We start from the raw sequence: 144,179 nt of genomic DNA, 5'->3' as shown, positions 1-144,179 counted from the left end.
CCATTTTAACAGCTACAAGCTTCAAATTTCACCGATTGCTTACGTATATAGCATACATTATTGTCTGAAAAAATCATAGAAATCGGTTGTATATATAGTATATATCTCATACAACCGATTGTTCAGATAAGAAACTTTTCGCAATTTCTACCCCATTTTAACAGCTATAAGCTTCAAATTTCACCGATTGCTAACGTATATAGCATATATTTTTGTCTGAAAAAATCATAGAGATCGGTTGTATATATAGTATATATCTCATACAACCGATTGTTTAGATAAGAAACTTTTCGCAATTTCTACCCCATTTTAACAGCTAGAAGCTTCAAATTTCACCAAATGCTTACGTATATAGCATATATTGTTGTCTGAAAAATCATAGAGATCGGTGGTATATATAGTATATATCTCATACAACCGATTGTTCAGATAAGAAACTTTGCGCAATTTCTGCCCCGTTTTAACAGCTAGAAGCTTCAAATTTCACAAAATGCTTACGGATATAGCATATATTGTTGTCTGAAAAAATTATAGAGATCGGTGGTATATATATTATACACTTCATACAAACTGTCATTTTTGCCCCTTTTTTACGGCTAGAAGCTTCAAAATTCATCAAATTTCATCAAATAGTTACGTTTACGTCATATATTTTTGAACACCGTGATTCGTAGTCATAGTTTTTACATGCAGACCACAAAAAACGTGAAGCTTTGCATCCTCACACAGATTACCTACCTATTTTTTATTTTATATTTATCTTAAAAATCGTTTAGATATGTTCAAATTTCACTAAATGCTTACGTATATAGCATATATTGTTGTCTGAAAAATCATAGATACCGGTGGTATATATAGTATATATCCCATACAACCGATTGTTCAGATAAGAAACTTTGCGCAATTTCTTCCCCGTTTTAACAGCTAGAAGCTTCAACTTTCACCAAATGCTTACGTGTATAGATTATATTGTTGTCTGAAAAAATCATTGAGATCGATGGTATATATAGTATATATCTCATACAACCGATTGTTCAGTTAAGAAACTTTGCGCAATTTCTGCCCCTTTTTAACAGCTAGACGCTTCAAATTTCACCATATGCTTACGTATATAGCATATATTGTTGTCTGAAAAAATCATAGAGATCGGTGGTATATATATTATATACCCCTATATAAACTCCAATTTTTGCCCCCTTTTTACGGCTAGAAGCTTCAAAATTCATCAAATTTCATCAAATAGTTACGTTTACGTCATATATTGTTGAAAAACGTGATTCGTAGTCATAGTTTTTACACGCAGACCACAAAAAACCAGAAACTTTGCATCCTCACACAAAGTACCTACCTGTTTTTTATTTTATATTTATCTTAAAAATCGTTAAGGTATGCAGATCTGTTCACTATATATTTCTTATCTTATACATCCGATTATTCGGAGATTACGAACGGGATAAGATTATTGTTCAGCCCCATTCATGAAAGGTATGAAGTCTTCGGCACAGCCGAAGACAGTCCCGTTCTTATTTGTTTTAGTATTGTTATTATTATGGAAAAACTGAAAGGAATAAAACTGCTGGCTTATATTATAGTTTTTTTCGACCCTGCCAAAGTCAATGAAATATCAAATAGCCCTCGTATCTTAGCTGTCGTGTTATGCTCTAATGGAAAATCGCTTTGAGGGGAGATGGCACGTTCCGATTTTTTATTAATAATACCGTTTACAGCGTTACAAGGTCTGTTCTTTGGCAAAATGTAGTCGCTCAAGTGAGCGTATGTTTTTACGAAGTCGTGAGAGTGAGAGACACGAATAACTCTTGCGCTTTTTCTTATGCTAATAGGTATGTTCTTCTGGTTACCCAATGTTGCCCAAGGCCGACCAAAATAATATACAGCAGTGACTATGCAGAGGCAATTTTAGGAAATTTCGTCAATTTAATACTCGAAAATTTCGAACTCTCCTTTAAGAGTTTCCTGAATCTTTTTATCATGCAATTTTGTAGCACAAACATGTTTTGCGAACGGTGAAATAAGTTTAAGTCTGACAAGGTGTATCAAAATTCGCAATAGGTTGTGCTGGCTGGTCCATGAGGACCTCACGTAGACTAAATGAGTAGTGTTGCAAAATTCGCATTAATTTTGAACATTTTTTCCGAAGGGCGTTTCAGATTTTCTTTCATACAAAAGAAAATAAAAGTATCGAAGAAAATATAAATTCCATACATAGGCAACATAGTTTAAACTTTTGTATTGAGGAAAATCTGAAATACCCTTCAGAAAAAAGTTTTCAAAAATTAATGCGAATTTTGAGACACCTTGCTAGACTTAATCTTATCCACTCCTACTTTTTATGCCTACAATTTTATTGTTTTGGTATATCTTTACATTAAGATAAACAAATTTTGGAGGGAAATCCCCGTATCTGAAGGAAAACTGTATTTTTACCCGCTCAAATTCATTAGTGATAGCCTCAGTATCCTTTTTGCTTCTTGAAATGAGTTAAAAATAGAACCATGTATATATTATTGCGCAGTCTTATAGCACAATTAACCACACAAATCAAACAACATCAGCGTTTCACGTGCACGGCTGGGTACGAAAGGTTCGGTTTCACCTGAACTTAGATTTTTTTACTTGTTTCAAAGTAAAATTAAATCTTTTGACGGAAAATCGTTCCAATATACATCATTAAATCTTTTACGTTATTTTCAACAGTTTGTGTACACATAAATCATGCTGAAGCATGTAATTAGTATATCAAATAACCATTGTGTTTTCATCCTGAAAGAAATTCCCATCCTGAAACAACAAAACTTTGCCTTTACCAGTAACGGCAACGCTGCTAGCAAATCAACAAACTTTTTGAAACTTCAAAAATTCACAAATACGTCAAAAAATTTTAAGTTGAACTACCTTCTTTTTTATATCATGGTAATAAGTCCCTTAATTTGTTTTTGTTTGCAAATTGAAATTTTTTTTGAAGCGGGCAGACAAAATTTTGAGCCCCATTATTTCAGAGAGGTGTGCGGGGTGCGCCCCTGCAAACATTTCCAAAATCTAAATAGCTTTATATATATGAGCCATCTATATCACTGACCAAAGTTATTATACTTAAAGTTATAATGGCTAAAATATTTAAGGGTATCACCTTTTCCCAAAAAAAATACATTTATTTATTGCCAGTAGATCCTTCCAGGCTATTGACTACTCGAATGCAGAAACTCATCCAAATCTGTTAAGCCGTTTCACGAGAGTCACGAACGTTTGTACATTCAAACATGCGAATAATTAATATCATACGCCGATCATCTAGCCAACGCTGCGTATGAGCAACATATTTGTTAGTTCGCACTAAATGTTGTATGCTTATATACATATATAATGGAAAATATAACAATATTTCCCCTACAAATTGGCCGGACGGGACCTACATGTTTTATGCCGACTCCGAACGGCATCTGCAAGTTTGAGTTTTGAGTTCTGAGTTTTCACTGAGTATCACTTAGTGTCACTAATATTCGTCACAATATTTACAATATAAAAACAAGTAAGGAAATCTAAGTTCGGGTGTAACCGAGAGAGAGAGCTTTGGAGACAAAATAAGGAAAAATCGCCATGTAGGAAAATGAACCTAGGGTAACCCTGGAATGTGTTTGTATGACATGGGTATCAAATGGAAGGTTTTAATGATTATTTTAAAAGGGAGTTATCCTCAGTTCTATAGGTGGACGCCTTTTCGACATATCACCAAAAATGTGGACCAGGGGTGAATCTAGAATGTATTTGTACGATATGGTATAAAGGTGTTAATGATTATTTAAAAGGGAGTCGGCCTTGGTTCTATAGGTGGATGCCTTTCCGAGATATCGCCATAAAGGTGGACAGGGGTGACCCGAGAATGCGTTTTTACGATATGGGTATCAAATGAAAGCTGTTAATGATTATTTAAAAGCGAGTGGGCCTTAGTTCTATAGGTGGACGCCTTTTCGAGATATCGCCATAAAGGTGGAGCAGGGCTGACTCTAGAATGTGTTTGTACGATATGGGTATCAAATTAAAGGTATTAATGAGGGTTTTAAACGCGAGCGATCCTTAGTTGTACATTTGAAGGTGTGTTCGAGATATCGAACAAAATGTGGACCAGGGTGACCCAGAACATCATCTGTCGGATACCGCTAATTTATTTATATATGTAATACCACGAACAGTATTCCTGCCAAGATTCCAAAGGCTTTTTATTTCGCCCTGCAGAACTTTTTCATTTTATTCTACTTAATATGGGAGGTGTCACACCCAATTTACAAAGTTTTTTCTAAAGTTATATTTTGCGTCAATAAACCAACCGAATTACCACGTTTCATCTCTTTAGGGAAATACTGGTTATTATGCACCTTCTGCTAACGTTCGAATCGCTGAATTGTCGAATAAATAACTCTAATATTCGGTATTGCAAAATGGTCTTTACACATATGCGTGTTTTAATCAAACTGATTACTAATTCCTCAGCTTTCCCTGCTTTTATACTCTCGGTTTTCTCGTTCACCCATTTCTCCTAAGGTCTAGTCATTTTGCGAACAGGTCTAGAACAGTTGTATCTCATGCTTGGTTACCAGCTATATATATGTATATTTGTAGTTTATGCTTTTCTACTAGCCATATGTGTGTGTATGTGTGAGTAACTACTTTATCTCTTATCTGATGACTACATATGTGCATGTGAGATATTCTTCGTCGCCTTCTATGTACGTAAGTGTTGCTTGCCTTATATGTACCAACATGACATAAGTCATCTTTTGAAGTGCAATGTGAAATCAGCACCGTGTTGAAACTGCTAATTTCTTTTGGGTTGTCATTAGATGCTTCCCATTACAAATTGTAGTGGTAGTATCTACTGAACAGGGCAAACTGCAACAACAACATCGTTCAAGTGTCTTGTAAACAAAACTAAAAGCATATTCTAACAGTTTGTTCACAAATTTTCAACCAGTTACTATTATGTAAACTACTAACTACATAATTGTAATCCCTTAACTACAGCGAGTTCTCTTTTCATTGCGATGAATCGAATAGCTGATGGCAGTTTTTTTTTTTTCATTGTATGGCCAAATGATGTTTTTCCTCTTCCCTGCACATCTTTATTTAGTCTAGTTAAGTACATTGCAAGACTTCGCAAAGAATGCGTGCTGATTGCTCGTTTGTTATCACATTCAATTTTATTGCTCTTCCTATTACAACTCCCATTTCAATCAAGCCTCGCCCTCCCGCGCTTGTTGAATTGCCGAAAAATTCGATGCCAATATGAAATCGCAGGCAGTAGATACTTTCATTCAGATACTTCTTCAAATTGATATGTAGCTTTACTTCGGTTCGAATTGATTTCATTCAATTCCCTCTTCCTTCCCCTCCTACTACTTTTTATCGTGCTGCGAAGCTATACATCTCTTCTTGATTTATTTTATTGCTATTTTTTCGCGTAGGCTGCAAGGATGTTGTAAATTGATGAGCGATAATTAAGTTCTTTGTGATAATAATCACACGATTTTGTGTACTGGCGCACGTAAGGGGCGTGGTATATGGTTATGAAATGGTTGGACGGTGGTAGTAAGATTGATTGATTATGCCACACGTGGTTGGCGGCAGGCGTGTGAATGTGAAATATTGATGGGTAGGTTTGTGAAGGAAAAGAAAAGCGCGTATCTATGTCGGAGCATGGTGATGCATATCCATAAATTAAGTTACTGAGTTGCCAACGTGAAGAGATTGATAAAAACAAATCGGTGGTAAAAGTAAGATATATCGAAGTTTTGCTCTAATTCTTTGATTATTAAATTGAACATTGCGAATGTTTAGGTGATTAAAGGAAAAAATGTATATATTAAATTTAAGTGTGACACTTGCTTCTAACTCAGCTGAGTGCTTCTGCCGTGCAGTGCATTTCGTTTCAGTTCTGTGACACTGAGTATTATCAAAAGAGGAGAGTTGTGGGTTGCTAAAACTTAAAACCGATCTTACAAGTCAGTAGGCTGATATATCAACAAAAAATATTAGTACATCCCAAAGCACGGGGAAAAGGTGTCAACAGAATAGAATTAGAAATAATGAAAATAAAAAATAAACCGCTGTGATAGCTGAATGGTTATAGCAGCGGCGCCTAAAAGTTGCCGATGAAGGAATTTAGCAGTTTCCGAAATGGATCTAAACAACGAGCTTTGGCAGTTGTCTAAATTTTTTCTTTCTTCTATTCTAATTTAAACAACTAAGGAAAGTTAATTTCGGGTGTAACCGAACATTACATACTCAATTGAGAGCTATGGTGACAACATAAGGGAAAATCGCCATGCAGGAAAATGAACCGAGGGAAACCTTGGAATGTGTTTTTATGACATGTGTATCAAATGAAAAGCATTAAAGAGTATTTTATGAGGGAGTGGGCCATAGTTCTATAGGTGGACGCCATTTAGGGATATCGCCATAAAGGTGAATCAGGGTTGACTCCAGAATTTGTTTGTACGATATGGGTATCAAAAGAAAGGTGTTAATGAGTATTTTAAAAGGGAGTAATCCTTAGTTCCATAGGTGGAAGCCGTTTCCAGATATCTCCGTAAAGGTGGACCAGGGGTGACTCTAGAATGTGTTTGTATGATATGCGTATCTAATTAAAGGTACTAATGATGGTTTTAAAAGGGAGTGGTGGTAGTTGTATATGTGAAGGCGTTTTCCAGATATCGACCAAAATGTGGACCAGGGTGACCCAGAACATCATCTGTTGGATACCGCTAATTTATTTATATATGTAATACCTGCCAATATTTCAAGGGTTTTTTATTTCGCCCTGCAGAACTTTTTCATTTTCTTCTACTTAATATGGTAGATGTCACAACCATTTTACAAAGCTTTTTCTAAAGTTATATTTCGCGTCAATAAACCAATCCAATTACCATGTTTCATCCCTTTTTTCGTATTTGGTATAGAATTATGGAATTTTTTCATTTTTCGTAATTTTCGATATCAAAAAAGTGGGCGTGGTCATAGTCGGATTTCGTTAATTTTTTACACCAAGATAAAGTGAGTTCAGATAAGTACGTGAACTAAGTTCAGTAAAGATATGTAGATTTTTGCTCAAGTTATCATGTTAACGGCCATGCGGAAGGACAGACGGAAGACTGTGTATAAAAACTGGGCGTGGCTTCAACCGATTTCGCACATTTTCACAGAAACCAGTTAACGTCATAACACCTATGCCACTACCAAATTTCAAAAGGATTGGTAAATTTTTGGTCGACTTATGGCATTAAAAGTATCCTAGACAAATTAAATGAAAAAGGGCGTAGCCACGCCCATTTTGAAATTTTATTTTATTTTTGTATTTTGTTGCACCATATCATTACTGGAGTTGAATGTTGACATAATTTACTTATATACTGTAAATATATTAAATTTTTTGTTAAAATTTTACTTTAAAAAAATTTTTTTTTAAAGTGGGCGTGGTCCTTCTCCGATTTTGCTAATTTTTATTAAGCGTACATACAGTGATAGGAGTAACGTTGCTGCCAAATTTCATCATGATATCTTCAACGACTGCCAAATTACAGCTTGCAAAACTTTTAAATTACCTTCTTTTAAAAGTGGGCGGTGCCACGCCCATTGTCCAAAATTTTACTAATTTTCTATTCTGCGTCATAAGTTCAACTCACCTACCAAGTTTTATCGCTTTATCTGCCTTTGGTAATGAATTATTGCACTTTTTCGGTTTTTCGAAATTTCCGATATCGAAAAAGTGGGCGTGGTTATATATCGATATCGTTCATTTTAAATAGCGATCTGAGATGAGTACACAGAAACCTACATACCAAATTTCATCAAGATACCTCAAAATTTACTCAAGTTATCGTGCTATCGGACGGACGGACGGAAATGGCTCCATCAAATTTGTTGTCGATCCTGATGATTTTGATATATGGAAGTCTATATCTATCTCGATTCCTTTATACCTATACAACCAACCATTTTCCAATCAAACTTAATATACTCTGTGAGCTCTGCTCAACTGAGTATACAAATTTTTTCATTTAAGATAGAATAATTATTGTTGGGCCTTGAGCTCGATTCCAACTTGCGATCTTAAAAACGTACCGTAATTTTGGAGAACGGCTTAAGTAGTCTTCATAGTCAAAGCGAGAGGAATCAGTCATTTGCACCCGAAAGTCTGCAGGCCTATTAGTTATATATTTTTTCTGCTCAAAACCCCAGAGAGATTAATAGATGCGCATATATATAAAATCAAATATGAATGAATCATTATCCTCGTCAGCACAACATGCTTAAAGCAAAAGCAAGTCCGTTGATACTGCATTGTATAGGGTGGTTGTGACTATAGAGAAAGCCCTGTTGCCCTAGGTGTTTTTCTGGACATTGCCGGTGCTTTTAACAATGCCTCGAAACGTGCAATCATCGACAGTCTCAACTCGATGAAGTACACCCGGCATTAAATAATTGGGTCGGCTCCATGTTAAGCTGCAGAAGGATAACGTATCGAGGCCATAAAACCTTAAAACAAAGAAACGCTGCATAGCAAATTGTCGTGCCCATGCAAAAAAGAGAGTGCAAAGAAAGTCTCCGTTGCACTTTATGTATGCCTAATATGCCAGGATGTACGTGGGGCTTATTACTCAAACACCTCCATTGTTTGTTTGCAATAATTGTCAATCCCATACTTTACTATGGGGTCATAATTTGGCGGACAGCCACAAAAAAAGGACGTATACCAAAAAGCTTAAGGCGGTATGTAAATTATCAATGATTAGCATAACTGGAGCCCAAAGAACTACCGCGCAAGCAGCATTGCATACTATTCTGGACATGCACCCTGTGGACCTTACAGACAACGTAATCCCGCGCCTGTTCCTCGAAAAAGATATTTGGCCACAGTAGAGCCGAAGGGCTGGGCAAGTGTGCCGAAATGGCAGATAATACTACACATTTATATCGATGGTTCCTATGCTGCACGCTGTGCCAATCCAGTAGATTCTACAGGCTGCCAGATCACAACAGTGTCTTTCAGGCGGATATTGTAGCCACGATGAGAGCAGCGAAATTTCTAGGGGCAGCAGGGTTACCAGATCTCGAGACAGCAAATAAGCTAGGTACTATAACTTCTAGTATTTGCCAAGAGAATAAAGTTATTGTATGACATAAGTCCTGGTACTTGGGTTTCTCGGTTTGGTCGTCGACAAATTTTTGTAACACTATGGACATATTCAGCCTATGTGGAGTCTTTATTGACCGGCCAGTTCGACCTAACCTATTATCAAAAGAGATCGAGTTTATTAAGCCAATTTGTACTTACAACAAGTGCCACGCCCCTTTTAAAAATTTCGTTTTGTTGCTATGATTTTCCGACAGGGTGGTTAATTGTTGTATATTGCAAAAATTTCCCTTCAGCCCTTATCAAATTTGGTTTGCCAATGAATAATAAACGAACAGACAAACACTATTTCCGACACAATATTTGAACCTTTAGAACACACAAAAAATATCAAAGGACTAAAATTACTGATTTCTACCTTCCTCAGCTAACCACACAAATTGATCAGTGAAATTCACGATTTTATCAATAAGCGTCACCCTTAAACTTTCAAAAGAAAACATCGGGAGTGTCAGGTTCTATACGGGATACGGTTCTAGTTCTATGCGGGTTACGATTCTAGTTCTTACCTCCTGGCAGCCCATAAGTAGTGATAATGATGATATAGTGGATATATCTCTGAGCCCAATTTGAGGCTTTGGACTCTTACCGCCAAGGTAAGTTTGAGTTTGTTTAATGGAGCATATGTGGAAAATATTATTAACTTGAGAGAGGATGCTTCACGTGTTCGACACAAATAGGGAATATCATTCTTTATTAAAGAGAAGAAGACATCTTGCTAATAAATGCTACATTGGACTTGGCAGGAAATTGAAAAGTAAAGTCCTCTCTCGGTAAACGAAAATCAAGCTCTACAAGTCACTTATCGTATGCATCCTGATACATGGGGCAAAAGCATGGACACTGATAACATCTGATAAGGCGGGTCTGGAAGTGTTCGAGGGAAAAGTCTTCGAAACATTTATGGTCCCCTACGCGTTGGCGGCGGGGGTACCGAAGAAGTTTTAATGATGAGCTGCGCAAGCTTATGCCTGCATTAACATAGTCGACCAAATTAAAACAAAGCGGCTACGCTGTTAAACAAGCGAAAGTTTTTGCTCTGGCTAACAAAGTATTGTTATCGGAACTTGTCTACGGAGGAAAAAAGGGCAGCTCTAATCCGTTACTATTTGGCGCCAATTGGCACAGCGAAGAAGCGACTGGCGCTTCTTGTTAGCCAAACCAACAAAATGGCTAAGCGCCAATTAAGTTGGTAAGTTCCTATATGCAGGACCTTCCACCTTCCTTCTCAATACAAAAAGGTAATAAGCGGCATATACAGCAATTTTTCGACAAATGATTAGCTGCAAAGCATTGACGTTCAGTATATACGCCGTCGGACTAAATATATGTGTAGATCAGGGATCGCCACAAGCGTCTTATGGAAGCGTAACCACACCTACTTTGAAATCAAAAAAAAAAAAAAAAAAAAAAATGGCTACGGAGCTAGTAAAACGTACACTGTAAAAACTTCGAAAATTCATAAAATGATATTATTTTAGAAAGAAAATTATACATTTTGTAATCCTGATAGAAGGTAAATTCATTAGATTTTTTTTAAATTAAATTTTTAAATTTTTTTTTATATTTTTAGGTTTTTTATTTTTTGTCTTGTTTAGTTTCTTAGAAACAAAATAATATAGATAATAATAATTTTGTAATGCCTATAAAAGAAAAATTCATTCAATTATTTTATTTAATATTTTATATTTTTTGTTTTTATTCTTTGTCTATTTAAAATTTTTTTTTGTTTTGTTTTTAATTTTTTGTTTAATAGTATTTCGGAAAGAAGGATTAAAGTGGAGATATTAGCCTACTGTAAATTGTCCGCAATTAATTTTTCTATATCTATTTTGATGTTTGTGGTTGATAATTTCAGAAGCGTTTCTAAATGCTGATTTGTAACTCTATTTCTGTTAATTGTTTTTATTTGCTTAAGGAATGAAAAGGAGCTTTCACAAATGTACGTATCTACTACCAAACATTGATTAAAATTTTAAAAATTCTTGACGCAGTAAGGGATATTTCTCCTTGCTCACAACTTTCCAAAAATCAATGCCTTTTAAATCTAGTAACTGTAGTTCAGAGTCGCATAGCTCCATTAGGAGTTCTGGGCTCTGCTCTTTTGCATCGCATGTCATGGGTATAAAAAAAAAAAATGGTGTCATTTTCCTGTTGCTGAGAGCTTTAAAGTAATTTTCAATGTGATATTCGCTTTAGTCGCATCAACCTGTCAAAACTGATAAATATGCATGCAAGCTGAAATAAAGACATGAATTAATAATACCGAAATATCTATTTGCATACGTCCTATTCGATTTGCTTGAAATGTGGTATATAAATTTGCCTATATTAGTATTTATGATCCTTTTTTCAGGGAAGTAGACCAGAGACGGACTGGGACTGGGATTAGGACAAGGACGGGGACTGGGACGCGGAGTGGTACTGGGACTGGGACTCGTAATGGGACTGGAACAAAATACAGGCCACCCTCTGGGACTGGCAATAAGGGATGAAGAGGAATGAGAAGAACTTGAGAGCAGAAAAAAGAGAAAAGGAGAAGGAGACTGTCATCGGGCTCTGAATTATATTCCAAGTTTCAAGCTTGTAGCTTATGGGGAAGTTACTTAAATTTCGATTACAAAATTCTGTTCGCAGAGTCAAGCTAAATAAAACCGTATAAAAAAAACCGGCTATTATTTATTGAATCCTATTAGATAAATGAGTGATAATCTTAAATTATCTTTTCCGGTTAATAATGGTGAAACAAAGCATGTATGTACTTCAAATTTATCACTAATATGTATATTCCTTATTCAATTTTTAAGTTCAAGTGAGACGAAATAAAGTTTTGTCAGTGCGCGTCTAATCATCATTTTGTTTTCTAAAAAAATGGCTACAACCATTCTGCGAGCAGAAATGGCGCTGGCGCGTACACAAACCCAGTCGGACTTGGTAGCTTTCAAAATTAACGCATTGCATTGTTTTCTTGAATGCATTCAAAAATACTTCTACATGCATTCAATTCAAATTTAATTTAATTATTAAATAGATCAAACAAGGCTTCATTGTTTTCGTACAGGTGAAACAAAAATATACCCAAAAATATTACTTCAAAAGTAATTTTACACGAAATTATAGCAGTTGAGTTCCTAATGGGTACAGCAGAATACATTCGGTTGTGGGCGAGTGGTTAGAATGCGTGCGCACGGGAATGTGTGGTGCGCTTGCCTATGCGGTGCGCTTGCCTGAGCGTTTTACAAAAACAATTGCGTGAAAGCGCTTATGGAGTGACGACCCCTGGTGTAGATATTGCCGTACTTCAGCTTGGTTTCTACTTATACATCTGGGACGTGAATTTGAGTCCAGCAGATGTGAGTTGGAGTTTCTCGATAGTCCAGGGAACTCTGCTCTAACCTTTGGTAGCAATCGCGTCTAGTTATAGGTTTTATCTAATGTAAATGTATGTGCCATATATGTGACCAGGAAAAGGGGCTCATTTTGTTGTGGAAGATCGATTTCGATAGAGTAACGCGGAAAATTATTACAGCATGTTGGCTTCGCGATGGCGAACACTTAAATCAAACGGTAAAAACACGGTCGACATATGGTTATAAATATGTACAAGCATGCACCACAAAATTGAGAAATAATATGTTACATTTAATTGTGCATTAAAGCAAAGTAACATCGTTTACTGTTACAACCACAGCAGCAACATGCCATCGCCACTCCATAAACATAACGACAATGCCCCCGCAGGCTGCAGCTACTTGGGAAAGAAAAAACATTTAGGCGCATAGTCATAGTCAAAATAAAATAGGTTTTAAATTTAGTTACAGCTTTTTGATGTTGTTTTTATTTTTATTTTCGGCCTTTCAAAAGTTATATCAAGAAGAATTTCCGAGCTGTAGGCCACACATATATATTAATAATAAAAAAATCAATTAACATTACAGCTTTTTGACATAATTTTCTATGAGCTATCTGTCAAAAAATCTGCAACTAAATATAAAACCTATTTTAATTTGACTATGACTATGTGCCTTAGGCTAAGTTTATCATCGAGCGTAATCGCATCGCGCGATGCGACGAGAAACGCTCCATCGCTTGTTACATTTTCGCTAGCGTTATCGCCGGCGATTGAGTGTTAATAGTAGAGCGAAATCGCAAGCGATGGAATGCCCAACAATAGCCGTGTTTTTTTTTACACGCGTATACGTTTCGTTTGCGCGTGAAAAAAAATCGCTTAGATAATGCTTAGGAGACCCATCTAGCGGCTGTGCTTAAACAACTAGCCACAGCAACAGGGTGTACCGAAAAGCGGAGAAGCAACGCTCTGATAGCCATAGGGTATAACATATAGCTGAATCAGTTGCGATGAATTGTGGACGCACATAGAATACATAGAATTAATGTAGAGGGTGAAACATAAACACATTTTTCAGTTACATCTGAGTATAATGCGTATTGAAATTTAGTGGGACAAAATTTATGCGCAGCAATTTCAGAGGTGTATTTAAAGCTTGTCGCTTAGCAGTCCATATAATTTTTAAGCGTAAACGGATATACGCGTGTTAAAAAACACGGCTAATATAACTCAACATCCTTTTATTCGAGTTGTGGCAGTGTAGAGAAAGCAACATACGTAAATTAACTCGTAAAATTTTATTATTAGAAAATAGCTATTTATTACGAAAAAAATATTTAAAAAGTATACATAAGAAAAAAAATACCAAGTGCATCTAATCGCGATTGTGGTAAACTGCATGACGCAAATTCCACAAACACTGCTTGTCACGTACCTTTTCAATAAAAACATCCATATTGTTTCGCTAATTTCGCTCAACTAAATCAAAATATTTTGGTTGCAAATTTTCGTCGCTTTTGTCGCTTGTAATCGCTCAATTCGCTTTACGCTAAATCGCTTTGTCATAAACATCTCCATATGCACTAATATAATTAATCGCTAACAGCGTCGCATCGCGCGATTCGATTACGCTCGATCATAAACTTAACCTTAGTGTTTGTGAAGCGACGAAGCGATTCTGCAATTTTTGCTGTAATACAGTGTGTGAAAATAACATAATGGCGCCACTTCTGCTACAACTAACACAAAGTATGCACAACTTTTTCGGGATATCGCCAGGATTAACGAGAAATGCGATATAAGATCTCTTGGGCTTGAGACTCAAACTGTATAACATATGACTCACCAGAATCATCTATAATAGCAGCAAATTAAATTCATCACAATGAAGAAAGCTTGCGACCTTTGAGAGAAATTGATAACCCCGAGCAAGCAATCGAAGTTGTTATAATTGTTGCTCCCAAATCGACTAGAATGAGGTTCAAGGTTCAATATTCCCACTACAAGCAATGGATTATGTGGTAAGGTACTCACGGACGTTATCTTAGACTGCAAAATGAGGGAAATAATTTATTTTATGAACCATAATTTTTTGGAGCGTTTTGTTTTAATAGAGTGAAATTAAGAAGCAATAAAAAGAAAAAAAATTGTTAATAAGATGACCGAGCGACAGCTAGGTATAGTATATATATAGTACTGGGGATGGGTCATATTTGATATTTTCTTAAATTTTTGTGGACTTTTTGTAGATAAGTGTCTGTGTAAATATAATCTCAATTAGTAAAATTTAGTGGGTGGCAGTCGTAATGGTTGTTGTTGTTGTTGTAGCGATTAGGTTACTCCCCGAAGGCTTTGGGGAGTGTTATCGATGTGATGGTCATTTGTCGGATACAGATCCGATACGCTCCGGTAACACAGCACCATTAATGTGCTGGCCCGACCATCTCGGGAACGATTTATATGGCCACATTGAACCTTCAGGCCATCCCTCCCTCCCCACCCCCAAGTTCCATGAGGAGCTTGGGGTCGCCAGAGCCTCGTCTGTTAGTGAAACGGGATTCGCCGCTCGAAGGTGAGGTTGACAATTGGGTTGGAGAAGCTATATATTGCGCTACACAACCCCTTGAATCCCAGTCGTAATGGTATTTTCATTACTACTTGAGTAGTTTCGGAATTGTGTATGCAGATTTTTGCAGTCATTTTGCCAGCCTTAACACTGCTGCGTTTCTTCTTTTAGATAAATATTGACTGAACTCCGCCTAAACGACTACACCGATTTTGATGACTTTTTTTGTGTGTGTTCAAGGGAATTTGAGGATTCTTTAGTGAATGCCGGGAAGTGGACCAGGAACCGACCTTTTTCTTGACCTTTGCCTATTCCTCCCATTTTTCTTTCCGCCTTCCCCTACTCTCCTTCCCTTCGTAATTTTTGGTTTCCTGTCCCGCTCTTGAAGTGTTCGAGAGAAGTTTTCTGGAAGATTTATGTCGTGTCTTTAATGCCGAAGGGGAATATGGATAAGCTGTACGAGATTTACACGGATATGAAGATAGTGCGGGGAAGTGCTGGTTTATGATGACCCTGCCTCCGCTTTTAGAGCATTGCCTCCTTTATACTTTTAAAGTCATTTATTCATTTCTTAAAACCGCCACTATCTCTCTATCTTCATCTCCTTAACCTCGATTCAATCTACCCCCTCTTTTCACCTTCACCCTCTTCCACAATTATTTTCTCCCACTTTCTTTCACTCATCTCCCGCTCTATTCCCCTTTCTTATCTTTTTTGTTGTTGTAGCTATAAATACGGTCCCTAGTTCCAAGAGAAGCTTGGCGTCGTCAGAGCCTCGGATACTAAAGGAACAGGATCCGCCACGGGTATGTTAGATTAACATTTGGGTTGGAGAAGCTATAACTGCGCTTGAAGCATTTGAGTATTTTAGTCGCCTCTTACGACAGGCATACCTGCCGCGGTTATATTCGAAGTCCCTTTACCCGCCGAGGGGTGGTTCTTCCTTTTTGTCACAACTTCATGCTTTTTCTTTCACTCCTTCTTCCTGTAACTATTCCTTCTCCCGTTCATCTCCTTCTTTTCATATTACAATAGTTGTACTAACTCATACTTTACAGCATTTGATCGTACTTTACTTACAACTGATCGTCATACGTTGGCTTAAGACCGTTTATATAGCTCGGCAGTGTGCTGGAGTTTCCTCAACTATTTGCTTTCATGAATGTCTGGATTATTCGTTTATCACATTTGCGTATATTTCTCTCTCTCGCAGTTATGGTATATACATTAGACTGGGTTAATTTATTAACCGATATCGCGCCATCGATTTTTCGATAGGATTTGGACTCGGGAAAAAAAGTTCCACTACTCATACCCAAAAAAATCATTTTCGAGCCTGCGGATCTTCATTTTTTTTTACTTTCTTTCGACTTTGATTTTTAAAGTTTTTATCAGGACCTACTACACAAATTTTCATTTGATTGTAAAATTTTCATGTATACCCTGCCCGACCCAAAAATGTCCGCTAAAAACATTTAAGATAACAGTTTTTTGAAAAAATAAAAAAAAATATTCTAAGCCCCCTTACTTATTTTTTTTAACTGTTATCGCCAAAGTTATTAGCGGACATTTTTGGGTCGGACAGGGTATACATGAAAATTTTACAATCAAATGAAAGTTTGTTAGTAGGTCATGAAAAAAACCTTAAAAATTAAAGTCGAAAAAAGTTAAAAAAATTAAATTTCGCAGGCCCGAAAATTATTTTTTTGGGTATGTGTAGTGAAAATTTTTTCCAAGAGCCCAAATCCTATCGAAAAATTGATGGCGCGGCATCGGTTAACTTTCGTCCATACAAATCGACCCACCCTAATATACATACATACCTTTGAAACTAAAAATATCAAAAATTCCGGGACTGAGATCTCTGCTATGTACAAATGTTTGTATAAAATTGTCGTTATTGTTATGTATGTATCTGAATTACAATCTGTTATTGCGTTATTGCTAAAGAATGTACCTAAGCAGTATAAAATATACATTTATCGTTTACAATGCTGTTGGTGTTTGTGCAGCTGGTGTTGCATGTGTTGCACGCACTGACACTTACATACAAATGCACTTAACTCGAGAACGTGTGAGTTTTAGAGGCCAAAATAAAAGGAAGTTCTGTGCAGTGGTTACGTTGTGCATCAATAATGCTTTTAACACTGCGAACTGGATGCAGATAATGGCAGCACTGTAAAGCTTCGGCACCAGTGTTCGGATTGCTGACTGAACTATAACTATTTCAGTTTCAATGCATTGTCAATATTTGTTCAATAACCGCGACTATCGCATTAGGTATGAAATAGCTACATATAAAATGGAAATGAAATATACAAACACTTAAATGAAACCAACTGCTAAAGTGACGACAACGAACGACGAATGTATTTTAGCCGACAGCCACAGTTCTTTGCACAACAGTTTACTGTTACTGCTTACAAGAACTATGAATTGTTTAAATGCATTGTGCGTAATAACTACGACAACTGCTTAGACTATGAATTCAAATGATTGAAACAAATCGCCTGGACAATAGATATGTGCATATTTTCCTACAGTAGATGCTCGCAAAAAAAACGCTTTGTTTTTGGTGAAATTCAGGCTGATTGTTTATTTTTTCAGGGGTACCTCTGTAAATTTAATTCATATAGTTTTCTTATGTTCAGATAAAATAAAAAAAAAATTAAAAACAAATTAAGTAAGTAATTCCATAAAAACTTTTCAGTTAAACATAAAACAGAACTTTAAACAGAAAATGAAATTAGTCCACTGAATCCACTATTCCATCCATATTTTCAAAGAGGGGCAAATCGTTAACGGCTTTATCCAAATACATCGGGTTTAGCTTAACAATTAGGATGTCCTCTAGCATATCCTGGCCCAGTCGGTTGCGGTTACCCGTAAGTATTAACTTAAGGGATGAAAATGCCCGTTCAATGGTTACCTAATTAATTAAGTATGAGTCGATTTAAAAGCTAACATTTTCTCAATAAGAGTCATTATCAAAAGTAGTAGTAAAGCTATTTTTTTAATGTTTATAATTTGTTTAGTGAAAAACACTTACTATGAACTAAATAGTTAAGAATAAATTAAAAGATATTTAAAGTGCATTTTTTAAATATTAAAAAAATTACTTTAAACTGTCTTTTGATTTTGACTCTAAGAATTACCTGCGTTGGAGGTACTGCAAAGCATATATTAGAAAGCGCATACAGTTCTGGATCTGCGAATTCCCTCTCTCTCCAGAACTCGAGCACGTTTGTGTTGATTCCTTGAAAAGATAATTTAAAATTTTAAATTTTTTTGTACACGTCAAAGTCGTTGTCATTTCCGGCCTCCAAGTTTTGGCAAAGGTATTCATTTATGTATTCGTCTTCATCTTCGTGGCGATCTTCATTCAATATAACTGACGTATTATTTAACGAATTTGTTCTGTCGGATTTAATGCATCCTATTTCCTTTATTCTGTCATACAGTTTTTTTAAATATGTGATTGCGTCTGCTCTTTTATCGCCTGTTAGGGTATGATTGAAACGTGGATCCAAAAATAAGCAAGCATTTAGACTTTCGTTCGATAGCAATTTAGACGTCCTAATTCCAATATTTCGAAGAAGATTATTTCCAATTGTCAGAGACAGTGAATCATCAACATCAAATGTTTGAAAAATTTTTTTCTGTTAAGATTTTACATCTTAGCCATTGGGCATAAAAGTCACCATAATGCAATGCTTCTGCTTGAAATTTAATAATAGTTTTTTGAAGTGGTTCAAAAACTGTATAGTACGTTTTTAGAAAAGCCCAAAAATTATCGTTTACTTCAAAGTGTTCATCCTGCGATTTATTTTTAACTGATTCAATGTTAACTAACACATCCTTTGCGTTATATATGTTTTTAATCATGTTGTAGGTTGATCCCCATCTAGTTGGGCAATCCAGTTGTGGTAGGGCTAATTTTTTCAGTTCAAAAATTTCACGGTAACCGTTTGAATTTTTTTTTTATATACTTAGTCAAATTTCGGCAATTCATTAAATAACTTTTTATTAAAGTATCTTTAGTGCTATCTAATGCACAAAGTTGTGCAGTATGTGCTGCACACCGACAAATCTCAATATCTCCCATTTGTAGCTTAATTGTGTCATTAAACATTTCGATATTTTTCAAATACACGTCATTAGCATCTTCTACATCGTCTTTATCTTCTTTTAACAAGCTGAAGTGCGATAAAATTTTTGATGATTTTATCATGTTTGGCCCATTGTCAGATGTGATGGACACAATTTGATTAAGACCGACACCATATTTACTCAATATTTTCATAATTTCAGCAGCAATATTTCTGGAAGAGCTTGATGCAACGCCCTTGAGTTCTACCATTCCGAGAATTCTAGATTGAATTTTGTAGTGGTTAATATATTGTGAACTAAGAGCAAATATATTGCGTGATAAACAAGATGCACTATCCATGTTTAATGATATTAGGCCATGATTCAACTCTTTTTTATCTTCATCTCTTGTATTATTTGCAACTTGCTTTAAAACAGTTTTATAGTTTCGGCTGTTTAAGGTAAACACTTTGTTGCACTTCTGACTCAATCCACGACATATCGGATCTATGATATTTTTCATGCTTTGAGAATCTAACACATTAAAGGGAATACTTTCCTCGGTGACCAGTTCAATATAACTTTTAAATAATTGCTTTTTGCTTATTTCAACTTTAATTGACTGTTTTTTGAACTCAGCTTTCACAATTCCACTACAACCACTGCTTGAAGTGTCAGCTTGACTTATATTGATTTTGTGTACATTATTTAAATGATTTTTTAAATTAAACATTCTATTTTTTTTTAAATTGCTGTTGCAAATATTGCAAACAGCAATATCATCGTCATCTTTTACTTTGAAATGTTCAAAAATTCGCGTTTTATTTAATCGCGGAGCCATAACGATCTTACCGCTATCTGCTATATATGTATATTAACTGTCTATGCAATTTGTATCGATCATTTCATTTCATAGTCCAAGCAGCAATGGGTTTGGTTTTAGTGTTTAAATATTTCATTTCCATTTTGTTACACACAATGCATTTAAACAACTCATAGTTCTTGTAATCAGCAACAGTTAATTGTTATTCAAAGAACTATGGCTGTCGCCTATTAGTCATTCTTCGTTCGTCGTCGTCTGTAGCAGTTGATTTCATTTAAGTGTTTGTATATTTCATTTCTATTTTATATGTAGCTATTTCATACCTAATGCGATAGTCGCGGTTATTGCACAAAAATTTACAATGCACTGAAAATGAAATAGTCGAATTACTATTGCTTTTGCTAATTTCCAGTCAGCAATGTTAACCCTGTTCGGCACACTAGCTTACTTACGCATAATACTTCTTTTTGACACTGATCAAGGAGCAAAAGAGTACAAAATCACTGGAGGCATCCCACAGGGATCTGTTCTCGGTCCAACGCTTTGGAATGTAATGTATGACGGGGTGCTAAAGATTGATCTACCAGAAAATACGCAAATTGTGGGATATGCTGATGATATTGCAGTGGTAGTAGTGGCCAAGAAACTGGACCTGCTTCAAGCATTATGTAATGACGCCGTAGCAAGAATAAAGGAATGGCTGACTAATACGGGCCTGGAGTTTGCTAGGCAAAAGACCGAAGTGGTATTAGTAAGCTCCAAACGGTCGGCGAACAAGTTAGTCTTAACTGTCGGGGATCATCAAATCATTCTCTAAAATAATTAGAGGTGCACATTGACTCTAAGTTAACTTTCAATGAGCACTTCAGAGCGGTGGGGGAGAAAATTACCAAAGTTAATGGAGCACTTATGCGAATAATGCCTAACATTGGTGGTCCGAGCGAAGCTACACGTCAGCTGTTGTCCACAGTAACCAGCTCAATAACACTATACGCAGCACCAGTGTGGTATAGATCTAAACGGACCCATCAAAAATATATATTAGCAGCGTACCGACTTGCTGCTTTAAGAATAGCAAGTGCTTATCGGACGGTGTCCGACGACGCGATCCTGGTTCTAACCCGGAAAATCCCAGTGGAATTACTGGCAAGCGAAATGGCCGATCTGTATAACACTAATATCGAACGACGTTCTGAAGAAGACAAGAAAAGAACAAGGACACAAACAATAGCTAAGTGGCAAGAACGGTGGGAGGCCTCGAGCAAAGGGCGTTGGACCTTCACGCTAGTTTGGAACGTAGCTCAAAGGAATGAGCGGAAGCACGGCGAACTGAACTCCCATCTCACGCAGATAATGAGTGGACATGGCGGTTTCAAAAAGTATTTATGGAAGCGTAGGATAGAGGAAAATCCTCATTGCCCAATGTGTACCACGGAGTTAGAAAACACAGAACACGTCATGTTCCACTGCCCCTTTTTCACGAGGAAAGACTCGCCTTGCATGAAGTCTTTGGGGAGGAACCTACCACGAGAAATTTAGTATCACAAATGTGCAACAGGAAAGAGTGCTGGACTGCAGTGAGCAAATGGCATTTATAGTAATGACACGCCTGATAGATGCTGAGAGGGAGCGCAGAGAAATGCCGATTAAATCGACACTCAGAGCAAATAGCGGGAACCTGGACGCAGGAACAACTGTAGGCTCTTAAAAAATGAGAAATATGGAACGCCACCCTGAAGTAATGCGAAAGTTGTACCGGGGTGGGCGACGGTTCCAAAACGGGGCTGTTTTTTAGTCTACGGACACACGGTTGCTGCGACGGCAGCAATTATGGTGCATTAGGCATTTTTCAGCCCCCCATCAAAAAAAAAAAAAATAAAAATAAAACATGGGAGTGTAGTATACATTAAGCTCTTTCTGCGAACATGGCCTTTATTGGACGCATTCAGAGAACATAAGCGTTGATCAATCGTTGAGTGATAATTTTCGGAAAGCACCGTTGAGTACTTTGGATCTACGGTTCGTATTATTCGTCTGATTACTGAGCATAAATTTTATTCGCTACATTCTCTGAGGGCCGCGGAGAGGGGGAGGCAGCCAGGGCAATTTCCCTGGGGCCCGGAAGGTTTTTGGGGGCCCGGCAAGGTAAAGCAATATTCACAGTACTCTAACTAAGATTTCATAGATACATATATATTTTGTTACTACAAAAAATTGATTTAAAATTGAAAATCACTAAACTAAAGTCATAAGCATCCAACCAAATACTATGGAGCATAGTCATAGTCGAAATAAAATGTGATTTTAAGTTAGATAAACGTTTTTGACACAATTTTATAAGCGCTATCTGGCAAAAATGCTTTAACTAACTTAAAATCACATTTTATTTCGACTATAACTATGCCTCTATCGGTTTGGTCGTATTGTTTTTTCATTTTTGTAAAAGCCAGCGACATCTGTAAATACAGGCTGTTAATGTAAGCAAATCAAACAATGAAATCTAGCATTTCATTTATGTAAGTGCTTCAGTAAATCTTATTTTATATGAAATTAGCAGACCCGGCAGACGTTGTTCTGCCTTAAAGTTGGCCTATCTACATACATTTTAATAAGCTTTTTCCGTCTCACACTGCCCTACCCCTCTACACTGTTTCCTAATATTTTTATTCACCCCTCCCTCCGTCTTTTTCGCTTCGTCTCCATCTCCATCTTTATAGGACGTATATAAATAGGTATATGGGTATTATTAATTATTGTCTTTATTTCGGCTTCGCATGCATATTTATCAGTTTTGCCAGGTTGATGCGACTAAATCGAATATCACAATGAACTTTAGAGCTCTCAGCAACAGCTGTCATTTGATATCCATAATCCCCACACATTCTAGGGGTATCCGGGTCCATGTTTTGGCCCATATCTCGAGACCCTAGTTACTCAGCGGTGTAAAACTTACTCTGTATTATAGCACGCATCAACAGCTTCAATTTGATACCCATATTTTTTTTTTAATTTTATTTTTTCTTATACAATGCGATGTCAAATGTTTATAACATACAAATTTTCTATGTACCTTTTTTGATTTTTTTAATTTTAAGAATGGCTCTGTATTGTACATATATATCTGTCTATTACAATAATTAGTCGACCGCTTTGTGTTTGCGTCGACTTTAAATAAATAAATAAATAAATAACATAAAAACACATTCTAGGTGTATTCGGGTCGATGTCTTGGCCTATATCTCGAGACCGTAGTCACCCAGCTGTGTAAAACTTACTCTGTACTAAAGCATACATCAACAGCTTCAACTTGATATCCATAATGTAAAAACACATTCTAGGTGTATCCGGGTCCACGTTTTGGGCTATATTTCGAGACCGTAGTCTTCTAGTTGTATGAAAATTATCCTGTACTATAGCACTCATCAACAGCTTTCATTTGATATCCATATTGTATAAACACATTCTAGGGGTACCCGGGTCCACGTTTTGGGCTATATCTCGAGACCCTAGCCTCCCAGTTGTATAAAAATTATCCTGTACTATAGCACTCATCAACAGCTTTCATTTGATATCCATATTGTATAAACACATTCTAGGGGTACCCGGGTCCACGTTTTGGGCTATATCTCCAGACCCTAGCTTCCCAGTTGTATGAAAATTATCCTGTACTATAGCACTCATCAACAGTTTTCATTTGATATCCATATTGTATAAACACATTCTATGGGTACCCGGGTTCACGTTTTGAGCTATATCTCGAGACCCTAGCCTCCCAGTTGCATGAAAATTATCCTGTAGTATAGCACTCATCAACAGCTTTCATTTGATATCCATATTGTATAAACACATTCTAGGGGTACCCGTGTCGACGTTTTGGGCTATATCTCGAGACCCTAGCCTCCCAGTTGCATGAAAATTATCCTGTACTACAGCACTCATCAACAGCTTTCATCTGATACCCTCCCAGTTGCATGAAAATTATCCTGTAGTATAGCACTCAGCAACAGCTTTCTTTTGATATCCATATTGTATAAACATATTCTAGGGGTACCCGGGTCCAGTTTTTGGGCTATATCTCGATACCCTAGCTTCCCAGTTGTATGAAAATTATCCTGTCCTATAGCACTCATCAACAGTTTTCATTTGATATCCATATTGTATAAACACATTCTAGGCGTAACCGGGTCCACGTTTTGGGCTATATCTCGAGACCATAGCTTCCCAGTTGTATGAAAATTATCCTGTACTATAGCACTCATCAACAGTTTTCATTTGATATCCATACTGTATAAACACATTCTAGGGGTACACGGGTCCACGTTTTGAGCTATATCTCGAGACCCTAGCCTCCCAATTGTATGAAAATTATCCTGTACTACAGCGCTCATCAACAGCTTTCATTTGATATCAATATTGTACAAACACCTTCTAGGGGTACCCGGGCCCACGTTTTGGGTTATATCTCGAGACCCTAGCCTCCCAGGGGTATGGAAATTATCCTGTACTATAGCACTCTTCAACCGCTTTCATTTTATATCCATATTGAATAAACACATTCTAGGGGTACCCGGGTCCACGTTTTGAGCTATATCTCGAGACCCTAGGCTCCCAGTTGTATGAAAATTATCCTGTATTACAGCGCTCATCAACATCTTTCATTTGATATCCATATTGTGTAAACACATTCTAGGGGTACCCGGGTTCACGTTTTGATCTCCAGACCTACCCAATATGCCCACAAAATTTCATGAGAATCGGTTCAGCCGTTTCGGATGAGTTCAGCCTCTAAAACTTTGACAGAAGAATTTTATATATTAGATAAAACTGACAATGTGAATTGAAAAATTTATGTATGTTATGTTATTTTTTTACTGGATTGAGTTTATTCTTTAGGTGGGCCCGTAAACGCGAACTGTCCCAGGGGCCCGGCTCGGCTCTATGCGGCCCTGCATTCGCTCAACGTGTTTATTCGGCTATCTGACAATTTTTTGACATTTAAAAGCGTTGGTAATAAACACAACTTTCCCTCTCAATATTAAAGTGAGTTTAAGAAGTCCTTTTCCTTAACTTGCGTCAACTCACCCTTTTAGAGAACACATTTTCTATCACTCTGTCACTCTATCATAATTTGCAACATATCACCAAAAAAAGTGTTCGCTGAAATCGCCCTTTGATATGTTGCCAACGTGTTGATTGATGAAGTTTTGTTTTTTGATAATAATAGCTGTTTTTTTTTATCTATATACGTTTACACTCAATACGCATTATACTCAGATGCAACTGACATATGTGTCTATGTATAACCTCTACAAATGGTGTGTGTCCACTATTCACCGCAACCGATTCAGCTTTAGGTTATGCACAGACATACAACAGAGGTTTGTGTATCCGATTTTGGGCACAACATTTTCTTTATTTATTTATTCATTTCAAAGTTTAAACTGCGCAGAGCAAATTTTAAGAAGGTCTTTTGCACCAGTTCTAGCCTCTCGTAAAATGGTCTCCATATAAACACAGCGTATTCTAACGTGGAACGGGCCATCGAGGTGTAAAGAAGTTTTAGATTGTATGGATCAGTAAAATCAGTATTATGCATAGGGGTAATTGAGGAAAACTTCCACCCATGAATAAAAATTCCACTCTTTACTCTTACGTTACTCTTGATTTCGCGCTCTAACTTACGCACATAATTCCTGTATAGAGATTTATTAATAGATGTGAACTTCTTCGCATATCTCATCTCAAGTAAAAATACTTATAAGAAGAGCGATTTGAAGACTTAAACCTTTGTGTAGCTAGTTGCCGCTAGATGGGTCTCCTAAGCATTATCTAAGTGAGGATAAGCGTTTTTTTACGCGTAAACGTAGACGTATATACGTGTAAAAAAAAAAAAAAAACACGGCTATTAGCCGCTTGAAGTGCTTAGTGCATAACTTTACTACACTTATGAAATTGTTACGCACAAAATTTGTACTAAAAAGTGTATGTCTCTATTATTCTCTACTTTCAATTTCGGTATGCGTTGTACACTATGACCAACACGGGTTTTGTCTCCACTATTTCCCCATAGACTACTGCTATGTGTAATTGTCGGTGATTGTTTTTTTAGTTGCAAATGTAAACTTAGAAACATGTAAAAACAACACCGCAAATATTTTTTAAATTTAAAGAAAAAGAACTTTTGCTATTTTTCACACTTCACTTTGATGCTAAAAGAGAAAATTGTATTCTTAATCAACCATTAGAGAACTGCCAAACAACAGTGTAGCATAAAAAATAATGCCCAGTAATTTAAACTAAAAGTAAGACCGTAATGCGTTAAGAAAGTTTTTACTCAACGGCTGATCAGCAGTTGTTTTTGCTAAAAGCGCTCATTAAACATACATGCGAGTGAACTCACGGAAGTGTGTGAGTGCCAGTAAAGTGGAAAACAATGCAACGTAAAAACATAAATGCAATGTTAACAGTATCAAAAGCAAACCAAGGCTAAATAATAAGAAAGCATCTGGGTAGTTAGCTACAGCAGCCTTGGACTGTGCTCATATAGGGAAACTCCTTGCTCCCAAAAGTTTTTATCACCACATTCGTCTACTTTTATTGCTCATTCAACGAGTAACGAATTGAGGGCAAAAGTTTTCCTCGTATGAACGCTGCCTTAAAGTTCCCATTTTGGGTTTCTTGTTTTTCTGCTCACTTTATTGTTGCGAAGTAATTGTGCGTACAACGTGTGGCATGTAAAGTTTGTTATAAAATATGTGCACTGATAAACGTCAGCAAGTATGACGAAGTTTGAAAAGATACTTTTTTTTTGCAAAAACAAGAAAATGCCATATTACAATTTAACACATAAATAAACGGAACCTTTAATTTTTCAATCACAAGTTGGCAGTCATTTTCAACTTTCCTCATATATGCATCAGAGAACAGAAAAATCGAACACAACAACGTTCGATTACATTCGGCAATATGATCGTGTTCAATGATGCAACTTGCTTAAACGAACATAATCGACATTGATTTAAAATCCACAAACTTATTGCATGCGTGAACATAATCAATTCAGGCGTTTGCTCGTTTGCCTCAACAGCGGAATGAAAAGGCAAATATGAAAACTCCATGCGTCTGAATATTTGCATGATTCTTCTGCCCTTACGTCACGGCGACAAGCTACATATAAACATTGCTTACGATTCTACTTGTTTGCCGAACTAAACGATACTAATTCTCGTGCTTTGATTTTATTCTCCGCTTGCCTTCATTTGATCAATACAATCGTACGCAAACCCTGTTCGGTCATTCGATCGCAGTCATGCTAACGGAGTCTAGTAAAGACAGATGCTGAGTTTATTCAATTATGACTTTATTCAATTACGAGTTTATTCGCATGATTGAATGTGAATGCAAGGTTTAGTGTTTGATAAAATCAAAAAAATTGTGATTTTTGCAGTTCTCTGATACGCACTAGCTTTTATGACCGAGCCACAATGAAGTTTTTAATACAGATACGTATGTATATTGAGAAGTATATAAAACAAGGAGAAAAAAACAATATTATGAATCTAAAATAAATTATTCTACTCAGTTAACGTAACTTCCTTTAAAACTTCAAATGAATTGCTATAAGGTACAAACAAAAAAATTTCACTTTTATTTAGTTTAACTATATTTAATACTTTGTATGACCTCCATCTTAATATATAAAAAACACGTGTCACACAATTGAGGCCAATGGACTCCTAAACTACTGAACCGATTTTGAATTTGTTTTGCACCCCGTGTGTATTTGATCTAACTTGAAATATAGGATAGGTGACTGAGTGACTAGAGTCTCGATATATAGGCCAAAACGTGGACCCGGGTACCCCTAGAGTGTGTTTATAGAATATGAATATCAAATGAAAGCTGTTGATGAGTGTTTTATTAGAGGGCAATTTTCATACCCCTGGGTGATTAGGGTCTCGAGATATAAGCCAAAACGTGGGCCAGTGAATGCCTAGACAGTGTTAATACAATATGGATATCAAATGAAGGCTGTTGATGAGTGCTTTAGTATAGAGTAATATATTATCCCGAGACGGACTGGGACTGGGATTAGGACTAGGACTGGGACTGAGACTCGGAGTGGAACTGGGACTGAGACTAGGAGTGGGACTGGGGCTGGGACAGGAATCAAATACATATCACCGTCTGGGACAGGCAATAAGGGAAGAATAAGAAGAAATTGAGAGAAGAGAAAGGAGATAAGGAGAAGAGATTGAGAAAGAGATAAAATGAGAAGATGGAGATAGATGAAGCGAAGAAGACTGAGGAAGGAGTGAATAAAAGGATTAGGAAAAAGTGAAGAGAGGGGGAGGGCAGATTCAGATGGAAAAAGCTTATTCAAATGTATGCAGATAGGCCAAATTTATGGCAGAACAACGTCTACCGGTTCTTGTAGTTGTTTATAATAACGGACGCAATGCTACGTGGCATTGAGTTTAATATAGTTTTTAGTACACCTATGTCAATCTTCGCCCATTCTTCCTGAATAGCCTTTTTAGCTGGAGCAAGGTGTCAAATTGGCGTCCATTCATGTACACATTGTTGGAAACGATACCCCACAAATTTTCCACAGGATTTAGGTCTGGAATTAATGCTGACCAACGTAATAAGAGAATATTTTTTGAAGTAAAAAAAGATTGCGTATGGTTGGATCTATGAATAGGGGCGTTGTCCTGTTGAAACGTCCACGATTCACCATGTTTGTCCTCTGCGATCTCAACAATACTTCATCTAGGAGCTGACACGTAGAGCTCAGAGTTCATTTTATGCGAAATGAAGCAAATTGGCGTTTTCCCATTAAAGCTGAAAGCAGCCCATATCATGGGGGAGCCACCTTGAAAATTGCGCGATTAGCGGGTTTGATTTGGAGCTCGAACATCGTGGCAAAACTCTTGATTACCATCCGGACTATCGAGGTTGAACTTCTTCTCGTCTCTGAATATAACGGATTGCCATTCATCATCCCAAAATTTATAAGTTTCAGAAAACTCTAAACTTTCTGCTTTATGCCGTTGCAGTAATTCGGTTTGGCAAGTCAGTTGAGGTTAGATTCCTTACTCAAAATTTGTTGTATTCTTCTCGTTGTCACATTTAGAGGTAGCTCACATCTAATTTCCCTGGGGTTTATATTTTTATTCACTTCAAGGCGCCTAATTTCTCACTTAGTCCTCTTATCCAGTTTTGATTTGGCACCTTTTCTTTTTACTGTGCAGTACATCTCTATTCAGTTTTGTTGCTATTCCACGTATTGTAGCGCCCGAGTCTCTGTAAGCAAGAATGCTTGAACGCTCTTCTGGAGCAAATTTTTTCCTCGCCGCATTTTAATCGTAAATCAATTTGAAAACTTTAAAATTAATTTTATTAATCTATATACTTTTGTGTAAAAAGTTCAATTTCAAAACCGTTGATACCGTTTTGATAAGCCAAAAGTAAGAACAGATACAGTTTTTTATTAACACGTGCGATGAAGCGCGCTTGTCTTCTATAACCACTTCGTTTTACTTGTTAAGACTTTGAATAGCAATTTAAAAGAAACGGTACTTTAGAAAAGGAAAAAGAAAAGTTCAATTTGTTGTTATATATACAGGTATAGAATAGCAAGTTAGGAACAACAAAAAACGCATTTATTGGAAAGTTTGTACAAACCCAGTGGAAGAGTAATAGTTACTTGTAGCTATTTCGCTCCCTGTATATCTTAGCGAAAATAGTTTTGTGTCAATGATATTTCCTTAACTAAGTTTTATTGTAAGAGGAAATTGGGAGACATTTTCTTTTTTTTAATGGGCGGTGCCATGCCCCTATTCCGATCAGGCAGTACACAACATTTCCAGAGCCTCATATAAAATAAATCCCTCGTAAAAAAATTCGAAAAAGTAATTTATCTGAAATGAACTGTAAAATTTAAACCCACGCTGAGTATATAATATTCGGTTACACCCGAACTTAGACACCCTGACTAGTTCCTATTAGTATTCCTATTCCTATTTTTATTCCTTTTAATTTTTATATGTATATTTATATTCCTATTCTTATTCTAATTCTTCTTATTCATAGTCCATTCCATTGAGCAGAAAAGGTGGTCAACTTGTAGGCTTTTGAATTTCGGGTGCAGTTGACTGACTCTTCGTGCTTTTGGTATGAAGACTACTCAATAAGTATTCCAATATTGCGTTATGTGGATAAGTTTAATGCAACACTCAAAGATTGTTCTAAGCCATTCTACAATCATTCCACTTGCATTCTGCAACATAGTAGGGAATATCCCATCTGGACCTGGTTATTTCAACATGGTAAACGTTTTTATCGCCCATTGAATTTTGATATTTTTCACCAATCCTGGTATTGCGCGCTTTGTATTTGGAGTTTAGAGATTGTTTTATAATTCTTAAGCACCATCTCCTGCCGGGATGTGTGAGCTGAGTAGCGCCTCAAGAAACTCTTCACTACTGTGTGACCATTCCTGGTCGTCCTTTCTTATCAGTCCCAGGACTGTATCTTATATACGACTTTCTTCAGTCTTGCCGTTTCTGGTCCATTCTTTGTCCGAGTCGTACGAAGAATTGCGTATGAAAAGTTCTTAGGGTTTAAGAAAAGCATCGAGTATTTAACCGCATCAATGTCACCGAGTGCAATTTCTTTATACTATATTATTGCCCAATAAGATTGCATTTTATTATTTATATATGTATACACATATATAGATATGTATATGTAGATATAGATATGTATGTATAATGTTTCTACATACTGGCATAACTTCAATTTATTCACATGTTAAATGTCATGTTGACAATTGGCAAAATAGACATTTTATCTGCCTTATCGAAACCTCAACGATGACAAGCTGATTTTAAGGCATACCTCCTTTATACATGTTTTCCTTGCCAGTCTGCATCTATATATAAGCCTTAATACGAGCAAAGTTCATACTTGTAGGCGTAGTCTAAGGTACTGGCATGCAACCAAACCACAAATGAGACGACAGCTTGTCCAGCCAACATTTGGATCTCCGAAATGGTTGCATACCCAAAGTAATTTGCGCAAAAGAAATTCAATTGTGGTTTAAATATCCTTCGAGATTTGGCCAGTGGCAGTTGTTGAACAAAACAGAAATAGGCTCACTAAACCATACATGAGTATATATATGCCCATTTGTGTACTTATGGATATCGACTCTCATTAACATATGTACATACGTAGCTAGAGTTTGCTTAGCCGATTCACACCCTAAGGCTGTCTGCACGAATGTGGCCATTTCTGATGCATTTAGTGCTAATGAAAATTTCCTGCATATTAAATGTAGGCTTTTGCGTTTCAAGACACACATGTCTTGTTGTTCTTCGTCTTTGTGGTATCCTGGTCCAATACACTGCAGGTCAGTCAGAAACAGCTGCTGCAGTTTATTGCTAAAATGCAAACCAAACATTTTGTGATATTATTTAGACATAGAAACGGACATTTATTATTGGCAGGAATGTGTGTTGATTATTATGGTGACTCAATATCTGATGAATAACGAATAACAACGCAAGTGCTGTTTTTAAATCGACAAAATTTTTTTAATCAAATTGACTCAATTCGATGAATTTCATGAAAGACCTTCCCAAGAGAGGGCAGTAGATGTGTGTCCCTGGGAATGGAGTTTTTCTTCACATCGATGATCATTTCGTGAGCTCCCAAGCTTTGGACACTGGGTGGGAGTTACTGGCGCCGACATACTTTATCACGAACGTTTTAAGAAGCCAGCGACATCTGCTGACATATTTTGTTCCTTTGCAAGCAGAATTGACAGCAACACCTTCATTAACTCATTGTCGCCTGTCAGTGTCGTCTAATACACAAATATCAGTCAACTCAATAGCGCAAATAACGACGCCAACCAATGGTGTCATGGCGCTAATAGCCAGGCTTACTGGAGATACTTTTCTCTTCCTTTTTTTGTCTATTGGTTATCTTTGTGTGTCCTTTGGGTTGCGTTCTCAGCTCGGTTATTCGGTCAGGCCAGCAGCTTCCCCTCCACATCAAACAAATTGACGATCCGCCATGATCCCAGTGGGTTAAGGACCTTAGAATATTCTCGCGATAGACACGCCTGTCGTTAGCGGCAACTAAAACGCACACACATGAAGATTCTACCTATATGGTGCTAACACCGGAGCTTACCGCATTGATATCCAAAAATCTACATCTAGATGGTTCCCTTCATGCTGAAAACTGAGTGGACGTGAAAAGAAGATGTGTAGCATAAAGATAACAATGAATAGCATTTTATAAAGCAAGCACTAAAAATATCGATCCACCGCAGCAGCTCTTCTTGCGGCGCACTAAGGCTAACCTTACTCTCGGGTCCACGGTGCCAGAGAGGCCCCACTCCCAGGGCTACAAGTCATGCCACTGGGAAGCTCTGTGTGACACCCCGAAATAGGGTGCTCATGTGATAAGATTAGATTCTGATGGAAGGCTGACATATCATAACACCTTTCTTCAAATTAATGAAAGTTTTTAACAAATTTTAGTGTCACCCTTATGCTCATATGAAGCTTATTGCTAATGTGTCAGTTTATTTGAAAAATGAAAACGTGGTTTGTATAATATATTGGTTTAGTTGTCGTCAGTTTGAAAGACTGGTATAACGTCTACTAAATTTGTCACATACAACATAGGCTTTGTTGTATTTATAACACACATACATCTATCGATGTGCGGGATTTTAGGAAGCATTCTGCTTATTTAAGAACCACTTGGGAACAATTGTTTAAGAAATCAGGAAATAAATGAAGCTGTGAGCTCAAAAGTGCTGTTACCCACAATTTAGGTTCGATACGGTTCTGGTGAAAAATAGTCTTGCGATGAGATAAAAGTATTTTTTCTAAATAACGAAACTTCGCGATCTCAAGATTTGTGGCGAATGTAATCAAGCGTTGAAAATGAACCATGTTTTCAACTTTCAAATAGTGGTTCTCAAGTGCATCTCAAACAACCGAAGAGCTCTCAATCTACAAATGGGGCTTTCCCTTGGTTTTCAGATGGAGGCAATAATTTTCCTTAAAGCCAAATCAAACAAGAACGGAGGAAAATTAATTGGAATCAATAGCATTTTTAAAGAGAGGACTTCCGGAGCTACTCAGACAGGTTACAAAATGGCACAGCTTTAATAGACATACGAACAAATAAATCAAATTTTCACAGCAACTGGTTGAGGTATGCCCACAGTAGTGCGTGTCTGTCGTAAAAGGCGACATAAATTCCAATTACCTCTACCAGATTACTGTCGAGTACTCATTTGTGCGCCTTCACTAGGATCATCTATTGGGCTTTGCGTCATAAGTATAGGTGTTGTTGTACATTGAACCGATTTTCTTTCATCTCTTGTCAGATTTGGTTTGGAGAAAACCTGTTTCGGCATTGCGCCATTATCATCGCCATTTTGACAAGACAAAAAATCGTTCCAATAAACATAAATTATCCACCCCGTCGGACAATCAACAAAACAAAACGTACAATATACCTAATGGTGATTTCTTTTCTATACGAAAATGTCACCACTTTGAGGGGCAAACATTTTTAAGATTCACACTTCGCGCTGTGAAATTGTAGCCACTAAAATATTCAGTGCCACCCTGCATGACTTGAAAAGAACAAAAATTGCTGTTTCTTCGCGCCAAATAAACAAAAGCTTTCGCAAATTATATTTATTCAAATAAAATTCATTTTAGTATACTGTTTTTATTTGTCAATGTGATTCACCAGCTGATTGACAGGGCTGTTCTCTGCGCCATCAATGGCAGCGAGGGCAAGTAATGATGCATTTTTGGCCATTTTAGGGGTAGGATGTTGAGAAAAGAAAATGATGCCCTCTAATGAGGCTACCCTGATTTTACAATAGAACACAACTTTTTGAAGCGTTTGCGTGAAAGCGACATTTTCGTGTAGAAAAGGAGTCACCATAAGTGTTGGTTTTACTGACCGCGCTGCCTTGTAACGTCGTTTTTCACTTTTTATGGGTTTCAGCCGTGCTTGAGATCGCAAGATGATCTTGGAGCCACAGGAGAGATATATAGATGTCTCAAGCCACATGAGAGAAATTTAACGAGACATAAGATGCATATGATCAATAAAGCTTATTTTCAGCAAATAAACAGCATATTTTTTATGGTTACAAGTAATTTAAATTATATATATATAGAAGCAGAGGCAGAAGGCTTGAGTGCGCGGTACGGAAGCTTTTAACTCCTGGAACAGTGAAAACGGCGAGCTTGTAACCGATATCCAGAGAGTACTAAGATAATGGAGAAACGTTGAATGGAGACATCGATTTACCGTACAGGATGTAAACCCGATTCCGCAATCGATGATGATGGAATTAATGTCCCCCACACGATTACGACCAAGTCAGAATGGATATAACCAGAGGAAGACACAACACGGCAGCGGGCGTGATGGATTTCCTGCGGAGCTATTCGAATACGACGGCCCATGCATCAGCTCCTTTTCAAAATATGATCGGGCAAGTGCATGCCCAACGATTGAAATCTAAGTTCTTTGCCCAGCCCACAAGAAAGGAGATCCTGCAAACTACGCCAGCTATTGCGGAATCAGCCTTCTAAATATCGCGTATTAGATCCCGTCAAGTGATTGAGAGAGATTGAAGCCTCGGCCGGTTTTACCTTATCAGAGCGGCTTCAGACCAGGTGATTCTACCAGCGACCTGATTTTCACAAAGTTTGTTTTTTTTTGGAAAAAAACCTGCGAAAAAAGAATCGGCTCTTCGTCGGCTTTAAAGCCGCCTTTGACAGTACGTAAAGGAGCTGCCAATATGTCTGAATTTGTTGTCCACGCAAAACATATACGACTGTGCGAAATGACGTTGAGCAACATTAGTCAGAATTGAGAAGGACCTCTCCGAACCCTTCAAAACTAAACCAGACTTCAGGCAGAGTGCCTCCTATCGTTCGGTTTATTTAACTTGATGCTGGAGAAAATTATACTACCAGCCGAACTTACCGCTTTGGAACAGTATTATATAAAATCATGCAATTACTCGCGTATGCTGATGGCATTGATATCATGGGCCCGGAAAAGATGGGTTTGATGGTGAATGAGGACAAAACGAAGTACCTGCTGTCAACGAGCAAAGAGTCAGCGCAGAGAAATATGCAAAGAAAATAAAGAATTAGTGAAGAAAGAGCGAGCTAGAACAAGAAACATAAACAAATATAGACGAATAAGAACAAAACAGAAAAATAAAGAAGCAGAAATATAAAAGAGTAGCATAAAAACACAAACAGAAATGATAAACCAAAAGAAATAGAGTGAGATAAGAATTCACAGCAAAAATGCAGAACTAGAAAAACAAACAGTTACGGAAAAAATTCATTATGGAAACAAAGAATAAATTAGATAAGGCTATATTTATCTCACGTAGACTTATTGTGGTGTCCATTATTTTGTCTCAAAATTATTCGACGCACCTGAAGCTCGCGCTTCCAGCATCTAGACAAACAGGACAATGCCTTTCAACATCTTTTTCTTAGTTGATGTTTTTGTTGTTTGCAGGGAAAAGACACTACCCGAAGATTGAATCCCCTGCTTAGTTTATCATATTCAGGACTGTTCCAAACTTTTATATGGAAGAGCAAATCACTATACATATACAAAATTATGTGTACACTGAAACTTTTTTAAATTAAAACAAGTAAAGGTGTCTAAGTTCGGGTGTAACCGAACATAATATACTCAGCGTGAACTTCAATTGCACATTTCGTTTCAGATAAATTACATTTCTACATAACACGTGGCACCGCCCGTTAAAAAAAAAATGTCTCCCCATTTCCTCTTACAATAAAACTTGACAAGTGAAATATTATTGATTCAAAACTATTTTTTGCTAAGTTATATCTTATTATTCTAATCTGCGACCCTTTTAAACTTGTTTTATATCTAAGTTGCCGTAGTCTTTAACCAATACCGTCCATTTTTTCTAGAAATATTTTCTGCTATAGGGAAAATTTCTCTACCCAATTTTATAACGATCCGTTAATTTTTCTTCGAGTTATGGCTCCAGAAACATAGAAAATTGCTTAGTCATAAAAGGGGCGGTGCCACACCCATTTTCAAAATTGTTAGTGTTTTCCAATTTAATGTTATAATTCAATTTAAAATGAAAATTCTATTGATACAAAGCTCTTTTTCGCTAAGATACAGCTTACTATTTTCGTCTACGACCCTTTTAAAAATCGTTTGTATAAAAGTGGGCGTGGTCTTTAACCGATCTCCTCCATTTTTCTAGAAATATTTTCTGCTATGAGGAAAATATGTGTGCCCAATTTTATTACGATCCGTTAATTTTTCTTGGAGTTATGGCTCCCGAAACATAGAAACATAGAAAATTTGAAGTTTTTCCTATTTACTGTTAGAAATCCACTTGGGAAATGAAATACCATTGACATAAAGCCCTTTTTTGCAAAGATATAGCTTATTTTATTCGTCCACGACCCTTTTCAAAATCTTATAGTAAGGACAACCTGTCTGCCGAATTTTGTTACGTTATGTTAACAGATATTTGATTTATGATTAATAATATTTGTAAAATTGATTTTATCACAAGTGGGCGGTGCCACGCCCATTTTAGAAAAAAAATTCAAATTTTTATCAAGAGTCTCAATTTCAGTCCACTCGTCAAATTGCAACATTCTAGGTGTATTATTTACTAAATAATCAGGTTTCTTGAGTTTTCCAAAATGTTATATATATAAAAAGTGGGCGTGGTTAATACCTATCTATTCTGGGTCCAGATAAGCTCGTATACAAAATTTGGTGAAGATATCTCAATATTTACTAAAGTTATCATGTTAACGGACAGACGGACGGACATGGCTCAATCAAATTGTTTTTCGATACTGATGATTTTGATATATGGTAGTCTATATCTATCTCGATTCCTTTATACCTGTACAACAAACGGTTATCCAATCAAAGTTAATATACTCTGTGAGCAAAGCACGCCGAGGATAAAAATTTAAAAAAAAAATTTATTTTAAATGTTAAAAGAATTTTCATGGTCCCCTTAATAAATAAATTTTGAATTAAAAATTTTCTCAGTGCTACAATATTTTTGAAAAATTTTCTGCATATGGGAGTGATATAAGAATTTGGAATTTGAGTTTATATTCAAAGTGCGATTGGTATCCGTGCCTATTCTTTAGGGCAAAACAAAGCAAAAGTGCTCTAAGTGTATAAATGTTGAGCAGATCTGATCATATTCAACTGTTGCCTCTTTGTTAGGGTCACCTAATATCATTAGGACGTCTAAGCTCTCTGAAACGAGGCAGACAAGAATTTTTCTTTTGTACGACTTTAACAACAGGCCATTTTTTAATCCGTTACAAGAAGCTTCATTGGCAGCCGTTTGTTGTGGTTTTGTTAGACTGATACACTTCAATGCATATGTGCACAAAATACGAATGCAATAAATTCGTTCACCTAGACCCACATATATACATATGTGACTGAGGGCCAAAATACACATGTTTACATAATTATTTAAGCTAAATTAAGGTATGTGCGTATGCATGATATATAAGCAAAAATATTTATGTCCTTTTTTACTTTTCTGAGCCTTTAAAATATCGTTACAAAAGCCTCAGTATAAGAACATATGTATGTATGGTTATGTGAAGAGTGTTTATATTAACTACATATCTATAAAAAATAATTCTCAATATCGAACTACAAAATTTAACTATTCAAAAATATTCATTTAGCATTAGCATTAAACTTACGGAATTTTCAATAGTTTCTTAATGGATAGGCAAAAATTCATCTACTGATGCGTATATCGCTCATTTGCTGCAACGTCGTCATTACTCAAAAAACACAATTTTCCAGGAAAGCCATTCAAAGATTTTAACTGCCATATATTGCGCGAATAAAGGCATATTTTCATTTTTATAACACGTGCTAAATTTTTAACTGATCACGAAGATTTTTTTATACAACATAGATCATGATATTGGCTACGTTTATATTTTATTAACTCAAAAGTTATGCCACTCAGCATTTAGATGATTAAATTTTCAATTTCCCTACATAAAAATACAATTTGATTACTCTTTCTGACTAAATAATGAGTTATCATACAATTGAACCAAAGAAATAATCAAATATGAATACTTTTGATGATCAAAAACTGAAAAGCATTTTTCGGTCACTTTTTGGAATCAATTTTGAAGTCCTCTGATGATTAAATTTTAATATTTCATAAAAACCAACAAAAAAATTATCAAATATGCTTACCTTTGATGATCAAAAACTGAATACACTTTTCAATCACATTTTGGAATCACATTTGAATCAAAGGTGTTTACTTTAGGTGATCAAAACTTTATAATCATTTTTAATTCACCTTTCTGAATCTTTTCTAACTATGTTTGTTGACTGAATGATGAGTTTTATACTTGTTAAAATTTTATTTTTTATTGAAAATCTTATTTTTTTCACATACACACATTTTTTCAATCATGAAGTTCAGAAAAAATTTGTATATAAAATTTTTATTATTAGGACATTCTTCAAGACAATGCAATGCAAATGCTGCTCGTGCCCGAATCATTTATCCACCTTCGGCTTCCCAGAAAATACATAATAGTTGGACAATATAAAAGTTGTAAGCTATTTGACCAGGTAAGTGAAACTCTCTTGACATATGTACCTGGATATGTCTTCAACATCCCATACCGTATCGTGTTTTAAGATGTTGACGATCATAGCTGATATTGGATGTTGTAGTCGCAGGTAAATTTCGATCAAGTTTGTTTGCGAGTGACCTGTGGTTTAAATAGCTCACTTCCGCATGCTTTCTTTCCCTGATGAAATAAAAGTATTATGTAGTATCTTATTTTGAATGAGATATGAAGAATAAATGCATCATAAGCGCATTCAAATTTGATTCAAAAATCTCAACCAAAACGATTGAAATATGTTCACGAATATGATCAGAAAATGACTGTGAAAAGCAGTCAAATATTACTCTAAAACAATTAAAGCTCAATTTTACAATGATATCAAACATGAATAAAAAGCGTTTCGAAATATGAATCATAAATGATTATTCAAGAATAATCATATTTATGGTACATTTTTCTCCCTACATTACGTAAATTTTCGAACAGAAAATGCTTTTAAATTTGAACGTTTTTAATCATCTTGGGGTATGATATTTAAATATTTTTTGATCAAAATTTTCAAAAAATGCTGGCTAGGAAAATTCTCTTTGAAATTTGCTCATGCTTTGGCAGTTGATTGCCGTTGAAATGACCCGTAAGATCAGTTGTGTTAACAGAAAAATTAGTTAGATTGATTAGGAATCTGTCAATTTTACACAATTTTGTTAACTTAAGAGAGACAATTTCTCTTCTGTAGAAATGACTAAACTAATTTGTTCGGTTGACAAAGAACTCTGTCGAATTGACCATAATTCGATCAATTTCACCGAATCTCTGTTAACTCAAGATCAACAGAACCGATTTGTTGATTTTACTAGCACCATTTCCTTCAGTGTACTTGAATACTTACTTTGCAAATAATTCGAAAAGTCTAGGATGAGTCCGGGATGGGCCGCAAACGAGTAAGCAACTATAGCCAGTTTTGATCCCTTTATATCGGTTTGTAATCATCCATTTTGTTTGTGTATGGACATGGAGAGAACAATTGCACTTTTTTATGCCTCAACGGGTAGTGTTGGACTGGTCCTCTTTATACCCCTACGGGTACTGCCTGAAGAGCCCTTTTTCTGCTTTCGTTCATGCTCCTACGGGTACTGTTAGACAGGTCCTCTTGGTATCATTTCGGTTACTGCCGAACATATCCTCTTTTTACACTTTAAGGTACTGTCGCAGACGTCCTCATTCAATCCCTACGGGAATTTTTGCAGATTTAATAACTTTTTTTAACTCTTATACGATATTTAAAATTTTTTTCCTATTGGTATTATAGAAAAACTAAACAAAATCATATTCCAGGACATGAGAACATAGGATACTGTTATTTTAGGTACGGTATGATACTCAGGCCACCGCCGTGGTGTGATGGTAGCATGCTCCGCCTACCACACCGAAGATCCTGGGTTCACGTTCCGGGCAAAGCTACACCAAAAATTTTAGAAACAAGTTTTTCAATTAGAAGAAAATTTTACTAAGCGGGGTCGCCCCTCGGCAGTGTTTGGCAAGCACTCCGAGTGTATTTCTTCCATGAAAAGGTCTCAGTGAAAAGCTGTGCAGATGCCGTCCGGAGTGGGCATAAAACTAGTAGGTCCCATCTAGCCATTTTGAGGAAAAAATAAGAGGAACACGACGCAAATCGGAAGAGAAGTTCGGCCTTAAATCTCTTCGGAGGCTATCGCGCCTTACATTTATTTATTTATGATACTCTAAATTTTTCTGCCATAATTCGAGGCAAAAAAGTGGGTCTTGGGGTAAATGAGGACAAGACGAAGAACTTGCTGACATGTTGTTGTTTTTGTTGTAGCGATACAGATACTCCTCGAAGATTTTGGGGAGAATTATCGATGTTGATGGCCTTTTGCTGGATATAGATCCGGTATGTTCGGGTAATAAGCAACACTAAGGTCCAAGCTCAACAATCTTGGGAATGATTAATATGACCACATTGAACCTTATAGGCCATTCTGCCCCGACCTCTGGTTCCATCAGGAGCTTGGGGTCGCCAGAACCTCAGATGCTAAATATCCAGGATTCGTCATGGATAGGTGAGTTTGACGCTTGCGTTGGAGAAGCTAAAAATTGCGCTGGCAACCCCTTGAAAGTTGCGCTACACAGCCCCTTGAATAATTTAGGGATTTCAGTCGCCTGTTACGAGAGGCAAACCTGCCGCGGTTCAGACCTCCACTGAGTTAGAAGAGACAGGTGGAGGAAGACCTCCCTTGGTGCTCTCAATTGGTGTCAGTTCTTGCGAAACAGGGATAGCTGGCGTGCCTTGTTACAAAACCGCTTAGGCGGTTAAGCGACAATTAATTATGATAATAATGAATTCGTTTCAATTCCATTATTGTTTTTTTTTTATTTTACTTATTTCGTGGTTGGTTTTTTATTGTTCCTTCAAATAAGCTACCTAAATACTGAACTAACTAATCACATCTCTACTAAAAAGCGACTAAAAGGGATTAATTGTACCCCAACGTAGACAAAAAAGTCAATCGCAGACACCTCTCTTTTGGGAGTAATCGCACGAAGTTTTGCAGGGTAGTTGCACATTGCCTGTGGTTTAGGTAATGAGTTTTGATATATTTTATGTGAAAATATTTTCGAGTATGGCATAAGTATGTACATATGAATGTATAGTAATGCGTGGTTGTACATTTAAGTAAAGCTCAGGACAAAGTTCAATACTTATTAGTTGCAAGCCAATTTTAAAGTTCGATATGCTCGTTCTCTCAAATTTATATATTCATATATGTACTTATAACTATATAAAATCTTATGTACACATGTGCATAGTTAGCCCTTTGGGGATATTTTCCAAATCGAGTTTTGTGTCAATATTTTATAAATGGCATAATCTTGGATGTTTGGCAATGTCCTCTGCTGTTCTTTGTATTTTTAAGATATAATGCATAACCAGGAATTGTACCGGTTGTGATCAAGGCTTGCAATGAGTTTTATGAATAAAAAAAAAAAATAAATGTAAGGCGCGATGACCTCAGAAGAGATCTAAGGCCGAGCTTCTCTTCCAATTTGCATCGTGCTCCTCTTGATTTTCCCTACAAATTAGCCGGACGGGACCTACATGTTTTATGCCGACTCCGAACGGCATCTGCAAGGCAGATGAGTTTTCACTGAGAGCTTTTCATGGCAGAAATACACTCGGAGCGCTTGCCAAACACTGCCGAGGGGCGACCCCGCTTAGAAAATTTTTCTCCTAATTAAAAAACCTTATTTCTAAATTTTTTTTTATGTTGCTTTGCTCGGGGTGCGAACCCAGGGCATACGGTGTGGCAGGCGGAGCACGCTACCATCACACCACGGTGGCCGCCGACAAATAACGACACTCTTTATCGAACAAAGGCAATACATACCACAAAAAACATATACAAGGTGTATGAGGCGCGTACTAATACTTAGCGTGATTTAACTCCTCCTTTTTAGTTTTCTGTGGTGAAAGCCACGCACAAAGTAACATCGAAAATTTGGAAAAAAGTTTATTTTCAATTAGAAAAAAGATTTTCTAAGAGGGTTCGTTCCTAGGCAGTGATTTGACATACACTTCTCCGAGTGTATTTCTGCTAAGAAAAGCCTTTCACTGGAAATTGATCTGCCTAGCAGATGCCGTTCGGGGTCGCCATAAAATATGTGGTCCCGTCTCCTCCAAATTGGCGGAACGTAAATGTTTTATGTCGACTCCGAACGGCAGCTGGAAGGCAGATGAGTTTTCACTGAGAAACCTTTCTTAGCAGAAATACACTCAAAGTGGCGACCCTGCTTAGAAAATCTTTTTTTTTGCTTGGCTTGAACCCAGGACCTTCGGTGTGGTGGGTGTAGCACACTACCACCACTCAAAGGCGACCGTTCAAGTCCTGCTGCAATCTAATATAATAAGCTGAGTTTCACTCCTTGGCAAAAAAAGTTGGAGTGAAGCTTTTCTTTGTATATATAGAATGTGTATTAACAGTTGGGGTGACAAGGTTAACAGCCCTAACGTTAAGACCACTGCAAATGTTCACAATATCAATTGAAGTTATGACTATATGAAATGATCAGATCGTTAAATTTTAAAGGTTACAATGTCAGGGATATTGTCAGTATGAGCATCCTGCTTTTAAGAAATGGTCATAAAGTCAATTCATATTTTCTCCACTGTCCATACTGCCTTCGGTGCGGTGGGCGTAGCATGCTCCTCTTCCTACATTTATTTTGAACAGTATTCCAGTAAAACATCAGAGGATTCGATAAGGTTTTCTCCGAAAAAAGAAGAATTTTTTAGGCTAAAAATTTAGTAAAAAATTTAATTCCAAACGTTTGCCTGCCGCGGTTTTTTCGTATATACTGGTCTCAGATTAAAGATCGGCCGAGCATGGATTTTTTGAAATAAGAATAACTTATTCGATTAAAACTTTAGTGAGAATTTGGCATAAAACATCGCTTGACTTTTAACACGATTATATAACCGTTACACTTTTATACAAAATAATCATGCATGGTTCTAAATAAATGTTAGATAAATTAACTTATTTAAAACTTGCCCGAAGTTAGAGCTGAATGTTTTACACAATCGCACGGGGTACCACGGCGTATACTGAATGTAGCTTTTAATTTAAAATAACTTTTGAATGAGTGAATGTATCGAACATTTTGCGATGATCTTTTTTAAATACCGTTAAATTTTCTACAAGAATATCTTAGCTTTATTTTTGTAGACTAACATTTTCCCGGACATTGTTCCTTTTGAAAAAAGTGAATCCAAAAATCCTATATAAATTTGTATAGAAAATATATCGTCTCTGCGACCCTCTAAACTAAAAATACAAAATCTTGCTTCTTTTGATAATAAGTTTTGAAACTTAAACTACAATTTTAAGATGGGTCTCGTAAAAAAAACCAACTTGGTGTATAAAGGACACCCTAGTATACATATAATATTACAATGTCTTCAAAATCTAGAAATAGTTCCTTACGTTATGTTGTAATTCGGCAGACCCTCTGATATCCACATAATTCCATTGGTTTTGGTTCTATCTCTATGCCGACGCATTTTACCTTTATACTACGGGTGAGCTCGCTCACCCTGGTAGGAAGCGGTAGAGTGCAGCTAGAGAACCAGTTCCTAAAAGAGTCTCCATAGTCTCGGTACAACCTACTAATCTACCTAATTTAAACTTTCATGCCCATGCGCCATATCTAATACTCCTATCCCAACAAATATTCTTGACAAAAAGGGGACTTTGCTCCCGATACCGAGATATCTATTCGAGTTCTATTTGGTTTCTAATGTGAGTTTTGCATTGAATCGCAATTAAACTCCAGTATTAAAAATTAATTAAATTTTCATTGCTCTTGCTTACGTACTTAGTTGATGCTTAACCATTTAAACGGTTATGGCTGTACAAAAAGGCATGCCAGTCGCTTCTTCGCTCTGCCAACTGGCGCGAATTGTTCACACTAAGGGAGTTTAAATAGTTTCGTACTTAGTCCTTCCATCGGAGTGCGGGCCGCCCTTTTCCTCTGCTTCCATAAAGAGGTTCCGATAAAAAATACTTTCTTAGCTGGAGCGTCATCTTTCATTCGCATAACATGGTCTATACAGCGTAGCCGCTTCGTCTTAATTCTCTGGACTATGTTGATGTCTGTGTAATGCTTGTACAGCTCATGATTAAATCTTCTTCGATGCCTACTGGATATCGCCAACGCATAGAGGTTCGTAAATAATTCACAGGACTTTTATCTCGAACATTCCCAGAGCCGCTTCATCTGATGTTGTCATGGTCCATGCTTCTTCAGCGTATATAAGGACGTGTACGATAAGGGACTTGTAGAGCATGATTTTTGTTTGCCGAAAGAGACTTTTCTTTTCAATTGCGTACCTAGTTCAAAGTAGCATTTATTGTCAAGTGTGATCCTTCGCTGGATTTCTGAGCTGATATTGTTGTTTTTGTTAGTACTAGTTTCAAAATAAATGAAGACTTTTACTATTTCTACTTTACTTATTAAGGCTGCCAACAGCTGCGTTCCTCATAATGCCAGCTGAATATCTGTCAACAATTTGTTCATTATCCTTTTGTGGTTTTTTTTAAATATTGTTTTCACTTAATAACTTTAATTATTACAAATGAAAAATTGGATTTGTAACTACCATTATTTTCGCACAACCTTTCACGATTTTTATTTCTTTCGTATAACATTAAGGATAAGTGTCGTGTCGTATAAATAATCGATAACTGTGACACCATCGCATTTCAAGGGTTTCTCAAATTGTGTTTAAATCGAGCTTTAACTTAGTTCTCGAACCTAGTATTCGATTAGAGAACTACTTTAGAACTCGAATGTGAAATAACAATATTTCTTTAACGTTCCCGCTCCGGGAATACCACTCTCCTTAGACGGGAATCTGCTACCATCCTAACACCTCAAGCGGTATGTGAGTGAATTCGATCTTAGCATGAAACTACTCTGTTTTTATTTAGTGGGTAATTGTGGGACCCCTAATTGGATATAGATTGAATAGTCACACCTCTTAAATTTTTATCGCAATAAACCTAAGTGTATTAATAATTAATAAGCCAGGTCCCAGTCGCATGAGGTTTAAAAAAAAGACACCCTCAAAAGCATTCCAATTATTATCCAGCCTGGACGCTATATTAACTAACCACTGAAAGAATAAAATACATTAAATTATACATAAAATAAAATATTCAACGATTCATTTTCATTCGTTCTCAAGTCATAAATTTTTTTCTGCTGCAGATTTTATTTTAGTTGCAATTTCCTTCACTTGTTGACATCGCTAGAAAAAGCAAATTTTTTTTGTTTTCAATGCAATTTCATTCGATTTTTTTCACATTTTCTGCAGAACATTCAAATCGCGTCACAGAGTGAATGACACTCAAGCACAAAATTTGCATATCATGATAAATTGAGCCATTAAAAAAATGGCATGGCAAATAAGAAGACAGAGCTAAGTTAGTTGGAAGAATTGTAGCAAGATTTTTTACCGGCCACTTGAAAATGGAGAACGGTTTGGAAATACAAATTATAAAGAGGATAAAAGATAAATTGAAAATATGAAAGGAAGTTTCAAATAATAATTTTGTATATGGGAGATTCTCAGTAAATTGTAAAAATTGTGTCCATTGGTATTATTAGCAGGATAAGTAATAATTGACTGTACAAGTTTCATATTATTTTGTTAGTTTTGATGTGTTTAAATAGAGCACATGCATAAACAGTCAAATATTTGAATAGAACGTCTATGAGATTATACTATATACCCCGAATGTCAGTTGCGTGGCATGTCCTCAACCACGTTTTTCAAATCTCGGTCGAAGTATCATTCATTTATTTCAAAAATATGTACGAAAAATTGGCATGATTTTATTGTCTTTCGTTAAAACTTTTTTGGCGGCCACCGTGGTGTGATGGTAGCGTGCTCCGCCTACCACACAGTATGCCCTGGGTTCACACCCCGGGCACAGCAACATCACAATTTTAGAAATAAGGTTTTTCAATTAGAAGACAATTTTTCAAAGCGGGGTCGCCCCTCGGCAGTGTTTGGCAAGCGTTCCGGGTGTATTTTTGCCATGAAAAGCTCTCAGTGAAAACTCATCCGCCTTGCAGATGCCGTTCGGAGTCGGCATAAAACATGTAGGTCCCGTCCGGCCAATTTCAAAAGGGAAAATCAAGAGGAGCACGACGCAAACTGGAAGAGAAGCTCTGCCTTAGATCTCTTCGGAGCTTATCGCGCCTTACATTTTTTTTTTGTTCTTTTATTTAAAACTTTTGTTTACGAATAGATTTGTGATGAATAAGGCGATTTCGAGACATAAATTACGTATCGAATCTTGTCCATCAGTTTTGAACAATTTCGCTCGATTTCCATTATGATGTCATTATCACCATCTGGTGGATAATTTGACACTGCGAAAGATAGAGTATGACAGAGGACGATCGCACTGACATTTTTTGTATTTACAAGTTTCGGTGTTAATGGCACTTGAGTGTTTTGCATAGCAGTAAAGTGGGGAAAACGACGATGTAAAAAAAAAAAACAGGTTAGTTACGTGGTATGTTATTGCAAGAACACAAATAGGTTTATCATACCGATTATTTGATATCCTGATAGGTTTCACTGAAGCGAAAAAATCAAGGTATAGAATATAAAAAAACTTTAAGTACAAGCGTCGTATTCAGCTCGTAAAATCGAAATGTCAGTTGCATGGTATGCATTTGTATGTCAGTTACGTGGCAATTTCATTTTAGCCATTTTCAATTTTATAACTTTGATTTCGAAATTATGTTAAGCAAAACCTAGAACCTTGAGTCAATCATAAAAGCATATAAAAGATCTAATTTAGTCCGACAAAACAATTTATATACTAAATAGTTAACATCAGCATTAAGTAGCCACCCTGTTCTACATATTTATGAATAACTTTTCTTTCATTACAGTTGTAGTAGAATGGTGAAAAATTTAGCTTTTTATTACATAATGATAACAAAAATAAATCCGGACAACTTCTATTTGAGAAAAATTTTCATTCCAAATCCGCCGGTGAAATTGTACAGTTTACCGAGAATCGCTCATAATATGAGCCTCATATAGTCAACGAAAAAGTAGGCCGTGACCAAAAAATATTCCAATTTGTTCGTTTGTTATTAAAACTAAAGCACAAAAAATTTGTTTTTGATGCAGTGCATTTCAAATTTAATATATAACTAGCTTATGCCCGTGGGTTTCACCCCACGTTTCTAAAAATATGCAAAATAAATAGAACAAATTTTAAACTTATTTTAAGGTTGTGTATTTGCGAATTCAGGTACTCTTGAAAACTATAGGATATACATAGCTGCATTTTCTTATATCTACATAAATACGTTATCTACTCTTCTGAAATTACTGCGCAGAAAACTAGTACTCCTAACTTTTAATACGCATTATATCAGATACAACTGAAATATGTGTCTATGTATAACCTCTACAAATGGTGTGTGTCCAGTATTCACCGCAACCGATTCAGCTATAGGATATACAGTATTGCCAACGGAGGTTTGTGTCTCCGCTTTCGGTACAACATATTCTGTAGCTAGTTGCCGCTAGATGGGTCTCCCAACGATTAACTAAGTGAGGATAAGCGTTTTTTTTTTTAGCGCAAACGTATACGTATATACGTAATATTTTTTGTAATATCATTTCGAGTATAAATAAAAAGATTTTTCGATGAGCCAACTCTGAGCAGGATAGGTATAATTGGCCATGGGTGAAACATGAGTTGGTAAGATTGACTCCTACTACAGCTAATGATTGTCCTTGAGCTTTATTGATAGACATTGCGAAAGCCAAACTAAGAGGAAATTGGCGTTTAAAATTGAAATACTTATCTGTCTGCATTAATGGAATCCTTGGTATGAAAACTTCGTTGTTTTCGAAATTTCCCGATAAAATAATTACTTCAATGACATTCGGTAAAAGTTTTGTGATGATAAGACTTGTCCTATTACATAAGCGTGGAGAATCCAAATTACGAAGCAAAATTATTATGGACCAATTTTTAAGGATCAATCGATAAGCAAAAATTCCTTATGGCTCCAAAGAGCTAAGAAACTCAATCGCATAACGCAGAGCTTGCGAGTATTCGACGACTGTGTCAATTGATTGATATGTTATTTCGGTCGATGGTAGTTTTTCTTCGATTTTGGCATTCATGATATTTTTTTTTTTGATATTAACATACTCATTTTTAGGTGCCAGAATTGCCCTTTTTCAAATCCATTTATAGTTTGTAGAATAAGATTCAATATTTGGAAATACATTAGCTATTAAAGCTTCATTTGAATTTTACATACATAGATACAGAAAATGTAGGTAGACTGAAGTTAACAAAAAATTTTAACGACGGCAGATTACTAAACGTCGGAAAGGAATTACAGCCAAACTCAATTCTGCAGTCAAGCTTTTGCTGTTAAAATAACTTTAGTTTGCACGGCAGATATAGTTCTGAAAAATTCCGTTTGTAAGGAAGTTCTCCCCCTTTTTCCGAATTCCACATTTTACCAATTTTCATTATACTACCGTTACTAAATCCAGAGATATGCAGTATGATATATTTGTATGATATATTTGTATGTAAGATATATTTGTATGGGAGCTGTCACACTCCCTTTTCCTTCACCCCACATTTTCTTGGGGTGTTAGTGATTGACCTCATATAACCACTTACTGAATTTCAATGTTCTAGCATGAATACCTTCAGAATTATGCAGTACCAAAGATTTCGTTTGTATGGGAGGTGCCACGCCCCTTTTATATATCGAAAATTTTAGCCTACGACCATACTTGGAAGATTTCTAGTTTGGTTGCGATCGGTCGACCCATTTAGGACACAACCCGATCAATACCTACATACATACATACATATATAATTAGAATTTTATATATTTTTACGAATATTAACAAAACTAAGGAGTGCTGCCGTCTCTAAGCCGATGCTAAGCAGTGACGTGAATGCACATCAATAATTCAATCATTATGTATCTACATAAACGAAACAATAACTTCGTCTACATATATGTACCATGTACGTATACGAGCAGCGGAGATTCAATGCACTAACACATGCATATATCTGAGATACTCCTATAAGTATGCAATGAGAAAAGCTATAAAATTGTGCAATTGTAGTTACAGCTGAGAAGTTTGAGAGCTACTGGACTAGTAGATTCTGGACGCGCCTAGAAGATGTATAAAATTGTGCAATTGTAGTTACAGCTGAGAAGTTTGAGAGCTGCTGGACTAGTAGATTCTGGAAGCGCCTAGAATATGCGAAGGTTGAAATCAAAGAGTATAAAAGGCGACAATTTTAGATGCGCTGGAATTCAGTTTGATTTGAGTTGTCAAGCAGTTACGACTAAGACGATATCTAGCGAGCAATAGCAGTATTATTTTGAAAGTCTGTTTCATTTAAGCTATCAGTTTGGTTATTAAGCTATTCGTTGCACAGTTTGAGTGTTATTGTGAAGTATTTTAATAAAGGCCATTTTTCCATTATTCAATATTGGAGTTATTTATTCAACAGTTTAGCGATACGAACCTAGCAAAAGGGCAAATAAGAGGATTTGCAGCAAATTCGTTACAATATATATAGATAGCATACCCGACAGACTTTGTTTTTGCTGCATAACTTTTAGTAAGTTTTTACCCTTTTCTCTCCCCCAAAATCTCCACATTGTTCTAAGTCACCAGCAATATTTTAGTATTGTTCGTTCTTTTAGAAATAAATAGCACCTAAACAAGCTGCATATATCTTAAATTTAAGCCGCGTCAACACTTTTTATTCATGCTTCAGAAATTTTTCAACAAAATAACAAACTTAAAAAAAACTGTTGATAATATTTTTCGGCCTGGAGATTAACAGTACATTTAATCATAGCATAACAAACTGCATGTGTTATTTGGCAAACTACCATTGTGGATTTTTAATATTTTTATACTCAGCGTGCTTTGCACATAGAGTATATTAACTTTGATTGGATAACGGATGGTTGTACAGGTATAAAGGAATCGAGATAGATATAGACTTCCATATATCAAAATCATCAGTATCGAAAAAAATTTGATTGAGCCAAGTCCGTACGTCCGTCCGTTAACACGATAACTTGAGTAAATATTCAGATATCTTCGCCAAATTTGGTACACGAGCTTATCTTGACCCAGAATAGATTGGTATTGAAAATGAGCGAAATCGAATGATAACCACGCCCACTTTTTATATATATAACATTTTGGAAAACACAAAAAACCTGATTATTTAGTAAATAATACACCTAGAATGTTGAAATTTGACGAGTGGGCTGATATTGAGACTCTTGAAAAAAATTTGAAAAATTTTTTAAAATCGGCGTGGCACCGCCCACTTGTGATAAAATCAATTTTAGAAATATTATTATTCATAAATCAAAAGTTGTTGAACCTATCGTAACAAAATTCGGCAGAGAGGTTGCCTTTACCATAAGGAATACTTTGAAGAAAAATTTACGAAATTGGTTAAGGACCACGCCCACTTTTATATAAAAGATTTTTAAAAGGGTCGTGGACGAACAAAATCAGTTTTATCTTTGCAAAAAAGAGTTTTATATCAATGGTATTTCATATCCCAAGTGGATTTATTACAATAAATAGGAAAAACTTCAAATTTGAAAAAAATGGGCGTGCCACCGCCCCTTTTACGTCTAAGCAATTTTCTATGTTTCGGGAGCCATAACTCGAGGAAAAATTAATGGATCGTTATAAAATTTGGTACACAAATTTTTCCTATAACAGGAAATATTTCTAAACAAAATGGACGAGATCGGTTAAAGACCACGCCCACTTTTATATAAAAGATTTCTAAAAGGGTCGTAGACGAAAATAGTAAGCTGTATCCTAGCGAAAAAGAGCTTTGTGTAAGTAGAAATTTACTTTCTAAATTAAGTTATAACATTAAAATGGAAAACACTAAAATTTTTGAAAATGGGTGTGGCACCGCCCCTTTTATGACTAAGCAATTTTCTATGTTTCGGGAGTCATAATTCGAAGAAAAATTAACGGATCGTAATAAAATTTGGTACGCAAATTTTCCCTATAGCAGGAAATATTTCTAGTAAAAATGGACGGGATCGGTAAAAGACAACGGAAACGTAGATATAAAATAAATTTAAAGGGGTCGTAGACTAGAATAATAAGCTATAACTTTGCAAAAAATAGTTTTGAATCAATGATATTTCACTTATCAAGCTTTGTTGTAAGAGGAAATGGGGAGACATTTTTTTTTGAACGGGCGGTGCCACGTGTTATGTAGAAAAGTAATTTATCTGAAATGAAATTTACAATTGAAGCTCACGCTGAGTATATAATGATCGGTTACACCCGAACTTAGACACCTTTACTTGTTAGTTTTTTTTCATATTTGTTTTGTGAATATTTTCCACGAGACGTTTATCTTAAATATATGTATATAAACTTAAATCTTAGACTGGAATTTTTAAAAAATTAAACTCAAAACGGCCACGCATAGCTGCAGATGTTATCAGTTATCAGATGTTATTGCTTTTACCGTTAGACAAACTCAAGTTTATCGGTTACAAAACAATTTCGATCAATTCGTTGATCAAAACAGCGATCAAGTGAAAAAATCCCAACGTGCAGAAAATGCCAAAAACTGACTGCCTGTTCCACCATTACGCTAACGCATTTTTAAATTTCTCATTGCTTACTGTAGATAATAATAAATAGCGTATACAATTCGGTACATTTTGAATTGGGAGGTTCGGAGATACACACAGCTTCGAAATTGCAGATTTTTGAGTTAGCTCCCATTAATGTGCTATACGGTACCAAACTGTGAAATGATGACACATCTATACTACTTTTGTACCGTACTGAATCTGTTTGGAATAAGAAATAAATAAAATTATTAACCAACCAATTGCACGAAGCATATCCGTGCTACCAAAAAAGACGGGAACTGGTGCGTATACGTAACATTTTCTTTATTATGTCTTCTATCTTAATATATAACAAGTAAGGAAGGTTAAGTTCGGGTGTAACCGAACATTACATACTCAGTTGAGAGCTATGGTGACAACATAAGGGAAGATAACCATGTAGGAAAATGAACCGAGGGAAACCCTGGAATGTGTATCAAATGAAAGGCATTAAAGAGTATTTTATGAGGGAGTGGGCCATAGTTCTATAGGTGGACGCCATTTAGGGATATAGCCATAAAGGTGGATCAGGGTTGACTCTAGAATGCGTTTGTACGATATGGGTATCAAATGAAAGGTGTTAATGAGTATTTTAAAAGGGAGTAATCCTTAGTTCCATAGGTGGACGCCGTTTCGAGATATCGCCATGAAGGTGGACCAGGGGTGACCCTAGAATTTGTTTGTACAATATGGGTATCAAACGAAAGGTGTTAATGAGTATTTTAAAAGGGAGTAATCCCTAGTTCCATAGGTGGACGCCGTTTCGTGATATAGCCATAAAGGTGGACCAGGAGTGACCCTAGAATTTGTTTGTACAATATGGGCATCAAACGAAAGGTGTTAATGAGTATTTTAAAAGGGAGTAATCCTTAGTTCCATAGGTGGACTCCGTTTCGAGATATAGCCACAAAGGTGGACCAGGGGTGACCCTAGAATTTGTTTGTACAATATGGGTATCAAAAGAAAGGTGTTAATGAGTATTTTAAAAGGGAGTAATCCTTAGTTCCATAGGTGGACGCCGTTTCGAGATATCGCCATAAAGGTGGACCAGGAGTGACCCTAGAATTTGTTTGTACAATATGGGCATCAAACGAAAGGTGTTAATGAGTATTTTAAAAGGCAGTGGGCCTTAGTTCTATAGGTGGATGCCGTTTCGAAATATCGCCATAAAGGTGGAAGAGGGGTGACTCTAGAATGTGTTTGCAAGATATGGGTATCAAACGAAAGGTGTTAATGAGTATTTTAAAAGGGAGTAATCCTTAGTTCCATAGGTGCACGCCGTTTCGAGATAACGCCATAAAGGTGGAGCAGGGGTGACCCTAGAATTTGTTTGTACAATATGGGTATCAAAAGAAAGGTGTTAATGAGTATTTTAAAAGGGAGTAATCCTTAGTTCCATAGGTGGACGCCGTTTCGAGATATCGCCATAAAGGTGGGACAGGGTGACTCTAGAATGAGTTTGTACGATATGGGTATCAAACGAAAGGTGTTAATGAGTATTTTAAAAAGGAGTAATCCTTAGTTCCATACGTGGACGCCGTTTCTAGATATCGCCATAAAGGTGGACCAGGGGTGACCCTAGAATTTGTTTGTACAATATGGGCATCAAAAGAAAGGTGTTAATGAGTATTTTAAAAGGGAGTAATCCTTAGTTCCATAGGTGGACGCCGTTTCGAAATATCGCCATAAAGGTGGACCAGGGGTGACTCTAGAATGTGTTTGTACGATATGGGTATCAAACGAAAGGTGTTAATGAGTATTTTAAAAAGGAGTAATCCTTAGTTCCATAGGTGCACGCCGTTTCGAGATAACGCCATAAAGGTGGAGCAGGGGTGACCCTAGAATTTGTTTGTACAATAAGGGTATCAAAAGAAAGGTGTTAATGGGTATTTTAAAAGGGAGTAATCCTTAGTTCCATAGGTGGACTCCGTTTCGAGATATCGTCATAAAGGTGGAGCAGGGGTGACCCTAGAATTTGTTTCTACAATATGGGTATCAAAAGAAAGGTGTTAATGAGTATTTTAAAAGGGAGTAATCCTTAGTTCCATAGGTGGACGCCGTTTTGAGATATCGCCATAAAGGTGGGACAGGGTGACTCTAGAATGAGTTTGTACGATATGGGTATCAAACGAAAGGTGTTAATGAGTATTTTAAAAAGGAGTAATCCTTAGTTCCATACGTGGACGCCGTTTCTAGATATCGCCATAAAGGTGGACCAAGGGTGACCCTAGAATTTGTTTGTACAATATGGGTATCAAAAGAAAGGTGTTAATGAGTATTTTAAAAGGGAGCAATCCTTAGTTCCATAGGTGGACGCCGTTTCGAGATATCGCCATAAAGGTGGACCAGGAGTGACCCTAGAATTTGTTTGTACAATATGGGCATCAAACGAAAGGTGTTAATGAGTATTTTAAAAGGGAGTGGGCCTTAGTTCTATAGGTGGACGCCATTTCGAAATATCGCCATAAAGGTAGACCAGGGGTGACTCTAGAATGTGTTTGAACGATATGGGTATCAAATTAAAGGTATTAATGAGGGTTTTAAAAGGGAGTGGTGGTCGCATTTTCGAGATATCGCCATAACGGTGGACCAGGGGTGACCTAGAATTTGTTTGTAAAATATGGGTATCAAAAGAAAGGTGTTAATGAGTATTTTAAAAGGGAGTAATCCTTAGTTCCATAGGTGGATGCCGTTTCGAGATATCGCCATAAAGGTGGAGCAGAGGTGACCCTAGGATTTGTTTCTACAATATGGGTATCAAAAGAAAGGTGTTAATGAGTATTTTAAAAGGGAGTAATCCTTAGTTCCATAGGTGGACGCCGTTTCGAGATATCACCATAAAGGTGGGCCAGTGGTGACTCTAGAATTCGTTTGTGCAATATGGGTATCAAACGAAAGGAGTTAATGAGTATTTTAAAAGGGAGTGGGCCTTAGTTCTATAGGTGGACGCCTGTTCGAGGTATCGCAATAAAGGTGGACCAGGGGTGACTCTAGACTTTGTTTGTACGATATGGGTATCAAATGAAAGGTGCTAATGAGTATTTTTAAAAGGGAGTGGGCCTTCGTTCTATAGGTGTTCGCCTTTTCGAGATATCGCCATAAAGGTGGACCAGGGGTGACTTTAGAATATGTTTGTACGATATGGGTATTAAATGAAAGGTGTTAATGAGTATTTTAAAAGGGCGTTGGGGCTTAGTTCTATAGATGGACGCCTTTTCGAGATATCGCCATAAAGGTGGACCAGGGGTGACTCTAGAATGAGTTTGTACGATATGGATATCAAATTAAAGGTATTAATGAGAGTTTTAAAAGGGAGTGGTGTGAAAGCGTTTTCCAGATATCGACCAAAATGTGGACCAGGGTGACCCAGAACATCATCTGTTGGATACCGCTAATTTATTTATATATGTAATACCTGCCAAGATTTTAAGGGTTTTTTATTTCGCCCTGCAGAACTTTTTCATTTTCTTCTACTTAATATGGTAGGTGTCACAACCATTTTATAAAGTTTTTTTCTAAATTTATATTTCGCGTCAATAATACAATCCAATTACCTTACCATGTTTCATCCCTTTTTTCTTACTTGGTATAGAATTATGGCATTTTTTCATTTTTCGTAATTTTCGATATCGAAAAAGTGGGCGTGGTCATAGTCGGATTTCGTTAATTTTTCATACCAAGATAAAGTGAGTTCAAGAAAGTACGTGAACTAAGTTCATTAAAGACATGTCGATTTTTGCTCAAGTTATCTTGTTAACGGCCATGTGGAAAGACAGACGGACGACTGTGTATAAAAACTGGGCGTGGCATCAACCGATTTCGCCCATTTTCACAGAAAACAGTTATCGTCATAAAATCTATGCACCTACCAAATTTCAAAAGGATTGGTTAATTTTTGTTCGACTTATGGCGTTAAAAGTATCCTAGACAAATTAAATGAAAAAGGGCGGAGCCACTCCCATTTTGAAATTTTCTTTTATTTTTGTATTTTGTTGCACCATTTCATTACTGGAGTTGAATGTTGACATAATTTACTTATATACTGTAAAGATATTAAATTTTTTGTTAAAATTTTACTTTTAAAAAAATTTTTTTTTAAAAGTGGGCGTGGTCCTTCTCCGATTTTGCTAATTTTTATGAAGCATGCATATAGTAATAGGGGTAACGTTCCTGCCAAATTTCATCATGATATCTTCAACGACTGCCAAATTACAGCTTGCAAAACTTTTAAATAACATTCTTTTAAAAGTGGGCGGTGCCACGCCCATTGTCCAAAATTTTACTAATTTTCTATTCTGCGTCATAGGTTCAACTCATCTACAAAGTTTCGTCGCTTTAGCTGTCTGTTGTAATGAATTATCGCACTTTTTCGGTTTTTCGAAATTTTCGATATCGAAAAAGTGGGCGTGGTTATAGTCCGATATCGTTCATTTTAAATAGCGATCTGAGATGAGTTCTCAGGAACCTACATACCAAATTTCATCAAGATACCTCAAAATTTACTCAAGTTATCGTGTTAACGGACGGACGGACGGACGGACGGACATGGCTCAATCAAATTTTTTTTCGATCCTGATTATTTTGATATATGGAAGTCTATACTATCTCGATTATTTTATATATGTACAACCAACCGTTATCCAATCAAACTTAATATACTCTGTGAGCTCTGCTCAACTGAGTATAAAAAACACGTGTCACAGGTTTGAGGCCAATGGACTCCTAAACTACTGAACCGATTTTGAATTTGTTTTACACCCCTTATGTAGTGTAGTTTGATCTAAGTTGAAAGATAGGAGAGGTTATATCTCAGTTCATGTTCGCAATGTTATTTTATTGCAATTTTTTTTAATGTTTATACGTAATAATAAAATGTTACGTATACGCAGTGGCACTCATATTTTCAGGTGTAATTGCTTGGTGCTTAATTAAACAACCTGCTTATCAATAAAAAATATTATAGCGAATGAACGATATCAAGTATAGCACATCACCAGGCCCGCCGATAGGGGGGGGAGGGGCCCGCGATTTAGAGGTAGTATTACATTTTTTTTAATACAAGAAAGTCTTTAGTTGTTCCATGTGCAATTTTTAAGCCGAATTTCAAAAGCAACGAAAATCTGTATTTCGTTTTAATATTATAGTGAAGTGTGAAAAATAAAAATATATAAGAAAGGCTAAAATGTGTGTTAGTTGGCCGCCGGTGTTTGAAGAGATGCGTCGGTCGATTTTGTTCAAACTTTCACACAAGTTACGTAAACCTCACGTGGTGGTTACTACAGGTACAGGGTCTCGAGATATTGGCCAAAACGTGGGCCAGTGAATGCCTAGACAGTGTTTATACAATATGGATATCAAATGAAAGCTGTTGATGAGTGCTTTGGTACAAAGTAATATATTATCCAGAGATGGACTGGGACTAGGATTAGGACTAGGACTGGGACTGAGACTCGGAATGGGACTGTGACTGAGACACGGAGTGGGACTGGGACTGGGACTGGAATAAAATACATACCACCCTCTAGGACAGGCAATAAGGGATGCACAAGAATGAGAAGGAATTGAGAGAAGAGAAAAGAGAGAAGGAGATTGGGAAAGAGATAGAACGAGACGAAAATGGAGATAGATGAAGTGAAAAAGACAGAGGGAGGAGTGAATAAAAGTATTAGGAAAAAGTGAAGAGGGAGGAGGGCAGAGTCTGACCGAAAAAGCTTATTCAAATGTATGCAGATAGGCCAAATTTAGGGCAGGACAACGTCTGCCGGGTCTTCTAGTTTGTATTATAAAATGAAGTACCCAAAAGGTGCCGTTTTGGGGAGTGTTATCGATATTGATCGTCCTTTGCCGGATATAGATCCGATATATTCCGGTAACAAGCACCATTGAGGCACTAAGCGGCCATATCGGGAACGATTTAATATTGAAACTTCTAGGCCATACCGCCCCACCCCCTAGTTCTATAAGGAACTTAGGGTCCCCAGAGCCTCGCCTGCTAAATATGTGTATGACACATTCATATTTGTAACAGTATTCACCTGGAATAGATGGGGTTGCCAATTGGTTTGCTGAAGCTATACATTTCGCTTATTAACCCCTGCATCCCACGTGTGTTTATTCGCTGTGAACCGTACGAGTGAACTTGCTTTGAGTGAAACTTTTACCACATCTTATTGTGCGTCACATACATTCACGTTGAAATAGATCGAATGGTGAAAAAGCCAGCATTCGGGAGTACATTTATAGGTACATTTGTATGAATGTATGTATGTATTTTCATTTCATATCAGCTTGACATACACATTTATGCGTGTTACCAAGTTAATGCAACATAAATGGTTAAGAATGCATACATGTCTAGAAAAATATTTTTTCTTTAAAAATTTTAAACATTTCGCCAAAATTCTTAAACAAAAGTATGTATAAGCTAATGCTTGCGCACTAAAGAGATTTTATCATTCTTTCGGTATGTATTTTATTCAAATTTGCAGGGTCACTCCGCAGCAACCCGAAGATGTTCCTGTGAAGTATCTTCCCAGGAAGTGGACCAGGGACCGATCTTTTCGAACTAATTCTATTCAGTGTTCCATTTGCCTGAATTTGGTATATAGGTAGCCCTTTGCCTAAATTAGTATTTACGATACTTTTTTTCCGGGAAGTGATCCAGGGATAATCTATTGGAGCAAATTCTTTGCCTAGATTAGCCTTTACTACATTTTTTTCGAGAAATGGACTGGGACGGGGACTGTGAGTTCCTTTTGCATAAAAGAGAGTTACATACATACAAATACAGCTAAGGTAACCATGCTAAAAAGGTGCATTAATTTGGATCTGCTATTAAAGCGCGACTTTGTGGTTTGTTTATTTTGAATAACATTTTTTTCTTTGTAACAGTTTAATAAATATGCTGTTTTTATTTGAAACACTTATAATTTTACACTCTTTCGTATTCAAGCAAAAATTCACCATCTATACCCATTATGAAGGTCGGCGATGTGGGTCGTGCTTCAGCAATTGTTTGTTCACAGCATTTGATGCGATAGCTTTTCAAAATTTCCACGAGGCAGGTCTTTACTTGCAGCATCCCTAAGTGCATTCCTAAAAAGACCAGAACTTTTGTCATATGTAAATCATTAAGAGGTTAGAGAAGTTAAGTTCTCCTAATCATTCTCCGTTCGAAGATTTGTTCTATATTATCACATTTGGAAAAATTTAATCTTTTAGTATTTTATTCATATAGATATGATTGAAGCTGCAAAAATAACCAAAAATGAAACATATCTACAAGCCCGAAAATATCTCGTACAACTAGGTGTCGATTTGGCGGATTGCTTACCTTAAAATTTGAAACTAAGCCTTTATATTTATATTGTAACGAGTTTTGGGAAATTCTGATTATTTTGCACCTTCTGCTAACGATCGAATCGCTGAACTGTCGAATAAATAGCTCAATATTCAGTATGACAAATTTTCCTTTATTTACCACTCTACTGTGGCAATTACAATACTCGCGTTCTTTAATTATGGCGTTTAAAAACAAACTGGTTAATTATCGCTTGTACCGCGCTGGTTTTATACTCTCGGTTAGACTACTTCACCTATCTCTTAAGGTCTAGACTTTTCACGAATATGCCTTCTGGAACAGTTGTATCTCATACTTGGTTATTTAGCTATATACATGTATATCTGTAGTTTATGTTTTTCTTCTAGCTATATGTGTGTGTTTGTGTGAGTAACAGCTTCTGCTCTTAGCTGACGATAACGTGATGTGTGATTGTTTCTCTTTCTTCTTTGCTCTTATCTGCTGACTACATATGTGTATGTGATATTCTTCGTTGCCTTCTATGTAGTTATGTGTGTAAATGGCTTACTATCGTTGTATTTATGAAGGCTCATATTACCTAAAAATCGTTACAATATATATTGTTGGTAAACAAATTGTTCAGCCAATAACTGCTGGTAACGCTGAGGTATTGCCGGGCGTCACTCGTCAAAGGAATTTATCGAATTTGTGTGGATAAAGTGCCTGAAAATAAGAGGCGCGAGGCAGGGGCTGGAGACTAATATTACAGCATTCCTAACTAGGGAGATTTTGGGTATAGAAAAGTGTTGTGTGAGGTTGCTTGTTAAGCCGCATTGCTTATGGAGGTTGCGGGTTTAAAGAAATTGCGGGATTTATGTATATTATGGAGCTCAACGGGAGCACCAAGTTTGATGCAACCAGCCTATGCGTTAGATATTCCATTGTGCCAGGGTTATGTACAGCTGCAAGCAGCTGTTTCGAGAATGATTTGTGATCAAGCGTTTACTTATTAAGTGGGGTTACACAGAAGAAACAATACTTGGTGTGGGTGTCACTCTGTTACAAAAGTACTTAGAACCGGCCGCCTTCAGAAGTTGCAAGTGTTGGGTTCTGTTGTCTTCCTCCTACTGTAGTTGTTTTTGGAGAACGTCACAAAATGAAAGAGATACTCGAACAAAATTTTCTAGGAGACATATCACGTTAATGTTTCTTCGAGGATCATTGTGAAAGTGGGCAGTCTTAATACAGATATGAATTCGGTATACTCCGATACTAGCACTTTCCGTCACTAGCCCAACACGACTACGGCATTGATAGTCTAAAACATTAATTATTATTAGTCGGCGCTTAACAGGTTGAACGGTCCAACGGGCCATCCAACAAGGCGCGCCAGTTGCTTCTTTTCTGGGCTAACTGGCGCCAATGGATCACACCAAGGGAACTCAAATCGTTTCCCACCTAGTCTTTCCATCCAAGTGGGGACCGCCCTATTCCTCTGCTTCCATAGGCGGGTTCCGATTAAAATACTTTCTTAGCCGGAGCGTCATATTTCGTTCGCATAACATGACCTAGCCAACGTAGCCGCTGCATTTAAATTCGATGTTGATTTCTCTGTAAAGCTCATATAGCTCATCATTAAATCTTCTTCAGTACTCGCCATTGTCTACGCGAAGAGGTCCGTAAATCTTTCGAGAAATTTTTCTCTCGAACACTCCCAGAGCCGCTTCATCTGATCATGGTCAATGCTTCTGCACCGTGATTTTGGTTTGCCGAGAGAGGAATTTACTTTTGAAGTGCGTACCTAGTCCAAAGTAGACTTTAGTGGCAAGAACGATTCTTTGTTCGATTTTAGAACTGATTGTGTTAAAAATAGGTCACCAAAAAACAGAAGAAATTTCACTTTCGCATATGCAATGATAGCACAATTGTGCTGTGGAATGCAAACCCCTATTCCAATACCATTAACAATATCAATTGTACTTACCAAAACATATACGTGGACCTGATCCGAAAGGCATAAATATACCTTTTTTCGTTAATTCTACGTGTGCCTGATTATTAAAACGTTCGGGATTATATTCGTTTGGTTTCACAAAATAGCGCTCATCACGATGATAACTGGACACTGGTACAACGACTACTTGACCCACGTTGATTGGCACCAATTCTCCATTACCCAAATCCAATTCCGTTGGCTCCGTACAAATTCGCGAATAGAAATTCACCACAGAAATTAAGCGTATGGTTTCTATATTAGTATTAAAATATGTTTAAGATAGGTTGGTAGTTGTTACAATGTATTATACATAAATATGTATACCTACCATTAACACACTGATCCAAATAGGGTAGACTATACAGTCTTTGGTAGCTCATAAATCCATCTTGTTCAATATTTTCTAGAATTTCCATACGCAACTTTTCTTGATATTCAGGGTGATGTGCCAACTTTGAAAAACATTGTTATATGGTTTCATAGAACATTTTTATAATTGTATTATATCAACTTACAAAAAATATTGTATGCGACAGAATACTTGCTGATGTTTCGAAGCCATCCAACATTGTGGTTAAGATATGCCCAACTATGTCGTCATGTGTTAGACTTTTCTTTTCTTGTAGTTGCAGCATAAAGTTAAGGAAATCCACTCTATCCTGACTGTTTTCGTTGTCTTTAAGTCGCATTTCGATTGCATCTTTAGTAAGTTGTGCAAAGAAATCGTCTGTTTCTGCAGGGAAGAAACGATTTTGGACGAAACGTCGGAACCATTGAAACGGTAATAATTTGAAATATTTGTCCAGTGAGCTACATATATGCTTCAACCATTTATGTTTCATTTCCAAGAAAGGGTTTAGTTCATCTGGTTTGGTGAGTGAATTTGTTTCGATGCCAAAAATAAACTCCCCCAAAACATTCGAAGTGAAACAAAAAGCGAGCTGCGTAAGATAGTTAATGGTTATAATTGACTAGAGTTTGCAACTTTTATTATAATAACTAGATGAACCCAAATACTAATAACACGGCTTAGTGAAGCTGGAACCCCGAAATGTGAATTTTTATATTAAAACTATGTGGTTGGTTTGCCCAAGGTTAGCCCACCTTGGAAGAAATATCGTAACAAAAAAAAATGTCAACTTGAAAACGTCTAAAATGGAGAAAAGCGAAATTAATCTTTTGGTCAAAAAAAATGCTATCAACTTCCCTTTGAGTTCTTCATTTCCACTATTTTTTTTATACTGTAGGGTATTTCTATTTCAAGGCAACTGGTCGGAGCAGTACATTATTTTTGCTTTCGGTGAAACTCAAACATGTTGCTCCCTGGCCTATTTCATTGGACACGATATTTTTCGCTTGATGCTTAATTTTTCTAAAAACTTATGGATTTTTTCGTAATTATTGAAACTCTCCAAATGTTGTACCCAAATTAAACAAACTTTTAACGAACAACAAACTTTTTTTACATCAAATACCTTAAAAAGTGTATTTTCTAATTTTCTTGGATAAGAAGTGGACCGTTTGAACTATCAAAATGTGAAAACAATCATTTTGCATTTTTTGAATAAGGTTTTCTCAACATTAGCATTTTTTTACGATATTTTTTCCCCCAATTGGGCTAACCTGGGGCACTTATTTGCCTTTATGGGTTGACAATTTTTTTACGATAATATGTTTTCGAAGAATGGGCCAGCAAAAAAAGGGTGTGTCTTGAGAAAACGGACTACACAAATCTATGAATAAAGTTTTGTTTGCAAATATGGGGATTCGTGCTATTAGCGAGCTTTGGGCATTATTAGTCGTAGTGCTTTTGTTTAGCTATATTGTATTAAAATAATTTGTTAAATATAAATGATTGTGAGCACACACTATGGCACTATTGTGAATATTTGATTAGAACTAACACTGCATTAGCGGGAGGTGCTAACATTCGCCCCATGGCAGCGCAAGCGCATGTAAGTTTATAGATGCTTGATTGATAGAACAGCTGATTTCTGTTGATATGAGACTTTTATATTTATTGCGCAAAATGCGTACGGGACGTAGTGGCAAGCAAAATAGACGGAGAACGGTTACATAATATGAAAAATGTTAACAAATACTCAAGTTTTCGGCTTATTTTGTACTATATCACAAATTTCTGTAAATAAAACTTAAATCTTTTTATCATAAGAAGAAAGAAAATACTATCTTTTCAATGACGGAAAATTTATCTTTGTAGATAAAGTTATTGACCATTATATTTTCTCAAACTATAGAAAAGGGATTTTTAGATTCCTTATTTACTTACATGCTTTGTTTCTATTATTGCATGGCCAAGCGGAGTTATTTCTTTAAGAAGTTTACCCAGTTTTGTTGCACAGCTTTTCCATATTGGAAACGCCAAGCTAAGCTAAAATTATTTGATAAAAATATTAATCGCAAACATCAATAATATACGTTAAAATTTGTATCTCTTTTTATTAAACTACCCTGCTTTGCGTTAAGCCAGGAACAATCTCTGATCTTAGATTTTTCCATAAATCGCCAGTGGTCATAAAAGGGTTTCGTGTAGCATATTTCTCTTGTTTTTGATCATAAATCTAAAGAAAAACAAATATATAGAAAAGAGATATATATATATATACATGTAGCTATTACGCTCAGCATGAGAGCAACGTACCCAATCTGATGCCAAATTACCACGGTAACTTCCAAATTTTGTGACCATAACTTCTTGTGCCAATTTTGGATCTAATATTAGAATTCGTGGATTACGAGACATAAAAATTCCAACAGCACGATGAGTCGTTTTGTATTTTCTACAAGCAAACAAAAAAATTGAAATATAAATTGAAATAGCTTTTATGCATACCTTACGGTTAAAAAAAAAAACCGAAGAAATGTTTACGCTGTAACGGCGTTTCACTACAGCTGGGTAAATCGCCAAATACACGACACGAACATTTCCGCGAACATTCCGCAATCCTGTTCGCAGCTTTGGCCATACACCATACGAACTTTTGGCCGAACATTAGTTCTCTTTCATACAGCGATGAATACGGACAACAATTGTCCTGCAGCAATATTGCTCGCTGTGGAAATTAAGCGTAAAAAAAGAGAGAAGATCGCAAAAAAAGAATTTGGTGCAAAGAATGGTTTAATGTTCGTATGAGCAAGGCAACATTTGACCAACTTTTGCAAAAAATTTTGCCATAATCATTATTCTTTTTAATTCTATTACAATAATCTCTGCTTTTTACTTGCCACAATGATGGCAAAGATTCGTGTATTTGGCGCTTAACGAAACTTCTTAGTTATTATGGTTAACATCGATAATTCCTTAACTCCTTATGTGGCATCTTAAAGCGCCAAATACACGACACGAACATTTCCGCGAACATTCCCGTTATGTCATGTTTCTGCGACCTTTTCTGTCGTGTATGGTGGTGTTTGCCAGTTCGCGCAAATGTTCGCCAAAAATCAAAATATTTTATTTTTTGGCGAACATTTGCGCGAACTGTTCGTGCGTGTATGGCGAAATAGCTCATAACCGTAGTAATTTCTGAACGGAACAGACGTGCGCGGAAAAGTAAAATGGACAATAAAAAATTTCTGAGTGAATTTATTGAAATGTATAAATCTTTGCCATCATTGTGGCAAGTAAAAAGCAAAGATTATTGTAATAGAATTAAAAAGAATAATGATTATGGAAAAATTTTTTGTAAAAGTTGGTCAAATGTTGCCTTGCTCATACGAACATTAAACCATTCTTTGCACCAAATTCTTTTTTTGCGATCTTCTCTTTTTACGCTTAGTTGCCACAGCAAGCAATATTGCTGCAGCACAATTGTTGTCCGTATTCATCGCTGTCTGAAAGAGAACTAATGTTCGGACAAAAGTTCGTATGGTGTATGGCCAAAGCTGCGAACAAGATTGCGGAATGTTCGCGCAAATGTTCGTGTCGTGTATTTGGCGCTTTAGGCAGGAAAAATAGAAATTCCCTAACAGTTTGTTGTTATATCGGCCTACTAATTTGTAAGATCGCAGGTTTGAATCGAGCTTAAGGCCTAACAATAATTATTTTATCATTATTATTGTTATGATAAATTGTTTCTTTATTGAAAAATTTATTACATTAGAATAGAAGAATGGATAGATATTCCATTCTGCAACAGATGCCGCAGTGCTGTGAATGTCTATTGGCAAGAACCAGAATAGAAGTAGGAATAATGAAGACAAACAAAAAACCGCTGTGATGGCTAAATGATTATAGCAGCGGCGCCTAAACGTTGCCGATGAAGTTAGCAGTTCCCGAAATGGATCTATGCAACGAGCTTTGGCAGTTGTCTAAATTTTTTCTTTCTTCTATTCTAATTTAATAAATTTTTCAATAAAAAAAAACAATTTATCATAACAATAATAATGATAAAATAATTATTGTTAGGCCTTGAGCTCGATTCAAACCCGTGATCTTATATTTAAAATAAGTAATAGTTTTAGTTTTTAGTTTGAAGAAAAAATTAACGTATGTATATGTTTAAAAAGAACAAATCACGTAAAATATGGAAAGCTTTGGCGGAAAATATTATAATGAATTGTCCCTAAGGAGGTTCTGGACGAAATATATCGAACAGGTGACTTTATCCACTCCTTATAAAAGTGTACTACCACGAAAGGCCAATGTACGCGTTAATAGGTATATTTTCACAATAGCTTTTCTGAATACATTTAAACTTGTTCCAGAAAATTCCGCGGAATTAAAGGATAATATAGTCATGAAAACTATGACTGGAGACGTGTCATATTCTCTGATTAGCGTAAAATAAATATATTCTATTAAGTTTTGTAATGCGTGGTTAGCCCAAAAAATACAAAAATATGGACTCACAGTTGCGTTCAGATTACCGTGCTCGATTGGCCCCCCAATTCTTCGTGAGATGTCGTCTTGAATGCCGTCATTGTGGGCGGAGGAGTTAGCTAAACTCCCCATTAAAAAAATCTTAGCAGCTCCCACGGTTTTTAATGCGTACGTCTCCATTATATACGGAGAATTCTTCACTGTTGTCTTGACGCAGTTTTGTCTGAATCTTCCTGGTTTTTGCAACTTTCTACTTATCGCGAACCTTAACTGAATAAAATTTATTTGGCGCTTATAATAGAATATGAATCACAGCCAATCGTTCCCTGTCCAATTTTTGTTTTTGTAATACCAGTTAGCGTGCGGGATCGCTTTTTTGGAAAGCGGGATTTTATCATATTATTTTTCCTCCAGAGATGCCGTACAGTTGCGATTTTAATTTTCATGTTTATACTATCCTTAAACTCAATGACAATTTCTAAAGAATGATCCACTGCAATGTACCATCGCCTACGCTATTCATATTTTTGGTTATTTGCGGTTTGTAGACATTTAGATAAATATCTTAGGAGGGCCAGGTACAGAAAAATGAGGATGCGATTTTCAAACAAATTTACCTAATTTTTGGTATATATATTTACTAAATTAAGAAAACCATTTTCCACATTGTTTAGTAAAATAACAGCAGAACCACCACTTCTTCCAAGTTCCAGCATGATATCTTAAGTCTTGTGTGTCTGGACGCCCATTAGTCCACTTGCTAAGCTTCCTCTTTTTTGATGAACTAACCACGGCCACCGTGGTGTGATGGTAGCGTGCTCCGCCTACCACACCGTATGCGCTGGGTTCACACCTCGGGCAAAGCAACATCAAAATTTTAGAAATAAGATATTTCAATTAGAAGAAAATTTTTCTAAGCGGGATCGCCCCCGGCAGTGTTTGGCCAGCGCTCCGGGTGTATTTCTGCCATGAAAAGCTCTCAGTGAAAACTCATCTGCCTTGCAGATGCCGCTCGGAGTCGGCATTAAGCATGTAGGTCCCGTCCGGCCAATTTGTAGGGAGTATCAAGACCAATTTGTAGGGACCACGACGCAAATTGGAAGAGAAGCTCGGCCTTAGATCTCTTCGGAGGTTATCGCGCCTTACATTTTTTTTAACCATTTTTTGTTTAATTTTAGATAGCGAAAAAGTGAGCATGGTATCATCCAATTTCGCCTATTGGTAAATCCAAACTAGCCGACCGCTTTTGCGCGTGGACCAGTTAAATCTGAATATTTAAGTATCAAATTTTGTAAGGATAACTAAATTTGTATACTCAGCTGAGCAGAGCTCACAGTGTATATTAACGTTGTTCTCATAACGGTCCCCGTAACGCCATAAACTAATCGAGATAGATATATGCAGGAACGGATAAGGGACGTACCAGAAGTGGACGTACTTACGGTGATATACAACCCTCATAGTGACTAACAAACCAGACGTAAAAATGCAACCCAGATGTACAAATACAACCCTGACTTTTAAACCTAAACGAGACGGACGAGTTAAAATCGAAAAGACGACAAGTGAGTTTACGTACGAATTTCAACGAAGTAACACGCCAATATACTGTTTAATTCATCTAACAAATATTTTAATCATCAAATACTTCATTTAACTCATTATCATTATAAATGTAACAATCAATGTACTTTGAAAAATAAATAAATAAATTCACATCCTACAAATTGGGGGCTCAACCGGGATCGTGCCATAAAACGTGTATTGTGATGTGTGTGAGCGTCGCCAAACGCTGAAAAGTTGAACTTGTGAACGTCTTCAAGCGCAAAATAATTATCAAGCGTCATCAAACGCAGTACAATATTTGTGCAGACTTATTCGTACGTGGAAAAGCTCATAACGAACAAGCGTCTCCAAGTGCTATATAAATTTTCAACGCCGAAAGACACAAAAGCGTCGTCAAACGCTGTGCAGTCGATCGCAGCATACAATTTTGAAATTAAGCAAGCGTCATCAAAAGCTCGTTAAAAGTGGCAACGAAGCCATATAAAATTTTAAACTGCGTAACGTTCAAAACGCGACGAATACAATTTGAGTAGACAAATCGTTGGCACGAAAACAGCGAATTCGTATAGAGACAGAACAAATATAACGACAACGAGCAAAAGAGAACGCAAGAGTTGTTAAGCAAAATAGAAGAAGACATCAGAGGAAGCAGTGCAGAAAAAAAAAAAAAACTTAGAAACACAAGCAGTGATACAATACAACGATGCGAAGTTGTGCATCATCAAATGAATAGAAGACATCAGAAAGAAAGCAGAGCAGAGAGAACGAAGCAATACAAGCAACAAGAAAATAAAACGATGCGAAGTTGTGCAGCATCAAATGAAGTAATGAAATCAACATCAAAACATAGCTAAGCGAAGTCAATAGTAGAATACGTCAGCAGGAAAGCAGAGCAGAGAAAACGTAGCAGCACAAGCAGCGAGAAAATAGAACGACTGACACAAGCAGAAACAAACCAAAGTTGTGCAGCATCAAATGAAGTAAAGGAGACACCAAAAACAAAACAAAGTAAAGCGAAGACAAAGGAAAGAAATAAATTCGAGACATCAAAGGAAGAAGAGCAAAGAATAGACAGCAAATGAGAAGAAAGCAATAATAAAACAAAGTCAAATTGAAGTAAAAGAAGTAAACAAAGCGATACGGAAAATTGAATAAGCTGAAGCAAAGGAGAAACAACAGATAAGTGGAAATCAATATCACAACAAAGCGAAGAAAAGAACTTACATATATTCGTACAATCTTATGTATTTCATTCAAAGTAGTTTGTTTAAGTGATCTTTTATTTTATTATTCGAATATTTTTTCTTACTGGTAAACATACAATTTCATTTATAACATAATACCTTCTTTAAGGGCGAATTAATGGTGACTTATAACCATAAAGCCATAACCAGATAAATCAGCTGATCGAACCTACCTTATGGACAGGAATGTAATCTATTAATGGTGCCATACCATAACGCTAACGCCATAGCCAATCAATTGGTTTTTGGTTTCTCGCCATATCCATAACCTAAAAATATTTGAGTTGGTGAATTTAATAACTTTTTTTTAGATTTTCTTCATTGTTTTGGATACGTTATGACTAAGATACTTATTTTTTGTGGAATATGTTTGTAATTTTTTGCGTTTTCATCATTTTCATGAAATTTTCACGATTTTTAGGTTAAGGCACCATTAATCGATCACATTGAGATGGTTATGGATATGGGTATGGTTACGACTATGGCGTTAGGGTTAAGGAAGTTTAATTTAACCCTTAAATACTACAAAAGCGTAGCGTAAAAAATGGACAGACAGACAATACTTACATTTAATTTAAAGGAGTTGCAGCAAGCACTCCGTGAACTTGACCAATCTACTGCGGGACGTAAAGTGGAGTTACAACAAAGATTATTGTCACACTACAGGCACGAGATAAGTAACAACGATGACAATGACGAATCGGGTAGTACGTATGAAGACGCACCAGAAACAAATTCCGCTGCCGCCGTCGCACCGGCTGGTAGATCAATGCTTACCTTTAAAGACATACAGGAAAGTCTAACACAATTCAATGGTGATGATAACGTTGATGTACAGCTATGGATAAATGAATTTGAAGAGAATGCCTTGGTAATAGGGTGGAATAATGTGCAGAATTTCATATATGGAAAACAGTTGCTAAGAGGGGCAGCGAAATTATTTATTAGAAGTCAGAGAGGTTTAGTCAGTTGGGAGTTATTAAAAGATGCACTTATCGAAGAATTTGGAAATAATTTTCTTCATCTGAAGTACATAGCAAATTAAGAAACCGTAAAGAGAAAGCAAGCGAAACGTTTCGTGAGTATTTGTATGTACTTACTGAAATTGGTAAACCAATAAATATTGACACTGAAAGTTTGATATCATACTTTATAGAGGGCATAGTAGACACCAGGCTAAACAAAACGGTTTTGTATGAGGCAAAGACCGTTGGTGAGCTTAAAGAAAAAATTAAAATATATGAGAAAATTCATTGCAAAACGATCAATCAAAACTCTAGACCAATCCAGAGTTCAGCAAGTACTTCTAGCGCTCAAAAGGTGTCAAGGCCATGTTTAAGATGTGGAAGTAGCACACATCTCAATCGTGACTGCACCAGTCAACAAACTAAATGCTTTAAGTGCAATGGCATTGGACACTTTTGAGTGTAAGAGTACTGAAATTGTGAAAGTTAAAAAAGAGTCTGACAAAATTAATGTTGTAGATATGGAAAAGGAAAAAATACAGTTGCCAGTGAAAATTGTAAAGGTGGGTGGGTTGGAAACTGATGCTTTGGTCGATACAGGGTGTTGTTTATGCCTAATCCGGCGTGATGTGTTCAACAAAATTAATTTCAGCGGTGAGGTTACCGACGAAAAGCGAACCTTGTACGGCGCTTGTGCAAAAGAGTTTTCGACGTGCGGTAGTTTCGTCACAGAGCTTGAAGTAGATGACTTGAAGTTCTTACAAAAATTTCACATTAATAGTGAAAACGCGATTCCGTATTCAGTATTTATAGGTACATCGGTACTCGATAAAGGAATATTAGTGTAAAGCCAGAAGGTACAAAATTCGAGAAGAGGATTAGTACGTTATCAGAATCAAAAGAAAGTAGTGAGGGAAAAAAAGATGGAGTTATTAGAAGAGTTTGCAAAGTTATGTATGACTGCAGGAGTCTACAGCGAAAACACAATTATTCAAGAGTTAATACAAAATTACAAGCCACAACGTATCGAAAAGTGCCAAAATGAAATGAAGATACTTTTGAGTGACGAAGTACCTGTATTTCAGCGTCCACGCAGATTGGCCTTGGATGATAAAAATTTTGTGAGCCAACAAGTTGAAGAATGGTTGAAAGCAAATATTATCCAGCCAAGCTTTTCAAACTACGCATCTCCCATCGTAATAGTAGGGAAAAAAGACGGTTCAAAAAGATTATGTTGTGATTACCGATTGTTAAACAAAAAAATTATCCGAGATAATTCTCCCATGGCGCGCATCGATGACGTGCTCGACAGGTTGCAAAGAGATAAGGTTTTCACAACATTGGACTTGGAAGATGGGTTCTTCCATGTTCCAGTAGCCAAAGATTCAAGGAAGTACACATCTTTTGTGACACCCGATGGACAATACGAATTTAAATACGTTCCGTTTGGTATATGCAACTCGCCGGCGGTTTTCTGTAGGTTTGTAAGCTTTGTGTTCAGAGAACTAATACAAGTTGGGACTATTGCGATGTATATGGATGACATCATCATTCCATCGCAAGATGTTGGCGAGGGTTTGCTAAAATTGAAACGCGTTTTAGAAGTAGGGTCGCGGTACGGTGTACGTATCAAATGGAAGAAATGCCAATTTTTAGAGAAAAGAGTTAACTTTCTGGGCTACATCATTGAGGCAGGTACAACTAGCCCATCTGAAGAAAAGATCCAAGCGATTGAGTCCTACCCAATGCCGAGGGATAAGAAAACTCTCGAACGTTTCCTTGGACTAACTTCATAAACAAATATGCAATTTTAGCAAGACCTTTATCTGACTTGTTAAAAAAAGAGAGTATTTTTAATATAGGAGAAGGGCAAGTAGTTTCTTTCGAAAAGTTAAAAAGCATTTTAACCACTTCACCAGTTCTTCGGTTATGCAACCCTAACGCAATGACGGAGATTCACACGGATGCGTCAAAATTTGGTTATGGGGCGATCTTCATGCAAAAATGGAGTGAAGACCAAAATTTTCATCCCGTTCAGTTTTAAGTAGAAAAACCAGTCACGCAGAAGAGAACTACAGTTCATATGAATTGGAGGTTTTGGCAGTAATTGCTGCTCTTAAAAAGTGCCGAATTTATTTGAAAGGTGTTAAGTTCACCATTGTTACCGACTGTAACGCTTTCGCACTTACGATGCGCAAAGAAGACGTACCGCGTCGTATTGCAAGATGGGCGATTTTCTTACAAGAATTTGACTATCAAATTGTACACAGATCTGGAACTCAGATGAGGCATGTAGATGCCTTAAGCAGAATGCATTGCCTATAGATGGAAGATACCTTAAGGCATCGGTTGTTGCAATCTCAGTTGAACGATGATTGGATAAAAGCTGTTAGGACGATTCTTGAAAAGGGAGCCTATGAAGATTTGTATATAACCCATGGCATATTATGTAAAGACCCTTCCAAAAAGCTTGTCGTTGTGCCTTGTCAGATGGAAGAGGATATAATAAAAACCTTGCATAGGCAGGGTCATTGTGCTGCGCGGAAAACGAAGGAGTTAATAGAAAGGTCATACTATATTTCACAGCTTAGTCAAAAGGTAGCCAAGATTGTAACCAGTTGCGTAGAGTGTATTGTGGCAAATGCAAAAATGGGTAAGAAAGAGGGGTTTCTCACACCAATTCCCAAAGATGATAAACCGTTATGCACGTACCATTTAGACCACTTAGGACCTCTGACAATTACAACAAAGTGTTATAACCATATTTTGGCAGTCGTAGATGCATTCTCTAAGTTTGTTTGGTTATACCCAACAAAAGATACGGGAGCATCAGCAGTAGTTGACAGGTTGAGCAAACTAGCCAACGTTTTTGGAAACCCAAAAAGAATTGTAACTGACAGAGGTGCAGCGTTTACTTCAAAAGCCTTTAAAGACTACTGTAGTGAGCAAGGTATACAACACCTCTATATAGCGACAGGAGTTCCGAGGGGTAACGGTCAAGTGGAGCGTATCCACCGAACCGTAATTCCAATGTTGACGAAACTTTCTTTGAACAAGTAGCACGAAAGTATCCACATTTAAACTTTTGGCAGGTCTTAATATGCGTTTAACAAAAGATATAGATTTAAATGAGTTTATTGTGGATGACGCAATAAAAGAATTGGTGACAGAGCGCGAACGTATTAGGGAAACAGCAAGGGATAGCATTCAGGAAATTCAAGAAGAGAATCGGAAAAGTTTTAATGCAAAACGAAAAGCCGAACAAACGTATGAAGAAAACGAGCTAGTAGCTATAAAGCGTACGCAGTATGGTCCCGCTCTGAAAATTAAGAAAAAATTCCTAAGTCCTTATAAAGTTGCCCGCAAATTAAATCACGGTCGGTATGATGTCGAAAAGGTAGGCGAGCACGAAGGGCCAAACCGAACGACGACAGTAGCGGAATTTATGAAAAAATGGCAAGCTTCGTTCGGGGACGAACGAATGTCAGGACGGCCGATTGTAGGAACGGATAAGGGACGTACCAGAAGTGGACGTACTTACGGTGATATACAACCCTCATAGTGACTAACAAACCAGACGTAAAAATGCAACCCGGATGTACAAATACAACCCTGACTTTTAAACCTAAACGAGACGGACGAGTAAAAACCGAAAAGACGACAAGTGAGTTTACGTACGAATTTCAACGAAGTAACACGCCAATTTACTGTTTAATTCATCTAACAAATATTTTAATCATCAAATACTTCATTTAACTCATTATCATTATAAATGTAACAATCAACGTACTTTGAAAAATAAATAAATGAATTCACATCCGACATATATACTCCAATATATCAAAATGTTCTGGGTGAAAAAAAAAATTCTTTTAGCCATGTCCGTCCGTCCGTCCATTAACACGAAATCTAGAGTAAATTTTGAAGTATCTTAATGAAATTTGGTATATATGTTTCTGGGCACTCATCTTAGATCGCTATTTAAAATGAACGAAACCGGACTATAACCACTTTTCCGATTCGAAAGACGAAAAACGGATAAAGCAATGAAGCTTGGTAGGTGGGTTGACCTTATGACGCAGAATAGAAAATTGGTAAAATTTTGGAGAATGGATGTGACACCGCCTAATTTTAAAAGAAGGTGATTTCAAAGTTTTGCAAGCTGTAATTTGACAGTCGTATCATGATTAAATTTGGCAGGAACATTACTTCTATTACTGTATGTGTGCTAAATAAAAATTAGCAAAATCGGATTACGAACACGCCCACTAAAAAAAAATTTAATTTTAACAAAAAAACAAGTAAGGAAGGCTAAGTTCAATAAACCAATCCAGTTACCATGTTTCATTCCTTTTTTCGTATTTGGTATAGAATTATGGCATTTTTTTCATTTTTCGTAATTTTCGATATCGATAAAGTGGGCGTGGTTATGGTCGGATTTCGGCTATTTTTTATACCAAGATAAAGTGAGTTCAGATAAGTACGTGGGCTAAGTTTAGTAAAGATATATCGGTTTTTGCTCAAGTTATTGTGTTAACGGCCGAGCGGAAGGACAGACGGTGGACTGTGTATAAAAACTGGGCGTGGCTTGCCGATTTCCCCATTTTCACAGAGAACAGTTAACGCCATAGAATCTATGCCCCTACCAAATTTGAGAAGGATTGGTAAATTTTTGTTCGACTTATGGCATTAAAAGTATTCTAGAAAAAATAAATGAAAATGGGCGGAGCCACGCCCATTTTGAAATTTTCTTTTATTTTTGTATTTTGTTGCATCATATTGTAACGAATTTGCTGCAAATCCTCTTATTTGAAATCCTCTGCTAAGTTCGAATCACTAAACTGTTGAATAAATAACTCCAATATTGAATGATGGAAAAATGGCCTTTATTAAAGTACTTCACAATAACACTTATACTTTGCTACTCGCTGGCTTAATAACCAAACTGATTAATAACTCAAATCAAACTCTACTATTGGCCGCCAGATCGCGTGCTTAAGCAAACTGATTGATAGCTCAACTCAAACTGAATTACTTCTTACTCGCCTGCCCCGCTTTTACAGTTTACGCTGCATACTTCTAGGATCTTCGATTTCCAGAACTTACTAGTTACTTTCGGCTACAAAATCGCCAGCCACAACTACGTGCACAAATTATTGCTCTCTCTTGTGACAACTCAGATGAGATATATGCATGTGTTTGTGCATTGCCGCTCCGCTGCTCGTATACGTACATGGTACATATATGTAGACGCAGTTATTGTTTCGTTTATGTAGATACATAATGATTGAATTATTGATGTGCATTCACGTCACTGGTTAGCATCGGCTTAGAGACGATAGCATCGCTCAGTGCTGCTAACATTCGTTACACTGCCCTCCACCTAATGCGGCAGTTACCCACGAACGTACGTAGAAAAAACGTGTCAGCTGACACGACCTATCTTATGAGTGTGCAATGTAAACGAAAACTCACCGACGTGCAACGCCCGTACGTACGTAGCCCGGAACGTAGAAATCAAAACAATTTTGATTTTTTCCGTATGAACGTGTCAGCTGATCACATAGTTGCCTAGTAAACTTTTATGCGCTAATTTTTGACCGTTTGCAGTTTTATGCAAAAACACCTAATTAAAGTTTGAAAAAATGTGAAAATAATTCGAAATAATTATGTAGAAGTGCAGATTATATATATGTAATCTATTTATTTTTATTTAATATTAATTCCAGCCTTTTGCAACATCAAAAATTAAATTGGAAAAAGTTGATGTTTCCATAAGCATGCATTCAAAATGGTCAATGGCAACAGTGCTTATCTGTTAACAATACACACACAAATATCTTATGTACATGTACACAGACGCACACATTGATTCGTACGGGCTTGAGGGTTCGGTAAAACGTGTTTCGTACGACCAACGTCCGTACGTACGGCACACCTCGGTGGGTAATTGCCGCATAAGTCTGATCGTCCCGATCAGACAAATCTCTCGATCTAAACGCTGCTAGCATCGCCAAATGTACCACTCTTCTATTTCGTGATTTCCCAATTGCTTGTATGCGGCAGATGACATCACTGATCGTCTTCACAACTCTGTACGGACCTTCCCAACTGCACCGATATTTGGATGGAACACCTCTCCGCCGGTGAGGGTTGTATAGCAGTACCAAATCTCCCGACAAGAAACCTTTCGAATTATTTTCCTTGTCGTACCTGTGTTTCATCTTACTACTCATTATCCTGGATCGTTCCCTCGCAATCTGTTTTTTGGCCATTGAAGAATTACTTCGCAGAGCTTGCGCTGGACGGATTTCCTTTGCATAATCAGTATCGTTCCGACGCTTCACAACAGTAGTGTGCCTTGGCTTGAAACCACCATTGCATTCTTTCTTGGTTTTAGTACGTCCGTTAGGGCTTTTCAATGCCAGTGTTTCTCTCACAGGTACCTTCGGTTTTGATTTGTTTGGCCCATTTGTTCCATCAACCTTTACCTTTGAATTTCGTGGTCTTTGTCGAGTCTTTCCCACCAGTACTCGATTACTGCTGAACCCTTTTTCCAAACTAAAGTTAAGTGGTATGTCCTGGTTCTTATAGCGCATAATTTTTCTCCGCATATCGATCCTGACGTCATGGTCAACCAAGAAGTCCACTCCCAATATGACTTCATCAACGATCTCCGCCACAACGAATTTGCGTAGAACCATGACTTTCCCAATTAATACCTCACATACCACTTCGCCTTGGACTTGATTATATTCGCCTGTGACCGTACGCAACCTTGCTCTAGGTAATGACTTTACTCTCCTGTAGACCAAATCAGATCGAATCAAGGAATGAGATGCCCCCATATCTACAGTCAGTACATGCTCTTTACCATCCACATTCCCTCTGACGGTAAGACTGCTTGATTTCCTTCCAATTTGCGACACAGATATCACAGGACATTCAAAAGCCGGGGAAAGTTTTCGTTCTTTACATCCGACACGCTCTTGCTCATTTCCGCCAGTTTTGCGTTTACGGCCACCCACATTGTTGAAGCTATTAAGGCCAAGATCGCAATGACGTGCAATGTGACCGGACTTCCCGCATTTGAAGCATTTGATAACTTTTTCACTCCGCTTTTGCGATCCTTTCAGCGCCTCCAATATTGCGTCTACCCACTCTGGCCTTTCTACTTCCACACGGCGTGCTTTGAAAACTGGCTTACACAAAAGCGACGCTGTTTCCTGAATCAGGGCTTGTGACACCGTTTCTGCGAATGTTGGATTTGGGTTTGCGTATGGAGCCCGCTTCGTTTCCACATCTCATATGCCATTTATGAAGCTCTGGATTTTTACCCTTTCAGTGTATTCCACGGGTGCGTCCGCATTTGCAAGATGAGTCAATCTTTCAATATCTGAAGCAAACTCCTGCAATGTCTCATTTGCTTTTTGGTAGCGGTTTTACAACTCAATTTGGAATATCTGTTTCCTATGCTCGCTTCCATAACGTCGTTCTACAGCAGCCATCAATGTTTCATAACTGTTCCGTTCGTACTCTGGAATCGTCTGTAAGATTTCCGCTGCAGGCCCTTTCAATGCCACGAACAGTGCAGCAACTTTATCTTCCGCATTCCAGTTGTGCACTGCTGCGGTCTTCTCAAACTGTAGCTTAAAGACAGAAAGGAAAGGAACAGAACCGTCAAAGGATGGTGTTTTTACCTTTGGATTACTCGCTGAAACTGCTGGACGATTTAATTGTAACTGCTTCATACGACCCTTCAAATCATCGACTTCTGCCTGAAATTGAGAGATTTTTGCATCCTGCGCTTCCAGCTTTGATGTTACCCTTGCTTCCTGTGCTTCTAACTGTGAAGACATTTATGCCACCTGCAATGATAAGCGCTCCTCTTGTTCTTCCATCTTTGGTGTTATGCGGGTTTCCTGCGATTCCAGTTGTGAAGAAATTTGTGTCGACATTTCTGAAATACGTGTTTCTTGTGCTTCAATCTTCGATGTTATTCGTGTCTCTTGGGATTCCATCTGTGATGACATATACGTTTTCTGTTCTTCTAGTTGAGATGCCAGTTGAGATGTTATATCTGTCTTTTGCGATTCCAGTTGAGAAGACACTGTCGATGTTTGAGCAGATATTGCAGCCAAAATCATGTTCAAGTCTGTGCTGGTAACCGTCTGCGATGTTTCGTTTTTCTCTTCAATTTTTGTTGTCTCCTCGCCATCAAGGTGAAAGACATACTCTTCCACATCAATTCCTTCTGCTTCCATTGCCTCTCGTAGCCGTGCCTGAAGTTCGAGTTTAACGCCGCTTGTATTCAATCCACGGCTCTCCAACTCCTTCTTCAGTTGCTGGATCTTTAATTCACTGAACTTTGCCATATCCTTGTTGTCTTCTGGAATTTATTCAACAATTCCTCTTCTGACACCAATTGTAACGAATTTGCTGCAAATCCTCTTATTTGCAATCCTCTGCTAAGTTCGAATCACTAAACTGTTGAATAAATAACTCCAATATTGAATGATGGAAAAATGGCCTTTATTAAAGTACTTCACAATAACACTTATACTTTGCTACTCGCTGGCTTAATAACCAAACTGATTAATAACTCATATCAAACTCTACTATTGGCCGCCAGATCGCGTGCTTAAGCAAACTGATTGATAGATCAACTCAAACTGAATTACTTCTTACTCGCCTGCCCCGCTTTTATAGTTTACGCTGCATACTTCTAGGCTCTTCGATTTCCAGAACTTACTAGTTACTTTCGGCTACAAAATCGCCAGCCACAACTACGTGCACAAATTATTGCTCTCTCTTGTGACAACTTAGATAAGATATATGCATGCGTTTGTGCATTGCCGCTCCGCTGCTACAATATCATTACTGGAGTTGAATTTTTACTTAATTTACTTATATACAGTAAAGATATTAAATTTTTTGTTAAAATTTGAAATAAAAATTTTTTTTTAAAAAGTGGGCGTGTTCTTCATCCAATTTTGCTAATTTTTATTTAGCACATATATAGTAATAGTAGTAACGTTCCTGCCAAATTTCATCATGATATCTTCGACGACTGCCAAATTACAGCTTGCAAAACTTTTAAATTACCTTCTTGTAAAAGTGGGCGGTGCCACGCCCATTGTCCAAAATCTACAAAATCACCATGTAGGAAAATGAACTTAGGGTAACCCTGGAATGTGGTTGTATGACATGTGTATCAAATGGAAGGTATTAAAGATTATTTTAAGAGAGTGTAGGCCATAGTTCTATGGATGGACGCCATTTAGGGATATCGCCATAAAGGTGGACCAGGGCTGACTCTAGAATTTGTTTGTACGATATGGGTATCAAATAAAAGGTGTTACTGAGCATTTTAAGAGGGAGTGGGCCTTAGGTCTATCGGTGGACACCTTTTCGAGATATCGCCATTAAGGTGGACCAGGGGTGACTGTAGAATGTGTTTGTGCGATATGGGTATCAAATGTAAGGTGGTAATGAGTATTTTAAAAGGGAATGGGCTTTAGTTCTATAGGTGAACGCCTTTTCGAGAAATCGCCATAAAGGTGGACCAGGGGTGACTCTAGAATATATTTGTACGATATGGGTATCAAATGAAAGCTGATAATGAGTATTTTGAAAAGGAGTGATCCTTAGTTCCATAGGTGGACGCCGTTTCGAGATATCGCGATAAAGGTGGACCAGGGGTGTCTCTAGAATGTGTTTGTACGATATGGGAATCAAATGAAAGGTGTTACTGAGCATTTTAAGAGGGAGTGGGCATTAGGTCTATAGGTGGACGCCTTTTCGAGATATCGCCATTAGGGTGGGCCAGGGGTGACTCTAGAATGTTTGTACGATATGGGTATCAAACGAAAGGTGTTACTGAGCATTTTAAGAGGGAGTGGGCATTAGGTCTATAGGTGGACGCCTTTTCGAGATATCGCCATAAAGGTGGACCAAGGGTGACTCTAGATTGTTTGTACGATATGGGTATCAAACGAAAGGTGTTACTGAGCATTTTAAAAGGGAGTGAGCATGAGGTCTATAGGTGGACGCCTTTTCGAGATATCGTCATTAGGGTGGGCCAGGGGTGACTCTAGAATGTGTTTGTATGATAGGGGTATCAAACGAAAGGTGTTACTGAGCATTTTAAGATGGAGTGGGCATTAGGTCTATAGGTGGACGCCTTTTCGAGATGTCGCCATTAGGGTGGGCCACGGGTGACTCTAGAATGTTTGTACGATATGGGTATCAAACGAAAGGTGTTACTGAGCATTTTAAGAGGGAGTGGGCATTAGGTCTATAGGTGGACGCCTTTTCGAGATATCGCCATTAGGATGGGCCAGGGTGACTCTAGAATGTGTTTGTACGATATGTTTATCAAATGAAAGGTGGTAATGAGTATTTTAAAAGGGAGTAATCATTAGTTCTATAGATGGACGCCTTTTCGAGATATCGCCATAAAGGTGGACCAAGGGTGACTCTAGAATGTTTGTACGATATGGGTATCAAACGAAAGGTGTTACTGAGCATTTTAAGAGGGAGTGGGCATTAGGTCTATAGGTGGACGCCTTTTCGAGGTATCGTCATTAGGGTGGGCCAGGGTGACTCTAGAATGTGTTTGTACGATATGGGTATCAAATGAAAGGTGGTAATACGTATTTTAAAAGGGAGTAATCCTTAGTTCTATAGGTGGACGCCTTTTCGAGATATCGCCATAAAGGTGGACCAAGGGTGACTCTAGAATGTTTGTACGATATGGGTATCAAACGAAAGGTGTTACTGAGCATTTTAAAAGGGAGTGGGCATTAGGTCTATAGGTGGACGCCTTTTCGAGATATCGCCATTAGGGTGGGCCAGGGGTGACTCTAGAATGTTTGTACGATATGGGTATCAAACGAAAGGTGTTACTGAGCATTTTAAGAGGGAGTGGACATTAGGTCTATAGGTGGACGCCTTTTCGAGATATCGCTATTAGGGTGGGCCAGGGGTGACTCTAGAATGTTTGTACGATATGGGTATCAAACGAAAGGTGTTACTGAGCATTTTGAGAGGGAGTGGGCATTAGGTCTATAGGTGGACGCCTTTTCGAGATATCGCCATTAGGGTGGGCCAGGGGTGACTCTAGAATGTGTTTGTACGATATGGATATCAAATTAAAGGTATTAATGAGGGTTTTAAAAGCGAGTGGCCATTAGATGTATATGTGAAGGCGTTCTCGCGATATCGACCAAAATGTGGACCAGGTGATCCAGAAAATCATCTGTCGGGTACTGCTAATTTATTTATATATGCAATACCACTAACAGTATTCCTGCCAAGATTCCAAGGGCCGTTGATTTCGGCTTGTAGAACTTTTTCATTTTCTTCTACTTAATATGGTAGGCGTCACACCCATTTTCAAAGTTTTTTCCAAAGTTATATTTTGCGTCAATAAACAAATCCATTTACCATGTTTCATCCCTTTTTTCGTATTCGGTATAGAATTATGGCATTTTTTCATTTCTCGTAACTTTCGATATCGATAAAGTGGGCGTGGTTATGGTCGGATTTCGGCCATGTTTTATACCAAGATAAAGTGAGTTCAGATAAGTACGCGTGGAAAGTTTAGTAAAGATATATCGGTTTTTGCTCAAGTTATTGTGTTAACGGCCGAGCGGAAGGACAGACGGTGGGCTGTGTATAAAAACTGGGCGTGGCTTCCACCGATTTCGCCCATTTTCACAGAGAACAGTTACCTTCATAGAATCTATGTCACTACCAAATTTGAGAAGGATTGGTAAATTTTTGTTCGACTTATGGCATTAAAAGTATTCTAGACAAACTAAATGAGTTTTGTATTTTGTTGCATCATATCATTACTGGAGTTGAATTTTGACTTAATTTACTTATATACAGTAAAGATATTAAATTTTTTGTTAAAATTTGAATTAAAAAATTTTTTTTTAAAAGTGGGCGTGTTCTTCATCCAATTTTGCTAATTTTTATTTAGCACATATATAGTAATAGTAGTAACGGTTCTTCCAAATCATGATATCTTCAGCGACTGCGAAATTACAGCTTGCAAAACTTTTAAATTACCTTCTTGTAAGAGTGGGCGGTGCCACGCCCATTGTCCAAAATCTTACTAATTTTCTATTCTGCGTCACAACGTCAACTCATCTAATAAGTTTTATCGCTTTAACCGCTTTTGGCAATGAATTATCGCATTTTTTCGGTTTTTCGAAATTTTCGATATCGAAAAAGTGGGCGTGGTTATAGTCCGATATCGTTCATTTTAAATAGCGATCTGAGATGAGTGCCCAGGAACCTACATACCAAACTTCATCAAGATACCTCAAAATTTACTCAAGTTATCGTGTTAACGGACAGACGGACGGACGGACGGACATGGCTCAATCAAATTTTTTTTCGATACTGATGATTTTGATATATGGAAGTCTATATCTATCTCGATTCCTTTCTAACTGTACAACCAACCGTTATCCAATCAAAGTTAATATACTCTGTGAGCTCTGCTCAACTGAGTATAAAAATATGTATATACACATATTATTAAATCAGTTGTCGTGATGGACTGTGATGCCGAGCAACGGGAATTGATGATTAGTGCTGTCGGAGAATGGACGTGATTTCGAGCAGCTGATGTATATTTGACACGCAAGAAGTAGGGATGCGATGTGTGGGAAGTTGGAAAGAACGTGATTCCAAGCCACCCGCCCAAAGTTACTGGAGCTGCTGATAAGAGTGGGAGGTTGGAAAGGACGTGATCCCAAGCAACCCACACAAATCATTGTGTATTTAAGATAGTCAATAGATATTTTTTATTTCGTGGAGAGAGTCACACGTATCAATGTTTTTGCAGTGCTTATTGAAGTCAGTACACAGACAACGAAGAGGTTCGTGCATTTCAAAATTCGATTTGCATGTGCTTATATGAAGCGGTTGAAAATGTCTAAATGGTCTAAAGGGAACATTATATAAAATTTCACCAATCAGAAAAGGGCTATTTGCCATTCCTCTAATAAATTGTACAACAAATAACACACCTGCCATCTCCTTACGACCCCGTAACGTAGGGAGCTGAATAAGTTTTAAACGGCAGGAGTAGGGAGGAAGAATCCTTGAGGGGTCCCACGGTAAGTCCTTTAGCGCAAAAATCAGGAATTGCTTTTGAAACGACTTTAGTTTGTCGCAGTGCGTCTGGTAACCAAGGTTCCAGATTATCGAAGCGTATTCTAATATTGGCCGCACCAAAGATATAAAGAGAGTTTTAGTAATATATGGATCATCGAATTCTTTAGACCATCGTTTGACGAACGCCAAAGTCCCTTTGGCTCAGTTCACGCAACCTTCTATGTGCAATTTAAAGTCAAGTTTAGGGTTCATCGTAACGCCAAGGTCGACAAAACTAGTGACTTGGTTAATTGTGTAATCAGCAATCATATACTCATAGGTGCAACAAAATACAAAAATAAAAGAAAATTTCAAAATGGGCGTAGCTCCGCCCTTTTTCATTAATTTGTCTAGAATACTTTTAATGCCATAAGTCGAACAAAAATCTATCAATCCTTGTGAAACTTGGTAAGGGTATGGCATCTATGATGATAAGTGTTTTCTGTGAAAATGGGCGAAATCGGTTGAACCCACGCCCAGTTTTTATACACAGTTGACCGTCTGTCCTTCCGCTCGGCCGTTAACACGATAACTTGAGCAAAGATCGATATATCTTTACTAAACTTAAGTCATGTACTTACCTAAACTCACTTTATCGTGGTATCAAAAATGGACGAAATCCGGCTATGAGCAAAAATGAAAAAAATCTCATAATTCTATACCAAAACGAAAAAAGGGACGAAACATGGCGATTGGATTGGCAACCATCAAACATATTCCACGTTACACGCGGTAAACTTAAATAACCAAGAACTGTAATCAAGTCAGAAGAAGTAGCCAAAGAAGTCACAGACATTATAATCGAAGCGTGTTTGTTGTATAACTGTAGGTCAGATTGCGGAGGAACGTAGGTAATAGTAATGTATAAATGCATAGATTAAAGTTTGATACGAACGCAAAGAAATTCGACTTCATCAGCTTCAGGAATCAGAATTTATCTACCGCGATTAAGACACCACCACCGAATTTACTTTGACGATCTTTTCTAAAAATTTCGTATCTATTACATAGAATTTCAGAGTTGAGCACATGAGGTTTTAGTCAAGATTCGGTAATTGCCAGTAAAAGTGAGGTCATGACTGCTAAGAAAAAGATCTATTAGTTTAGTGTATTTTTTTTTTCTTCACAAAACTGTTGTAAAAACGTTGACGATAACAGTTTTTTGGAAAAAAATATTTTTTGGGTTTTGGGGAGTGTTTTAGTCGAACAATTTACCCTTTCGTCATTTTTTTTTTGCATGCTCGAAAATTATTTTTTTGGGTATGCGTAGTGGAACTTTTTTTCCTGAGCCCAAATCCTATCGAAAAATCAATGGCGCGATATCGATTAATAAATCGACCCAGTCTAATGTGTATACTTGTGGAATACAAATGCAAAAGACAAAAAATTTATAAATTTAAAAGCACTAAATTAGCAAAATAACTTCCCAAAGGCAGGATTTTACTTCACCACAATGCACAGAATTATGTAATAAACTATATTTAACAAAATATTTGGTACCACGGAACTTATATGATTTAAAATAAGAATATTATTACGAATTTACTGAAATTCCTCTTATTTGCAACCTTCTACTAACGTTCGAATCACTAAACTGTTGAATAAATAACTCCACTATTCTACAATGCAAAATGTCCTTTATTCAAGTACTTCACAATACTACTACTTCTCGACAGATAGCGTGCTTAAATCAAACTCATTACTGATTCTCAGCTTTAGCTCCTTTTATACTCTCTGGTTTCTCGTTCGCATACTTCTAGGCGTTTCTATTTCTAGAATTTACTTCTCGTTTACAAGCTATACATTTCTCATCTATAACTACAGATGCACGATTTTATAGCTTCTCACATAGCACATGCGCTTGTATATGCGAGTGATACTTGCACAAATGATTGAATACTTTTGGGAGTATCTCAGATATATGTATGTGTTTGTGCGTTACTCTCCGCTGCTTGTATGGACATATGGGTGCACATAATGACTGATTTTTTGATGTGCATACAAAAAGTCACTGCTTAGTATCGGCTTAGAGATGATAGTATCCCTTAGTGTTGCTAATATTCGTCACAATATGAACTTAGACAGCGAGAAAAGCGACCGCACGCAGCAAAAACAAACAACTTAGCCTTCTGACTTATCTTGTTTGGTTGATTTTCCGACAGGGTGGATAAATGATGTATATTGGAACGATTTTCCGTCATCCCTTGTCAAATTTGGTTTTGAGACAAACCGGTTTCGGCGTTGTGCCATCATCAGTGTCGATTTTCGTTCTGATCTGTTGTTGTCATTTGTCCTGTATTTATAGTTCGTAGGTATATGAGCAGGTATTGTCAAATTGATGCTTGTGTATATTTATTTATGTGTATGTGCTGTGTGTTCGTTCAGAACCGAGTGTGGTTTACTAATCGATTTGTGTGGCTGACTGGGGTAGGTAGAAATCTGTGATTTTAGTCGTTTGACCTTCTTTGTCGGTTTTTTGTTTTGGTGTGTTAATTGTTTTGTGTTTATTTGTTGTTGTGTGTTTGTCTGTTGTACCTGTGTGATTAAGTTGTTTCTTGTAAACAAGTTTTAAAGGCTCGAATATTGTGTCAGGAATTGTGTTTATCTGTTCGTTTATTATTCTACCGTCGAATATTTTCTGTTTGTAGATTTCCATGTTTTCGAGTACGTTGAGACGTCGGCCCTTTTCTTGTATGTGAAGAACCCTAACTGCTTTATTGATGTTTGCTGGGGAACATTCATTCTCGACCATGTAATTCGCGAAGTTAGACTCGGGTATAATGTTTGGATTCCGTATTTTTTTGTTGTAATCTCTAATATGTTCTCTGAACCTCGTTCTTGTTTGCCTTCCTGTTTGTCCCATGTAACTATGCTGGCATCCGCAGGTAAGCTTGTATACGCCGTGGCTACTAAATGGATCCTCTGAGTTAATGTTAATTCTTAGTTTTCGCCATAGATTGTTCGATGTTTTGAATGCTGTGTTAATGTTGTATTTTTTAAAGAAGTTTGCCAATATATGTTGCTTTTCCAGTATATGTCATAGTCGTCCAGCTATTATTTTCCTTTTCATTATTTCTTTTTGGTTCTCCATTTGTCCTTCTGAGGTTATCTACTAGTGCTTTTTTATATCCGTTGTTTGCAGCGATATTATATATGACCTGAAGTTCTCTCTTATATGCCTCTTGTGTAAGAGGTGTTCTTTCAAGTCTATGTACCAAGTGCCTTAATGCTGCATTTTTATGATGTTGAGGGTGATTTGAGGTATTGTGTATTATTGTGTCGGTGGCCGTTGACTTTCTATATATGTCATAGTTAAATCTTTTGGCTTCTTTATCAATATTTATCGTGAGGTTTAGATAGTTGATTCCTCCGTCTTTTTCGGTTTCCATTGTAAATTTTATATTGCCGTGCTGTTTGTTGAGGTACTCCAGTACGAGATCTTCGTTATTAGCAGTTAAAACGCATATTATATCATCCACGTATCTAGCATAAAATGACACGCCTAATTTGGACTTCAGCTCCTGTATGTACTTTTCTTCCAGATTTTGCATAAGAATTGCTGATGTGGGGCTTCCCATTCCAAGACCGTTTGATTGTCTATATATTTTATTGTTGAATTTAAAATAGTTTTGACGTAAAGTGGTTCTTAGCGTATTTGTGATTTGCATACTTTTCACTTTGTTGTTTGTGTTATGAACTATTGTTGAGCTAACTATGTCCAAAGTCTCCGATAGTGGTATAGATGGGTATAAATCTTTTATGTCAAAAGATACCAATTTGCCGTTTCTTGTTAGCTCTACGGTCTCGAGTCTCTCTATTAGTTCTGTTGTGTTAGCTATTGCATATTCGTTCCTTAGTTCCAGAGTATCTATCAACATCGTTTTTAAATATTTGGACAGTTTGTAACATGGTGCTGATTGAAAATTAATGATGGGCCTCATTGGCATGTCCGGCTTGTGGATTTTTGGTAGCGCAACCAGTGGAGGAGCCGAAGGGTTCATTTGAACCAATCTATGTGCCATGTTAGAATCTACTATATTTGTTGCATTTTTTATAGCAACTTTGATTTGTTTTTGGTATTCATCTGTGGGATCCTCTCTCATTCTACGACATTTCATTTCCTCTATGAGATCCTCGGTTTTGGATATATATTGCTCTTTTTCGATTAGCACAGTGGTGTTTCCTTTGTCCGCTTTCGTTGTGACAATATTGTTTTTCCTTATTTTATGCCGCAGATTCTTTATTGTTTTCTCCTCTGTATTCGGTTTTTGTCCTTCCTGTGCTTTCACCTCCTTTTTATGATTTACCTGCACATGTGTCTTGCGTGCTCCTGTTCTTCCTGTGGTATCAATGATATTGCGATCTCCGCATCTACAATCGCTTGCTCCGTTTTTCTTACTGTATTCTGGTCCATGATATTGTGCTTCAGGTCCTTTTCGAGAAGTTGTGCCTCTTCCTTGGTAATGGCCACTGTTGTGAGGTTAACGAACTTGTCATGAAACTGGTGAGTGTTTTGGTTTTGGTTACCCTCTCGTCGTCCTGCCAGCTTGTCCAATTTTCGGTTCAGCGACCTGTATTTTTGTTGTAGTTCCTGATCGACCTCTTTCTTAATGCGATCGAAACATTCCATTAATGCAGTCGTAAGTAGTTGTTCTGCCAATCTTAAATGGATAGATAATAACTCGGCATTTATCTCATCCTTCTTCGAGTATAAGCTTTCCAACTCATATTTTAAAAAATCCTTTTCCGCTTTTCTAACTGTTTTCCTGCTAGATTTGGTATTTGCCTTTATTGTTATTTTTGCGAATTTCGGAGTAACATTCAATCCCAGGCATTGTTTGTTGAACCAAATGCTCGCCTTTGCTTTATATATTTTCAGTAGGCGTCGCTTGTAAATTGTTAGTAGTCCGTTCGCGTTCAAGTTAAAAGCCTGACAAGCAATAACTGACTTATCTTGTTTGGTTGATTTTCCGACAGGTGGATAAATGATGTATATTGGAACGATTTTCCGTCATCCCTTGTCAAATTTGGTTTTGAGACAAACCGGTTTTGGCTTTGTGCCATCATCAGTGTCGATTTTTGTTCTGATCTGTTGTTGTCATTTGTCCTGTATTTATAGTTCGTAGGTATATGTATGTATGTACTTCTTAGGAGGGAAAGATACAGAAAGATGTGGTTGTGGTTTTCAAACTAATTTGCCTAATTTTTGGTAGATATATTGTAGTCCACTTGCCAAGCTTCCTCTTCTTTGATAAACTAGTCATTTTTTTAAATTCTAGATAGCGAAAAAGTGTAAAGGGTAAATCCAATCTGACCGAATGCTTTTGCGCGTGGACTAGGACTAGGCCAAATATACTCAGTGTCCTAAATTTTGTAAAAATTTTTTTTAATTTCTCGTGTTAAGGGACTGGCTGGTACACATTGGCTTAAGAATGGAAAAAGTATAGAGCGCGTATTAACTAACTGTATATACATTTCGGTTGACCACATTCCAAAGTTGTGACCCCGTTGTTTAACCCGTTGTTACCTGTTGAGAAATTGAAGATAAATCAGATGCCTCTCGTTTGTGGATAACTTGATAATTGTAATATTAGGTTTGTGTTCACTCTTCGTTTTGAAATATTTGAAATTGCGTTAGGCTATGCTGATCAATGGCATAAGAACTAGAGTAAATATGAACAGTACATGTGACTAATATATATGTATCTTTTATAGATGATGTCGAAGTAGTGATTCACTGTGCATGGACATTTAAATCATCATGTGTTGGCAAGGTTGTAATCACATTTCGTCAATTGTGATGCAGGTTATCTTGGTGCTCAGAAAAGTATGCGCACATCTCTTAATTCTTATACTAAGATTGTGGAATTGTATCACTTATCTGAAGAGCTCAGCATAAGAACATGTTATAGCGAAATATTTGTACTTCGAATAAAATAGTAATAGTAATAATAGTTTTACTTCATTACTTTATGACGTATATTTGATTGTAACATGATGTAGGCAGGGTGCATTTATTTCGATTTTTACCGATGGCCAAAAAGGCAAAACGTCCTCCAGAAAAAAATTTCGATTATGCAACAAGTAAGGAAGTTTAAGTTCGGGTAAAACCGAACCTTACATACCCAGCTGTACACTTAAATGCTGTTGTTGTTTGTTTTGTGTGCTTAATAGTGTTACAAGGCTGCGCAATAATACATATACGTATGATTCTATTCTGAACTAATTTTTCTTCGAGTTGTGGCTCCCGAAACAAAGAAAATTGCTTAGTCATAAAAGGGGCGCTACCAGGCCCATTTTTTAAAATTAAAATTTTGCCGATGAAGGAATTTAGCAGTTCCCGAAATGGATCTATACAACGAGCTTTGGCAGTTGTCTAAATTTTTTCTTTCTTCTATTCTAATTTAAAAATTTTTTCAATTAAGAAAAAATTTATCATAACAATAATAATGATAAAAAATTATTGTTAGGCCTTGAGCTCGATTCGAACCCGCGATCTTAAAATCAGTAGGCCGATATAACAACAAAAATTGTTAATACATCCCAGAGCACGGGGAAAGTGTCAATAAAATATGACACTATGGCAGCATTGCCAACAAACCAGTCCAATTTTCACAGCCATTCTGCAACAGATGTCGCAGTGTTGTGAATATCAATTGGCACGAACCAGAATAGAAGTAGGATTAATGAAGACAAACAAAAAACCGCTGTGATGGCTGAATGGTTATAGCAGCGGCGCCTAAACGTTGCCGATGAAGGAATTTAGCAGTTCCCGAAATGGATCTATACAACGAGCTTTGGCAGTTGTCTAAATTTTTTCTTTCTTCTATTCTAATTTAAAAATTTTTTCAATTAAGAAAAAATTTATCATAACAATAATAATGATAAAAAATTATTGTTAGGCCTTGAGCTCGATTCGAACCCGCGATCTTAAAATCAGTAGGCCGATATAACAACAAAAATTGTTAATACATCCCAGAGCACGGGGAAAGTGTCAATAAAACAGGCATGCTTAACCAACGAAACGATATCATTTCGTTACGATAATCAACGTTAATAAACGAAACGAAGTCATTTCGTTTCGTTTATTAACGTTAAGATCGTCAAATTAACGAAGTGATTTCGTTTCGTTTTCTGCCATATCAAAACGAAATCAAATCGTTTATGTTGATTATTAATTTCAAACTATGCTGGCAAAGCTGATTGATGGCGGAGTCATTAAAGGTGAAAGCATTAGCCAGGCTGATCGCAACTTTTCTCATGAATTTTGACAGTACGAACATTTCTCAGAGTATTTTTGACATTACCACCAACGAATTACACAAACAAATTACATGGAGTTTGTGTGTGTATGTGCGCTCGTTGTTGCCACCTTACGGCTTCACCATGGCTATAGCATTGCCAGCACAATTCAAACATAAAGTATCACGTTTTTGTTAACGTTTTTAACGTTAACGAAAGCTTTTCGTTTCGGTTAAAAACGAGATACAATTTATCTTGATAATTTCTTTATCGATAATATTTCGAAGTGTTTCAACGGAAACGGTGGAAATTTTTTGATAAACGATTAGCTTAACGTTAAGGTGCATCCCTGCAATAAAATATGACACTATGGCAGCATTGCCAACAAACCAGTCCAATTTTCACAGCCATTCTGCAACAGATGTCGCAGTGTTGTGAATATCAATTGGCACGAACTAGAATAGAAGTAGGATTAATGAAGACAAACAAAAAACCGCTGTGATGGCTGAATGGCTATAGCAGCGGCGCCTAAACGTTGCCGATGAAGGAATTTAGCAGTTCCCGAAATGGATCTATACAACGAGCTTTGGCAGTTGTCTAAATTTTTTCTTTCTTCTATTCTAATTTAAAAATTTTTTCAATTAAGAAAAAATTTATCATAACAATAATAATGATAAAAAATTATTGTTAGGCCTTGAGCTCGATTCGAACCCGCGAAAATTTTTTTCTATTTATTGTAATCCACTTGGGAAATGAAATACCTTTGATATAAAGCTCTTTTTGCAAAGATATAGCTTACTTTCTTGGTCCACGATCCTTTTAAAAATCGTTTATATAAAAGTGGGCGTGGTCCTTAACCGATTTCGTTCCCATGCCTGTGTTTCGATAGGGATCTTGAGGCGAAACCGACATACACACAAAAGCTGATTTATCAAAAGAATTTACATATTAAAATTATAATCATAATTATGTATTCTTGAAGTTATTTTTTAAATTTTAATTACGGGGAATTTGGACGTTTGCGTTTTTCGCTCTCAATTTGCGCAGTAAGTAACTTAATGCGTAAACGGTGCTCTTCTAAATATTTTACTCGCACTGCACACTTCTCCACCCGTTCTGCGTGCACCAACTGCATATTTTTAAATTTGCTTGCTAGATTCTTGCCTGATCGGAATGTCTTTTATAGGACCTCGTCAGAAAAAGGAAATACAATATACCTTTTAAATTGATGACGATTTGAACTCCTTTGCAACTTTCAGCCATGCTTCATTTGGTTATTTTGCATATTTGTGCGCTTACCAAAGGCACCTTTCCGTGCTTCACTACAAGGTCTCTCAAAAGATTGTTTTCGTCCTCATAATAATTTTGATTCCGGACTTTGTCCCTTCTCGTCGCGCTTTGACAATTTTTTTTTTGAAATTGAAAAATAAATAATTTTCAATAACAGTTCGTAAACTGGCAATTCAGCATATTTTCACCGTCTCAAATCCAAGTCGTAAATTCTCTCTTACGACGAGTCTCAATTCTAATTGCTTTTGTGAACAAACCGAAAAGGTTAAGCCGAGGTGTAAACGGCGTTGTATTATAAATCGGAATTTAACTACATCGAGAATTAGACGGCTTTACGACTCGGTCAACAATTTGGCCACTAGTGTGATAAAATAAATTTTACAAATCATAATATCACAATAATAACATCATAAATCAAAAATCGTTAAACCTTTGGTAACAAAATTCGGCAGAGTGGTTGCCTTTACTATAAGGAATTCTTTGAAGAAAAATTAAGGAAATCGGTTAAGAACCACGCCCACTTTTATATAAAAGATTTTTAATAGGGTCGTGAATGAACAAAATAAGCTATATCTTTGCCAAAAAGAGCTTTATATCAATGGTATTTCATTTCCCAAGTGGATTTAGAACAATAAATAGGAAAATTTTCAAATTTAAAAAAATGGGTGTGGCACCGCCCCTTTTATGACTAAGCAATTTTCTATGTTTCGGGAGCCACAACTCCAAGAAAAATAGAAAAATGGACGAGATCGGCTAAAGACCACGGCAACTTAGATATAAAACAAATTTAAAAGGGTCATGGAATAGAATAATAAGCTATAACTTAGCAAAAAATATTTATTATTAAGAATTCATGAGCTTAACACCGGCTTATAATAATTGAATATTCAATTATTATGTTTTTCAAAGAGAAACTGAAAAGAAAAGAAGAAACATTTACTGGCATATTGCGATGGTACCATTTCGAAACTTTACAAAAACAAATCTACATACACACAAAATTAATAGAGGCAGAATTGTTCAGTTGTGTTGTTAATGTAGAAATAAGATAAACCGCTTCGCGGTTCGAATCTCGGTGGAACTTTTGATAATATTACGAAATGGCCTGAAACTCGCAATATGCCAGTAAATTTTTCTTCCTTTCTTTTAAGTTTCTCTTAGAAAAACATAATAATTCAATATTCAATTATTATAAGCCGGTGTTAAGCTCATGAATTCTTAATAATAAGTATAAATTGAACACACTATTAAAACAAATAAACAGCAAAAAATAGTTTTGTATCTATGATATTTCACTTATCAAGTTTTATTGTAAGAGGAAATGGGGAGACTTTTTTTTTTTTAAACGGGCGGTGCCAGGTGTTATGTAGAAAAGTAATTTATCTGAAATGAAATGTGCAATTGAAGTTCACGCTGAGTATATATTGTTTGGTTACACCCTAACTTAGACACCTTTACTTGTTTTTTTTTTTTTAATTTTCCCATGTGTTTTTTTTTTTAAATAAACGAAAATTATTTTGCTTAAACATAGCAAGGTGAAAGAGTCTTTTTGCCAATATTTTCTTCCATGGGACGCTTTCCTTACAATAAAAATTATAGTCTGCGGGTAAGCTTCGATTCGTTATCAGCGAGCTCGCAATCGGCCTGATACTCAATTTCAAATTATACGGGTGTTTTTTTTGAGGCTGGAATCTATTCTCATTTCCAAACTGGCGCCATACTACAGCGTGTTTCAAGCAAAAGTCCCCGCGATCTGGCAGGCATGCAAATCACTCGAGGTCCTAAACATAATTGGGAAAGTATCTGCCTTTTCTGACAGCCAGGCAGTAATAAAAGCCTTAGCAGCACCATACACTAGCTCAAGGAGCTTATACCTGCGTTAACTGACACACTGGAAATATCTATTATCTGGGTTCCTTGACGAAGTGAATCTGTCAATTTGTAGTCTAAAAAATCACAAGGCGGATGGTATTGACGGAATATTCGCCTAGTTACTCAAACACGGTTGCGAAGAGTTGGTAAAGGGAATGCATCAACTCCTGTGCAAAAACGGTCGGATGAGCGCATGCCTACAGATTGGAATTCAATGTGCTCTGCACAATCCACAAGTAAGGTTATCCTGCAAACCGCGCTAGTTACCGCCTTCTTTATATCGCGTTTAAGGTTCTATCGAGCGTACTGTGCAAAAGACTGAACCCAAGTTAAGGAACTGATTGGACCTTATCAATGAGACTTCAGAATCGGTAAATCTACTAGCGACCAGACCTTCACGATGTGCACGATCCTGGAGATGAGATAATCGACACTCAATATCTTTTTTTTGACTTCAAAGCAGCCTTTGACCGCGCGAAATGAAGCTGCTATATCGGAATTTAAATTCCCTTCCCTTGTGAAGGAACTCTCCAAACCAATCGAATCCAAAGGAAGCTTCAGACAAGGCTACTCCCTTTCGTGTGATTTCTTTAACATAATGCTGGAAAAGATAATTTTAGTAGCAAAACTAAGCCGCGATGTGCATTATATTATAAAAGCGTTCAATTACTGGCGTATGCTGATGTTATTGATGTTATTGGTCTGAACATTGTTGGAGGATATTAATTCGACACTGCGAAGGATTTGGTCTAGCATTAACAGCAAAAACAATGTCAGCTTAGAAACGAAACGGAGAATAACTTTCGGCAAGGAGTGCTACTTTGGACTGAGCAGGCAAGTGAAAAGTTAAGTCCGCTCCCGATGAACAAAAATCACACTCTACAAGTCGACCATCACACCTGTTCTGATGTATAGCTCAGAATCATGGACGGTGTGGAAAGAAGAATAGATGGTAAGAAAATACAGGCCTTCCAAAATACTGATCTCAGAACCGCTACGGGCTGTCTTCTTATGTCCACAGAACACCATCTACAAAATGAGGCGAGAGTACTCCCCATTAGGGAGAGAAACGTAATGCTAACCAAACAGCTTCTGTTGAATACCTTGAAACCTGGGCATTCCAATAGATATCTGATTGATATGGCCACGCCTTCCAGAGCTTAATGGCATCTCCGTAAGCAATATGAGGAAATACGGCACTTGAGATCATAGCTGTATGAAGCTAAAAAGAACAATCAGGTCCCCAGTGGTATCCACAAACAGGCGTCGGAGCTCTATGCCAGGAATCGCCCGGCGAATCCAGTTCTTAAAAAAAATACCTAGAACTCGCATATGAGGAATGCACACTCTAGCTCAACTTCGATCTGGATAATGTAACAGGTTAAACTCTTACCTATTCAGAATCAACCCCGACGTACAAAATGTATGTCCTGCTTGCAATGTGTCCCCACATGACACCAACCATCTCTTCAATTGTAATATGAACCAACGCCTCTAGCATCGTTCTCACTATGGTTCACCCCTGTTGAAACTGCAAGTGTCCTTGGACTACCGCTAGAGGATCTTGATAACAATTTGTTATCGGTCGCGCCTATTGGATGGCGCGAAGCACTGTTACAACAACAACAAGAAGAGATGGCTCTTAGAGTATTCGAAAGGAAAGCTCTTCGGATGAATTATGCTCCTGTCCGCGATGCCGATGGCAAGTATCGAATGAAGTATATTGATGAGCTGTATGAGCTTAACGTAGATACGATGATAGTGCAGCGAATAAAAACCGAAAGGCTTCGGTGGCAAGGTCATGTTATACGAACGGACGAGGACGCTCCGGCCAAGTAGTATTTCAGTTGATACCATAGTTTGGAAGCAGAGAAGGGGGAAGACCTCCTCTGAATTAGGAGAGGCAGGTCTAGGAAGACTACACTTCCCTTGGCGCTCCCAAAATGTGCCAGTTTTCGCAAAACAGGATAGCTGGCGTGACTTGTTACGAGACGGCCCAAATCGCTTAGGCGGTTTCAGAACATAGTGAAATCGAAGCGAATGGCTGATGAGCTAGATCGTAAAGCTCAGCGGAAGGATGTGAAGGTATAACCAGCATCGAAGTAGGCATATTCTTGGGGGTAGCCAAGGCGGAAGTTCGGAATTTTTACGTGAAAATAGTGAAGAGTACCACGGGCTGTGCAATTTCAAAGGCCACATAGCTAGACTAAATGAAAGGAGGACAAGGAATCACTGGGCAGACCTAGGACCGACCGTGCAGAAGTTGAAAAGACGTAACTGCAAAAGAGAATAATGAGCATTTTCTGTGCAAATGCTCGGCTCTAGCTAGAACATGTTTAAAATCTTTCAGAAGCCCCTTTTTGGACAATCTGGGTATATTATGGGAAATAGGGATATCAAATATTCTTGATTTTGTAAACAACTTGGGTTGGTTTGTAATACATATCCGATGTAAGCTCAAGCCAGTTTTATGGCATCATAAGACTTTTCATTAGCTACTTGGCGAGCTGTGTTGCAGGCGTTATACCTACTTACTTACCTGGTTTTAAATTCGTAAGCAGCTTCTCAAAATACGAATTTTTTCTATGTGCAAAATTATTACAATTTTATGTATTATTAAGTTTTTTGCACTTGTAAATACAATCTTTATCACTGCGCGACGCGGGCCCATCAACTTAATATTAGTCTACCTCAATTCCTTTATGCCCTTATAAAAAATCGTTATCGAATTAGAGTTATAATAATTTATCGGCTAACTTTAAAAATGTGTAAAACCAAATACATACATATATAGCAATCACGGTTAAATGAGCTGAAAGGTAAGAGCGAATTTTTAATTTATTTATGTATGATAAATATTCGATGGTAATTTATAGACTTGTTTTGTGATAAATAATGTTATTCATTATAACTTGACTGATTAAAATATATTTTTTTTAAATTTACTGAGATAATCGCTTTCAAATATCAAATTAGAAAAGAATACTCAAATATTTTTATTTTTGGGCATCAATAAAAAAATTTTAAAGCAATGTAGGAATCTCGGAGTTCCAGATACCAAACTTAATTCTTGTATTATCTTTTATTTTGACATCATCAAACTTGTTTTACAAGCTACATGCTACTAGGTGTCCGCGTTTGTGAAAAATGAAGGTCAAAGGTCACAAAAATGAATTTTTTTGGACAGTTTTCGTTTTTTGGACTCGTTTCCTTTAGAGTTTATGCCATTTGTTTTCAATATTAGAGAAGATAAAATTTTCTACAACTTTTGTCCAAAAAGTTTTTTCCCAAGTACCAGTGGCGGATCCAAAGGGGGAGGGGCTATGGGGCTAAAGCCCTCCCCCCTCCGTTCGAACTAAGTCATTACGTGCAAGGTTGAGGTATCATACGTGGACACACGGTATGGTTTTAAATTTTTTATGCCAAAAATTTTCTACTGTGAATATTTTTACCGAATGCTTCTTTTTACAGAAATTGAATTAAACTCATTTTCTTATGGGTAGGAAGCTCTGAAAGTTGAAATAAATGGCATAGAGGGCTCTACTCGTTAAAAACTTAACATCATATTGTCAGCCCCGTCCTTTCTTGTTATAATACTATTTAAATTTTTTAATAATAAAAATACGTTAAGTAAGCTGTAATTACTTTGTTCCGCCAAATATAAGAAAATACTTAACGCTGGCACATATGGTTCGTCTTGTCATCGAAACGACTTTCATCACTGTCATCGCTTTCTTCATTTTCGAAGTTTCCTGCTGCTGCTGGCATTTGATTTTTTATTAAATATCTGATAAAAAAAAATTCTTTAGTGGCGTTTTATGCAAAATATTTCCTTACCTTTTCATTTCTACATTGTGTAAGTGATGACACTTGATAATCGACTAATGTTCTTTTATCAGCTGATTACCAAGCTGCCACATCATCATAACGAAAAAAATAAAATCAAATTTCGATGTCATTTGATACACACATTACAAATTTCACAATCCGAGTTGCCCAAATAGATTTGGAGCCAAATAAGGGCAAACATTTTAAAGAGGGCCAAAAAAGGGCTAGGGGCTAAACCCGAATTACAGAGCTACAATTTACTACCTTTTCCTGGACTACATGATTTCTTCATTGACGTCAAGGTTCAAAGGTGAATTTTTGAAAACACTGCCTCTGGAGGGACTGATTCCAGCATACTCTGCAGGAGAAACGATTGAAGAAATTGTACGTGCTGCTAAAGTTTATAAATAAGATCTCACCAGTCACAATGAGACAGTGCTGAAAAATGAGATTTTGTTCTGGCATAACCATTGCAAAAGTGATCCATTCAAGAGTGCTCAAACAGCTACTGATGCCCTGAAAATTATTAAATCAGCACACTTTTCTTCCTTTTTCCCAAACGTGACGACACTGTTGCAAATATTTGCCACTATCCCCGTGACATTAGCGACCGCAGAGCATTCTTTTTCTGTTCTAAAGCGCTTGAAGACTTACTTGAGACTGGTCTGGCACTAGGGAACGTCCACAAAGTAATATAAACGGACATTGGAGAAATAACCGATCTTTTCTGTAAATCGAAGCCCCGACGACTCGAATCTTTGGATTGGTCGATATAAGATTGAAACAGCAATAAATGGGTTTGAAAGAAAGGTTTTTGTGACTATTTTTTTATGGTTGTTATATCATTATCTCGAGTGTGCTGAATAAAAGAAGAACTTCCTTTCAGAAAATATTGCTTGTACTTTATTAGTAAGTTATTTAATTTTTTTAATTTTGAAAATCCTCGTTTTGTCATGTCATTTTATTTTCTGTATACATTTATTTAACACATCATGGAAAACAAAAACAAAATTTGAAAGTGAAAAAATTTCAATTTGATACCCATAATGTAAAAACACTATCTAGGCGTTCACGGGCCCACGTTTTGGCCTATATCTCGAGGCCCTAGTCACCCAGGAGTATGAAAATTACCCTCTACTAAAGCACTCATCAACAGCTTTCATTTGATATCCATATTCTATAAACACATTCCAGGGGTATCTGGGTCCACGTTTTGGCCTATATCTCGAGGCCCTAGTCACCCAGGAGTATGAAAATTACCCTCTACTAAAGCACTCATCAACAGCTTTCATTTGATATCCATATTCTATAAACACACACTAGGGGTACCCGCGCCACGTTTTGGGCCATATCGCGACTAAAATACCAGATTCAAGGGGCTGTGTAGCGCAACCTTTCAGGTTGCCAGCGCAATATATAGCTTCTCCAAACCCAATTGTCAACCTCACCTATCCGCGGCGAATCCTGTTTCACTAACAGACGAGGCTCTGGTGACCCCAAGCTCCTCATGGAACTTGGTGGTAGGGAGGGAGGGAATGGCCTGAAGGTTTAATGTGGCCACATAAACGGTTCCCGAGATGGTCGGGCTAGCACCTTAATGGTGCTATGGCACCGGAGCGTACCGGATTTGTATCCGGCAAAGGATCATCACATCGATAACACTCCCCAAAGCCTTCGGGGAGCAACCTTATCGCTACAACAACAACAACAACACTACCCTGCACTTAAGCACTCATCAACAGCTTTCATTTGATATCCATATTCTATAAACACATTCTAGAGGTACCCGGGTCCACGTTTTGGCCTATATCTCGAGACCCTAGTCGCCCAGGGGTATGAAAATTACCCTCTACTAAAGCACTCATCAACAGCTTTCATCTGATGTCCATATTCTATAAACACACTCTAGGGATACCCGGGTCCACGTTTTGGGCCATATCTCGAGACCCTAGCCTCCCAGTTGTATGAAAATTATCCTGTACTAAAGAACTCATCAACAGCTTTTATTTCATATCGATATTGTATAAACACATTCTAGGGGTACCCGGGTCCACGTTTTGGGCTATATCCCGAGACCCTAGTTACCAATAGGTATGAAAACTACCCTGTACTAAAGCACTCATTAACAGCTTTCATTTGATATCCATATTGTATAAACACATTCTAGGGGTGCCCGGGTCCACGTTTTGGCCTATATCTCGAGACCCTAGTCACCAATAGGTATGAAAACTACCCTGCACTAAAGCACTCATCAACAGCTTTAATTTGATACCCATATTGTACAAACACATCCCAGTATTACCCAGGTCCACGTTTTGATCTCAAGACCCTAGCCAGAATGGGATAAAAAGTATCCTATGTCCGTTCCATGGTTCTAAGCTACCTCTCCACCAATTTTCATATGCGTAGTGTAACTAACACCACTTTCTTTTATATATACAGATTACGGCTGGTGCAAATTCGCCTAAATTTTAGGTACATAATCTGATATTCTAAGGGAACTTATCCCAAGATAGCAGTACAAGAGAACGCAGTAGCAGTACAAGAGAACGCAGTAGCAGTACAAGAGAACGCAGCGGCTCAGTTTTATACGATGTTTTTTTTTTTTTGCCGGGCATAGTGGCGCACATGCACAGGGACGTTTGCCACAATCTTGGATTGAATACTGTGATGTTGTCACCTCCAATAGCTTATTTCAGGCCAATAAGTCCACTTAACTCCCAAATATTTGCAGATTGTAATCCTTATTTGAGAAGCAGGATCCCATTCTCGTGCCCCAACTTGACTTGAATTGAATGGACAAGAGCCATTTATTTGCATGCACAAATTAAAAAAAAAAAAGATAAAATTAAAAATGAGGAATTTTTTTGTTTTGAAACTTCACATTTGAATTTGGGTTGAAAGCATACATGTTAAATTCCAATTAGAATTAGCAATTGATGCAATTGGTATATATATTATACAGTTTCCAGTGATTTAAGTTCTTTCTTTATTTAGGAAGAAATTTAGGCCAACTCGTACCCAACCTACATATCTGCCTTTGATAATTTTTAATATTACGAACTTACCTATATATCTCATCAACATCATATACAAACGGTTGTTTGCCGGTTATAATACTGGGAACATTTCCAAAAAAAATATTTGGTTTTGGGCCATCCAAACCCATCTTCAGAAATACGGCATGATACCATGTCAAATATTTGTACACAAGGAAAATAATTGCACCGGCAAGCGCTGCAGTGACTAGAAACGCTTCCATTTTTATACTAGATTCGTAAGATTGCTTATTCTTCTAAAAATGTATTAAGGTTTGATGACACTTTTACAGGGTGTTTCGAAATGAAACTCTGCCAACAAAGGCATAACTAAAAGGGAAAATATATTAGGAAGTTGGCTCCTTACTACTCTCCCCCTCTTTTATTAAAATGCATTAAAATGTTGATGTATGTGAGGCCGAAATAAAATGAAAGAATTATATTGCCAAAATTCCAAGACCCCTTTATAGATTCATTCATATTAAACTGAAAACAACTATTCCAAATAGCTATGCTTGAAAAGGCAGAAAACTTTTTCAGGTCCGAAAAATACGAGAGGAGATATTAAAGTATCACCGTATTTAGCGACTTTAGCCTTTATTAAAAAATTTAGTTAATTTAACAATTTAAACTACAGGTAGTGTTAAGCTCTTTAAAGTTGTCACTTAGGCAACTTAGCTTTAATTTTAAGCGCCCAAAGTCCGGCTAAACTCTAACTAACACAAAGTGGACAAGATACAGAATGAGTTGATTGTTTCTCGTTGGAAACACCAGAAGCCGAAGAAAGTGATCGGTCTAGTGGCATTTCGAGTGTTATACGTGTTTTTTGTATCATTGTGCCATCTTAAGCTTCTTTCTTCTCATGCTAATTGCTGTACCAAAGATTTCTCGCAGCAAACTCTTGAGCTGCCTTTTCCCGTACTACTACTGCCTTTCTCCAGTCTTCTTCTCTGATTGAATTCACCTGTTGTTCGATCGTAAAGCTGGTTGAATTTACGCTAAATTTTATCTCTGGGTCCGATACATCGCTTGTGGCGCTTTTTCCTCTTTCGCTTGTTCCTAGCTTCCTTCCACCCCCCTCGTTCTTGTTATCAGCAGAAGATGTCAGAAAGGTTGCATTGAAATACATTCAGTTATTCCCTCTGACTGCAAATCACCCAATTGACACTGTTATTGAGGTATATTGCTTGGGCAATTTTTGTTTAATTTGACCTTTTTCCAAATTTGCATACAAATTTAGACTACCAGTTACATGAAGATTAATTTACAACATTAAAATGAAATCTTATTATTGCACACCCTTTATGAGCACGTATTTGTCTTTTGTATTTAAACTAACGAGCTCCGCCTTTCACAACGAGGGTCTTCAGTTCAACTCACGGTCAAAATAACATCAGAAATAAAAACAAAAATTTATTCATGTATGTTTGTTTAATGAGTTTATACTTATATTTAAGAATTCATGAGCTTAACAACCGAAATTCAATTATTATAAGCCGGTGTTAAGCTCATGAATTCTTAAAAATTTATTCAATTCGAAATAAATTTTCTAAGCGAGGTCGCCCATAGGAAGTGGTTTGGCAATTACTCCGAGTGTGTTTCTGCCTAGAAAATCTGTTCAGTGGAAATTCGTCTGCCTTGCACATCCCGTCCCGTTCCACCAATTTGTAGGGAAAACTAAAAGGAGCACTACGGTCGGAAGAGAAGCTCGGCCCAAAACTCATCGGAAGTTAATCGAGACAAGTATTTTTTTTTTAGTTAAATCTTGTTTGCAGGCGAAAATATTAATACATTGTGTTTTTATGTTAATAATCAGCTGCTGATAAGGTTTATTAATATCAGTGTTGTTAGGAGTGTGAAACTCCCCGTAGGAAAGTCAGCATAAAACAAAGAGTTCAAGATATTGTAATATGGATGTCAGCCATATTGGCGCTTGTTTGCGAAAAAAAATAACAGTATGTTAACCTAGCAATCCTTACTGCCGACGTCATAGATATCAGCCGATTTACTTATGCTTGTTGTTGTTATATACACGTACATATTTATACTCAGCTGAGCAGAGCTCACAGAGTATATTAATTTTGTTCGCATAGCGGTACCCCGTAACGGCATAAACTAATCGAGATAGATATAGACTTCTGATCTTGGAAAAAAAAGAAATTTATTTAGCCATGTCCGTCCGTCTGTCCGTAAATACGACAACTTGAGTAAGTTTTGAGTATCCTAATGAAATTTGGTACGTAAGTTCCTGGGCACTAATCTCAGATCGCTATTTAAAATGAACGAATTCGGACTATAACCACGCCCACTTTTTCGATATCGAAAATTACGAAAAACCGAAAAAGTGCGATAATTCATTACCAAAGACGGATAAAGCGATGAAACTTGGTAGGTGGGTTGACCTTATGACGCAGAATAGAAAATTAGTAAAATTGTGAATAATGGGCGTGGCACCGCCTACTTTTAAAAGAAGGTAATTTAAAAGTTTTGCAAGCTGTAATTTGGCAGCTGAGTATGTAATGTTCGGTCACGCCCGAACTTAGCCTTCCTTACTTACTTTATTTACATTTCAACATGGCTGCTTTTCTTCTTACTTCACTAATTCGGCGTATAATAGTTTATTGCTAAATCTTTATTCATGGGAAGTAAGTAATAAGCGATACAAATTTCTTATTTAACACTAGAACTAATGTTCCAAATAAGAACCAGTTAAAGCAGAAGAAAATGTAATGCAGCGAGCGGTAGAGGTTCATAGCGCATCAGAGGTGCACGAGCATGCATGGAAAATCGTAAATTTTCGCTGATTTTCGCTATATACTCTCCTTATTAACTTTCCATGCCAATATGTTTTAAATATATCACATCTCAATGTACCAAGCCAAAAGATATTTAAATAGCACTAACCCCATTTAAATTAGCACTAACCTCATTTTATTTAGCAACCATCTTTTCGTCCTACAGACTAAATAGCAAGAATAATTCAGAATTCCATTTCTGGAAATATACTAAGCCTGTATTTTGAATATGTAAATTTAGCGTAATACACAAAATGAAGTAAGTTGCTATGTTAGAACAGTGCTTTTAATAATCACTGCAACCATTTTTATACTCAGTTGAGCAGAGCTCACAGAGTATATTAAGTTTGATTGGATAACGGTTGGTTGTACATATATAAAGGAATCGAGATAGATATAGACTTCCATATATCAAAATAATCAGGATCGAAAAAAAATTTGATTGAGCCATGTCCGTCCGTCCGTCCGTCCGTCCGTCCGTCCGTCCGTCCGTCCGTCCGTCCGTCCGTTAACACGATAACTTGAGTAAATTTTGAGGTATCTTGATGAAATTTGGTATGTAGGTACCTGAGCACTCATCTCAGATCGCTATTTAAAATGAACGATATCGGACTATAACCACGCCCACTTTTTCGATATCGAAAATTTAGAAAAACCGAAAAAGTGCGATAACTCATTACAAAAGACAGATAAAGCGACGAAACTTGGCAGATGGGTTGAACTTATGACGCAGAATAGAAAATTAGTAAGATTTTGGACAATGGGCGTGGCACCGCCCACTTTTACAAGAAGGTAATTTAAAAGTTTTGCAAGCTGTAATTTGGCAGTCGTTGAAGATATCATGATGAAATTTGGCAGGAACGTTACTACTATTACTCTATATGTTCTAAATAAAAATTAGCAAAATTGGATGAAGAACACGCCCACTTTTTAAAAAAAAAATTTTTTGAATTCAAATTTTAACAAAAAATTTAATATCTTTACTGTATATAAGTAAATTAAGTCAAAATTCAACTCCAGTAATGATATGATGCAACAAAATACAAAAATAAAAGAAAATTTCAAAATGGGCATGGCTCCGCCCATTTTCATTTAGTTTGTCTAGAATACTTTTATTGCCATAAGTCGAACAAAAATTTACCAATCCTTCTCAAATTTGGTAGGAGCATAGATTCTATGACGGTAACTGTTCTCTGTGAAAATGGGCGAAATCGGTAGAAGCCACGCCCAGTTTTTATACACAGTCCACCGTCTGTCCTTCCGCTCGGCCATTAACACAATAACTTGAGCAAAATCCGATATATCTTTACTAAACTTATCCCACGTACTTACCTGAGCTCACCTTTTCTTGGTATAAAAAATGGGCGAAATCTGACCATAACCACGCCCACTTTATCGATATCGAAAATTACGAAAAATGAAAAAAATGCCATAATTCTATACCAAACACGAAAAAAGGGATGAAACATGGTAACTGGATTGGTTTATTGACGCAAAATATAACTTTGGAAAAACCTTTGTAAAATGGGTGTGACACCTACCATATTAAGTAGAAGAAAATGAAAAAGTTCTACAAGGCGAAATCAACAGCCCTTGGAATCTTGGCAGGAATACTGTTAGTGGTATTGCATATATAAATAAATTAGCAGTACCCGACAGATGATTTTCTGGATCACCTGGTCCACATTTTGGTCGATATCGCGAGAACGCCTTCACATATACATCTAAGGGCCACTCGCTTTTAAAACCCTCATTAATACCTTTAATTTGATATCCATATCGTACAAAAACATACCAGAGTCACCCCTGTCCCACCCTAATGGCGATATCTCGAAAAGGCGTCCACCTATAGACCTAATGCCCCCTCCCTCTTAAAATGCTCAGTAACACCTTTCGTTTGATACCCATATCGTACAAACATTCTAGAGTCACCCCTGGCCCACCCTAATGGCGATATCTCGAAAAGGCGTCCACCTATAGACCTAGTGTCCACTCCCTCTTAAAATGCTCAGTAACACCTTTCGTTTGATACCCATATCGTACAAACATTCTAGAGTCACCCCTGGCCCACCCTAATGGCGATATCTCGAAAAGGCGTCCACCTATAGACCTAATGCCCACTCCCTCTTAAAATGCTCAGTAACAGCTTTCGTTTGATACCCATATCGTACAAACATTCTAGAGTCACACCTGGCCCACCCTAATGGCGATATTTCGAAAAGGCGTCCACCTATAGAACTAAGGATTACTCCCTTTTAAAATACTCATTACCACCTTTCATTTGATACCCATATCGTACAAACACATTCTAGAGTCACCCTGGCCCACCCTAATGGCGATATCTCGAAAAGGCGTCCACCTATAGACCTAATGTCCACTCCCTCTTAAAATGCTCAGTAACACCTTTCGTTTGATACCCATATCGTACAAACATTCTAGAGTCACCCCTGGCCCACCCTAATGGCGATATCTCGAAAAGGCGTCCACCTATAGACCTAATGTCCACTCCCTCTTAAAATGCTCAGTAACACCTTTCGTTTGATACCCATATCGTACAAACATTCTAGAGTCACCCCTGTCCCACCCTAATGGCGATATCTCGAAAAGGCGTCCACCTATAGACCTAATGCCCACTCCCTCTTAAAATGCTCAGTAACACCTTTCGTTTGATACCCATATCGTACAAACATTCTAGAGTCACACCTGGCCCACCCTAATGGCGATATCTCGAAAAGGCGTCCACCTATAGAACTAAGGATTACTCCCTTTTAAAATACTCATTACCACCTTTCATTTGATACCCATATCGTACAAACACATTCTAGAGTCACCCTGGCCCACCCTAATGGCGATATCTCGAAAAGGCGTCCACCTATAGACCTAATGCCCACTCCCTCTTAAAATGCTCAGTAACACCTTTAGTTTGATACCCATACCGTACAAACATTCTAGAGTCACCCTTGGTCCAGTTTTATGGCGATATCTCGAAAAGGCGTCCACCTATAGAACTAAGGATTACTCCCTTTTAAAATACTCATTACCACCTTTCATTTGATACCCATATCGTACAAACACATTCTAGAGTCACCCCTGGCCCACCCTAATGGCGATATCTCGAAAAGGCGTCCACCTATAGACCTAATGCCCACTCCCTCTTAAAATGCTCAGTAACACCTTTCGTTTGATACCCATATCGTACAAACATTCTAGAGTCACCCCTGGCCCACCCTAATGGCGATATCTCGAAAGGGCGTCCACCTATAGACCTAATGCCCACTCCCTCTTAAAATGCTCAGTAACACCTTTCGTTTGATGCACATATCGTACAGACATCCCTGGTGGAACACCCCCTATGGAACTAAGGATCACTCCTTTTCAAAATACTCATTAACAGCTTTCATTTGATACCCATATCGTACAAACACATTATAGAATCACCCCTGGTCCACCTTAATGGGGACATCTCGAAAAGGCGTCCACCGATAGACCTAAGGCCCACTCCCTCTTAAAATGCTCAGTAACACCTTTCATTTGATACCCATATCGTACAAACAAATTCTAGAGTCAGCCCTGGTCTACCTTTATGGCGATATCCCTAAATGGCGTTCATCCATAGAACTATGGCCTACTCTCTCTTAAAATACTCTTTAATACCTTTCATTTGATACACATGTTATACAACCACATTCCAGGGTTACCCCAGATTGATTTTCCTTATTTTGTCTCCATAGCTCTCAACTGAGTATGTTATGTTCGGTTACACCCGAACTTAGCCTTCCTTACTTGTTCTATATACATAGAATATCTTCTTCTTCATAACTAGTTTATTTATTGGCACTTTTTCGATAGTTCCGAACCGGGGGGAAAGTGTGAAAAAAACACATACACATAGTAACATAGGATGACGAACACGCCCACTTAAAAAAAAAAAATTTTAAAAGTCAAATTTTAACAAAAAATATAGATAAGCAAATTATGTCAACATTCAACCCCAGTAATGATATGGTGCAACAAAATACAAAAATAAAAGAAAATTTCAAAATGGGCATGGCTCCGCACTTTCTCATTTAATTTGTCTAGAATAATTTTAATGCCATAAGTGGAACAAAAATTTACTAATCCTTGTGAAATTTGGTAAGGGCATATCTTCTATGACGATAACTGTTTTCTGTGAAAATGGGCGAAGTCGGTTGAAGCCACGTACAGTTTTTATACACAGTCGGCCGTCTGTCCTTCCGCTCGGCTGTTAACACGATAAATTGAGCAAAAATTGATATATCTTTACTAAACACATTTTACGTACTTATCCACGTCCACTTTTACGATAACGAAAATTTCGAAAAATGAAAAAATTGCCGTAATTCTATATTAAATATGAAAAAAGGGATGAAACATGGTGATTGGATTGGTTTTTGACGCAAAATATAACTTTAGAAAAAACTTTGTAAAATGGGTTTGACACCAACTATATTAAGTAGAAGAAAATGAAAAAGTTCGGCAGGGCGAAATCAAAAGCCCTTGGAATCATGGCAAGAATACTGTTCGTGGTATTACATATATAAATATATTAGCGGTACCCGACAGATGATATTCTGGGTCACCCTTTTCCACATTTTGGCCTATATTTCGAAAACGCCTTCACATATACAACTAAGGTCCACTCCCTTTTAAAACAAACATTACCCCCTTTCATTTGATACCCATATCGTACAAACACATTCTAGAGTCACCCCTGATCCACCTTTATGGCGATATCTCGAAAAGGCGTCCACTTATAGAACTAAGGCCTACTCCCTTTTAAAATACTCATTACCACCTATAAATTGATACCCATATCGTACAAACATATTCTAGAGTCACCCCTGGCCCACCTTTATGGCGATTTCTCGAACTACGGCCCACTCCCTTTTAAAATACTCTTTATTACCTTCCATTTGATACCCATGTCATACAAACAAATTCCAGGGTTACCCTAGGTTCATTTTCTTACATGGTGATTTTCCCTTATTTTGTCTCCAAAGCTCTCAGCTGAGTATGTAATGTTCGGTTACACCCGAGCTTAGCCTTCCTTACTTGTTTTTTCAAATGTTAATAGGTCCGTACGTGACTCTCTGTAACGGAGCGAATCTGGTGATTTTTTGCTGTCCCGCACAAACGCATGCTTATTTTAGATTTTTAACAAATATATACAAATATTTCATAGCAGGTTTCTATTTTTATTTAGACATCCACCATACATCATAATGCACTGAATAGTTTACCTGGAAAAGTTATAGTTTGCCTTTTGTTAAGTTCGAAAACTAAAAATACGCGTATGATATGTCCGTACCAGTCTTGGAATGCTCCTGTACCAGCTAAAAACCCAACATTTTTCCTACAGGGTTGCTCGTTTGCATTTGTAGATCATGGATGGGTAATAATATATAATCCGCTTTTTTTACAAGCTGTTGGAAATAAAACGCTAGGTAGATTAGGGAATTGCACAGAAAACAACAACACAAAGTAAGCTAGTTGAGTTGAGTAACCGGTTTGAGATATGAGCCAAATCGGACCACAAATGTGATTTTTTGAATATCTCGATCCTTGCGACACCTAGCGGCGATTTGTTTCATAGGTCGCTTTTTATTCATGCATGTATTATGTTCCAAATATGAGCCAAATCGGACCACAAATGCTTTTTTTTTTAATATCTCGATCCTTGCGACACCTAGCGGCGATTTTGCATTGTCATCAGGTTCTGAACTATATTCCAAGTTTCTAGCTTGTGGCTTATCGGGAAGTTACTTAAATTTTAATTACAAAATTCGTAAACACGGCCCGCGGGCCGACCGGCCGTTCGCTCGCTACACAGAGCCAAACTAAATAAAACCGTTTAAAAAATATGACGAGTGACAATTCTTGTTTTATGTTTAAATGACAATACCGAGGCATGCGCTTGTTCGAGCATACTTTGTTTAGCAGCTAATGCGTGCCCTTTACCAACTCTTGGGCTCCGTGGTTGAGTCAGCTGTTTAGTCGCAGTCAAGGACAAATAGCCCTGCGAGTCACAGTTACAAAACGACCTGCTGCTTTTCTTAACTATATGCTCCTTCATAATATATTGCCTTACTGAAGAAAAGGCGGACTGATTTAGAACTTTCATATGACCCTGCATTAATAATCAGAGTTGTATCAAATCTTCTTCTGCAATGAACTTCCAGATTATTCATCCTTCATGAACCACGTAGCTGTTAAAGCAGTGCACCAGCGGGGATAGACCACCACTTATTTTCCTGACGGCAGAGACTGAAACAATTTCTCTTTTGCTTAAGTTGAAGGCCATGTTAGCGGAATTCCCTGGCGACAAACTATACAAGGCGTCTCTCTGTGTATTTGCTTAAATTGCATCTTATTATGTTTTCTATCACTATCTAGCTTTCTTCGAAAGATTTGGGTAGTGGTTACAATATTTAAGCTCTTGAGCGAGTAATTCCAAGCATTAACCCGAGTATTGTGCGAATGACTAGATTTGATCCATCAAACCTAATCCCTAATCGCAGTCTTACCTTGTCGGTCATAGTCCCAGCTCCAGTTCCAGTCTCAGCGCGAGTCCAGTTCCTAGTCCCAGTCCCAGAAAAGAGCATAGCTTTAAACGAAACTAAAAGAGAATTGCCTACAATAACAACACGGAGTTTATGCGTTTGAGCTTATGTGTACCTATTACACAGGCCTGCAAGGTTTTTTTTTCGGACCAGGAAGTCATTTCTGACATATTTCTGCGTGCTGAGTCCGAATCCGTACTCAGATTTGGTCCAGCACGTCAGGTTTTTGAGATATCCTCACCCAAAATTGTGAAAACGCTGTTTTTAGCATTTCTTGAGTTTATATTTTAATAATAGGAAATTTTTTGTGCAAATCTGCTTACAGTATCTTTGAGAACAACTCTTTCCCCACAAAATCCATTTTCGAACGCCTCGATTCGATTTTTTTCCCGAGATATGGTCAATTCAAGTTGGGGTCTGTTGTCGAAGCCACATATCATGAGGTGGCCGCTACACGAAAAAAAAGTTTGGATTAAAAACAGAACTTTAAGGTGCTACTGTATATATAAACTAAAATAAGTGTTATCGTAACACCAGAAGGAGTGTTATTTTGACTCCTTCAGGGGTGTAAGTTTAACACTTAAAAAGAGTATTTGGAAACAGCACTTGAATGGTGTAAATTTAAGTCCAAAAGGGTGTAATAGGAATACTCCCAATAGGGGTAGTTTTAACTCTAAATAGGTAATAGAAATACTCCCAATAGGTGCCCAAAAAGTGCTGAAAAAGGTTAAAACAGCTCTATATATGTATGTATAAAAACTTCCAGAATCTCCCAAAAAATGTATATAAAACCAAAAATATTTTTTTATTCAATAAAAGAGTCACTTATATACACAAGTAAAACAAGTAACACATTCTTATGGCTTATTGTTGTCAGCATTTGACTTTATAATAGTGTAATAATTAACATATTCTTATGTATAAAACCAAACATTTTTTTTTTATTTAGTAAAAGTGAGAGTCAATTAATTACACAAGTAAAAATGACTTGTTAATGTCAGCATTTGACTTTGTAATAGTTTAAAACTTAAAGTATTCTTAAGGCCACTATTTACACAAAAAGTACATCATTTATTATTATATAGATTAGGCCGGGTCGATTTGTGGGGAGGCAAAAAAATCGCCCACTTTTGAAAAATCCCACTTTGAAATGCCTATGTTTTTTCTTTTTGGAGTTTATTTTTCTCTTTAGAAATTTATTTAGTCAGAACATATGTAAATGAAAAAATGAATTTAACTTAGTAATAGAAAAGAAATTAAAAAAAAAAATTATTAGAAATTAGCGTTTTTACAACCCCCTTTTAAAACCAAGGCATCACTGTGATGCATTTGCATGTCGTAAACATAGTTGTGTGGGTTTTTTATTCAACCGTTTTAAAAAATGGAGGTATCACTGTGACACAGTTGCAGATCGTAAAATTGCTTGTGTTGTTTTTTTTAAGCCACCACAAGACACAGCAGGTAGAATTGAAATTGCCCCTACCCAAAAGTTCGACCCAAAGGGAGAACATCAGAATTCGTTTTAGAGGTATGGTTCCTTCGGCAAAGTTTCTTACTTTGATCCATAGAATATGATTTTCACAGAGCAATGAGCGATTTTTAAATCGACCCGCCCTAATATAGATATTAGAATTCATATGATAGCACTCATAAAGCTTGGTGGGTTTAGTGTTATAATATTGAAGATAAAATATTATTCTACTATTGATAATATAAATGGCTTTTATCTGTCCAAATAAAAGAAATTCGTTTTCTTTTCTTAAAAATAATATGAATCCTGTTCTATAATGGAATCCGTATTTATATTCAATCCATGTTGAATAAAATATGTTATATGTTCCATATTCTGGTAAAATCATAGAAAGATTAAGGGCGACATTTTCGTCTACGTTAGAGCAGTTTATAATTGTTTTCTTCCCTACTGATATTTTGTTTATTAAAGCACCTTTCCACAAAGTGCTCATTTTGCTTTGGTACTTTTTGGCCAGAGATTTACATATATTTTGAAAATTGTTTTTGAGTTTTGCATATTTTAGAATTTCACGGTGTTTAGCCTCATACCTCATGGCCCATGTATAAACAACAGGGCCTAACTTTCTGATAACTGATGGGTAGTGCATTAAAAAGTGGTGTGTAGGCAATAATTGTGTTTTGTATTGTTCTAAAATGCATTTAAGATGTTCTTTAATGGCGTATTTTAATACGTCGGTATCCTTTTTATAAATAATGGGAGACATGACAATATTAACAATTTTCAATAATGAGGTTATCCCTTTCCATAAAGTTGGCAAATGCAAGTGCATGTCAAAAAATATTAATGGGATATGTATCATGAGGCATAAATTTTGAGAAGCAGTTAGCCCTATGGAGGTTTTTGATTTTTTTAGCACTATCTTGGGGGGAACTACTGACCTATACAAAAATGCAAAATTAAATGCTTGTATTTTTTTATTTATATCATCAATGGAAAGAGTTTTTCTTTCAACTACTTTCTCAAAAAAGTGTTTTAAAATAAAAGGAACAATGCCCTCCAAAACATCATGCATTACATCAACGTTATTATTTTCGATACAGTCGTAAAAAAGTAAACGATTGAATTCTGGTATTACTTTTATACTTTTTATGTTTCTGGGTCATATCTATTTGGAGGTGCATTTGAAGAAAACACTTCGTCATAGTCTTCTCTTTTTCAGAATTTTTTTCGCAGAATTTTCATTCAACATGTAGGCGGCTTCTTCTCGAGTTAGGTTACAGAATCGGCAGTAATGCGTTGCCCTCAAAGAAGTAACAAAGCCTATACATGTATTCGCTCCTAAGTTGTCATGCGATATGGAAACGATAGTGCCTTTTACATTAAACCCATTAACATCAATTCCGTTCCTTTCAAGAAGTACTATATCGTTTAAAATTGGATGAAGAACGTCATTGAAGGTAACATTTTCATTCTTTAAGTTTGCGCAATTGAAAAGTGCCAGCAAGTGGATATTCTCCAACTTTGAATTATATTGATATGGTAAATTTCTAATTGTAAAATATAGCGCACCGATTTTATGAATACTCTTTTTACTGCCTAGTGGATTGACAACATCCAAATCGTCATAAAAAATTTGGATTTGTAAAGCGTTTGTATTTTGTTGAAAAAAACTTGACAAGGCGAAACTATGAGAACAGCAGAAACCGTCTAGTAAATCTACACTGCACTTATGATTATTGCTAAAGTACAATTTTGCAAACAATTCATTTTTAAAAAAGTTTCTCAATGTTTTTAATATCGGAATATTTGAAAGTGCTGTTGAACAAAAGCTCTTGCTAAAGAATTACTACCCCTTTTCTTTTTCATTATCCAGCGTCCTCCTAATGAGCGAAGTTCGGGTTGTATAAAATATGCAGATTGCGAGATCATGTTCTCTCGTTTATACTTGTTTGAGAATTTACTTAACTGACTTTTATAAGAAGCTCTAAATATATTTCTATTCCCTTCGAAACGCCTCATCTGTATTTCCTGGTGTGCGTTTAAAATATAGCACTCAAATTCTTTTAAGCCTTCGAAAAATGTGTTTTCGTAGAGTTGCATATTCTGCTTACACTGGCTTCAGTATTACAATTAATGTTCAGCTGTTCACAAAATAATGACAAGTGCGGATATGGTTCATGATTTTCTATTGATATGGTCGGGGTTTCTATATCCGAGCAATGCGAATTTGATAAAGCGTTCGAAGCAATGTGAATTTCTAAATCTCGCTTTTCCTCTAAAACAATTTTTGTGTTTGAATCAATGCAGTTTTCTCTGCAAACAATTTCTGTACCTTTAGAAACACGACATTGTTGAGAATGTCGGCGCAGGGAGTTAAATGTACAAAAAGTACTTTTACAATGCTCAGAAGATACACACTGCAGCTGTAAACCATGCCTTTCAGAGAGATTGTTACATAAAAAACAAACAAAAAAAAATCATTTTTTTTTAAATAATTATGTTATGATTTTTTAAATTAGTGATCGCTGCGAATTAATTTTGTTTTTAAATTTCTTATATATCTCAAGTACCCGATTAGAACACTTAGCTTTGGTTTCAGCTTTTTAAATGAACTTTGAAAAAAATGTCAAAAAGTTTGACAATGCAGGGTTAAATTCAATGTAGAACACATAAAACGATTTAGAATATAAGTCAAATACTTCAACAAAGGTATATCCTATAGGTGCATGTCAAGCTTTACGATCAATTAAAATAAAATACTGAACAATTTCTTTCTTGTTTTTTCCAGATGCCACTATAGTAGGTTGCTTGCAGTTTACTTGAAACTCTTCGATTGGTGAATTTATATGAAAACAAGTAAGGAAGGTTAAGTTCGGGTGTAACCGAACATTACATACTCAGTTGAGAGCTATGGTGACAACATAAGGGAAAATAACCATGTAGGAAAATGAACCAAGGGAAACCCTGGAATGTGTTTGTATGACATGTGTATCAAATGAAAGGCATTAAAGAGTATTTTATGAGGGAGTGGGCCATAGTTCTATAGGTGGACGCCATTTAGGGATATAGCCATAAAGGTGGATCAGGGTTGACTCTAGAATGTGTTTGTACGATATGGGTATCAAATGAAAGGTGTTAATGAGTATTTTAAAAGGGAGTCATCCCAAGTTCCATAGGTGGACGCCGTTTCGAGATATCGCCACAAAGGTGGACCAGGGGTGACCCTAGAATTTGTTTGTACAATATGGGCATCAAACGAATGGTGTTAGTGAGTATTTTAAAAGGGAGTGGGCCTTAGTTCTATAGGTGGATGAAGTTTCGAAATATCGCCATAAAGGTGGACCAGGGTTGACTCTAAAGGTATTAATGAGGGTTTTAAAAGGGAGTGGTGGTTGTTGTATAGGTGGTCGCGATATCGCCATAAAGGTATCAAATGAAAGGTGTTACTGAGTATTTTAAAAGGGAGTAATCCTTAGTTCCATAGGTGGACGCCGTTTCGAGATATCGCCATAAAGGTGGACCAGGGTTGACTCTAGAATGTGTTTGTACGATATGGGTATCAAATTAAAGGTATAAATGAGGGTTTTAAAAGGGAGTGGTGGTTGTTGTATAGGCGGTCGCCTTTTCGAGATATCGCCATAAAGGTGGACCAGGGGTGACTCTAGAATGCGTTTGTACGATATGGGTATCAAATGAAAGGTGTTAATGAGTATTTTAAAAGGGAGTAATCCTTAGTTCTATAGGTGGATGCCGTTTCGAAATATCGCCATAGAGGTGGACCAGGGGAGACTCTAGACTTTGTTAGTACGATATGGGTATCAAATGAAAGGTGTTAATAAGTATTTTTAAAAGGGAGTGGGCCTTCGTTCTATAGGTGTTCGCCTTTTCGAGATATCGCTATAAAGGTGGACCAGGGGTGACTCTAGAATGAGTTTGTATGATATGGGTACCAAATTAAAGGTTAGGTTAGGTTAGGTTGGGTGGTAGCTTCCCTGATGAGAGGAAGCTCACTTGGACAACATGACGGTCCGTTGTGATACCACATATAATAAACTAAACTAACGGTGACGTAGATATAACTACTTAGAGAATCGGTGGGTAGCAACGATAAAGTTCCGAATGAACCCGATCTCAACCTTGGATAGCTCCTCGGGAGATCCAAGTGAGTCACGACCAAAATACTTTCGCCTAGTTCTGGCAAAAGCTGGGCAGTCAAGCATAAAGTGCTTTGGTGATTCCACCTCATCATCCTCCATACAGCTGCAGCAGGATGGAGTTTCCAATATATTGAGACGTACCGCATGGATACCCATGGGACAGTGTCCTGTCAAAACCCCAATGACCATTGATAGGTGAGCCTTAGTGAACCCAATTATTTCAGCAGACCTCCTGCCATCCACTTTCGGCCAGAAAGATCTTGATATCCTACAGGACGTAGTGTCCGCCCAACGTTTGCTGAGCTGACTCGAGGCCCAGCTATGGAAGAGCAATCCACAGGTGGCTAGCGGAATCCCGAAATCCCTACAGCCATCTTCATCTGGTTCAGTTGTACCGATTCGGGCTAAGAGATCCGCTTGACAGTTACCCGGAATATCACTATGGCCCGGGACCCAGATAATCTTAATTGTAAAATAATTCGATGCAATCGCAAGTGTGGTCAGGCACTCCCAGACCACCCTCGATCGCACTGTAGTTGAGCTCAAGGACTTTATAGCCGCTTGGCTATCAGAGTAGATGTTAAATTCCCTAACCGTAGTAGCGCTGGATAGCATTTCATCCACCGCATCCTTAATCGCAGCAACTTCCGCTTGGAATACACTGCAGTGATCAGCCAACTTAAACTTGCGGCTTACATTTAGCTCTTGACAAAAGACCCCCCCGCCAACCTTTCCGTCCAACCTCGACCCATCCGTGAACAAGTTAACCGGTCCCATGCCCCAGATAATTCCTCTTCTCCACTCCTCCCTCGGGGGAATGACTGGGGTGAAGGTTGTATAGGGAGCGGCCACCGGCATGCAATAGTCCGTCCTGTCCGGGATAAAGTCGAAACTAGTAAGAAGGCTAGAGTGTCCGAAATCAGAAAGCATATAACCCATATCACGAAGCCTGACCAACGACCGGGCCGCGGCTGCCTTTCCCGCAATATCTACTGGATGTATATTCAGCATGACATTCAGTGCCAAGGTAGGTGTTGTTCTCATAGCGCCACTGATGCCGATAAGCGCCGTCCGTTGCACTGACACTAGCATTTTGGAGGTGCTCGCCGTGTCCAGTGCTTTCCACCAGACCAGCACCCCATATAGCAGAATCGGTTTGACCACCATCTCATAAAGCCAGTGTACTACTCCTGGCGAGAGCCCCCATCTCTTTCCGATAGCCCCCCTGCAGCAGTACAAGGCAACCGCGGCCTTCCTGGCCCTATCTTCCACATTGGGCCTCCAGGACAGCTTCTTGTCCAGAACAATTCCCAAATATTTAACCCTGTCAGTAAGTACCAACGGTACCCCTCCAATCGAAGGAGTTCTGAAGTCGGGTATCTTATATCTCCTTGTAAAAAGAACCAATTCTGTTTTTCCCGGGTTGACCGCCACTCCACATGATTCAGCCCACCTAGCCACAGTATCCAGGTATCCCTGCAGAACATCGCGCAGGGTGCCCAGAAATTTGCCCCTGACTAGGATAGCGAGGTCATCTGCATAGGCAACCACCCGACAGCCATTGGCTTCCAGCTCCACAAGAAGCTCGTTGACTACCACAACCCAGAGCAGAGGAGATAGGACACCTCCCTGTGGCGTGCCCCTGCACACCTTCCTCCTTATTATGGCTCCTCCCCACTCCGCTGCGACAATTCTGCCGCATAGAAGTTCGCTAATAAATTCAACCAGAGCCGCTTCGACTCCTAAACCCACCAGAGCTCTTTCGATTGCCCCCGGTAGAACATTGTTAAAAGCCCCCTCGATGTCTAGAAAGGCACCCAGAGCATACTCTTTATGTTCTAGAGACCCCTCTATTTGCTTTACAATCGAATGGAGAGCCGTTTCCGTCGATCTGCCTTTGCAGTACGCATGCTGTGAAGCCGACAGTAACCCCCCAGGTATCCTTTCTCGTAGGTACAGGTCAATCAGCCGCTCAAGCGTCTTAAGAAGAAACGACGAGAGACTGATTGGCCTGAAATCCTTAGGTGACACATGAGAGCCCCTGCCGGCCTTCGGAATGAAGATGACCCTAACCGTGTGCCACGACTTAGGGATATAGTTAAGCCTGAGGCAGTTAGTGTAGATGATGGCCAACCAGCGGCAGGAAATCCCTAAAGACCTTTGAAGTTGCGCAGGAATGATGCCATCCGAACCGGGTGACTTTTAGGGCTTGAACGAATTTATAGCCCAGGATATTTGACTTTCCCGTAGTGGGATGGCAGGCATTTCTGCATGGCCAGCAACCGCCGACCACGCAAGCGAAGATCCCTGCGCAACTGGGACATCGGGAAAATGATTGTCCAGTAAAAGTCTCAGGGACTCCTCGCTACTCATCGACCAGTCCCCACCATCATCTCTCAGATACCCCCGAGGGGCGGGATTCCTAGAGAGTATTTTTCTAAGCCTCGCGGATTCATTGCAGCCCTCTAGGTTTTCGCAGAAGCTTCGCCATGAATCCCGCTTGGCTAACCTTATTTCATATTTATAAATCCCCAGACTCACCTTATAGAGCTCCCAGTCCGAGGGCAGTTTACTCCTCCTGGCTCTACTAAAGAGCCGCCTACTGGACGCTCTTAGGTCGTCAAGGGAATCAGACCACCAGGGCGGCTTGCCCTTCCCCCTGTAAGTTTTCAGTGGGCAGGACTGTTGAAAGGCGCTATTGCTTGCCAAGGTGAAGTTTTCCACCAGATCGTCTATTTCAGATTCGGACAGGTCCGAACCAGCGATAGGCGCCTCAGGCAATAGCTCTCCCAACTTCCTACAATACAAGTCCCAGTTGGTACTTTTAGGGTTCCTAAAAGATATTTTACCGGGACGTTCTTCATTCACCGAGAACTGAATATATCGGTGATCAGAGAAAGAGTGCTCGTTGAGAACCCTCCATCCAGATATCCGATCTTCCAGTTCTCTGCTAACCAGGGTGAGGTCCAAGACCTCCTCCCTTACCGCAGTAATAAAAGTCGGGTCATTCCCCCTATTACATATACAAAGTCCCTCATCTACAATAAAAGTAAATAAAGACTCACCTCTGGTGTTCGTATCCGAGCTCCCCCATATGCTATGGTGTGCATTAGCATCGGCACCTATGATTACGCCAACACCTCTCCGCCTTGCTTCAGCGGTGATTTCGCCCAGTATCACAGGCGGTGGTCCCGTTACGTCCCTATGGGGCATATACGCTGAGACCACCCACAATTCGCTACTGCCTCGCTCGAGGCAGACCGTGGTTACGTCAGCATTGCTGAAATTAGAGAGAATAAAAGCTTTAAATTCCTTTTTAATTAAAGGTATTAATGATAGTTTTAAAAGGGAGTGGTGGTAGTTGTATATGTGAAGGCGTTTTCCAGACATCGACCACAATGTGGACCAGGGTGACCCAGAACATCATCTGTTGGATACCGCTAATATATTTATATATGTAATACCTGCCAAGATTTTAAGGGTTTTTTATTTCGCCCTGCAGAACTTTTTCATTTTCTTCTACTTTCATTTACTTCTACCAATTGTAACGAATTTGCTGCAAATCCTCTTATTTGCCCCTTTTGCTAGGTTCGTATCGCTAAACTGTTGAATAAATAACTCCAATATTGAATAATGGAAAAATGGCCTTTATTAAAATGCTTCACAATAACACTCAAAAAGTAGGTGTCACAACCATTTTTTAAAGTTTTTTCTAAATTTATATTTCGCGTCAATAAAACAGTCCCATTACCTTACCATGTTTCATCCCTTTTTTCGTATTTGGTATAGAATTATGGCATTTTTTTAATTTTTCGTAATTTTCGATATCGAAAAAGTGGGCGTGATCATAGTCGGATTTCGTTAATTTTTCATACCAAGATAAAGTGAGTTCAAGTAAGCACGTGAACTAAGTTCATTAAAGATATGTCGATTTTTGCTCAAGTTATCGTGTTAACGGCCATGCGGAAGGACAGACGGATGACTGTGTATAAAAACTCGGCGTGGCATCAACCGATTTCGCCCATTTTCACAGAAAAGAGTTAACGCCATAAAATCTATGCCCCTACCAAATTTCAAAAGAATTGGTTAATTTTTGTTCGACTTATGGAGTTAAAAGTATCCTAGACAAATTAAATGAAAAAGGGCGGAGCCACGCCCATTTTGAAATTTTCTTTTATTTTTGTATTTTGTTGCACCATATCATTACTGGAGTTGAATGTTGACATAATTTACTTATATACTGTAAAGATATAAAATTTTTTGTTAAAATTTTACTTTAAAAAAAAATTTTTTTTTAAAGTGGGCGTGGTCCTTCTCCGATTTTGCTAATTTTTATTAACCGTACATATAGTAATAGCAGTAACATTCCTGCCAAATTTCATCATGATATCTTCAACGACTGCCAAATTACAGCTTGCAAAACTTTTAAATTACCTTCTTTTAAAAGTGGGCGGTGCCACGCGCATTGTCCAAAATTTTACTAATTTTTTTCTTTGCGTCATAATTTCAACTCATCTACCAAGTTTCGTCGCTTTATCTGTCTTTTGTAATGAATTATCGCACTTTTTCTGTTTTTCGAAATTTTCGAAAAAGTGGGCGTGGTTATAGTCCGATATCGTTCATTTTAAATAGCGATCTGAGACAAGTGCTTAGGAACCTACATACCAAATTTCATCAAGATACCTCAAAATTTACTCAAGTGATCGTGTTAACGGGCGGACGGACGGACGGACGGACGGACATGGCTCAATCAAATTTTTTTTCGGTCCTGATTATTTTGATATATGGAAGTCTATATCTATATCGATTCCTTTATATATGTACAACCAACCGTTATCCAATCAAACTTAATAAACTCTGTGAGCTCTGCTCCACTGAGTATAAAAATTTGAAGAAAAGCGCACCATAAATAAAAAAGTTTGGAATATTTCGGTCCCTCGCCCACTTCCCGAAAAAAAGATAACCTCCTTAAGTTTTAATAAATGTAAAGTGCTACCATTGTACCAAGTTTGAAGAAATCGCACTATAAATAAAAAAATTGGAATTTTTCGGTCCCTGGACCACTTCCCGAAAAAAAAATAATCCGAAATATTAGAAGAGGCAGAAGGCTACCAATGTACCTAATTTCGAGGAAATCGGAGATAAATAAAAAATTTTGGTCCCTGATCCACTTCCCGGAACAAAATTCGACTTTTTATTTTTCTAAACCTGCTCGTGGTAATAACAAGCAAACTCCCAAAAATTTTACTATCGCACTCACATTATGGAAAGCTATAAATTTGTTCACTGCTATCTCAAAGTTGAATCTTTGTTTCTTGTTCTGTGCCGAGCGAACTGTATATGAAGGTAGTAGCCTTAGCAGGTTTAAAAACTGTTTAACTTCTATAAACCAATCTGAAAATAAAACTTGAATTACAGTTTTTTGAATACACTTCTTACAGGAAAATGTGGACCTGGTATTACAACGCTTCCAACCGTCTCTTTCAAAACCTCTTCTGTGAATTTGATATAATTTCGCCCCGAAGTAATCAGGCTGTTGGCTATTGCACGTTTATAACGCAGTTCGAAATCGAAAGAAATCTGCATAGTATTATAAGTTAGTTATTAAAATCATTTTCAAATATTTTGTTGCATACTAGGGAGGGATCAAAACGAAAAATAGGATACGCCTTCAAAACATCAAGATGTTTGGTGCAATATTGCACTCTCTCGGACAATGCTGACTTAAGTTATTCTTTAATTTCTTCCGAATTTCCATCAACAACACATGTTTGGAAGTAACTTATATCGATTGTTCAGATATGCTGTTAGGTCCCTCTGCGTTCGATTCATATAAACTTTCATTAAGATTTCTGCGTCTTTTTCTATTAATGTTTTTGAATTTTGAAACCAGGTATCCTGAATTGTCCGCAGGATTGTAAAATAGTTCAAATGAGAAAACTCCGTTGAAAGGGCCAGGTGGAAAACGATTTAAACTCCCTTGGTGTGACCAATTGGCGCCGGTTGGCGGAGCGAAGGAGCGACTGGCGCGCCTTGTTGGACGGCCATAACCGTTTAGACGGTTAAGCGCCAATTAAGTAAGTAAGAGAAAACTCATAGTAGTACGGTTAAAATGAAAAAAAAAAAAAACAAGTAAGGAAAGCTAAGTTCGGGTGTAACCGAACATTACATACTCAGTTGAGAGCTGTGGAGACAAAGTAAGGGAAAACCACCATGTTGTAAAAAGAACCTAGGGTAACCCTGGAATGTGTTTGTATGACATGTATATCAAATGGAAGGTATTAAAGAGTATTTTTAGAGGAAGTGGGCCGTAGTTCTATAGATGGACGCCATTTAGGCATATCGCCATAAAGGTGGGCCAGGCCTGACTCTAGAATTTGTTTGTACGATACGGGTATCAAATGAAAGGTTTTAATGAGTATTTTAAAAGGGCGTGGGCCTTAGTTCTATAGGTGGACGCCTTTTCGAGATATGGCCATAAAGGTGGACCAGGGGTGATCTAAAATTTGTTTGTACCGTATGGGTATCAAATGAAAGGTGTTAATGAGTATTTTAAAAGGGCGTGGGCCTTAGTTCTATAGGTGGACGCCTTTTCGAAATATCGCCATAAAGGTGGACCAGGGATGACTCTAGGATTTGTTTGTACGATATGGGTATCAAATGAAAGGTGTTAATGAGTATTTTAAAAGGGCGTGGGCCTTAGTTCTATAGGTGGATGCCTTTTCGAAATATCGCCATAAAGGTGGACCAGGGGCGACTCTAGAATTTTGTTGTGCGATATGGGTATCAAATGAAAGGTGTTAATGAGCATTTTGAAAAGGAGTGAGCCTTAGTTCTATATGTGGACGCCTTTTCGAGATATCGCCATAAACGTGGACCAAGGGTGACTCTAGAATGTGTTTGTACGATATGGGTATCAAATTAAAGGTATTAATGAGGGTTTTAAAAGAGAGTGGCCCATAGTTGTATATGTGAAGGCGTTTTCGAGATATCGACCAAAATGTGGACCAGGGTGATCCAGAACATCATCTGTCGGGTACCGATAATTTATTTATATATGTAATACCACGAACAATATTCCTTCCAAGATTCCAAAGGCTTTTGATTTCGCCCTGCAAAACTTTTTCATTTTCTTCTACTTAATATGGTAGGTGTCACACCCATTTTACCAAGTTTTTTTCTAAAGTTATATTTGCGTCAATAGAACAATACAATTACCATGTTTCATCCCCTTTTTCGTATTTTGTATAAATTATGGCATTTTTTTTCATTTTTCGTAATTTTCGATATCGAAAAATTGGGCGTGGTCATGGTCGGATTTCCGCCATTGTTTACACCAATACAAAGTGAATTCAGATAAGTACGTGAACTGAGTTAAGTAAAGATATATCGATTTTTGCTCATGTTAACGTGTTAATGGCCGAGCGAAAGGACAGACGGTCGACTGTGTATAAAAACTGGGCGTGGCTTCAACTGATTTCGCCCTTTCTCATAGAAAACAGTTATCATCCTAGAATCTAAGCCTTACCAAATTTCTCATATTAAGCAGACATATAGTAAAAAGAGTAACGTTCCTGCCAAATTTCATCATGATATCTTCAACGACTGCCAAATTACAGCTTGCAAAACTTCTAAATTACCTTCTTTTAAAAGTGGGCGCTGCCACGCCCATTGTCCAAAATTTTACTAGTTTTCTATTCTGCGTCATAAGTTCAACTCACCTACCAAGTTTCATCGCTTAATCCGTATTTGGTAATGAATTATGGCACTTTTTCGATTTATAGAAATTTTCGATATCGAAAAAGTGGGCGTGGTTATTGTCCGATATCGTTCATTTTAAACAGCGATCTGAGACGAGTGCCCAGAAACCTACATACCAAATTTCATCAAGATACCTCAAAATTTACTCAAGTTATCGTGTTAACGGACAGACGGACGGACGGACATGGCTCAATCGAATTTTTTTTCGATACTGATGATTTTGAAATATGGAAGTCTATATCTATCTCGATTCCTTTATACCTGTACAACCAACCGTTATCCAATCAAAGTTAATATACTCTGTGAGCTCTGCACAACTGAGTATAAAAACAAGTAAGGAAGGTTAAGTTCGGGTGTAACCGAACATTACATACTCAGTTGAGAGCTATGGTGACAACATAAGGGAAAATAACCATGTAGGAAAATGAACCGAGGGAAACCCTGGAATGTGTTTGTATGACATGCGTATCAAATGAAAGGCATTAAAGAGTATTTTATGAGGGAGTGGGCCATAGTTCTATAGGTGGACGCCATTTAGGGGTATAGCCATAAAGGTGGATCAGGGTTGACTCTAGAATGCGTTTGTACGATATGGGTATCAAATGAAAGATGTTAATGAGTAATGAGGAGCAGGGGTGACCCTAGAATTTGTTTGTACAATATGGGTATCAAAAGAAAGGTGTTAATGAGTATTTTAAAAGGGAGTGGTGGTTGTTGTATAGTGGTCGCATTTTCGAGATATCACCATAAAGGTGGACCAGGGGTGACCCTAGAATTTGTTTGTACAATATGGGTATCAAAAGAAAGGTGTTAATGAGTATATTAAAAGGGAGTAATCCTTAGTTCCATAGGTGGACGCCGTTTCGAGATACCGCCATTAAGGTGGGCCAGGGGTGACTCTAGAATTCGTTTGTGCAATATGGGTATCAAATGAAAGGTGTTAATGAGTATTTTTAAAAGGGATTGGGCCTTCATTCTATAGGTGTTCGCCTTTTCGAGATATCGCCATAAAGGTGGACCAGGGGTGACTTTAGAATATGCTTGTACGATATGGGTATCAAACGAAAGGAGTTAATGAGTATTTTAAAAGGGAGTGGGCCTTAGTTCTATAGGTGGACGCCTTTTCGAGATATCGCCATAAAGATGGACCAGGGGTGACTCTAGAATGAGTTTGTACGATATGGGTATCAAATTAAAGGTATTAATGAGAGTTTTAAAAGGGAGTGGTGGTAGTTGTATATGTGAAGGCGTTTTCCAGATATCGACCAAAATGTGGACCAGGGTGACCCAGAACATCATTTGTTGGATACCGCTAATTTATTTATATATGTAATACCTGCCAAGATTTTAACGGTTTTTTTATTTCGCCCTGCAGAACTTTTTCATTTTCTTCTACTTAATATGGTAGGTGTCACAACCATTTTATAAAGTTTCTTCTAAAGTTATGTTTCACGGCAATAAACCAATCCAATTACCTCACCATGTTTCATCCCTTTTTTCGTATTTGGTATAGAATTATTGCAGTTTTTTTTTCTTTTTTCGTAATTTTCGATATCGAAAAAGTGGGCGTAGTCATTGTCGGATTTCGTTCATTTTTCTTACCAAGATAAAGTGAGTTCAAGTAAGTACGTGAACTAAGTTCATTAAAGATATGTCGATTTTTGCTCAAGTTATCGTGTTTAAGGCCATGCGGAAGGTTAGACAAATGACTGTGTATAAAAACTGAGCGTGGCATCAACCGATTTCGCCAGTTTTCACAGAAAACAGTTATCATCATAAAATCTATGCCCCTACCAAATTTCAAAAGGATTGGTTAATTTTTGTTCGACTTATGGCGTTAAAAGTATCCTAGACAAATTAAATGAAAAAGGGCGGAGCCACGCCCATTTTGAAATTTTCTTTTATTTTTGTATTTTGTTGCACCACATCATTACTGGAGTTGAATGTTGACATAATTTACTTATATACTGCAAAGATATTAAATTTTTTGTTAAAATTTTACTTTAAAAATTTTTTTTTTTTTAAAGTGGGTGTGGTCCTTCTCCGATTTTGCTAATTTTTATTAAGCGTACATATAGTAATAGGAGTAACGTTCCTGCCAAATTTCATCATAATATCTTCAACGACTGCCAAATTACAGCTTGCAAAAGTTTTAAATTACCTTCTTTTAAAAGTGGGCGGTGCCACGCCCATTGTCCAAAATTTTAATAATTTTCTATTCTGCGTCATAAGTTCAACTCATCTACCAAGTTTCGTCGCTTTATCTGTCTTTTGTAATGAATTATCGCACTTTTTCGGTTTCTCGAAATTTTCGATATCGAAAAAGTGGGCGTGGTTATAGTCCGATATCGTTCATTTTAAATAGCGATCTGAGATGAGTGCTCAGGAACCCATATACCAAATTTCATCAAGATACCTCAAAATTTACTCAAGTTATCGTGTTAACGGACGGACGGACGGACGGACGGACGGACATGGCTCAATCAATTTTTTTTCGATCCTGATTATTTTGATATATGGAAGTCTATATCTATCTCGATTCCTTTATATATGTACAACCAACCGTTATCCAATCAAACTTAATATACTCTGTGAGCTCTGCTCAACTGAGTATAAAAACGCACTTACTATTGCTCCTATTTTGTTGGTACTGCATTTGTAAAACGGAAAATTGTCAACAATTGCCTTGGAAAGAGCAATTTTTTGTTTGATTATTTCCACAGTTATTGCTTCACGTACTAATATACGCCGTGAAGAATCATTTAGTGTTTTCATTAGGTTGTATTCCTCAATAATGTAAGCACCATCACCTTCCTTAATAAAGTTTAATAATGGCTATGAAAATAATACATTATTGTCACTGAGCATGTACAATGTACATTGTATATACATATATATGTATTAACATTTTTATATGCGAAGGGCAGAATGACAATTCAGGATCATTTTCCGCACTTACCTCTTTTCCAATTGTTTGTAAATTTGAACTTGGCACCTCAGCAATCACATTTTTATACTCAGTTGAGCAGAGCTCACAGAGTATATTAAGTTTGATTGGATAACGGTTGGTTGTACATATATAAAGGAATTGAGATAGATATAGACTTCCATATATCAAAATAATCAGGATCGAAAAAAAATTTGATTGAGCCATGTCCGTCCGTCCGTCCGTCCGTCCGTTAACACGATAACTTGAGTAAATTTTGAGGTATCTTGATGAAATTTGGTATGTGGGTTCCTGAGTACTCATCTCAGATCGCTATTTAAAATGAACGATATCGGACTATAACCACGCCCACTTTTTCGATATCAAAAAATTCCAAAAACCGAAAAAGTGCGATAATTCATTACCAAAGACAGATAAAGCGACGAAACTTGGTAGATGAGTTGAATTTATGACGCAGAATAGAAAATTAGTAAAATTTTGGACAATGGGCGTGGCACCCCCCACTTTTAAAAGAAGGTAATTTAAAATGTTGCAAGCTGTAATTTGTCAGTCGTTGAAGATATCATGATGAAATTTGGCAGGGACGTTACTCCTATTACTGTACGTAGGCCTAATAAAAATTAGCATAATCGGAGAAGGACCACGCCCACTTTAAAAAAAAAATTTTTAAAGTAAAATTTTAACAAAAAATTTAATATCTTTACAGTATATAAGTAAATTATGTCAACTTTCAACTCCAGTAATGATATGGTGCAACAAAATATAAAAATAAAAGAAAATTTCAAAATGGGCGTGTCTCCGCCTTTTTTCATTTAATTTGTCTAGGATACTTTTAATGCCATAAGTCGAACAAAAATTAACCAATCCTCTTGAAATTTGGTAGGGGCATAGATTTTATAATGATAACTCTTTTCTGTGAAAAAGCGCGAAATCGGTTGATGCCACGCCCAGTTTTTATACACAGTCATTTGTCTAACCTTCCGCATGACCTTAAACACGATAACTTGAGCAAAAATCGACATATCTTTAATGAACTTAGTTCACGTACTTACTTGAACTCACTTTATCTTGGTAAGAAAAATGAACGAAATCCGACAATGACTACGCCCACTTTTTCGATATCGAAAATTACGAAAAAAGAAAAAAAAACTGCAATAATTCTATACCAAATACGAAAAAAGGGATGAAACATGGTGAGGTAATTGGATTGGTTTATTGACGTGAAACATAACTTTAGAAGAAACTTTATAAAATGGTTGTGACACCTACCATATTAAGTAGAAGAAAATGAAAAAGTTCTGCAGGGCGAAATAAAAAAACCCTTAAAATCTTGGCAGGTATTACATATTTAATAAATTAGCGGTATCCAACAAATGATGTTCTGGGTCACCCTGGTCCACATTTTGGTCGATATCTGGAAAACGCCTTCACATATACAACTACCACCACTCCCTTTTAAAACTCTCATAAATACCTTTAATTTGATACCCATATCGTACAAACAAATTCTAGAGTCACCACTGGTCCACCTTTATGGCGATATTCCGAAACGGCGTCCACCTATAGAACTAAGGCCCACTCCCTTTTAAAATACTCATTAACACCTTTCGTTTGATGCCCATATTGTACAAACAAATGCTAGGGTCACCCCTGGTCCACCTTTATGGCGATATCTCGAAACGGCGTCCACCTATGGAACTAAGGATTACTCCCTTTTAAAATACTCATTAGCACTTTTCTTTTGATACCCATATTGTACAAACAAATTTTAGGGTCACCCCTGGTCCACCTTTATGGCGATATCTCGAAACGGCGTCCACCTATGGAACTAAGGATTACTCGCATTTAAAATACTCATTAACACCTTTCATTTGATACCCATATCGTACAAACGCATTCTAGAGTCACACCTGGTCCACCTTTATGGCGATATCTCGAAAAGGCGACCACCTATACAACAACCACCACTCCCTTTTAAAATCCTCATTAATACCTTTAATTTGATACCCATATCGTACAAACACATTCTAGAGTCAACTCTGGTCCACCTTTATGGCGATATTTCGAAACCGCGTCCACCTATAGAACTAAGGCCCACACCCTTTTAAAATACTCATTAACACCATTCGTTTGATGCCCATATTGTACAAACAGATTCTAGGGTCACCCCTGGTCCACCTTTGTGGCGATATTTCGAAACGGCGTCCACCTACTGAACTAAGGATTACTCCCTTTTAAAATACTCATTAACACCTTTCTTTTGATACCCATATTGTACAAACAAATTCTAGGGTCACCACTGGTCCACCTTATGGCGATATCTCGAAACGGCGTCCACCTATGGAGCTAAGGATTACTCCCTTTTAAAATACTCATTAACATCTTTCGTTTGATACCCATATTGTACAAACGCATTCTAGGGTCACACCTGGTCCACCTTTATGGCGACATCTCAATACGGCGTCCACCTGTGGAACTAAGCATCACTCCCTTTTAAAATACTCATTAACACCTTTCTTTTGATACCCATATTGTACAAAGAAATTCTAGGGTCACCCCTGGTCCACCTTTATGGCGATATCTCGAAACGGCGTCCACCTCTGGAACTAAGGATTACTCCCTTTTAAAATACTCATTAACACCTTTCTTTTGATACCCATATTGTACAAACACATTCTAGGGTCACCCCTGGTCCACCTTTATGGCGAGATCTCGAAATGCCGTCTACCTATGGAACTAAGGATTACTCCCTTTTAAAATACTCATTAACACCTTTCTTTTGATACCCATATTGTACAAACAAATTCTAGGGTCACTCCTGGTCCACCTTTATAGCGATATCTCGAAACGCCGTCCACCTATGGAACTAAGGATTACTCCCTTTTAAAATACTCATTAACACCTTTCTTTTGATACCCATATTGTACAAACACATTCTAGGGTCACCCTGGTCCACCTTTATGGCGAGATCTCGAAATGCCGTCTACCTATGGAACTAAGGATTACTCCCTTTTAAAATACTCATTAACACCTTTCTTTTGATACCCATATTGTACAAACAAATTCTAGGGTCACTCCTGGTCCACCTTTATAGCGATATCTCGAAACGCCGTCCACCTATGGAACTAAGGATTACTCCCTTTTAAAATACTCATTAACACCTTTCTTTTGATACCCATATTGTACAAACACATTCTAGGGTCACCCCTGGTCCACCTTTATGGCGAGATCTCGAAATGCCGTCTACCTATGGAACTAAGGATTACTCCCTTTTAAAATACTCATTAACACCTTTCTTTTGATACCCATATTGTACAAACAAATTCTAGGGTCACTCCTGGTCCACCTTTATAGCGATATCTCGAAACGCCGTCCACCTATGGAACTAAGGATTACTCCCTTTTAAAATACTCATTAACACCTTTCTTTTGATACCCATATTGTACAAACGCATTCTAGAGTCAACCCTGATCCACCTTTATGGCGATATCCCTAAATGGCGTCCACCTATAGAACTATGGCCCACTCCTTCATAAAATACTCTTTAATGCCTTTCATTTGATACACATGTCATACAAACACATTCCAGGGTTTCCCTCGATTCATTTTCCTACATGGTTATTTTCCCTTATGTTGTCACCATAGCTCTCAACTGAGTATGTAATGTTCGGTTACACCCGAACTTAACCTTCCTTACTTGTTTTCTACTACGCCTGTGTCAAAGAGTTCCAGGAAAAAATACGAGCAACTTGCAAACTGATTAATTGTGTCCATTAATTGGGTTTCATCTAGACGAGCTTTATCACGGTCCAGCAATTTGATAGTGTTATTGTACGGGATATCAAATTTTGAGCAAACTGTAATAAACATTGAATATAATTAACCAAAATATGTGGTATAAACACACGAGCAAGAAACTTACTAAAATGAAGCACATCTTTTGCATCGGCTGCGGTGCTTACATTAATATATTTAGTTTCACTGCGCCTTTTTACTTTGACAAGCATTTGTTCTTTTATAACAAAACTTTTAGCGAAATTATTATTTAAATAAGAGAAAGTAATTCGAGAACTTATTTTCACGAACGATTCCACTGAATTCAAACCGAAGCAATGAAAAATGGCACATGCTACACGTTCAATATTTAGTTTTGCAAGCAATATTTAGAGAAAGAGAATAGCTGAAGCGGCGGTTAACACGAATTGATTGTATGTAGATGTGTAGTGTATGTAGTATAATCTAACTACCACTAACGTAAAATTACACCACACTTTTTGACTTTACACCATTTTAGTGTAGCAAAAGAGCGTTGACACCAAAATTAGATTTAGCTTAACTCCAAAAAGTGTAGAGCTTGCACTTTTTTTTTGCGTGTAACACTTTGGGTCATGTATTTATTATTAATATAAGTGCTACTAAAAAAGCAGATTTGCAAAAAAAAATTTCCTGTTATTAAAATATAAACTCAAAAAATGCTAAAACCAGCGCTTTTCGCACTTTTAGGTTAGGATATCTCAAAAATCTGACGTGCTGGACCAAATCCGAGGACGGATTCGGACTCAGCATACAAAACAAAAAAACCTTGCAAACAGACCCCAACTTGAATTGACCATATCTCGGGGGAAAAAATCGAATCGAGGCTTCGAAAATTGATTTTGTGGGGAAAGAGTTGTTCTCAAAGATACTGTAGCAGATTTGTACAAAAAAATTTCCTATTATTAATATAAAAACTCAAATAATGCTAAAAACAACGCTTTTCGCACTTTTAGATTAGGATATCTTAAAATTCTGACGCGCTGGGCCAAATATGAGGACGGATTCGGATTCAGCGCACAATAATACCTCGGAAATGACTTCCTGATCCAAAAAAAAAAAAGAAAAGCCTATTTTTGCATGCCTGTGTTATCAATTTATGTATTTATTTCGCTTTCGCATGCACATTAATCCGTTTTGCCAGGTTGACGGAACTAAACCGAACATTTCAATAAAAATTACTTTAATTTAAAGCTCTCATCAGCAGCTTCCATACTGTATAAACACATTCTTGTTCCCGGGTACCCGGCTCCTCACTTTGGCTTATACTTCGAGACCCAATTCACCTACGGGTACGAACAATACCCCGTATCAGCAGCTTTTAGTTGATACTCATATTGTACAAACACATCCTAGGATTACCCAGGTCCACGTTTTCGTCTATATCTCAGGACCCTAGCCACCTAGCGAGATAAAAGTAAGGACGCGTAGTTTTGCATTATTCCCTTGTGAAGTTTAGGCGCCGTTATGTAATAACATACAGACATTCACATTTATATATGTAGATTACTGATTTAACTTGTGTTGGTGAAAACGAAAATTTACAATGAAATTATCTGAAGGACTGCTTTCATATAACTAATTTCTTATTCAATCAAAAATGGTCTTTCAGACGTATACAACGGCTAATTTTGGTCACCAGATGGCAAAAAGGGCAACATTGGTCAAAGGCAGGTTGTTGTTGTTGTTGTTATTGTAGCAGTGCTTCGCCCCATCCAATAGGTGCGACCGATCGATCACAAATTGTCATCAATATCCTCTAACGGGAGTCCAAGGAAACTTGCTGTTTCAACAGGGTGGCCCATAATGAGAGGGGTGTTAGATGCGTTGGTTCAACAATACAGTAGAAGAGATGTTTGGTGTCATGTGGGGACACGTTACAAGCAGGACATATGTTTTGTATGTCGGGGTTGATTCTGGATAAGTAAGACTTTAACCTGTTACAGTATCCAGATCGAAGTTGAGCTGGAGTGACTCGCGTTTCCCTAGGAGGTGTGCCTTCCTCTCCTGAAAGTTTTGGGTGTTGTTCTTTGAGTACAGGATTAACCGGGCAATTCCTGGCATAAAGGCCCGACGTCTGTTTGTGGAGTTCACTGAGGACCTGCTTGTGTTTCTTGGCTTCATACGGCTGTGTTCTCAGGTACCGCATTTCCTCATAATGCATACATAGATGACTCCTTAAGCCCCTGTGTGGTGTTGGCTCGTCAATCAGATGTCTGTTGGAATGCCACGCTTTTTGGGTATTCAACAGGGACTGTTTGGTTAGCATTTCATTTCTCTCCTTAATGGGGAGTATTCTCGCCCCATTATATAGATGGTGTTCTGGGGACAGAAGAAGACAACCCGTGGCGGTTCTGAGAGCAGTACTTTGGCAGGCCTGCAGTTTCTTCCAGTGAGTAGTCTTTAGGCTTGGCCACCATATCGGGGACGCGTAGCATGCAATCGGCTGGCCAGTTGCTTTATAAGTGGTAATGAGCATTTCTTTATCTCTTCCCCAAGTACTGCCAGCAAGAGATTTGAGGATTTTATTACGGCTCTGGATTTTCGGTACAATTGCGGCTGCATGCTCACCAAAATGTAGATCCTGATCAAACGTCACACCCAAGATTTTAGGGCGCAAGACAGTCGGTAGCGTATTGACGTAGATGTTCAAAATGTGAGCCTTCGATATTCTTACATTAATAACGGTATGACAGTTGTTTTATCTAATTAAAGACATTTATTCTTTTGAAATTCTTATAATTAAATATATTCTTCTAATCGTATACTTTTTTTAAAAGTTGCATTCAAATCCCCTCATACTCAATCAAAAAATCACCATCTATTCCTAAAATCAAAGTTTGTGAGTTTGGTTTCTTTTTGGGTATTGTCTTATCACGCGCTCTCAAACGATACGATTTTATAATTTCCGCCACAGATGTTTTTACTTGTAAATAAGCTAAATGACGACCTGAATAAATAATTTAAAATGTTAAATTTTATTAATATCTTCGAAAACAGTTAAAAGATGTTAATTAGAGTTGCAAAACTGTGGATAGTGGCGTCATTTCATATTTTCGATAGTTGAGAAAATAATATCGATAGGTTCGATAGATACTAATAAATTTAAAAAAATTCATACAAAAATTTATAAAATTTGAAAAAAAATTTTTTTTAGAATAGTACGGAAAATGCAATGTTTTTTGCACGTTGAAATTTGATGGTCTAAATGTTTACTGAAAAAATTTGCAAGGAAAAAGCCAATTTTCAACACCATGTATAACCGAAAGTTTTTCCAAAAATAAAACTTACGATAGCACTATCGATAGTCTTACATCTCGAAGTAATGTTTACCCAAACAAATGCGTGGTCCATCCCCAAAAGGCATGAAAATGCCCCTTTTTGAAAGTTCAGCGTAATCAGCATTATTGAAGCGTTCTGGCTTATATTCCCATGGTTCAGGAAAGTAGTCAGCATCATGTACATAGCTAAAGGCAGGAATGGCTACCACCTGACCTTTTTGAATGGGTAAGCGGCGTCCATTGTCCAACTCTAACTCAATCGGTTCCGTGCACAACCGCCAGGAAAAGGAAAGCGGGCTGATTATACGTAAAGTCTCTGCAAATGCGAAGAAGATTTGTATGATATTTATAATGTAGGTGTAGTTGGTTAATTCATGGTAAATTTGGTTTCTTTCTATTTAGAATCTGAATCCTCATATCCTACGCAGTTAAAAGTGTGAGCCTAAGTCTGAAGCTTCTTTGTACTACATACAACAGCGAACGGAAAACTAGCAATGGCGCTTTTTCAAGTTTTCGTCATTGAAGTTCCTCTGTTTTCTTTTCGATATTTTTATCAAAAACTTTTGTAAATGAAACCATGCAAATCGATATCAAAAAATCCGATAAAATTATAAATTTTTACTTGTAGTTTTTTGAATTTTTTTAATATGCAGTTATGTATCAATTTTAGCTTGGTAGCTGCCTTGGTAGGGAAAGCTTACTTGAACAGCATAAAGGTCCGTTGTGATACCACATAAAATAACGCTGACGTAAGCTATAGCTAACTAGAGAATACTCGATAAAGTTTTAACTGTAATAAATCCTCCGGAGATCCACGTTAGTCGCGACCGAAGTACTTTCGCCTAGTTCTGGCGAAACTTGGGCAATCAAGAATAAGCGACTCCATGATTTCACCTCATCATCCTCCATACAGCTGCAGCAGGATGGGGTTCTTTAAAGGCCCCAATGACCATTGATAGATGAGCCTTAGTGAACCCAATCATTTCGGCTGACTCCCTGCCATCCACTTCCGGCCAGAATGATCTTGTTACCCTGCAAGAGGTGGTGTCCGCCCAAAGCTTGCTGAACTTACTCGAGGCCGATATATGCATGATCAGACCAGAGACCCCTTCAACTGTACCGATGCGGGATAAGAGATCCGCTTGGCAGTTGCCTGGGATATCACTATCGCCCGGGATAAACTTAATCACAAAATAGTTCGATGCAATCGAGAGCGAGGTCAAGCACTCCCAGACCATCGCCGATTGCACTATAAATGAATTCAAGGCCTTGTGAGCCGCCTGGCTACCCTAACCGTAGTAGCACTGAATACCATTTCATCCATCGCATCCTTAATCGCGGCTTACATTTAGCTCTTGGTAAAAGACCCCCCCCCCCCCCCAACCTTCCAGACCACCTTCGACACATCCGCGAACAAGTTTGCTGGCCCCATGCCCCACATGAATCCCCTTCCCCATTCCTCTCTGTGGAAAGGACTGGAGTGAAGTTTTACAGGAAGCAGTTGTCGGCACTCAATAGTCCGTCCTGCCCAGAAATTTTTTCAAAAAAACCGTTATCGACAACGTGTTTAGCGGACATTTTTGGGTCGGACAGGGTATAAATGAAAATTTTTTAGTAGGTCATGAATAAACCTTAAAAATCAAAAACAAAAAAAAAAAAATTTCGCAGGCTCGAAAATTATTGTGACTTTTTTCCTGCGCCCAATTCCTATCGAAAAATCGATGGCGCGATATCGGTTAATAAATCGACCCAGTCTAATACACATATCTTGTAATCTCATAGGTTACCTTTTACACACTGCTCCAAATATATAAGACCGCTTAAATTCTGATAGTTAATACTACCATCGGCTTCAAGATTGCTTAGGATTTCAGCACGAAGCTTATCCTGACAGTCGGGATGATGAGTTAACTAAAAATGGAAATATTTTAATTAATCAAACTTTCCCGTTGCATAAAACAAACGGACTCACATAAAAAAGTGTGTGATAAGCAACTGCAGCTGCTGTATCGAATCCATCCACAAACACGGTCGCCAAATAACCAATGATTTCGTTATGGCTTAAATTCTTCTTTTCCTCTAATTGCCGTATATAATTTAGATAATCCACTCTATTTTTATTTTTTGCATCCTTTTCTCGCATCGCATATGAATCTTTAGTTAGTTGTGAGAAAAACTTCTCCACCTCATCAGTGAATATGCGATGATTGGTGAAACGTCGAAACCAAGGGAACGGTAAAACTGTGAAGTAACTTTTAACGGCAACAAACAGTTGATGTGATATTTTTTCTGCAGTTTTCAAATATGAATTTGGTTCGTTTAGATTTGTCAGCGTATTTGTTTCAATACCCCAAAGAAATTCGCCCAAGACGTTGGCAGTAAATCGACTGATGAGCTGTTATTAAATAAAACATCAAAGTTTAGCAGTATTGGACGTATAAGGCGTGGCATCATATCGTCGGTCGCTATGAGGAGTAGCACTTTTCACTTAATCGAGCTTAACCCTGGTGTGTACTGACGGGTCTAGCAAGACCCTTACGTAAAATGCGTAGTCAATATATAAAGAAAAGTCAATTGCGGTTCGTTAGTCTCGCTAAAATTCTAGAAGGGCTGGACTGATTAGGCTATTTTGGTTTTGAAGTATTTTTGGGAGTCCAGAAATCCAGGAAATGATTAATAGGCGAGTAAATATGATAAAAATATAAGGAACTAGCTGTCCCGTCATAGTTCGTACCGCCTCTGAATCTGTATGTATAAAAATTAATTGCTGCGCGTTGATCTTGCTAAAACTCATACAAGGCTTAAACTATTTCTGTAATGATGGTTTAGAAAAAAAAAATTGGAAAACTGGGCGGCACCACGCCCCCTATTGGGAAAATTTTAATTTGCTTTATCTCCGCAATCATTTAGGCCAACTATTCAATACATATATCCTATAGAGATGCCATAAATGAGGAAATTGAGGTGGGGAGTAGGAAGAAGAGCAGAAGTGGGAGTTAGATGAGAGTGGGAATGGGAACTCGAATGGGAATAGGAATGGGATTGGGAGAGAGTATGGGAGTGGGATTCAGATTAGGTGGGAGAGGAAGCGGGTGTCGAGGTGTTAGTGCGAGTGGGAGTGAAATGAAAGTGGGCGTGGAAGTAGTGACGGGAATAGTAATGGGAGAGATTATGGTGTGGGGACGGGAGTGGGAGTATGAAGTGGAAATAGAAGTACGAGTGGCATTAGTGGAATAGCAGTGGAATGGAGCACGAATGGGAGTGGAAGGGAGTTGTAATGGGAACGGGGATGGTAATAAGACTAGGAGTGAGTGTGGGAGCATGCAATTAATTTTTGTACGAGAAAGAGGTGGAGTGGGAATGGGAGTAGGAGTAGGAGAAGGTGTAAGAGTAAGGGTAGGAGTAGGAGTAGGAGTAGGAGTAGGAGTTGGACTAGGAGTAGGAGTTGGAATAGGAGTAGGAGTACGAGTTGGACTAGGAGTAGGAATAGGATTGGTAACGGGTACGGTGATGGGAATTCGAATTGGTGTGTGTGTGTAGAGAGAGAGAGAATGGTAGAGTGATAAATGGAATAGAGAATGGGCAAGGATATGAAGACAATGGAATATTAAGTAGAAGAGTATGGTAAAAAGAGTGAAGAAGGAAAGAGAGCTTCTGGCAAAAAAATTTTCGGGTAGGACAAAGCCCGGCGGATACACTGGTGTTATATATGTTTTAAGTGCATAAAAACAATTTAGCTTTAATTTTAGTATTTTATTATATTTATAGAATACCTACCTTAAATTTTCAAGATGTTATTGAAAAAAAAAAAAAAAAATTTAGTCTACCACAAAATGAAGTTAAATTTTCTTTTACATGTGCTAGTTTTCATAGTGAACGTCGATATGAGCACTATAATTACATACGAACTGACATTTTTTGTCTCCAATATCGCTCTCCCTTCTGATGTTTGTTCTTTGATTAGATCATTTAACTTTTGACCACAATTCTTCCAAATTGGATACGCAAGACTCAGCTGCTTTTTGATACAAATATTCAGTATATTTTAAATTGGAATTACCGTGTTGTTGGTTTTACCTTGTTTTGTGTTAATCCGCTCATAATATCTGAACGTTTGTTTTTCCAGTCTTCGCCTGTATTGAAAACTGGATTTATGGCTGCTATTTTATCCTGTTTTTTATCGTATATCTGCAATTAATAATTGGTTATAGCAGTTTAACATCAAGCCTTTTTTGTATGTAAGTATTTAAACTATTTTGGGAACTTGTGTTATATTGTGAAGGTTTACCTCGTTATGGTGATTTATTCATACGAATGTGAGCCAGAATTCGACAGTAATGGGAACTACAGAGTTCTGCTGAGGACTTTCAATTTATTATTGAGGACGCATATTACTACAAGTTGGGGAAAATCACTCTGATCCGTGTTGCTAACAGTATTTATTTGGTTTTATTTTGCTGAAAGTCTTGTCCAAGGTCGAATATCAGCAAATAAGCACGTGCAACATGAAGACTGATGATCGCATATAACCCCTTTTCACCTTTTCCCATGACTGCTTACCTTCATGTTATGTGACACTTCTAACTACCATGCATAAAATCACAGCAGCTTAGAGCTAGAGTAGAACTATCTCATAAGGAATCCGTACTAGTGCTAATTCTGTTTCCACGCAGTGCTTTCAACTGACACTTTTAACATCGTGATGTCCCACGAAATGGCAAATTTTGCTATCAACATAGGGTACTATCTCTTAAACCCACTCCCCAAATATTTCTGCCACTTGTACCATAATGACGGCATAACCAGTGATATTGTTAAACATAAAACAGGTTCCCCTATACTGATAGGCCAGAGTCTCATTTAATCAAGAAAAAATAGCCAACATTTTGTTCGAAGATACTAGTTCATGGGAATGAGGTTTTAATGAGACGTATGCTCCAGTAAATTCTAATTTAGCATACAGTGCCACCAATCCGCTGTTCGAAAATAAAATAGATATAAACTTTGAACTCTGAAAACTGTTTAGAATGTAGACCTCTAGTTTTAGTCAACGCAACACCATTTTGGCTGAACTACTAATAAAATATTAGATGCGACGGCAGTTTTTCGCGCCTGTAACCCATAAAAGAAAACATTTTTCCCTACTCTGGCTGCATTGAGTTAGCATCCGATACCGATTGCACAACACTGTGCTCGTCTTATAATGCACGTCGATATTCGGATATCGGTCAATTTATAGAGAAGGGAAAAGGGTTACGTGTGGAAACCTATCAATTTTATTTTCCTTGTTTAATTTAATTTAACTGCAGTATTAAGACTTACCCATTCTTTCATAAAATTGTCTTTGAAACTTCGAAAATTCGTGACCAAAACATCGTGAGCTAATTTTGGATCTAGTATCAAAAACTGTGGATATCTGGAGACAAAAACGCCAATTACTTGATGGTTGCGCTTATATTGGCTAATCAAAATAAAAAAGGAATATTAGTAATTATATTGTTATCTACATTTATACAACGAAAAAGTACAAAGTATGTCGAAATCAACATTTATAATGTCGGTCGATAGCGACTGGTTTATATTCAGATTAGGATTAAGTTAGGATTATGCCAACATGTTTTTCGTAACAGAATTTGCGAAAGTTTTGCCGTCGAGATAACTTAGAAGCCTAAAACTTTAAGCTTAGATAAGAGTAGGACTTAAAATGCAATGTTTAGGATAAAAAGTTGGTACTAGATCGAGATATTTAGAGTTGTCAGCTAAAGAAAAAAAAAAAAAAAATTCCGCAAGGTAGCGCACGCGTCGAAATAATTAATTCAACTTTGCGCTATTGGTAAAAAGTTTGCATTAAAATACGAAAATTTTGGAGTTTTCACATTTTGGATAGGTCATACAAATTAATCTTGCAATATTATTTTATATAATTAAATATAGCCTGATTCTTGTTCTTCAAACAGGGAACTATAAAGATGCATCCTAAGCTCAGGAGATATTTTCAAATTATACCAACATTGCTTTGGGGACCTCGTCGAAATTCTTTTTACCAGGAACTTGTGCTCAACGTAAAAAATTTCCAAGAAAGCTTTTGTGTTCGCATTGTTAGCATAAAGTTTACAGGGCAAAGTTATTACTTACTAACTTAATTTGCGCTTAACCGTTTAAACCATTATGGTCGTCAAACAAGGGCGGGCTTCGTGAGTTAACCGAGTTAACTGGCGCCAATAGGTCACACGAAGGGAAAGAGTGCCAAAGGATGCCACCTCATCCTTCCAGCGAAGGAAGGCCGCCCTCTTCCCCTGCTTCTATAAACGTGTTCCGATAAAAATACTTTCTTATACTGTTTTCACACAGAAACTTAATGATCTCATTTCACCTTCTAATGAAATCATAAATTTTTTCTTTCACACAGAAGTAACTGCTCGATTAGTATGAAGGATGAAATGTCAAGCGAATAAAATGACAATGCTATATGACAGACAATCATGGCGGAACGATACAGGGTAGTAGCATGGGGACATAGCTACAAACATAAAAAAAATTCCATGTACTTGTAAATTCGATGGACAAATGTCAAAATCGTACTGCGCCGGTAGTTGATGTATCAAATCAAATAAAAAAGGTTATAATCAGCTGTTCGATGCGGCCACCTTGTATCGTTCCGCCATGCAGACAATGACATTTACTTTGACAAATGACATTTTTAAGCACTGAACACACCAAAAACTAAGAAGCGGAACGCTACCAACAGAGTTGCATTGTGCTTTTGACTTCATTAGGCATTCGAAAAGCTACTAATGAAATAATTATAGATTCGAATTTTGTAGGGAAGATTGAGCTCAATAAGCGTCTTAATGTAGAAAACTGCCTTTATTATTCAATAAGCCGTCTGTGTGAAAACACTATTAGCCGGAGCATCATTTAATTCGCATAACATGGAACCAGCGTAGCCACTGCGTGTAAATTAGCTGGACCATGTTGATGTCTGCCAAAGGCTCGTACAGCTCATCACTAAAGCATCTTCGGTACTCGGCGTTGCCAACACATAAATATTTCAAATACATTTTCTCTCGAACACTCACACACACGTCTCATCTGACGTTGTCATAGTCCACGCTTCTACATCATCTAGCAGAACGGGTGCGATAAATGACTTGTAGAACACGATTTTCGTTTGCTGAGATAAAACTTTATTTTCAATTGCCTACCTTGTCCAAATAAGCATTTATTGGCTAGAGTGATTCATCGCTGGATGTCAGAGCTGGGTTATCGCGTGGGCGCGTGAAATTTCTGAAAATGTGAGGCTTAGCATAACCTGATTAAGGTTCAGTTGGTTTTACTTATGACTATCAATAGAAATTTGACGCTTCCAACGCTTTTGTTTAATTGTCTGATCAACGCCCTAGATTGATGAGGAGTGCGACGACTAGTACCTAGGACCTATCTAATTATTTTCTCTCTTTTAGTATTATTACTACTTAATGTAAGTATTTTTTTCAATAAAACCGTTTAACTTAAATTTTTTTTTTTAATTATTTTAGTTTAGTTTAAGATCACCACACCCTTGCGAAAGTGCATATTAATTAGAAATTCAATGGACAAATGAAATTGTGTTAAATGAACCAAGGCCAATGTAATTCATTACTCTGCGGCTATTTTTAAAGGCCGTTAAAAGAAAAACATTAAAAAAATATTCACTTTGTATTTTTAAAAGTTCTTTAAAGCAGACTTGCAGGCGAAGAATGTATAGAATATAGGATTTATTCCTAATTTTATTTTACATGAAAGTCTCTTTATCAATAGCAGCATTGCATGCCATTATACACATCCCGCCTGCAGACATAACGGTCAAGAACATCGCGTTAGCAACGGCAACAAGGCATAAAACCTTCGGACAGCTTGAGTGCAAGCCCTATGGCCACAGCAGTATTGCGCAATCTAATATCGGCCAAACGGAATATATGGTCCCGTGCCTGAGCTTGGAAAGATATATTGGGGCCACAATTGAGCCGAAGGGTTGGTGCCGGGATGCAGAAATGGCAGAACATGCTATACACGTGTATACGGATGGTTCCAAATTAATGGAATGGGTTTGCTGTTTACTTTGTCGACCTGGAAATAAACAGATCCTACAGGCTGCCAGATTACTGCAGCGTTTTTAAAGCGGAAATTATAGCAGTGAAGAATGCAGAAGAATTTCTGGAGGAAGCCGTTCCTTGACCTGCTAAAACATCCAATATTGATCCAAACACAATTTTGTGGCCACTCAATTAGTCTAATTTATTCATGGAAATTTCTACGAAAACCAAATTTCCAAAATCGCCTGAGGTCAAACACTCACACGCCATTACCTTACCAGTCAATGTTTCACTGTGGATATAATAATGCGTTTGTGTAAATTTTTTTTTTTTTAAGGGCAGATTATGTATACGAGTCATTTTTTCTAACGAACCAAAATTTCTATCATATATGTAAGAGCATTCATTCAATTCAGTGAGTGACAGTGTTATATAGTGGTGACTATAAATGTGAGTGACTGCGACGCAAAGTGTTATGGCGTCATTCATAATCTGGCCCTTAGAAATATTAACGCGTTTTTTAGTTGGGTTTGTAAATAAAGAGTTGTTTCAATGGAACGTGCCCATGTAGACCGTTGCATATAATTCCCGACGCATTGTCTGACACTTACCGCCACACCTGATCTTATACATTATTTCTCATTGCTGGTTTTATGTGCAGGTCCCTTTTCAGCTCTTATTTGAAATCCAAATCTATAAATAAAGTTTTGGTTGTAAAGATGGAGATTCGTGCTATTAGCGAGATTTGGGCATTATTGGTCGTAGTGCTTTTGTTAACTATATTTTATTAAAATAATTTGTTAAAAATAACCGATGTGAGAAATCAAAGTAATCTATTTTTACTATGGCACTATTGTGAAAATTTGTTTTGAACTAACACTGCATTATCGGTAGTTGCTAACATTCGCCAGATGGCATCGCAAGCGCATGTAAGTTTTTATTGATAGATGATTGATTGATTGAACAGCTGATTTCTGTTGATATTTGATATGAGACATTTATATTCGTTGTACACGGGTCCGGCTAGTATTTCTAAAACATGTTTCCAAAATGCTATAACACTCCGAAAGACTTTTAAGAACACTTTGCACAACTGACATTACTTTAGCACCCCTTGGTCGGTGTGGAAAGATTTTTATTATTTTTTTCTTTCATTCTGACTCTATAATATTAACATCTCACTCTAATTCGGAGCAGTGTTTTTCCTTCCTAATGATATTTTATCACAGTTTTTTTTTTTTTTTCATTGTGAAAAATGTTTTTCTGCCAATATAACGAAAGATCGCGACTACTCAAACACTTCAAGTAATTTATTAAAGTCCATCCAGGGCCGGCGTCTGTGTAAAGGGTGTAACGGCCTCTGTCCTTGCAAATACATGAACCCCAATTTGAACACTTTCTTTTGGCACTAAATATATAAAGTATTTCTGATTTTTCGTCCATAGACTTTTGTGTTGTAAGAGCTTTGTTTATGAAAAAAGTGCGATTGGGGACTAAATAAAGTTCAATCCAACCAGATCTCAATTGAAACCATTTATGGTTTATAATTAACAAAATTCTGCGTTTTTAATTTTTAGCCATACGGTTTAAACTTTATATTGAAACCAGAAATGTCAAATTCATTAATATTTGAAAAGTTTGAATTTTAAACCAAATTCGGTTTTTTCATGTACATATGTATGTAGTTAAAAAAAGTTCTATATTTAGCTTCAAACTTTTAACCATGTGTTCTTATTTTCGAAATCGATTAGACAGCTTAGTATCTAAAACCTGATAACACTTAAACTTAAACTCAATTACCTTTAAGAATTTGAGGTAGTTAGACTATCTTAACCGTCACACACTCACTTGTAAATTTTATCGAGTTCGTAGACTATATGCTCTTTGGCAGGAAAATTTCCCACCAGTAATCTGGGTTGTGGCCCAGCTATGCCCAATTTATTGAAAACATCATAATGCCATGTTAAATATTTGTACAACAAACAAATGGCAGCGATGAACAAAGTAACTGTGATAACGAACGGATCCATTTCGAAACTGCGCATTCAGATGTTTCATATTGCAGCGAAATCAACTGGAAATTATTTTTAGCATACCTATAGAAACTACAATTTGTAAATGTAAATAACTACTACGTAGATTGTACATAAGTGAGTATATGACAATGTCTATTTATATTGTGGACCTCGGTGCATAACCCAATAAAAAGTGCGATTCACACTAGTTCCAAAGTAGAACTATAGTATTAAGGGACGGTGCTAACTTGTTCTTATTCAATCCCTTCGCAGCGCTTTTAACTGGCATTTGTAGCATTCTGACGTTCTACGAAATGGGAGACCTTTATTGCTTAATCGAAATTCGTACGTTTAGCGCACTTATTTAAGCCCTGTTGCATCCGATTTGCACAAGTTCGCAGGTATTCATTAAAGCTGTAGCTCGATACCCAGTTTCGCATGGTGCGTTTATATATAACGTTTTTTGTGCAGAGTGGCATACGCTTTGAAAATGTATTGAAAACAGTGAAAGTAAGAAACAGTGAGGTTAAAAAAAGTATTACACCTATAATTTAGTTTCGGGTAGTATTGTCGGTTTGCCCTTAAGGAACACATAAGGTGAGCAATTAATTAATTAAGGTGAGTGCCGTGTAGATAGATAAGACAAGGTCTCTTCAACTGCGCAAAAAAGGCATCTGGCAATGGACTACAGACAGTGATTCAGACCCGACTTTTTGATCCGTGCTTGCGCCACTGTCAGGGTTGAATACGGAAATTGGAAATTGGGTGTTTCCAAAAATATTGCTCATGGTTCGAATTCGAGCACAAAACCTCTAGCTAAATAGTTATCCCAGCGGGCCTAAAACGTACTGTTGATGATGGGTTAGCAATCTTCGAAATGATCTATCT

General features: G+C 37.3%; 2 protein-coding genes across 4 annotated transcripts; both read right to left on the bottom strand.

Annotated features, from left to right (window-relative positions):
- Positions 1 to 51,702: 51,702 nt before the first annotated feature.
- On the bottom strand, positions 51,703 to 100,603 carry LOC137248204 (probable cytochrome P450 309a2). 3 transcript variants are annotated; one of them, XM_067779075.1, is made up of 8 exons: positions 100,423 to 100,603; positions 63,997 to 64,135; positions 63,806 to 63,916; positions 63,625 to 63,726; positions 61,850 to 62,275; positions 61,663 to 61,786; positions 61,323 to 61,586; positions 51,703 to 52,218 (listed from the first exon to the last, which is right to left on the bottom strand). In XM_067779075.1, exons 1-8 carry the CDS (start codon positions 100,521 to 100,523, stop codon positions 52,037 to 52,039), a joined length of 1,449 nt encoding a protein of 482 aa, XP_067635176.1. In that variant the 5' UTR covers positions 100,524 to 100,603; the 3' UTR covers positions 51,703 to 52,036. The 3 variants fall into 3 exon arrangements, with proteins under 3 accessions (XP_067635176.1, XP_067635177.1, XP_067635178.1); XM_067779076.1 differs by lacking the exon at positions 51,703 to 52,218 and adding an exon at positions 58,933 to 59,133; XM_067779077.1 differs by lacking the exon at positions 51,703 to 52,218 and adding an exon at positions 59,490 to 59,936.
- Positions 100,604 to 132,616: 32,013 nt separating this feature from the next.
- LOC137248203 (probable cytochrome P450 309a2) lies at positions 132,617 to 143,332 on the bottom strand. The gene is made up of 8 exons (XM_067779073.1): positions 143,125 to 143,332; positions 138,524 to 138,662; positions 137,279 to 137,389; positions 137,115 to 137,216; positions 135,174 to 135,596; positions 134,989 to 135,112; positions 133,254 to 133,517; positions 132,617 to 132,870 (listed from the first exon to the last, which is right to left on the bottom strand). The coding sequence occupies exons 1-8, from the start codon at positions 143,319 to 143,321 to the stop codon at positions 132,707 to 132,709; spliced, it is 1,524 nt and encodes a 507-aa protein (XP_067635174.1). The 5' UTR covers positions 143,322 to 143,332; the 3' UTR covers positions 132,617 to 132,706.
- Positions 143,333 to 144,179: the final 847 nt, after the last annotated feature.

This window comes from Eurosta solidaginis, chromosome 4 (assembly GCF_040869045.1).
Source record: "Eurosta solidaginis isolate ZX-2024a chromosome 4, ASM4086904v1, whole genome shotgun sequence".
NCBI lineage: Eukaryota > Metazoa > Arthropoda > Insecta > Diptera > Tephritidae > Eurosta > Eurosta solidaginis.
The sequence above is the reverse complement of the archived record's forward strand: the minus strand, read 5'-3'. Positions and strand labels throughout refer to the sequence as shown.

Bases quoted from the DNA above. Each gene is read 5' to 3' on its own strand.
- LOC137248204 (XM_067779075.1), bottom strand. From the start codon at position 100,523: ATGGGTTTGGATGGCCCAAAACCAAATATTTTTTTTGGAAATGTTCCC. The intron at 64,136-100,422 runs GTAAGTTCGTAA...GTTTGCTTGTAG, and splicing joins GATGTTGATGAGATATATAG to AAAATACAAAACGACTCATC. The intron at 62,276-63,624 runs GTAAGTAAATAA...TATCTTACGCAG, and splicing joins CAATAATAGAAACAAAGCAT to CTCGCTTTTTGTTTCACTTC.
- LOC137248203 (XM_067779073.1), bottom strand. From the start codon at position 143,321: ATGCGCAGTTTCGAAATGGATCCGTTCGTTATCACAGTTACTTTGTTC. The intron at 137,217-137,278 runs GTAAAACCAACA...ATCAAAAAGCAG, and splicing joins GCGGATTAACACAAAACAAG to CTGAGTCTTGCGTATCCAAT. The intron at 132,871-133,253 runs GTAAACATTACT...TTATTTATTCAG, and splicing joins TGGACCACGCATTTGTTTGG to GTCGTCATTTAGCTTATTTA.